The sequence below is a fragment of the Barbus barbus genome (assembly GCF_936440315.1).
Source record: "Barbus barbus genome assembly, chromosome: 11".
Lineage (NCBI taxonomy): Eukaryota > Metazoa > Chordata > Actinopteri > Cypriniformes > Cyprinidae > Barbus > Barbus barbus.
In genome coordinates, this window is record NC_136739.1 from 14,081,464 (window position 1) to 14,225,642 (window position 144,179).

At 37.1% G+C, this 144,179-nt stretch overlaps 2 protein-coding genes across 5 annotated transcripts; both read left to right on the plus strand.

The window, feature by feature from the left end:
* Nucleotides 1–728: 728 nt before the first annotated feature.
* On the plus strand, nt 729–42,906 carry LOC306877340 (band 4.1-like protein 5). 4 transcript variants are annotated; one of them, XM_079429059.1, is made up of 26 exons: nt 729–927; nt 1,579–1,783; nt 8,191–8,295; nt 9,394–9,436; nt 9,901–9,979; nt 10,065–10,109; nt 10,421–10,473; nt 15,267–15,387; nt 15,709–15,796; nt 15,904–15,992; nt 18,587–18,677; nt 21,139–21,308; nt 23,105–23,211; nt 23,634–23,652; nt 25,449–25,488; nt 26,048–26,172; nt 31,358–31,503; nt 32,840–32,931; nt 33,322–33,450; nt 33,658–33,722; nt 34,360–34,479; nt 36,957–37,038; nt 38,222–38,299; nt 38,456–38,515; nt 38,927–39,051; nt 41,317–42,906. In XM_079429059.1, the coding sequence occupies exons 2-26, from the start codon at nt 1,604–1,606 to the stop codon at nt 41,381–41,383; spliced, it is 2,319 nt and encodes a 772-aa protein (XP_079285185.1). In that variant the 5' UTR covers nt 729–927; nt 1,579–1,603; the 3' UTR covers nt 41,384–42,906. The 4 variants fall into 4 exon arrangements, with proteins under 4 accessions (XP_079285185.1, XP_079285186.1, XP_079285188.1 ...); XM_079429060.1 differs by having other exon boundaries at nt 34,363–34,479; XM_079429062.1 differs by having other exon boundaries at nt 34,363–34,479; nt 38,930–39,051; nt 41,317–42,900.
* Nucleotides 42,907–50,992: 8,086 nt separating this feature from the next.
* LOC306876593 (receptor activity-modifying protein 1-like) lies at nt 50,993–101,484 on the plus strand. The gene is made up of 3 exons (XM_079427890.1): nt 50,993–51,397; nt 65,018–65,153; nt 99,689–101,484. The coding sequence occupies exons 1-3, from the start codon at nt 51,352–51,354 to the stop codon at nt 99,942–99,944; spliced, it is 438 nt and encodes a 145-aa protein (XP_079284016.1). The 5' UTR covers nt 50,993–51,351; the 3' UTR covers nt 99,945–101,484.
* The last annotated feature ends 42,695 nt before the right edge of the window (nt 101,485–144,179 follow it).

Sequence of the window (144,179 nt, forward strand, 5' to 3'; positions counted from 1 at the left end):
GATTTACCATAGCCTTTATATTTTTAGCATATAATATTCCATATTTAAATACTTGAACTTATTTACATAATAAAATACATATTCCTTTAAAAAAAAAAAATCAACTTACAATTTTTTTTTTTAGTTTGGATAAAAGCTTCAGATTATACATTTTCAATCCATTTTATGAAATCATATTATTTTCAATCTAACCAATTCTTCCAAGACAATTACAAATCATTCTTGCAGTTCTTGCAACCCTGCATGTAATGGCTTAGCTTTGAAAGTGCTATATTAATTCAGCATAAAGAATAAAATAATATATGACAAATAATGGTGAATGGTGATTCATTTCTCATATGACTTCCTGACTAACTATATATATATATCATCAGTAATCATCCAGTACCATGGTGTTACCATCTTATTAGTGTACTATGACACCACTACAGTACCAATTTGGAAGATATGGGGATATGCAGTTCTAGTACACAAAGTTCCAAAATGTTCTTTTAAATAGTATTGTTTTGTGTATGAAAGTGGATTGTGAAGTTAAACTAGATTTTGAGCTAAAGTTTTATTCAGTAACTGATATACAGCTTTCTAACATGTCACACAATAGCTTGTAGTTTCTTAAAAGATAATAAATGTAAGTTTAATAACGTTGTAACTAAATGTTACAAAGTATTGAGGCCATTTTCTCTCCGCACCGGCCCTTTAAATGTAAATCCACTTTTAGGGATTTGCGTGACGTCATTTCCTGAGGGAAAACAGCCACCCCACAATCTTTCGGACCGGAGGAATATCAGTAACGTTTACCTCCAAACACATCATCTGGATGGGCCACACTGCGGCGTAGAAGATGGATATTTCAAAACACAAAGTTGTTTATTGATAAGGGCCGAGGCTAGAGGACATTTTCATCGGCGGAACGTCAATCGGTCTGCAGTAAGTATCGCTTTTGTCTGCGGTCTGAGGATCAACAAGTGGAGGTGGCGCGATAGATAATATCGGAACCATATTACAGCCGTATTGTAACTTCTAGCTATTTGTGTTATTAAATAAACTCTTTTTTTCTCTCCATTTTTAGGTCGGTCCGCCGTTAAATGTAAATTGTGCGCATCTTTTTTCTTGAGCAAACAGGTGTCAGTGTAGTTCAGTCAGTCTCTCGATACAGTTTTGCTCTTAACCTTAAACAGCGCACGCTTTGTCAACCGATATTTTAAACGGACCACTGTCTATTATTAATATTTACCACAGTGAAATTATAGTTAGTGAGAGTGAAGGTAGCAATTTTAGTTAACTGCAGTTGTATCTAGAGTCTCTAAATATCTTACCATGTTATTTTTCATAAATACCAGTTTGTTTAATGGAAATTATAGTTGTCTTGACGTAACCTTTGCGTTTTCCCTAACTGTGGTCTTATTACAGATGCTTCAGTTAAATAATAGTTACTATACATGCTGCACAAAATTTTCTTAAAGAAATAAGGTAGCCTACTTATAATGATCTTATTATATATTCCACAGTTAAACTGTGGTTATAAGTAAGAACTACAGTGAGTTGTAATTTGTAACTGAGATTGTTTCTTTCTTCCAGACTGGACTAAGGAATCTTCCTGAACATGCTGAGCTTCCTTCGCCGGACTCTGGGCCGGCGGTCCATCCGCAAACATGCTGAGAAAACTCGACTCCGGGAAGCCCAGCGAGCCACAACACACATCCCTGCTGCTGGAGATGCCAAGTCCATCATCACCTGCCGAGTGTCTTTGTTAGATGGCACAGATGTCAGTGTTGAATTGCCGGTGAGTTGATTTTACATTCAAGTGTACGTGTTTGATTGACTGGTTTTCATAAACCAGTCTGTTTAGTCAGTTCTTGCCATTTGTGCTTGTTGTGATACGCTCTTGCTTGGTTGTATTGTGTGACTCAAGAAGAACACTTAAACAATTTAAAAGGTGACCTTTTATTAAAGCTCAAGGTTGAATCCTAGGCATTAGTTTTCAGTCTCTGCTCTGAAAGAAACGTGCCTACTGAGTCACGTTGATACTTCAGTATGACAGAGAGCTCTCCATTGTTCACTGCTGTTTGAGGCTGTTTTCTTATTGCATAATCCTGGGAGAAAAGTACTGTGAAACTAGACATCTCTGGCGGTGACTAGAGATGTGCTTAGCACTTTTAACTTGACAAATATGAGAAGTCTTTACTTTCAACTTTGTCATTTTTAATCACCTTGACTTGAACTGATGAGATTAGGAATTATTTCAAAGAAGTTATTTTACTTAGAACTAATGAGTCAAGAACCCACATAAAATAAAATGTATTTGTGCCAAAACCTGATGCTGTTTTTACTGTTATGCCTTTGATTTTAATGTAAACACTGTCTTTGCATGTGAAATGAGAAACGGTGCTCTCAGGCTGGCCTTTTTTGCCAGTGCATGCATCTTAAATCTATAAAGCCATTGTATCATATATGATACATGAATTTGTAAGGCCTCGAAATTATCAAAATGATAAAAACGTTGCTGGAAAACCTGTTACGCACAATCTACTACATGCCTTTTGACCCCGATTCATAGTTCATTCTATTTTAGCAGGCAAAAGGCCTTTTTATTAAGTAAACATAAGAACTAAATTTATATTTCAAGATGAAAATGAACTGGACTGAAACAACTTGGGCTACTTGACTATCCGTACATCATTTTTCAAAATCATACATCAAATATGATACATACAACAGGCTTTTGAGGAAAGTTTATTTGTACACGTATTGCATTTCATTGCATTATATGTCTTGCCCCCCACAATTAAAACTACAGAGTTTTAAACTAAGCCTTTAGTTATAATCTTACCTAAAATATATTACTGGAATATTAAGTGACAACTGATATTTAACATTTTATGTAAGTAGCCTGATATGCTGTAAAAAAAACTCAACATTTAGAATTTTCTTTTACTTTTTGGCCATATAAATTAGAGTATCTGCACCAAATTGCATATTTTTCTCAGTTTGTGCCTCTGAATGAAATTGATGTTTTTCTTCTTCTTCTTCAAGTATGAACTCCATATTCTTACTATATAGGGTGACCACCTGTTCGTTGCTCTGTTGCAGGTCAGCAAGTTATAATAACCTATTATAAGACTATGTACTGATTTATGTTAAATTGAAAACCTATTTTCAGTTACACTGGATGATAATATGCTTTAAATCACCAATAAGCTTCATTAAATGTGAATTTTAATTGTGACTTTAAATGCTAATAGTGAATATACATTTCCTTAAGCGGTGACTAGGTTATGCTATTAGACTAGACAAAGATTACATGTGTTTTTTACCTAATGTAGTTCATCTACCTGGCTTAAAAGTTGTATTTTTTGCATCATTACTTGAGCTTTGACTCTGACATGTAAAACTGTACGATGACTCAGGGTGTGCCCTCAAGCCCAGGTCTCAGAGATCTGACCCAGATGCTTGTCATTCTGTTTACTGATTAGCCGTAATACCATCATCCCTCTTGTAGCATGTGGCCATTGGACTCCCTGTGTGGACAGTGAATGACTTGATCCCTCAGCTTCGTTATGTCTCTATTTACTCTGTTGTTGAGCCTTTGTCAGGAATGTCCTTGACCTCCACCTCAATGTGTTAGGTTTGATGTATGACCGAGTGTGTTGTTGAACTCATGAGTGTTTTGCATTTCTCCTCTTCATTCCTAACAAAAGTTCAGTATTTCCACTGACTGATGTATTATTATATTTTAGTGTTGTTTGTGTTAAAGTGCACATTTAGATGCTATCTGTATTATATACTGTATAACAAATTTAACCGGTTTCCTTTGAATTGTATCTGCTGTCATTTTTAATGTATTGTCAACGTTTATTGACCTATATTTTAAAATAACCATAGTGACCATTAACCTGCACAATCTACTTTTCTGCATCAGTGGTTCTCACAATTTTTATGTTTTTATTTTATTTAGTAGGATTTTAAATAAGGTTGTTAAAATAATTTAACACTTTCTGGGGACCCCCTGTAAGTTTGCGGAGGCCCCCTTGTGGGTCCTGGCCCCCATGCTGGGAACCACTGGTGTATTGTTAATGGTCAGTACTGTATCACAGTGGGAAACAAGTTAGTAAAATGGACCATAATGTTATGTCTGAATGATAATGTGTATTTCTCAGTTCCTAGAGCTAAGAGTGGATAATGAACCAGATAACTGAATGAAATGAGCCAAACCTTCTGTCATCTGTGATATTATTATTATTATTATTATTATTATTTATTTTTTTATCTTGTCTATATTTTTATCTGGACTATTATTATTATTATTATTATTATTATTATTATTATTATTAATGGCAATTAACTGCACAGAAAACTGTTTACAAATGATTATATGGTATACATTCACACTTGAGGTTAGATTTTATTAAAGGCTTAAATATATTTGTTTTGTGGCATCAATTTTAGGCATTTGTTTTGTGTTTTGCATCCATAGATTTGTTACATTTTGATTTAACTGTCACTGCAGTGTAAGTCTAATATATATATTAGTGGTTTACTGAGGGCACTGGTTTATGTTCCTCTTGTTTGATAAAGATCTGTTTGGTCTCTGTGCTGGTCACTGTAGATCACTAATGGCCTGTTTGAGGCTTGGCAAGGAAACAACCAATGCAAGGGAGATTCACATGCCATAGTAGTTTACTCTAAGATCTTAATCTGCCTTTCTTTTTCTTTTGTTCTTATTGTAGATAGCTGGCACTATTTTGATGTTTTAAAGATTCCCTCTGATGTGTTATACACAAGGGAATGATGAACATAAACTGAACAAGTGGTGATTGATAAATTAGAGGATGAGTTCCCAACTGCATAACCAAGAGTAAACAACCCCACCAAAGACATCAAATGAGCAGATGCTAGTCTACATCACAACTGAAAAGAAAAGAAACAATTCTACCTCAACCTAAAGGAGGTTTTTGGCAGGGAATTAATTCTACACTACACACTTTTAAAATAGCAGTGGAGAAACTGAACTAACTTCAATTTATGATGTTGTTTTTAAGGATTTTTTTTTTTTTCTGGTCTCCATTTATGCACCAGAGTACAGAAAATCAACCATGGTACATCTCTAGAGGCAACAATATAGTACTATGCAGTTGGAAAAGAGACATAAATATCTTTACAGTTCGCAAGCTGCACAAACATGCAATGACCATCTGGTGCATCTCCAAGGAAAAGCTTTTTAAACAGTCACCCCTGATACCCATAAATTCTGAATCGCTATTTCACTGGCCTGTGTGGAGGATTCAAGTTCACTTAATTTCCTGGCTTGACACACTTGAGGAGTGAAGCCTAGCCTAAACAGGAAAGCCCAATATCACAAATGATGAGAAGCACACATTAGGGCTGGGCCAACCGGTATGTTTAGATCGGCTAGCTTATTGACTTTTATGAAGCTGTAGTATTTTGTTAGAAGTGCTTTAAAAAAAGAATATATAGCCATGTTGACACAGCAACAGAATATGGTTGTCAGTCCTGTATCGGAGTTCTTAGTAGGTAGTCTGATGTAGAGGTCTTCTCGGGTCCTAAAATCCGTGCCCGACCCAAATCACTTCTTACCCGAACCCGACGTGCATGAATAATTTTTTTAAAAGACAAACCCGACCCGAAACAGACCCGATGAAATTAGATCCGTGTCCGACCAGACCGCATTTATTTTCGAACCCAACTGGACCCGAACGTAAACGGCATTGACATGTGCATAGCCTGCAGCCCCGCATCGGTTCGGAAAAATCCGGGGTCCTGCTGACTGATTTGGCCACTGCTCCATTACTTTCATTCAGTTTATTTACTTATTAGCCTATTGCTTTATATTTTTGCCTGCCTGCTGGATACATGTTATTTCTGAGTTTGGCTTTCAATTGTAACCAGTGGATTGAAATGTAAACGTGATCGTTTTATAAAAAATTAAATCGATGGGTTAATAAATCATGGATTTGCTAGTTTTGTCTGCAACGTTAGCTATACCTCATTTCCGGTGAAGGCCTTCTGTACACAAAAAAAGAAAAGCCTTGCATTGACACGCAGCGTAATGAAGTTAGTGGATTTCCTGGTGGATCTCTTATCTATAAGATGGATTTTTGAGGTTACAAAAGTGTTTTTTTTACGTGCTTTTCTCAAAAATGAACTTCACATGAACGCACAAGTAGGCTACGCATCCGGGAAAGTTTAAAAGAATTCGGGTCTAATCGGGTCCATTTGGGAAAAGCACATTTATTTTAATTACCCGAGACCCGAGGCTGCTAATACCGAACCCGACCTGTGTCCGAGGCACTCGTAGAAGTTTTGGACTCGAACCCTCTCGGGTCGGGTCCCGGGCTTTCTGACCCAAGTGGACCCGTGAAGACCTCTAGTTTGAGGAAGTGACAACTGCATTCTACAATCAAATTCACAGACATTAATCTTCAGGTCTCACAACCGCATTCTCGAAAAACCCGCGTTGTGTGAAAGGAACCGGACATGTCATACAGTGCAAGAGAGACGCTTTGCTGCATAAACTTGCACCTACCGTATTTTGTGGTTTTCCATGTTTGGTTTCCATAACCTCCAGAGATGCGTATACGAGCTTTATTATTGAAGGTTGTCATCCAGTCAATGTTCTCCACTGGAGATGCTCCACCAAAATATAAAAGCCGCTGTCGGTTAATGAAGATTTGATGAATGGACTCACAGCTCTATCGAACACTTATCATGTCAAAAAGTGATAAGACTTTTCAGTTTTATGGACGTCGGTATCTTGGATACTACCTTGGTCAGGGTCACTATGGTTACTGGTAAGGAATTCAGGCTTGACTTACATTGCACGATCATACAGACAGTATTTGAGAAGCTACTGTAATTTGCTGTGTGAATTGGAGACATTTCGAGACTCACACTTGTAAGTAAATGTGGTTGTCAATCCCAAAATCTGACAGTGTGAACGTAGCCTATTTGTGCAACTTCTCAGATTTTCTTCTCAGAGTTTTAGCATGCTGACAGTGTGCTTTTAGAAAAACATTGCTCTGATATTTGAAGTGCCAGTTCTTTAAAGATGATGAATTTAGAAACTTAACCGAAACATTTCAGCATGATAAACACATTTAAAAACATCAGAGAACTGCATTTGGTTAGTTTTTAAGATTATCTGTGCATACAACCCACTGACTTGTCATTTTTTTTTATTCTGAACTAAAAAAAATATAAAACCTACTGAGATAGGGTGGTGGATGTGGGTTCAGAACAAGCAATTAAACCTAGTGTTACTTTCTGTCCTGCTTGCTGGAAGCACACTGAGGAATGTAACTGCGCCTCCAAAGGCTGAATGTTGGCCTAGCAGCCTGGAAAACCTCAGCTGAACAATGTGAGTCCTGAGCATGGGGTTCACTCAAGCACACAATGGACTCATTGTCTGCATTCTTGCAGCTTGCTGGGATGCTTTGCACACTATGCCAACTCACTGGGGCCTGCGTGAGCATCCGGTGCTGTTCGCCTGGGCTACGGCTTTGAGTGCAGCAGTTGGGTGAGACGTTGTGTGTCAACGCTCTTTGCTTCATACATGGAGATGCTAGCATGGATGTACCTGTCCATAAACTACTACTTTGGGTACTAGATAAAGCATGCTAAAGATAAAGGGGTTTGTTTGTCTTGGATCTTCTGAAAACTAGAAATTGAAACTTTTTAACTCGCTTTGATTTACATCAGACAGTCCATGAAATGACCCCTTAGTTAATCGCCTCTACTATTAACATTGATCACTCGCTCGCTTAAGTCCAAACTTGTGAAATGTTTGACTATGCCACTTTTTGTTTGTCTTTGGTGGTCGTGGGTCAGGGGCTTCCTTAGTTGCAACGCTAGACTGTGACTTGCTGGCTTTAAAACACACGCGCACACACTTTGAACTGATTCTAAAGATCTGAAGGTTTCGCTTTAGATGTTTGGAACGGAGACATGGTTTTAGTCAAAACTAGATTGGCCTGCTTGGCCAAGACCTTATCCACTGACCTGCTGTGTCAGTGCTATTGCAAGCCAGTACATGCAGTTCTAATACACGTTCTTGGTTATAAACAAGAATGAAGTTTGCGTAATATTACTTGCTTAATATCAGTTTAAAAGCTGCACATGTGAAGCAGTGGACTGTTAGGATTTAAATCATGTTCTCTCTCTCTTTCTCTGCAGAAAAAAGCCAAAGGTGCAGAGCTGTTTGAACAGATCATGTATCACCTTGACGTTGTCGAGAAGGATTACTTTGGCCTGCGCTTCATGGATTCAGCCCAAGTGCCGGTAAGAGCAAAAGGATTTCTAGATAGCGTATGCAAGATGTGCTTTGATATGTCAGCTGATTTGATCTGCATGGGCCTGCTATGCTCAAATAGTCAACACTTGCTCACTTCTAGTGTGTATGGTTGCATCATGATTAAACTAGAACGCTTCTGTCGTAATCTCCAGTGAACATACGTTGTAGAAAGCTTTGTTAAAAAATAATCTCTAAAGCTACATGCAAATAAGTAGTACTACAGCATTTCACAGAGCAAATTTGCAGGGGAGTCAAAGAGAGTTGAAACATGCACTCTCGACCTGATGTTATGTCAATCCTCATGACTGGGTAGACTTCATGATGTGGTTTGAATCAAACACAACTCCCAGAATTCCTGGCTGTTTGGATGCATGCCTACCTAAATTGTTCTAGTTTTGGTGCATTCCCCCGCTTGCATTGTAGATGCATTGTTACTGCACAGTCAGTAAAAATCAGGAGCTTTTTCTCAATCACATCTCTCTTTTTTTTCATTTTCCTTTGTAGTGTCATTTGCTTTAAATTTTCTGATGATTTTCCAGTAACAATCATCATTTAATAACTTCTGTTCAACTTATTAAAAAGAACTTCAGTACGCACATTCTGATAAATTCTTTATTGACAGCTATGTACCTTTAAGAGTGATAAAATATTGAATCTGCAAAGAGCAGCAGACAGAGCTCAAGCTAGTGCAGAGTCTTACGTGAAAGAGGGAGGGATGAGCGTGTGAGGAATGTGTGGGAGAGATCGAGACACTCTATTCTTCCATCAGCATGAGTGCCTCCACCCTTCCTCCCTCCCTCCACATTGTTCATGCATCACCCCGTTAGAGCGGCCCAGCTCAATAGACGAGACAGAATTTTCTAGTGTTTTCAAACCAGAGTATGAAAACGCTTTTTGCCCACCAGCCAAAGTGAATTTTTAAAATTGTATTTATTTTTAGCCAGATATGTTGTTAAAAGTAGTAATGTCTTGAATAAAAACATCAAAAGGACTTCATGAGGTTAATATTTGTCATTTTAAATGCAGCAAACTTCAGGTTCTCCACATCCCCAAACGTGACATGTTTAATTTTCTTACATTTGCAGCACTGGCTTGATGTCACCAAAAGCATCAAAAAGCAAGTCAAAAGTAAGTAAAATGCTGTTGTTCTTATCACTGAACTCACTTCTTGGTGGATGTTGTTTTGGACTGGTTTGTTTGGTGAGTAACTTTAAGGCCTGATACAATGCACTCAAGCTCTGTTCCAAACCTCGTGGGCTGCTTTGCATTGTGTTATCTAGGTAGGCAGCTCACAAGTCTTGGGAACAGTGCTACATTTTTCCTTAGTGCTCTCAAAAATAGCTGTTTGTATAAGGTTAATGCATTACTATGACTGTGAAGGGCAGGTAATGATGGACCATGCATGGAAACTCTCTGTATTTCATTGCTTGCATGACGTTCTTTCTGAAATTCCATTTCTATTCTGCAATCGTTAGTAATAATTTTTTACTTCACAAGCTGTGCACTTGTATACTATAAATGTAATTTCTAGTAAGGAATTTTGCTTTGTTGACCATATCTTTTATGTTCTCCGCCTTTTTTCCTTGCTTTAGTTGGACCACCATATTGCCTCCATATGAGAGTAAAATTTTACTCCTCAGAGCCCAACAACTTACACGAGGAGCTAACAAGGTACATCCTGTTTATACCATTACCAATCTACTAATATTCACGCAACCGTTTAACTCACTTCTTTCATCTTCATTATCTCTTGTAGATACCTTTTTGTACTACAGTTAAAACAGGATATTCTTAGTGGCAAGTAAGTGGTTATTTTGAATTGTCTTGAATATTAAACATTAATGTTATTTGTCTGCTTATTTATTTAAGGTTGGCTTACATGAAATGTGTTTTTGAGCAATGTGTTGTCTACATTGACACAACTTAATTCATAAACATACAGTGAGCCCCAAAAAAGTTGTTTGGATGTATTGTTGCAAAAACCTGATCTGACGCAATTTGCGAGAAATGTCTCACTGTAATGAAGTGCTTTGAAATAAGTCCACTTTTTTATAATTCTTAAATTTCGGATGACTTTGTCTAAATACAATGTGATCACCTTGTTTGTTCCAGGTTAGAGTGCCCATTCGACACAGCAGTGGAGTTGGCTGCGTATGCTTTACAGGGTGAGTGACAGAACTGTATGTTCCTTGAAATCAATTAAAAAAATCTGTGATTTACACTACCTTTCAAAGGTTTGGTGTTGGTACCATTTTTTTTTTTTTACATGATTTCAAAGAGATCAATTTCTCAGCTAACCCAGTACTAAATCAAGGAATTAACTGTTAATATTTTGAAAATAGATGTGACCAGGTTGCGTATACTAGTGGTCGACGATATATCGCCAATGCCGATAAGTTTTTCTGTTTGGCCGATGTGTTCGAGGCGGGATAACGGCTCTCGTTCTCCCTCTAGTTTGCTGTTGTCATTCAGTTCTGTCTAATACGGATTGAAGTCTGTCTAATAATCAGATAGAACTGTTAAACAAAGGAATTAAAATGTATACAAAAAGTATTATAATGATTGCTTTAATATTATTAGTAATAGAAAGGCAAACATTATAATACTTTCTCGTTTGCCATCAGCATTCAGCAAATACGCATTTATATCACAAATCTTTGAATGAATAATGCACGTTTAATTTCACAAACCTTGCAGACTTAGTTGAATCCAGCTGTGAGATCTTCTGCGTTTGTATCCTGCACGATCACGTGTTCTCTGCGTGACGGTCGGTCCGTGCTATTAACAAACTTTATGCTGCTCTTTATGCATTTGCCCACTGTCATATTCAAGTCATTTTCACTGTTCTGTATGTAAAATGAGTGTTACCTTGGCTTTATTTGAAAAAATATGATTCCCAGTTGGTTACACTGTTTACTCCCTTTTTAAATATATTTTTATTAAATATTTATTTATTTGTGAAAAATACTTTGTCTTCTAAAGTAGAAGTATGTTTATTTTGCACACTTATATTTTAATCCATTTGAATATTAATTAAAATAAAATTATATCCGCTTTATATCAGCCACCCTGCTTTCCAAGGATATCGGCATCGGCTGTCAAAAAAAACCCATATCAGTCGACCACTAGTGTATACGAGATTGGGTTGGGCTGATAGACGATAGACTGTTAGACATCGAGATGTTGAGCTGACATCGTGAAACACCCCCTCACTCCCCGCAATCCGCCGCATCCCAATACCGTGTTAGGAAATAAAATTACGTGTATTACGGAATAAATACGAGATGGGAGGAAAATACATATTTCAATACTTTCTCTCGCCGTTATATCACTGGGTATATTATACTGTATATAATTGCGAGCATCAGGGAGCCGCTATTATGCCTGGCATTGAAACTGCTTTTGAATGCACGATTGCTTTTTAGTTTCACTTTCACATTCGCGATCGCACGGGTTACTCTGTTTATACTATGGAGCGGCAGTACTTGCCACACATTTTACAAGTTTGTCAGTGGTGCTGAGGATCTGCAAACTATTTGCCATCATCCTCAGTCATATCTCCTTACTCTGTTTATGTGTTTCCCGTGGCTTTCTGAATATGGATTCACGGCTCGGGCATACCCCCTAACTGCCCCCCCCCACCAAGTGTCATCGTCCACATCGCGATGTTTCACTGTAGACATCGTCCGATGCCACTTTTGTAGACATCGCCCAACCCTAATACAAGATGTCAAATAGGTCACACAAGACTTATTCAGTCATATTTATTGAAAGGGAAAGAAAACAAGTTTGTGATTTATGTAAGAATTTGAGTATGAAACATTTTAATAGAATGTCCATATTTAAATGATACTAGACAGTAGGGGTGGGAGAAAAAAATCGATTCACCTAACTATCACGATTCTTTTTAAAACGAGTTAAAAATTGATTGGTTTACCTCCAGAATCGGAAACTATTTTATTTTTCCTAAGAGGTGGTGGGGAGAAGTTTGCACTTTATAATTCCAACAGAGGGCGAAATGTATACGTGTGTTCGACTTGGAGCAGTTCAAGGTACTTTAAATATACAATGTGTATGCTCCTGAAATAAAAGTTTAGTAAGATGTGATGCATTGTTTTTGTTAATATGACTCATTATATACAGTCTCTTTTAAAGGGGTGGTTTACTGCCTTTTTTCTTAGCTTGATTGTGTTTATGGGGTGCAATATAACATGTCTTTGTGTTTTGTTTGTTAAAAAACGCCTTATTTTTCATAAATTTCACCTTTATTGTAAGCCGCTTTCTCCTCTGTCATTTGAACGACCGGTTGACTTCCTGATTCTATGAAACCACTCCCTCAGAAACAGGCAATGGGCTCAGATTGGTTAGTTGGGCCGGTGTGTTGTGATTGGCTAAACTGCGTACTGCACATTGTCCGGAAACTTCACGCCCATTACCTTTACGGGCGACTGTAAATAATGGTGTCAATATTGCCGTATCAGTTTGAGCCAGAATCAGACCCAGAAAGCGGTAATGAAGAGAGTCAAGCAGAACCTCCGCAAACATGGCTCTTACAAAACGTTTCTGAATGGTAAATCTTTTTTTTTATTATTATTCTCTCAAAGAATTTCGATACGCTGTTACTTGAAAATGCTACTGCTGTTTGTTAGCTTTTGAGATACGGTTTTCTCCTGATTAAACATTTAATATAACTGAATACATGACTGAGTAATTACATGAAAAATTACTTCATAAAGTATACATGGAAAATACATTTACAAAATTAGTACATAATTACAAATTAGGATCCAAAATGTTTGTACGCGTTTGTCATAGACACGAAATAGCATAACTAACTGGCTACTAAAGCCAGCGTTGGCATTTGTTTACGTCCTTGATAAAACTAAAACATTACGTCTGAAATTATACATGCAAATACATTTAAAATTATTAAATCTTACAGGTTGTGGCCCAACAACTGCTGCCTCTGGTTTTAAAGTTGGAACTGCTCCATGTTTTAGTAATAGTTTCTGGTTGAATCCGGCATTGAACTCGTGTAGATAGTCTTCCGTAAAATGCGCAGCACAGAGAGCTAAGTTACGATTGTAATTGTCAGGAACATAATCAAACATAAATTTTAACCATTGTTGACGAACTACAGCATCCGTAGGAAGCCCGAACACAGAAGACCTGACAGCTGGGTGAAAATAACACACTCTCAACGGCTACAGCTCTCCACTATATCTCTTCCTCTTCGACAAAGCTGCAGAACATGGCCTTGCCCCCTTTTTTGCATGTTCCGGAGGGAGGGTTGATGTAAATTTATGGGTTTGTTACGTATAAAACCCGGGAAGTATCTCGTTGTAGTCCCATTTGAGTCGTTTTTGTAGGCATTAAACTTCCTGATTTTAAAAGACGATAACTCTGCTTACGTTGAACTTTCAGCGCAGCAACTTTACAGATACTGTTCATGCACCAAAAGCAACATTACACACTATTTAAAATAAAAAAAGTAAAATTGCAATCAACCACCCCTTTAAGGATGTAATCAACTATTTTCCATTGTCTAGTCTTTTAATAAGCAAACAAAAATCACAATAAATTGTAATATCGAATCGCAGTAGTAACTAAGATGTGTGTTTTGTTTTTTTTAATTGTGACCGTCTGCATATTAAAGGATTAGTTCACTTTTAAAAAAAACTTTTGCTGATAATTTACTCACCCCCATGTCATCCAAGATGTCCATGTTATATATTTTTGAAATGACCGATCGTTTCGCTAGATAAGACCCTTATTCATCGTCTGGTATCGTTTAAAGCCCTTTGAAGCGGCACTGAAACTGTCATTTGGACCTTGAACTGTTTGGGTCCCATTGAAGTCCATTTTATGGAGAAATGTTTTCATCAAAAACCTTAATTTCTTTTCGACTGAAGAAAGAAAGACATGGACATCTTGGATGACATGGGGGTGAGTAAATTATCAGCAAAAGTTTTTTTGAAAGTGAACTAATCCTTTAAGTGTATCATTCAACGTTTTCCCATGATCTAGAGTTAAAAACAAAAATCGCAACGCAATACTTGTAAAATAGACATTCTTAAAAAAATCGCAGTACATATCGTATCGGTATCGAATCGGTAGGTAGGTGTATCGTCCCATCCCTACTAGACAGTGTTTTTATTAAAAAATATTTTAAAGGTTTCTCCTAAAATAATTTTAGAATTTGTCATATAGTAAGTTAAAAGACTCTATATAATTGTTATTGTTATTTTTGTTGCTTTGTTATTATTTTAATTTATATTTTTATCTGTTTTTCTTGTATGTTGACTTTTGAGGCAAAATTGTTAAATTATTGTAAGAATATTTATGGAATTGTTTGAATGTAGTTGCATTGTTTTTACCATGAATATAGCCATTGCTGCTGACATGGCATTAAATCATAAATTTAAAAAAATAATAATAAATTCTCAGCTTGTTCCAAACATCTGCAGCATTTTGGGTCACAGAGAAAGAGGGTGGACAATGGTTTGAAACATTTCTCTCTCATTCTCAAAAATAAATGACATCTCATTAGTGTGGGTCTGAAAGAAAGGCTCCTAATCCCCCTCTTCCTACTGTGCTCTGATCTTCTACATAAAAGCACAACACTTTACTTTCATTTAAGAACACTTTTTAATGCCGTTTTGGAAGTGGTCATGTCATCTCAAGTTTTGAGGGTCATTTCCTGACATGTTTTATCTGTTGGAAAGAATGATTTGTATTTTCTTTCTAATCATCTCTGCTTTGGAACAACTTGAACTGAGTTGTAACATTGACAAAAGGCGCAACCACAATATTTTTCTAAAAAGAAAACCTGGTACAGTTCAGGCCAAGATGGAGCATTCCGTCCTGATAACTGTAATTTTTATACCAAAAAATTCAGCTGAATTCTGCTTTTTTTTTTTTTTTTTTTTTTTGACCTGTGGAACCTTTTATCTTTCAGCTGAATTGGGTGATTGTGACCCAGCCGAGCACCGACTTGACCTGGTGTCAGAATTCCGCTTCATCCAAAACCAGACGGAAGAAATGGAAGCAGCCATCTACAACATGTGGAAGGAGTGCAGGTATAAATACGGGAGCTCTTTCTATAAAAACGCACCTCCTATCCGCACATGGCGACTCCTTTTAAGTAAGTGCTTAGAGGGGAAATATAAATGTAAAGCAGGTGAATGAATGTCAATGTGTGGGTCATCACCTCTGACTCTTCCTGGATCTCTCCTGTCTACTCAACCAAAGCTCTACTGTTGACCCTGAACAATTTGTATGTGATTTATGACCCATCACTGTAACCTCGACAAGTTGTAATCTACAACAGATGTGCAGCAGCTTGGGTTGTTTCATTTTCCTCAAATTTTGCTCCATCCTGTTCTTTGCTGATGTCGCAGGGGCCAGATGCCAGCACAAGCTGAGATAAACTACCTAAATAAGGCCAAATGGCTGGAGATGTATGGAGTGGACATGCATATGGTCAAGGTATGCATTTGAAGCATGCAAGAGTTTGCTAAAATCAGGATCTTGAATCTCTTCAATCCGGATATATCCAGAAACTTATCTGTTCTTTATGTTGCCGTTTCCTCCAGGCACGAGACGGAAATGAATACAGCCTAGGTCTGACCCCCACCGGAGTGCTCGTGTTTGAGGGGGAAACTAAGATTGGCCTGTTCTTCTGGTAAGTGCTCCCTCACCAGCTCTTTATAGCTGAAGTGTGTCATTTCTGCATCACAGCTACAAAAATGGAATTGTGGAAAAAAAACAGCATTTTTACATTTTCAGAAACAGATGGAAAAAAAAATTTGATAAAGAAAAAATAATTATTTTAACAATAAAAAAAGTTCCCGTAGGTCCTTGAGTCTTAAATTCAATTTCATAAAATTTTAGGTAGCAAAAGTCTTAGATATATTACACGGTATAAGAAAGTATTATATTTGGAGACAGAAACAGTTACTGTGATATGGCTTAATGTGTTCTCCCTCATCTCCCTCATCTGCATAGACATTTAAAAATAAGGGTACTATTGTGTTTTAGGCTTGTTTATAATAAAATTTAGACATTAAATCTATTTTTCTTGTCATTATCATTTTGGCTATACAATACACTATATCTGGTATTTAATTTAACAAACTCTTGTGGCTTTTATTTAACACATTCAGTATTTAGAATTTACTAGTATTCCCACAATAATCTGCAGTCTATCTTTCTGTAAATGCATTAGTATTTAGGGCTGTGCAATTAATCAAAATTCAGTTTCGATTTCGGCCTCCAACGATTATGAAAATACTATAATTGAGAGAAAACGATTATTGCTCCCCATTCCGCCCCCTTTCCAGCAGTGCACTTTCACTCCTCCATAAAAGCCCATTTTCACATTCATGTAAAATCATGTAAGGACTTTTGCAAAATGGTATGTGCTTGAGTTATTACAGTTGTTTAGATTTATTAATGTTTTTATAAGGGCGAAAGAGAACTTGCTCTGTTCCTCAGGAGGATATCTGATGTGCTCAGAGCACGGACATGTAAAGTCATCTTTTAGCTGAACGTATTCGCCTAAACGGTCAAATACATGCAAAATATGCCAAAATGCAATGCTTAGTGATTCTTTGCGTAAACCCTCATTGATTATGTAATAAATGAATGTAAACAGATGAGAATGAAAATACATGTGTAACCGAGTAAATTGGATCCGTGCGGCTCTTAAAGGATTAGTTCACTTTTAAAAAAACTTTTGCTGATAATTTACTCACCCCCATGTCATCCAAGATGTCCATGTCTTTCTTTCTTCAGTCGAAAAGAAATTAAGGTTTTTGATGAAAACATTTCTCCATATAATGAACTTCAATGGGACCCAAACGGTTCAAGGTCCAAATGACAGTTTCTGTGCAGCTTCAAAGGGCTTTAAACGATACCAGACGATGAATAAGGGTCTTATCTAGTGAAACGATCGGTCATTTCAAAAATAATTTTTTTTAAGTTTTATAAGCACAAATGCTCACCTTGCTCTGTTCTGTGATGCGCGTTCGTGACGTCACGTAATACGCAATTACGTGGAAAAGGTCACGGTTGACTTAGGCGGAAGTACCAAGTCAGTAGGCTTTTTAATATTAAAACACCCAGGATACGCACACGAAATGGGCATTTTAAACGATAAACTGACACAAAGACATTTGAATATGTGTATGGTCCTCCTTCCGCACATTTGTAAACTCTGACTCGGTACTTCCGCCTAAGTCAACCGTGACCTTTTCAACGTCATTGCGTATTACGTGACGTCATGAACGTGCATCACAGAACAGAGCAAGGCGAGCATTTGTGCTTATAAAACTTCAACTTTTTTATTTATTTTTGAAATGACCGATCGTTTCGCTCCAGGTATCCATTTGAGTTTAAGTAGTTGTTCAGCTGATTAAAAACTACCTTTTCAATAATCTTACCTATGAAAGGAAGATTTGATATGGGTCTATAGTTGCTCAATATGGTGTTATCAAGATTGCGCTTTTTCAGAAAAGGCTTAACAACTGCAGTTTTAAGGGAGTTTGGAAAAGTCCCAGAAAGAAGTGAGGCGTTCACCACTTCTAAGAGATCAGCTTCTAAACAGCTAAGCACATTTTTGAAAAAGGATGTGGGAAGTGTGTCAAGATAGCAGGTTGAAGATTTAAGGTGCTGTACTATTTCTTCCAAAATTTTGTTGTCAATTTTTTTTTTTAAACGCACATAGTCACTTCTTTTTGAAATTGCGGTCGAATCTGTGTGACCTCTGCATAACTTGAAGATGTGACAATCTCCTTTCTGATATTATTGATCTTCTCAGAAAAGAAGGAAGCAAACTCATTGCATTTGCTGTCGGAGAGTATTTCACTGGGAATCTGACTTGGGGGGTTTGTCAGTCTCTCAACAGTCGCAAAAAGAGTGCGGGTGTTGTTTAAGTTACTGTTTATAAGGTTTGAAAAGAAAGTCTGTCTGGCTGTGACTAGTTCCACATTGAAAGCATGAAGGCTGTCTTTATAGATGCTATAGTGAATTTCGAGTTTCGAATGCGGCTCAACCAATCAGAATCAAGGACCGGAACTATCCGTTTTATAAAGTGCAAATTTTATTTGTGCAGGTCTTAAAGGCTCTTAAAATCCTTAAATTAGATTAAAAAAGCTACTCTTTATCATTAACCACAAGTTTACTAACATTTTCAATATTTCTCCTCCAGCTGTGTTCATACTTCAGTAAATGTAATGACAATGGCTATTATCTAAAGCAAACTTGTTTTCTGCACAGGCCCAAGATCACGCGTCTGGACTTTAAGAAAAGCAAACTCACCCTGGTGGTAGTGGAGGATGATGAACAGGTAATGCAGGAGACAGAAGAGGTAAAGACACATCTCACCCACACACATACAGGTTCACACATGATCAAATAAAAAAAGCTCATATTAACATGCACCTTAAATCCATCTCCTGTGACCACTTCTGACTGTGATCAAATGGTTGTTTTGTTTATGTATAGGCAGTTGGTGGGTGTGTAATTAGTCCTTCGAAGTTGTCTAGGGGATATTAAGTTTATGCTACAAATGCAATGTAGCATGCAATTTTGCAGTTTACATTAGATGTGAAGCATGTGCATTTGTGCATCCTGGAAAGACTACTTTACTTAGACACTTGGCATCTCTCCAGCTTGAGTTAATAAACGACAGTCTCCCTTCAGGCATGCCTGGCCTCTGAAACACTTCACACTTTATAAAGCGCTGGAGCTGTGAATGTGTGGACAGAACTGCCCATCACTCGAAGTTTGAAACTACAATAACAATGTCAGTCATGGCACATGATGTGTCAGACAGCCAGAAAACATGTATTTTGATGGGGCTTGTGTTTGGCGCACAGCAGTATGGGTTTCTGTTGAGTCTGGAAGTCTGTTGTAATTAATTGCGTTAATTCGTTGACCAGTAATATGTTGTTTGTCGCAGAAAAGTGTCCCCATCATATGATGTTATTAGTAGTCTCTGTCCTGTATAAGATTGTACAATCTCCTTCAGTTGTATGTCGTTTGATTTCTGAACAGTGAGTCTCCCTGGTCACTGATGAGGTTTTGCCTCTGCAGTACAACTGATAAAAGCTTCAGACAGAATTTGATTTGCTCAAACAGGGCATATAGAAATTAGGTTGAGCAACTGGAGGTATCTGTTTTTTAGGGGTGTAAGAAAATATCGATACACATGAGTATCGCGATATTTTGTTTGGCGATACTGTATCGATTCTCCAAAACATAATATCGATATTTAACAAAAAAAAAAAAAAATCATACAAGATTCATGGCAGTTGTTTCGTTTTGAGTTCATATCCCGACCGCTAGTCTTCATCTCTGAATTTAAACAGTGACAGGAAATACTAGCATCAGGGCACTCCACTAATGTTAGTGTTAATATTGTTCGCTGCCAGTAATGGAGGATGAAAGAATTGTTCCAGTTCTCGTTTCGGTGTGCAAAGCTGAAGTGTGACACCATTTGGGGTTTAGTGGTAATGTCCGGCCTGGGACTGCGGCGCGAGCGCAACCTCTGTTCTGCCGCTTGCCGCGTCCCGTGTTGAAGAGTCTTTGCGCGGGGCGCGGCGGGCGGTATAGTCGCTGTGCAGCTGCAGCTTTTTCTCGTAATTCGGGGGCGTTTTGTGCAGCTGGGGCGGTGCTCGCGTCGCGGTCTCTGCGATTCCACGCGGAACATAAATACAAACTGAAAAACCTGTGAAATCCAAGTTAAAAAGTTCTGAGAATGTTTAACATCTGTATTTATTTGATTGTTTTACAATGGTTTTGTTTTCTTTAGGAATCCTGCAAGCACTTCATTTTTCACTGATATTAAGCAGATGTCATTTTTTGTTCAGATCAAATGTTATGACACCATGTCACAATTGTAAACTTAAACTGTGAACCTTTAAATTAGAGTCTATAAATATATATTTTTATAAAATACATTTTATACATTTAACTAAGTAATCATGCAAGCACTTGAATATTTCCCCCTTTACTCGTGCTGCACAAAAAGTGGTTCAATGTTGAATGTTATAGGGACTGATTATTGCAAACGCAGATCGCAGTGTGTTCTGGTTAAACTATTTTTATTCATTTATTTTTTGCTAAGGTTTGCATATGGTGGTGTGTTCTTAATGACAGCTTTCCTAAAAAATATATATCCTATTCCTAAAATAAGAAATATCCCAATATATCGCCTTGCTTACAGTATCGCAATATATCGTATCGCAACCCCTGTATCGTGATATGTATCGTATCGCCAGATTCTTGCCAAAACACAGCCCTACTGTTTTTTGTCTTTGCTACCAGTCAAAGGCTGTGGAATGAAAGCTGAGAAAAATAACACTCCTGCTTTATACAAAAATACAAATACATCATCCTAACCTCAACCTTGATGAAAATCACCAACGACTGCTTTGAAATGCTCTACATGACCAGTAACTGAAAATTGTGCAGCCCTGTAAACATGCACAACAAGTCTTTTGTTCTGAAATTGTAGTTAGACCCCCCCCCCCTCAAAAAAAAAAATTCAAACAAAATTCATACAGCCTTAATTGCAAATGGTTTAGTTTTGGAAATTTGGAAAAATGTGTGTACCCTTAAAGATAACTTTGTCTAGAAAAGTCAAATAAGTTTCTGTTAATAATCTAACAAAGGTGTCACTTATCCCAGTGGTTAACCCAATATGTTCTCAACTATTTTTGTCATCATGTTCTTGATTCTAAATATGTATGCTGTCTTCATTCCTTTTGTAATACCAGAGGACAAATTAGTAGTACATTGCTCTTACATTTTGACGTCTGCTGTAGGGGAAAGAACAGGAGCACACGTTTGTTTTCCGCATGGACCATCCGAAAGCTTGCAAGCATCTGTGGAAGTGTGCCATAGAGCACCATGCCTTCTTCCGCCTACGTGGCCCGGTGCAGAAGGGTTCAACCCGCTCTGGGTTCATCCGCATGGGCTCACGTTTCAGATACAGGTAAGTTTTTCTAGAGTTCATTAGTCATTCGTCCATCATGAGTGGCATATAATAAAACAGAGAAAAAAACCCTACAGACTTGGGGAAATAAATTTAGCACACACTAAAACCACTGTCAGCTTAGCATACTTTTAAACTAGCAATTGCGTGGCAATGCCCAACAAGCATTGTGGAGGCAAGTTTTGCATGGCCAAGCACAACTAAAATCTATTTGAGGTTACTTGGTTTTGTTGGAAGCAGCCACATAATGATGTTTCCTATTGTATGGCATGTCAGATTTAATAATTGTCAAATAATATTTTTTATTTGAAGCTCTTAAAAGCGTTACATCTCTACATTTGCATCTGCAGTGGCTTCAGTAGAGGCTGGTGTTCTCTTTTAATTTTGGTATAAATTCTTTCTAATCATTCCCAGTGGTCAGCTGAATGTCATTTTCTTTTTCTCTGGTTTGAGACAAGACTTCCTGTTTTTCATAGGTCCTCCTAACAATATCTTCTACTAAGTTGTAAATCGTAGCATGGTCTGCTCCAGGCATGTATATTTGTGTGTGTTGGTTGTCCTTACTATGGAATTGTATCTTATCTCCAGCTGACAGCCTGGAGCTTTGACGCTGTCCAGCTCAGCTCCCTATTGGTTCGGCTTTTTATTTGCCTGCACTCATTTTAGCACTTATCCTCGATCCAGATATTCACTTATCTTTGATTTCACCTGTACGTGTCTCTTTTTGTTTGTTTGTTTAATTGTTTGCTAATGCTGGTTGGTCTGCTTATCCTCCAAAGAACAGTGGCTTTTCTCTTTCAGACAACATTAGACTTTCATTGCACTAAGCCTGTAAAAGTAAATGCCTGCAGTCTTATCAAGTCAGCAGGGATTTATCCAGAAGGTTTTAAAGATATACACTGCCGCTCAAAAGTTTGGGATCAGTAGAAGTTTTAAAGAAGTTTCTTCTGCTCATCAACGCTGTATCTATTTGATCAAAAATACATAAAATTATTTTGTGAAATATTATTGAAATTTAAAATAACAATTTCCTATTTTTATATATTTTAAAATATAATTTATTTCTGTGATCAAAGCTGAATTTTCAGCATCATTACTCCAGTCTTCAATGTCACATGATCCTTCAGAAATGCTGTTTCATTTTATTTTTTATTTTTTGGGACCGGTGAATTTTTTTTTTTAGGATTCTCTGATTAATAAAAAGTTAAAAACAACAACATTTATTTAAAAAAGAATTTTTGTTGCAATATACAATGCTATTCAAAAGTGTGTGGTCAGTACATTTTTTTTTTTTCTTTTTTTCTTTTGTTTTAAGAAATTAATGCTTTTATTCAGGATGGATGTGTTAAATGAATAAAAAGTCATAGTAAAGACTTACATTGTTAGAAAAGATTTCTATTTTGAACAAATGCTGTTCTTTTTAACTTTGTATTTATCAAAGAATCAAAGAAAAAACATCACGTCCCAAACATCACAACAGTTTCAACACTCATAATAAATCTGCATATTCAAATGATTTCTGAAGGATCATGTGACACTGAAGACTGGAGTAATGATGCAGAAAATTCAGCGCTGCGTCGCAGAAATAAATTCTATTTTAAAGTATATTAAAATAGTAAACCATTAGAAATTGTAATAAGATTTCACAATATTACTGTTTTTTTCTGTATTTTTGATCGAATAAATACAGCCTTGGTGAGCAGAAGAGACTCCCTTAAATAATATAAAAAATCTTACTGATCCCACATCTGTTGAGTGGCAGTGTATGTGTAACTGATGTTCATTTCTTTTATAAGTGGGAAGACAGAATATCAGACAACTAAGACCAACAAAGCTAGACGATCTGCCTCGTTTGAAAGAAGACCAAGTCGACGTTACTCTAGAAGGACCATGCAGAACAGAGGTGAGAGAATGTCCTGTTGTCTTGGGGGAATAATATATTTCAAAATATAATAAATATTTAGGACCTGTTTTTTTCCCGCATTTATTTACTTATTTTTATGCATTTATTCTTTTGGTCCCAAAAAGTAATAGTCCAATTAGTTACAGTGAACCAGTCATCGCTTAGTTGTTTTTTTTGGAGGGGGGGTTTCCCCAGATGTCTTTGTGCAGAGTGACTTTTATGTCCATTTTTGCTTCCTATAAATAGTTTTAATCTAATCAGCTTTTTCAACTCCTTTTTCAAATAGTTTACTTGCTTTACTGCTTTGAGACATATATTATTTTGAAGCCCCAACACTGATTCACTTCCTTGCTCATAATTCTGTTGTGACATCAGCTTTGTGATCTTATATAATACCATGCTTATTTTTTGTTTCCCTGCAGGTCCTAACAAATCCTCAGAGTAAGTATTTACATTCCTGCATTGTGCAATGTAATTCTTATGGCTCTCGTATAGTCATGAGGTGACTTCCTGTTTCAACATCAGTCATAAAGTATGTGTCATTTGAAAGCACACAAACACACTGTTCAGAGCTTTTATGGACACGGTTGTGTTACCATACCAGTGTATACTAGTTACTGTAGTAGTATTACTAGCCTATATAGTGTAGTGTGTATAGTGACCATTTATAAATGAGGAATGATTTAATGTAGAGGTCTGCACGTGTATATTTTTTTTTAGTCCCGCTCCTGTGAGGTTATATTCCGCACCCACCTGCTGCTCCAGCTATATATTCACTCTGTTCACCCGCTGTCCGCTTAGAATAATTTTCTTCCTGACCTGACCGTTCCCGCTAAATTTAGATCTCGTTTCTCACGTTTAAATTACCGCTACTGAAAGAAAGAGAGATGGGCTAACAAATAAAATGTCAAGAGTCTTGAATTTATTGACAGCAAAATGTTAAACGAATTTTGTGTCTTAAGACACAAAACAACACCGCTTCCAACACAGTAGGAAAACAAAGTCACAGAGAAAATAAAATTTTTATTTCTTATTTGTATTCGTCTTGTCAGGACACAATACGTTTAACATTTAGCCTACAACACAATAGGAAAAAGTGTCACCGAGAAAAATAAAATAAAAATGTACAAAAATAGCTAACATTTGCAGAGAAAAATAAATGGGCTACGACATCTGTCATTTAAAATGATAGGCTAAGCAAAATATAAACAAAACCGAATTACAGTCTTCAAGGACAGCGCAGCCACACTTTGCTCAATCCTTATTCTGCTCTGTCACTCATCGACAACCTGCCTGTTCTAGCACAGACCTCGCAAATAAAACGCATGACGCAGAAAGCAGCAGTCCATGCGTGCATAACAGTCCTGAGTGCAGGCTGTACTGGTGGTCAATAAGAATAAAGCGCAGATATGCTGTTTTGAAAGGACGTCGGGAGCGGGATATTGTTAGACCGCCTGCTCCTGTTCAAATTACAAATTCAACCGCTACCGCGTTTTATTCGGGAATTTAATCCTGCGTCCCAAGAAATCTGGTCTGGTCTCACGGGAGAGCCACGGGAATGCAGACCTCTAATTTAATGCCCTGAGCCTTTTTGGATCGTTTTTATTTTATACCAAAATGGCCAATAAGGCATTGTATTGAATCGTCAGTATTGTATTGAGAGGTGCTTTTCTGAATTGTTGTACAATCATTGGAAAATTGTTTTATTTTACAGAGATGCTTTCATTTATTTCAAGCAAGATTTGACTGTAATATAAGACATTAAGTATTACTACTACTGTTTTTTCATTCTTATTCCAGGGGCGAAATGCATCACTAGTCTGTCAGCTTAAGCACATGCTGTCAGACTGAGTGTTCCACTTTAGTCTCATAAGCACCCCTACTTAGACTGTGATGCAGCTGGTGTTAAAGTTTTAAACGTGAACAGCATCATGTGCAGGCACTTTTGTGGTGCTGATCTATGGGGAATTTTCAAGACTCATGCTGTGACTAATACAATAATGCTTCACAAGTGTTTGTTTTACTCGTTGCATTTTTAAAGATCTGGTCACATGCTGAAAACAACATCAGGAATGTCTTGGCTCACCATGATCCAGTGTTGGTTTGACTTGACCACGTTTTCTGGTCACCTCTATAAGGACCGTCTTTGTGCTGCCTACTGTAGTCAGTCAACAGTAGCTCATAAACCCTGATATTAGTTTTAATATCACTTGCATTTTATTCTTCTCTTTCCACAGTAACCGCAATAACGGAGTGAGCCCAAGCTTAGCAACAAAGGTATAACCTTCTTTCTATTATGCAAAAATACAGATAATACTGATAATACCGATAATAAGATATGTTTTTGAGCAACAAATCAGCATATTAGAATGATTTCTGAAGGATCATGTGACACTGAAAACTGGAGTAATGGCTGCTGAAACTTCATCTGTGCAATCACAGCAATATATATTTTAAAATGTATTATAATAGAAAACACTTGTTTTTAAATTTCACAAATATTAAAATTTTATTGGTTTTAATCAAATTAAATGCAGCCGTGTTGTGCATAAGAGACTACAGGCTACAAAAAAAAGAGAGAAATATCTTACCGACCCCAAACTTTTGAAACAATCTCGCATCACTATTTTAATAACATAAATGTTAATTATGAATTTGACTTGATTAAAAAGAAACCTATGCATTTGATCACATACATTTGTTTATTACTATGAATGAGTCGGCAAGTTTATTTCTTAGGGTATATACTGCATATTTAGCTCATTTGGCTTGGAAAGGCTGTTTTGCTTTGAGTTTTTGCAGTACCTTAATGCATCCCGCATGCTTTTTTCCTCAGCCCTCCCATACACGGCGTCCCTGGTCCGATATGCCTGTGGTCAGCAGCCCACCCTTTGCACCAGGCCCTATGGAAATCGAAACCCTCCCCAGGAGCCCCGGAGGCAGCCAATCGGACAAGAGGAGGTGAGCTTCTCACAATTTTAATGCAATAAGACCTCAAAGCAGGTTAATCTGATTCCCTGCCGTTACTTCAGGCCCCCGCACAGCCAGTTAACATCACTGTGGCAGAGTGCAGCACTTGTATAAATGATATATTTGGGCTTTTGGATGCTGCTGCTGGTGTGTTGGCGAGCTGGTGTGAGGTTGTGGTGCTGGCTGGTGACTGGTGCTGAAGGTGCTTCATGCTGTTTAGCTTTGACGTTGAGCAGATGGCTGCTTCAGCACAGGAGAAAACGCCTGCTGGGCTGACAACAACAAACTCTCTCTTGACGTGAAAGACCTGTCTTTCTCTCGTACTGTCTTTTTTCCCATCTTGCTTTGTCTCCCGAGGCTGTTTTTGGGGTATTATTGTGCTGTGCAGAGCTTTGCCTTAAACTTGAAATATTGAAAAGAAATTAAATCAGATGGTGGTGTGGGATTATCGTGTGAGTGTTGGATATGTTGGTCTGTCTTATGAAAATTTGATCCTCGTTCCTTAATGTTATAGCTATTTTTTTGTCTAAACTTTGTTCTAGTCTGATGTTCTGAAACCCCAGTGGCCTTTTCATAAGGCAAGGTATGTACACTCCTGTTTTCAACCCTTCATAGACTCGCTTCAACCAATCAGTGCATTTCTGAGGGAGTCTTCGTGATTGGCTTTGGATCAGTTATTTTTTTTCCTTTGGCTGGGCAAATTAGTATCTGCATCAGTTCTTGATTCTAATCCAAACCATCCAACCCAATCAGTGGGGTAGAGCTGTGATCTCAGCTGGTTAAATTGAATAGTGGGGTATAACAGCAAGTTGAAATGGTTGACTTTCTGGTTTTGGCTTTGTGACTGTCCTGTCCTGTCTTCTCCTTCGTCAAAATTGAAACTAATACAGAGTCTCAGTACTAGAACCTGTCCTTGGCGAGTTAAAGATGGAATCAATAGACAGGTGAACATCCCTTTCTGATGACAATTTCCAACTTAAATTGATTCTTAATTTGTATTAATTCTTCTCACTAACCAAACACAACCCCCTGTCTAACCTAGTAAATAGACTTCAAATTTCTACACTGTTTTTCTTCAATTTCTACAATTTTTCTACTCGAGTATATTTTGTTCTTTGAAATCATTCAGCCCTCTTTTCTTGTCACCTTACATCTGTCTTACTATCTGCTTTCCCGTGACCTTACTATTTTTATAATAATAGTAACAATTATTTTATTTTAATTTATTACTTGTCATTTTTATTAGTATTAATAATTACTGTCTGTATCAGTAAAACATCATTAATGGTAATAATATTAATAGTACAAATATTAATTTTATTAATATAGTAAGCTATAAAAATAGTTTGTACAATGGCTGTACAACTGTTTCAAACTAATTAATTCATTAAAAAAAAAAATTATGAATGAAAGAATGTTACAGAATCTTTTAGATTGTTCCCATCCTGACAAAATAATAATTAATGATAGAAGTTCTAAAATTTACCTTATTAAATATTTAATAAAATATTGATGCTACGTGAAAATAAATGGTACAATAATAATTAGCACTACAGAATTACAGAAGAACTCTAAAAGATTTATTGTGAAACACATTTCTGTTGGATTGTGTTATTTGCTCAGTAGTTTGAATGTTAAATTGAACATTTCAGATGTTTATTGTTGAATGCAATGAGGAAAGAAGAAAGATGTTGATAGTGGTTCAGGAAACATTTACATGCAATAAATGAATGTCTCCTTTCTAGATAAAATAATTTGTACATTTTACTTTTTTTTTTTTTTATTTAATTTTTTTTTTTTTTTCAGTCTGGACTGTATCTAGCCTCTCAGGCAGGTAGCTAGTGAGAAGATTACTACAAACTCATGTTATATTCAGTGCAGTTTTGCAAGTGAAATGTCATAACCAGGACATGCCTTTTCTATAGTGCATTCAAACTTAGCTCCCCTAGCTCCTTTACCTCTTGTTTTGTCCTGTGATCTGCTGCTCTCTACCCTTTTTCGACGTCTGCACATCAGACTCTACAGTATTCATGTCCCTCATGCTAACACTCCACCATCCTCCACTGACCCATCCAGGCTTCACTCCCCCCCTCAATCCCATCACTGACACCAGCATGACCGACAGGCACCTCCCTGCACCTCCTCTCATACACGGATGCTGCCACAGCCCCTCCACCCCCGCATTCCTCGGATACAAACTGAGCTCCAGGGAACGCCAGGATAAAAGGCATATTCTCGGACTGAGATCAAGCGAGACTGGCTAAAGTCTTCCCCTCGTTTTGTCCTTCCCCTCTGAGACTGAAACCAGCCAGAGAGATGAGATAACCTTCATGGGAGAAGCTTGAAATCCTCACTGTGGTTGTATTTTCAATTAGAATGATTTGGTCATTGTTCAACCAGCTTAATCACCCAGGAAATATCCTGTTGCTATTTATATGACATTTAAGTTATGCCTTGATCATCATAACCACACTTTGACTTGATTTTATGCATTTTTTTTAGGCTTAAGGTCCTTGCACACTGAGTCCGAAATTTTCGTATGCGTTTTTCGTATTTTTCCATATTCGTCATCCTTTCCTATCAAAATGCTTGCTAGAGATGCGAAAAAGCAGAAAATCGAACCTGGTCCGAATTTTTTTTTTTATTTGTTCATTTTTTTTATGACGGACGAAAGTTTCGGAGGCAGTGTGTAGACGTGATTGACACGATGTGAAGTTGTGTTTATTTTTCAGCGTGCAAAAATTTCAGACTCTGTGTGCAATAGCCTTTACTATACATTTAAAACAAAGATATTAGACTCTTTCAACAAATGGGGTACAAAGAAGGGCATTAAACTCTTAAAAATGAAGTATTTTTATTGAAAGGATGTACATGAATTTTAAAATGTTTGTCTTTCAAGAGGTCAAACTAAATATTAATATGAGATTTGATGATTTGATTTTAACAATGAGCATTAAATATATATAAAACAACCAAAGTGGGCAACAGTCCTACCTAAGCTGGGTCTTTTTTTTTTTTTTTTTTTTTTTTTTGTATGGACTATTTCATATAAATTAAAAATAAATGTTCTTATTTGTGGAAAGTGCCATTATAAATTATATATCTTTGTGTGATCATCATGATCAGATTATTGAATTGTCATGAGTTGTTATCTGGGCAATTGAACATTTTTATCCAGTTGACAATGTGTAGTGCAGTATACACTGTTTTTAGATTTGTCTGCAGTAATATAACCAAAGGACATATGGCTTTAAGACGTTTGATTAAAATGAACAAACAGAAGCAACTCCTCATTGCATGTTTCAGTTTCTCTTGAGGTTTTCACTAGTGCTGTGTGTGTTCGATACGACGATGTATATGACGACGATAGGAGTATCGATACAGCTGGCCCTGTCTCAATATTGTGGCACATGTGCAGCAGTGGACCGTGCTTAATACAAGAACACCGTTTTAAACTGAGTAGAAAAGTGCGATGCTTCTAAAAAATAATGAATAGAGCTTCAACAAGGTTTAATCTGGCCGCAGAGGAATACAACTGCATTGCCTGATATAAAGAGACCTCATCTCCAAAACATTGCTTCCCACTTGCGCAGTATGGAATTACCTGCTAAATGTGTTACTCATCTTTGTCAACCTGGTAACCATGTGTACGTGCGCTCTCTCCACTGTGATAAATAAAAGCTTGCTTTCTGAAAACGCCGGTTAGCTTGCAGTTTAGCGAGCTCCACTTCAATATTCTATTCTCTGAAAAGTGTAATTCATCAAATGTCCATTTACGAGAGAGAGAGGCTGTGAACGTATGAATCAGTTTTGCCGCGTTTGTCTATTAACAGTGAAGCTGTGGCTTAATTCCTTTAGAAACTGATGTTACCAGCTCCTTGTTGAGAGAGGTAATGTAGCTCTTGAGCGATTAAGCTATTTTATTGATAAAATTGCAGGGCAGCGCTAAAGTTTGTGTTGCTGAATGTCTGTGTGCGGCCGCAACGTGATCCGTTTGAGTGAACGTGTGTGCTTAAGACAGTGCATTAGTTTACTCTTCTAATTCTTATTTTTATTTTTTTAAATGTAGAGAGTGCGTTAATTTGTGCAATGATAACCTACCAGCAATGTTAAGATGAATTTTTAAATATATTAATATGAGTACATTACAATATAAATTTATTGGAACGAGTTCATTATTATTTATGGGCTTAAAAACAAGATGCAAGCAATCATAATATTTTACCTGGTGGGGAGTGCCCAATGTAAACATGAAACAAATGCCATTACCTATATTGTACTGTAGTACATTTATGGAGGCCCTTCATAATCCAGAGCTCAACTCTGCTAATAGTTCAATAGTGTTCAACCAGCTGTTTTACTAAATTATTCTGAGGTGAAATTCAGTGCAGTCCTGTATTGAGATGCGTATCCTATCATGGCTTTGCTGGTGATACACAGCCCTAGTTTTTACTTTACATTTCTGTAAATGACAAACTTCCACAAGTTTGGAGTTTTTTTTTATTTTACTTGGTTTATACAGACACTGAATACTGGAAAGTGCTAAGTGGTTTAGTCAGCATTGCAAGGAGTGATGTGTCCATTATTAAGCCTCCTTTGAAAGTCAATCTCATTCTAGTCATTTATGGAATGTGACTCATTTTACTCAGGAAGGGAAGGAATACATTGCTTTTTGTGATTCTAGTACAGGCATTACGAGTGTGTTTGTGTGTGGTCTTTTAATCTAGATCTAGTGGAATGTGTGTGGTCAGTTAGCTTATGACTGTTAGATAATGGCTCTGTTCCTTTTGTGTTCTTCAGTAATGACCGTCTCTGCTCATTTTTGGTTGTAAAGGCTTGATTGTCGTTAGGGTTGTACAATACATCAGATATAGAAATACATATTCATTGCCCAACCATCGCCCAACACCCTTCTGCTTTTGAGTACACTATCTTTTAGTTGTTGTTTTTTTTTTTGTTTTTTTGTTTTTTTATGTTTGACTTATCGCATATTTGAAATGTGATACTGTGCTTTTGCATAGCTGTAACTTGAGTCTTGGCCTGGCCTCAAGCTTTTTTGTCCAGGTGAGTCACATTTGTCATATATAATCTACCAATGTGGACCCTGTTTGAGCAGCATATACAGGGTTACATCCTGTTGTTGACAGATGGTAATTAACCCTTTCATCCTTCACAGCATGCCCTTGGTGACTGACCTCTTGGAGACGTGCATAGATGAGGTTCTTCGAGCCGCTGTTCCCATGGCGACAGCAGAAGAAGTGGAACCAGGTGCTGCTTATGCCACCGGCAGCACAGCCACAGAGGAGACCCTCTCTCTGACCGGTGAGTTAATACATCTCAGACACAGTGGAATGCACTGGCAGAAATTTTGGACCGTGTTTGTCTTGCATAATTTTTTAATGTCATAATTAAATTAATTTGTTCACAACAATAAAAAAAAAATTGACATCCAAACTATTTTATAATATATGTTATAAATGTGCTTTTGTTAAAAAAAATAACTAAATAAATAAAACTAATAAAAAATTCAAACACTAATATTGTCTGCTTCAAGAATAATCCACTTCAGAATAAAACAATTGGCTAGTACCAGTCCGTTCAAAAGTTTGGGGGCAGTCCGCCATAAGATTTTTTTTTTTTTTTTTTTAAAGAAATTAATACTTTTATTTAGCAAGGAGGCTTTAAATGAATCAAAGATGACAATAAGCACTTTTTATGATTTCCACAATATTATTAGGCATCACAGCTGTTTTCAACATTGACAAGTTATGTTTCTAGAGCACTAAATCAGCTTATTTTAATGATTTTGAATGAACTTCAATATTTTCTTCTGCTGGGTTCCAGGTCATATGGGTTTTTCTGGTATCACTGCAAAAGAAGCACTCAAACTGAATGTTTCCGAGTGTCAAATTCCTTTTTGTGATGTCAAACCTGTGATAAACTCTTATGTTAATGACATGTGGCAGATAGAATGGGATAAATGTCATGAAAATAAGTTATATGAAACAAATCCTAGTGTAAGAGTTTTTTTTTTTTTTTTTTTTTACTAATTTTAAATCTAGGCATGACCAAGTTGTTTTTACAAGGTGTCTATTTGGTCATACAAGATTTACACATGGATATTTATTAAATGGTGAAGAACCACCATCATGCCTTATTTGCCAAACTAAAATGACTATGAAACACGTTTTATGTTTTTAATGTAAATAGACATCAGTTTTATTTAGAGGTGTGTCTAACCGATTTAAAATTAAATAAAGCAGTACGGAATTAAATATATAAATGATTAATAACATTTAAAACGTTTTTAAAAAATTATTTTAAAAACATTTGTATTAATGTTACTGATCATTTCTTTTGAATGGTAGAGTATATTGAGTATATATTTAAATTAATTATCTCTTTCATTTAAAATAATACATTTTAAAGTCTACATGCTTTTATGAAACAAAGTACAACTTGCATTATTTTACTTGATCTATTATTTGATTATTGTCTGTTTAGTTATGGTATTTTCATGCTCTGCCTATCTGTTGTGTGATGTGATCATCCCCAAAGTGAACATGCTTTAATCCCCGCACATGCAGATGTGTTTCCATCTGTCTTGTCTGACCTCTCATTGTTTAATGATGCTCGCTGAATCTGTTCTCATCCGCAGAGGCTGCAGCTCGGCTCAAGCAACTAGAGCTTGAAAACACTCCAGTGTCTGCTCCAGCCAGAACAAACGTCAACCTCAACATGAACAACCAGGTCAGTTCAGCCAACCAGAAGCCCCACACATGCACACGGAGAAAACAGCTTCTTACAAATGGTGTTTTTTGCAATATGTCCCACCTCCACACACCGCATCTTATTAAAGCATGACATAAACTTTAAATACAAGGAGCAGATATTGTGTCGGCTGCTGTGCCACTCTAACCTCAGGATGTAATTTAAATTGAATGTGAATAGGGAAGGTGATTACTCATGCTATTACAGCAGTCATTGATCTCGATATCTTTTCCAGCGCAGTGCCATTTGAGGTATTATGCTATAAAGAGCTGATGATTATTTCAGCCTGGACTGTTTATTTAAGCAAAGAGACTGAAACACAGTGCAAACAAATTCATAATCAGAACACATGCTTTGGTTTGTGTGCAGGAGGAAGTGGCGAAACTGACAGAGAAAAGTTTGAATAGCGTGGGCAGCAGTCCTGTCCAGAACCTGCTCAAATGTCCTGAGGAACTCAAGAGCAACATCCTGAAAGCTCAGGCAGAGGCAGCGGTCAAGGTATTCGACCACCATCATAGGCCCCATTTACACGTGATATTAATATTCATCTCCACTCGGACAGTTGTTTGCTTGTCTTCGTCAAAGGAAGAGTGTCTGATTTAATGTCTACATACATGGTTTACAACGTATTAATGTCAGGTACTCTGAAAATGATGCATAAAGTTCATGTATATGTTTTGTAAATGTTAAGCTCTCTTTTTTTAGGATTCTAGAGATGAGCTTGGACTGACTCCAGACAAGAATTGTAACCTGCAGGAGGCAGCAGTCAGGTATGATGTACACTAGCAAGCACCAATTACTTGTAAATACACTATAAGGACAAAAGTGTTGGGACACCCCCTTTTTTAGAACAGAAAAGGGGACTTACAAAACTGTGGCAACATATGTAAACACAATTCATGTATTTAAAAATTTCATTTTTATTTTATTTCCAATAGTTATGTACAAGTCTTTGGTGTTTGGTGATGAGTTTTTGGCTCAAGGTCTACATATAAAGTCACACCAGAGGTGTTCAGCTGGGATCAGGACTTGGCTTTCTGCAGACCAGTCAAGTTCTTCCACACTGACTGAATCAATCATGTCTTTTTGAACCTTGCCTTATACACAGAGGCACTGTCATGTTAGACTAGAAAAGGGTCCTGTCCAAACTGTTGCTATAAAATTAGAAGCACACAATTCCCTAGAATATCATTATATGCTTAAACAGTCATTTCCATGAGTACAAATCTTAAAGTAGTCGGTCATGTTCATTAGAAGGGGGTGACCCAATACTTTTGGCAGTATAGTGTATTTGTCTTGTTGTAACAGTTGGGCACAAACATTTACATTGTCACATAGTTATTTAAAATGATTTTTTAATAATGAAAAGATGTGAATGGTGGGTGGTAATGCCTGTCTGTCTCTTAGCAGACTGATGGGTCATGGGCGTATGGGCAGCACATCCTCTCTGCCAATGAGTGGGAGAGCGGAGCGCCAGGAGTCCTGGGACCTGCTCAAGCAGGGCCTGCTGCCCTGCTCTAGCAGCAGGTGAGACCACAGCACGCAAAACCTACTCCAAGTACAGTGAGAAGATTGTACTACAAAGAAGAATTGCTTTGTTATTTGAGTGTGTGGATTAAGACATAGTAGGGCCATGTGAGTGAGCCTGTGGGCCTGTAATCCTCCTGGGACAGAGTCTGAGGCAGTGGAGCACAAGCAGGCAGGCAGAAACTGGGGCACACCCAGATTAAAGGGCCCACCTGGTCCTCCCATCAACAATTTCTTTATTTCTTTTGTACAGTATATGATCTTACACTACCATTCAAAAGTTTGGGGTCATGGTTTTTATTTAGTTTTTCCTTTTATTCAGCAAGGACTCATAAATTGATGAGAGGGACAGTAAAAACATTTTAACTGTTACAAAATATTTATATTTCAAATAAATGCTATTCTTTTAAATAATAAATGGACAAAAATATTAAGCAGCAAAAATGTTTAAGATGTTTGTTACAGTTAGAATTAAATCTTTTATGCTGTTTTTTTTTGTAAGTTTAAACCAAATAATATATCTTGCCATATCTGTCCTGTCCTGTTCACTCCAAACTTGTGGAAAATTATTGCAATAAGTAGCTTAAACAAAACAAGCCTTTATTTTGACCTTTTTGTTTCATTGCGGCATTGAATTTACATTACTGTGTGAGAATTTGTGCGAAAAACAATACAATGTTACAAAATATAATGTTACAAAAGTTTCAACATTGATAATTAGAAGTAATAAGATGTTTCTTGAGTCAGCATATTAGAATGATTTCTGAAGGATCATCTAACACTGAAGCCTTGAGTAATGAATCCCTTCACAGGAATAATGGCTGCTGAATATACATTTTTCACTTTTAAACAGTTTGTAATATTTTTCATTATTATTGTTTTTACTGTATTTTTAATCAAATAAATGCAGCCTTGGTAAGCATGACAGAATTTCTGACCCTTTTCAACAGAAGTGTATTTTATCTACTAAGAATGTTTCCAAAGAGGTAGAACAAATTTGTGCACTTGTGTGTCCTAAAAGCTAAACTGAGATGCTTCAGTATCTACTTTTTCTTTTTCTAATTGACAGCATTTCACAGATCATGTCCATAGACTATTCCTTGTTTTGAGGCCAGAACATTCCTTAAAGTCATCTTATTCTGTTACGGCTGTACGTCACAAAGTAACACATTTGCATAATGTCCGCCCATTCACGCTGTACGCGGTAGACCAATCACAAAGGACTGCGCCATCTGACCAATCACAGCAGCGAGGGCTCACGGAAAGGAGGGGTTTGGAGAGACTGATTCTTTGAACTGCTTCGCACGAGTCGTTTAGGAATCATTTAGAAATTAGATCAAATTAAAGCTATTTTTTGAGAAAACTAAAGTGTTTTTTGACCTTGGATGCATGTAAACCTGTTTTAGGAGACTCCTAAAACAATATTAGCAACCTTAAAAATGGCATAATAGGGGCACTTTAATGTAGCCTGTGATTAAAAGTTCACAGCTTCCATCTAGTGGCAACTGTTGATATGTAGTTACAGATGGGTCATATGGGTGGTCTGCCTAGAAACATGTTCTTGTGTAACCACATGTACTCATGCCACAGATTGACTGCACGATTAGCTGTGTGCACTCACCTGCAAACGTTCAGCTCTGATAGTCACATGATGATAGAAACATGTCAAATGAGTACCTTAATGTGTACGATTTTGTTTCTTCTGTTTTACATCACATTTACAGTTAGTTGTCTGTAGAATCAAATAAGCATTATGTGACTGATGGTTACAATTATATACAGTATGAAGATGATGTATTATGGAAGAGAACCAAAGATTAAATTATAATTCACTACTATTGCCTTCATCGGATGCTCAATTTGTAGACCCCAAAATTATGGGTTTGATTCACAGGGAACACACACTGGAAAAATCAGCTGCCAAATGTGTAAATAATTTGTACCTTTACAGTGGTACACATTTTGTCAGGACTCTCTGGAAGGCTGCTCTGTTCTGATGGGAAGCCGTCCAAATGCGCGTGCGCACACACACACACACACACACACACCCGTAATCACAAAGTGACCCTAAGTCATTTCCTCAAACACTTCATAAGAGGTGTTCATAAGGTTTCATTCAAGAGTGAACATTGTGATTTCCTGTGTCATTTCCTTTCAATAAACACTAATGAATAGCTTGAGAGGTGCTTTGAAATGCTCAAAGGTTTTCAATGTCTTTGTGCTCATTTCCAGTGCTCAAAATCAAAAGGTCTGTGTCCAGAGCTCTTCTCAGACATGCTTCATCACTATTGAAAAGATCTGAATACTTTTTTTTTTTTTTTTTTTTTGGGTCAGGAGAGACCACATTTTCATCCACAGCTACAGCCACCATTGTTTTATCATATAATCATATAGCAGCTTCAAGATTCAGTCAGGAAAAAAGACTTGAAGTGCATTTGTTCATGAAAGTGCTCATTCAATTCATTGTCTGTCCTCAGCCTGGAAGAGAATGCAGATGACTTCATCTCTTCTGTGCCGCTTCTGTCATCAGATCCAGTGAATGAAGCCCAGTCATCCAAGGTAATAGAAGTGGCTTAATGTCATTCCAGCTGCTGGCACACTATAACAAGAGTCTACAGCAGCTGTCAATATATACACTATCATTTACTCACTCACCACTGAAACATGCTCTCCTTTACAGGGAAAATAAATCCAGCACATCACATTTATTTTCTTTGGCTGTCAAACATTCATAACAGCGTGTTGAGGTTTTGCTGTTTACTCAGTGGGTCATAAGGATTGTCAATAGAGTGCTGCAGGCATGACAACCCCTAGTTAACATCCCCCTAGTTCCCTCGACAAAAAAGCCAAGAGGAATTTTTCCTTAACTTTTGGATTATTGCAGAAACATATGTGACCAATACATTTTTATGGTATTTAAATGTTTATCATGGTAATCTTCACAAATGACCACAAATTTAGTCAATTTTGAAGCCTAAATACAATTACCAAAAGTAAAAAGCTAAAGTTAGGCTATGAACAAACTACAACACTACACAACAGTTCAAAATTTACACGTGGGAAAGTTTGCAAGATTTGGTCTGTATAAACACAAGAAGGCTGTAAAAGCAGACTCATGAGTAGATGAGCTTTCCTGCTTTGCATGAGGATGTTTAATGTCCTTGACAACCTTTGTAGTCCCATTTAGCTACTTGTTAGCATCTGCCTTTTTCAAGATGCATAAAAGCTTTAAAAAAATAATCACAAGTGGTTTATTACTGAATTTGTTATAGAATAAAACTTGGTTGACCTTTGTTAACCATAGAACTCACTTTGGGCATATAACCAAAACCCCATTGACTTAGGGATGATTGAACTCAAAGTGCACTTATTTCCGTGTTTCCGTATTTATTCCTACAACACAAGGCTATTATGACTATAATATTGAGTTAATGAAACCATAAAAAAAAAAAAGTCATAGAATATCATTGAAACTTGAGGGTGAGTTCTTTGGGCTTGGCCCATTTTGCATTCACCTCACAATGCCACATTTACTATTTACTTATTTTTATCCATTTATGTTAAGCATTCTCCCTCTATTCTCTGTCTCTGTTAAAGGTTTTTGTTTTCAAATAATTACAAAAGCATCACTTTTTGTGATGTCTTGCCGGCATCGACACATCCTGCAGGAAATGCAGATCTAGTCATTGAATATGCTTTTGGTTGGCATACGCTTTAGAGCATGTGGCTTTTTACAATGCAGGTCAACGTTCAGGATCCTGAGCCGCTGACAGCCCCTCAGACTGATAACCTGATAGACTTCACAGACCCCATCCCTGTAGTAAGTTCAGCACTGCAGCTCACAATATCCTTGTAATGCTTGTAGTAAGCAAAAGTTTGGCTCTATAATTGACTGGCACAATAATGCCTGTTCTCTCTAGGTGTTTTCACATCGTTGAAGTATTAAGATTATATTCAAATATTTGATTTAACACAGGTTCCAGCTCCCAAACCCACAATCACTCCTCGATGGATCATTCCAGCATCAGCACCTACAGTGAGTTGACCTCTTTAATCATTTTGATAACGATATTACATGAAAATGAAATCTGAAAATGGATTGATTGAATACTCTGAATATGATACATTTAGTATGGTTTAACAGTACCTCCAACTGACTAGAGTTTTAGCTGTTTTCCTGGTGAGGACTCCAGACACAGATCCATGCATCACTGTAGAACAGCAACTTTATCTAAGCGTTTGCACATATTGCCTCTTCATATTTCTCTGTAGATGCACTCTGTAGATTTATAGATTTAGAAGAAGCTTTCATATTGCAGTAGATGATGTTGACTCACTATCTAGCCACATGTTCAGTGGAGTGTACATTTTCGTTACCCTCACTTCTCACGTTTCTAGTAGTTGATTTAGTGACTGACTGTCCCCCTGCTTCCTCTCTCGCCTCTAGCAGTCTGGCACCTTTACTAATGGCCTCCTTGACTGTACAGCAAAGATGTCATCTCACCATCCTGAAGGGGCTACTATTTCCTCACTCCCCCATCTCTCTCACACTCACAATGTGATTGCCACAAGGTTTGTTTCATCCCTGCTCCATTACCTTTCTCTGCTCTTTTGAGGACAGTTTTCCTGCTACTTTCAGATGATGATAGATGATAAAAAACCATGAGGAGTCATGCTATAATTTCACCATTTTGTCGGTGTGTTTCTCCACTGAGAGCCACTCGAAAGTAGTAGTGTATTCAATTAAATCTACTAGTACTCAAAAGTTTGGGGTCAGTAAGAATGTTTTAATGTTTTTGAAAAGATTCTTATGCTCACTAAGTTTTATTTGATCAAAAATACAGTAAAAACAGAAATGCGGTGAAATATTGTTACTAGGCCTGTTGCAATAATCAATATATCGACTTATCGCACAACATATGTACATGACCTCAATAATTTTTGGTGACTCAATATATCGCCCATTATATTTACTTAAAAATTAATGTCACCATGTTTTGTACATTCCACTTGCGCCTGTGTCTTTTGCAGCTTCTCGTACATAACGTAGTGTAGTCATGAGTTGCTAAAAAATGCTTCTGCAAAAATAATTGAATCTGCAGGTATGGTCTTGTTTAGGAATCTGTGCCTTTGTGCATACAGACATCTCTGCGAAGTAGTGATTGTGTTTTTCAGCAATAGTGTGCACCCTTAATTTACAGAGACAAGAAGGTCAGGGGAAAATCTCCATTCAAGTTCTTTGTGCATTTTTCTTTTTTCTACTTGTTACTTGGCACTTTTTGCTAGAAAATTATGTATGTAATATTTTGATACTTAAATTCCATGATCTAAATGTTCTTAAAAATTTAAAGTTTGTTGTCATTTGAAAGTGTATAGGCCTTCTTGCATTAGTATGCTGTTACATTATGATTATATATACATTGGCATAAAATGGTCTTTAAAATGACAATAAAATCGCTTATCGCAATTATTTCTGGGGCAATATATCGCACAACAAAAAGTTATGTTTTGATACACTACCAGTCAAAAGTTTTTGAACAGTAAGGTTTTTTTTTAAGAATTCTCTTCTGCTCACAAACCTGCATTTATTTGATCATTTATTTGTAACATCACAAAATATTTATATTTAAGATGAATGCTGTTCTTCTGAACTTTGTATTCATCAAAAAAACCTGAAAACATTCTACTCTGCTGTTTTCAACAATAATAATAAAAATAATGTTTTTGAGCAGCAGATCAGAATATTTGAATTATTTCTGAAGGATCATGTGACTGGAGTAATGATGCTAAATATTCAGCTTTGAAATAACAGGAACAAATTTAATTTTAAAATATATTCAAATAGTAAAAATATTTCAAAATTGTGCTGTTTTTGCTGTACTTTGGATCAAATAAATGCAACTTCTTTAAAAAAAAAAACATTAAAAATCTTACTGTTCAAAAACTTTTGACTGGTAGTGTACATTTTAAACTGTAATGTATTCATGTGACTGCAGAACTGAATTTTCAGCAGCCATTACTCCAGTCTTCTTTTTTTTCAGGATTCTCTGATGAATAGGAAGTTTTTTAATTAATTAACTGTTGGGGAATAACAGTTAAAACCCATGGACCAGGTGTAATGAACAAAGACCAGGAGTCAGATTGCGATTAATTAAAGAAATTTACTGAAAAAATAGTTTGCAGTTTCATCCGCAGAAGTCAGTTTTAACACTCGCGATGGAGTTCGTAGGCCGACCTGCTTTACAATTCAAAAACACCAGCTATTATACCCTAACAGAGGTTGCTAATTACGTCAATGCATAAGTCATCAAAATTCTGATTGGTTCTAAAACTTAGACAATTTCCACATATGGATGCAAGTTTGAACCATATTATCTGATGACTATTTTAGTGACAAGTGATCAGAGGTCCGACGCAATACGTCTCTTCAAAGACGTATATCTGATACGCTGGACATCGGCAGTCCTGGGACTGTCTGAGATTCTCCCTGTACAGACAAGATACTAACACGCATACACAAAGAAACACTTATCTTTCTTCAAGGTTGCCTCAGCCCTAAACCTTATCGGGCATGGTCACACACACACAATGAGAGCAGCAGCTTAGAGAGTAGAAAGGCAGACTAAAGCCATAATCAACTTATTCTCTAACATGCATAAATGTAACTTTGATTAATAATTATTCAAGAAATATTATAATTAATATTAATATGAAGGCCATTGTAGATCTGCCCATCCACTCCTTCAAAATGTCTTTAATGTAATTTAAGTTTTAGTTATGTTTGTTCTTAATTCAGCTTCTGATTGTAACTGCCAATTGTTGAATTGATTTTGACAGTATTGTAGCTCACCCAATCAAGGACGACAACCACAGGCCCAGAGGTCTGCTGACCACTGAACTCTGAGAGCGAAGCCTTGAGCACGTGCCCAGCACCTGTCACTGGACCATCAAAAGTTTTCCTTCATTCCAGTCAAACACATTCCAGTGCCCCGACAATGGAAGCAAAGAGGCAACTGGACTCTGGGCATGCATGGGGTTGCAATTTCATCTTCAAGAATGCTGGCTTTTGACAGATGGCATCTGCAAACCCAGATCATAGCGCTGATGACCAAGAATAAAAGTTTTGAACTCTGTTTCAGTGCACAAAGGGCTAACAACAGGGTCCAGTGTTTGGGGACCACCATTCCTTTTATACCTCTTTTGAGTAACTCTACAGCCCTTGGGTGTAGCAGAAGCACATGAATGACCCAGTCCTGTGTTGTGATGGGATGTTTGATCTAAAATGTTTGATCCACCTGCTGTCCACTTCATGTTCAGATCTTCTCTGATTGGATGACTGTGAAAGAGCTTGTGAACCTCCTTGGATCACAATGCATCACTGACTGTTTTTAGAACTGGAGTAGTTTTTCCTACAGAAAATCTATTTTTTAATCTTTTTTGCCTTTCTCTTGCTCTGCTTTCTATGTTTTTATGAAGTAGCTGCATTCATTATGACACTTTTAAGTACTGTACTCTAAACCGCACAGTTGTTAGAGAACTATTGTGTAGCTTTTGGCAATTACAGTCATGAAATCACTGAGACAAGATTTGCAGTTTGAACGTTTTATCAATGCTGTTTTTATCCAAACATAGTAGTCATGACCTGCCTTATTTTAATAGCTCATGTAAGGTTTTAAATATGCATGGACATATTACAACATAACATGTTACTACAGTGTAATTTGTCATCTACTGTGTTTAGTTGAAATATTTCACTGGGTGTTCTGTGTAGTGTGTAAGTGCAGTTCTTAAGTGTGCTTCACTGTGTTGTATTAGATGTTATATGAGATACAGGAGCAGCTGAGACCTCTGTCACTGTCTGACCCACTGGCTCATATCAAAACTGCGAAAGACTTGGACCATGTAAACAAACTAAAATGTTATTCACTGTGATACAATGAAAGAAAACAAATCACTTGCAGTCTTTGCCAGTGGTTACTGCCTTTTATGGACCCTTCTTTCTCCACTACAAGTTCCACAAGCATTTGCTGCTATTTTTCAGTATACTGCAAAGTGCATAATTGGTATAATCACTGGATATGAAATCACTGGGATGAAATGTTTGGAGGTCAAATTTGAACTTATGTAGTCAAATCTTGTAAATAATTATTCGTCAGATTTCTTAAAGTTGTTTATATGGTCTACCTGTTCTGATTTGCTCTGTCTTTAGTGGAAGTGCTCAATCACAGAAGGCAGTTGTAGCTGGAATCCGTTGATATGCTAATTGTTTTGTTCTCCAAGTCTCACACTGTAGGCTTATTTACATGCATATTAATGATCTATAGATGTCACAGCAATGATCTGTTTATATCAGTACACTGACTGTAAGCCTTGTCATTTTGTATAATGTGATATTCCACAAGTAAAAGATTTTAACTTTGTTATTGGACCTATGCTTTTATGAGCATGCTGTGTGTATGTCTCCGTGTGTATAGATACTATTGAATTTAATCTTAATGTGACTGAAATGGAGATTTTTATTATTCCTTTGGCAATTTGTTTAGATGTTACAGCTTTCTATTTACCCTCTAAATTTGTTAAAATAGAAAAAGAATGAATGGCTTACTTATAGTTTGTTGGCATAATGTTTGCCTCTCAATATTTTGCTTTAAAGCAATAGATGATTTGCTGATATTAATCCAATATGCGTGGGTAAATCTATATGGCTTGTGCATATGATTTAAGCATAAAAGAGAAAATTTAGTAAATTCAATAAACCGTATAGGGACTTGACAGTGATTGTACTTTAGGTTTAGAAATAAACTGTAATGGATTTGATCAGGGAGAAGAAACCTTATGTGAAGTTGTGCAAAAGGAAAGAATTTCATTCAGGATAAGTGTACTAAAATATTCCAAAATGAAGAATGTGTAGTTGTGCTAAATTTAAATAAATACATTTAAAAAAAATTGTAGCTGCAATGACAAAGTTGTGGTCATAACACAGGGGTGGGAATCTTTAGTCGCCTTACGATCCGATTCCAGAACGATTCTTGATGACTTTTTTCCTCATTAATTAATTGAAAATTTTTAAATCCTTACATTTACATATCCTTACATAAGTAATTATTTAAAATAATTACAAATTTTTAAAAAATAATTAAAACAGTTGTAGCCTATGTTAAGAATTTTAAACCAATATAACTTAAAAAGCGAGTAGCTTTATTTAATAATAAAGAGAAGCATAGAAACATATAACAAACAAAGAGTGCTTTCAGTATTTAAGATTATCTGAACGTTTTCCATTCAAGAACTCTTGAGTGATTTTTCGTCATCTTTACTGTTGTTTTTTTACTATGACATCATAGACAGCGGGAGATCTATTAAGCTGCATTCACGCACGGATCTGAAATATAAGAAGTAATGTGGTTTGTCCTGTCCGTTTAATCACTTGAGACATAACTGGTTGTGTTTACATTGATTTTGCTTCATAAAACCATTTTGAGACCAAGTACATTAAACCACTTACACGGAGACGCGCACAGCCGCATGCGCGAGCAGTCTACACAAACAAAGCGCGCCTCAGCATTTGAAATTGAAAGCAGCCTTCTGTTGGTGAGGTTCATATTTTAAATATATAAGTCCACTGCATTACAAACCACATAAATGATGACTTCGTAGAGCATTTGTAAGGAAAATACCGACGGGCGAGACCTCACACTTCAAGTGTAACATCAAACAAAGCGCGCGTCTCTCACAGCATCTTCAGAATCAGAATAAACTTTATTGCCAGGTATGTTTGCACATACGAGGAATTTGTTTTAGTGACAGTAGCTCCACAGTGCGACAGGATGACAGCGACAGATAATAATAATAATTTAAATAATATTGTAATATATATTGATGTAATATAATATTGTAATAATAATAATGTACAAATATGCAAAATAGACAATTCAGTATGTACAGGTATGTTAGGTGCAAATTTGAAATGTAATAAATGTTAAATAAAAAATTAAAAGTATGATAGTGTTGTGTGTTTCATGTTTATTGTTAAGAGTTCAAATGTTCATGAGATGGATTGCCTGAGGGAAGAAACTGTGTCTGTGTCTGGTTGTTCTGGTGCACAGAGCTCTGTATAGCGTCAACCAGACAGTAACCGTTCAAAGAGGGAGTGTGCTGGAAGTGAGGGGTCCAGAGTGATTTTACCAGCCCTTTTGCTCACTCTGGATAAGTACAGTTCTTGGAGACTGGGAAGGGTTACCAATGATTCGCTCAGCAGTCCGGACTACCCTCTGTAGTCTTCTGAGGTCAGATTTGGCAGCTGAGCTGAACCTGACAGTTATTGAAGTGCAGAGGATGGATTCAATGATGGCAGAGTAGAACTGTTTCAGCAAGTCCTGTGGCAGATTGAACTTCCTCAGCTGGCGAAGAAAGTACAACCTCTGCTGGGCCTTTTGTCAGTGTGAGTCAGTGTGAATGTCCCACTTCAGGTCCTGAGAAATTGTGGTGGCCAGGAATCTGAACGACTCCACTGTTGTTACAGTGCTGTTCATGATGGTGAGTGGGGGGAGAGCAGGGGGGTTTTCTCCTGAAGTCCACAATCATCTCCACAGTTTTGAGCGTGTTGAGCTCCAAGTTGTTAAGACTGTACCAGACAGCCAGCTCCTTAACCTGCTGTCTGTAAGCAGACTCGTCACCATCCTGAATGAGGCCAATCAGTGCGGTGTCGTCTACAAACTTCAGGAGCTTGACAGAGGGGTCTTTAGATGTGCAGTCATTAGTGTACAGAGAGAAGAGCAGTGGGGAGAGAACGCAGCCCTGAGGAGCTCCAGTGCTGATCGTACGGGTGCTGGATGTGTATTTTCCCAGCCTCACTAGCTGCTACCTGTCTGTCAGGAAGCTGTTGATCCACTGACAGACAGATGTGGGGGCGGAGAGCTGAGTTAGTTTGGGCAGGAGGAGGTCTGGAATGATAGTGTTAAAGGCCGAGCTGAAGTCCACAAACAGGATCCTCACATAAGTCCCTGGTCTATCCAGGTGTTGCAGTGTTTAATACAATCCCATGTTGACTGCATCATCCACAGACCTGTTTGCTCTGCAGGGGGTCCAGTAAGGGTCCAGTGATGTCCTTCAGATAATCCAAAACCAGTTTTTCGAATGACTTCATGACCACAGATGTTAGAGCCACATGACTGTAGTCGTTAAGTCCTGTTATCTTGGGTTTCTTTGGGACGGGGATGATGGTGGAGCGTTTGAAGCATGAGGGGACTTCACACAGATCTTCAACAGATCACTGGAGCTGTGTGAAGTCCCCTCAGGCCAGCTGGTCAGCACGGGATTTCAGACAGGCTGGTGTCACACCGTCTGGGCCTGGTGCCTTCCTTCTCAAATCAAATCAAATCAAATCACTTTTATTGTCACATCACCACAGCACGTGTGCCTTCGTGAGTGAAATTCTTGAGAGCGTGCTCCAGACACTGCAGAAACAATTTACATATAGACAATTTACATATAAACAATTTACATATAGACATTACCATACATACGTACAGACTTATACAGATGACAATGTGTAATATACACATACATATACTCAGTACACATAGTGTACTATTAGACAGACATACAGTTACCGATACACATTATACACAGTATGTAGTACACATTCTACGTTATATACACACAGTAATATGCGAAGATGCAGCAGATTATATATAAACCGGATGTGCAAAAGTCATGGATGTGCATTGGATGGTATCCAGTGCTGGCAAAAATATTGTTGTATTTGTGCAGTAGTGTACTGGTAGTCCAGTTTGAACTGTATTGGAATTAAAGTGCAGTGCGTGGTATATTGTAAAGTGGGAGTGTGCTGTAGGGTGTATTAGTTTTTACTGTTCATTAGCCTGATAGCCTGAGGAAAAAAGCTATCCCTCAGTCGGCTAGTGCGGGATCGGATGCTGCGGAGACGTCTTCCTGAGGGCAGCAGAGAGAGCAGTCTGTGGGACGGGTGGCTGGAGTCGTTGATGATCCTCCGGGCTTTCTTTATACACCACCTGGTGTAGATGTCCTGGAGGGAGGGAAGCTCACCTCCAACAATGTGACGGGCAGTTCGCACGACCCTTTGCAGAGCTTTGCGGTTGCCAGCAGTGCTGTTTCCAAACCAGGCGGTGATGCAGCCTGTCAGGATGCTCTCCACAGTGCAGGTGTAGAATGATCTGAGGATGCTGGGGCTCATTCCAAACTTCCTCAGCCGTCTCAGGAAGAAGAGGCGTTGGTGTGTCTTCTTCAGCACTGCATCTGTATGAGCGGACCATGTGAGATCCTCAGTGATGTGAACACCGAGGAATTTGAAGCTGTTTACTCGCTCCACAGGTGTCATGTCGATGGTGATGGGTGTGTGTTCTCTGCTCTGTCTCCTGAAATCCACCACCAGCTCCTTGGTCTTGTCGATGTTGAGTGAGAGGTGGTTCTCTTGACACCATTTAGTCAGGGTTCTCACGTCCTCTCTGTAGGCCGTCTCATCGTTGTCAGTGATCAGGCCTATCACCGTTGTGTCGTCAGCAAATTTGACGATGACGTTGGAGCTGTGTGTTGCTGTACAGTCGTGTGTGTACAGGGAGTACAGGAGTGGGCTGAGGACGCAGCCCTGAGGAGCACCAGTGTTGAGGGTCAGCGGGGATGAAGTGTTGTTGCCCATTCTGACCACCTGACATCTGCCTGTCAGGAAGTCCAGGATCCAGCTGCACAGAGATCCGTTTAGTCCCAGAGTCTGGAGCTTCTCAACCAGTGTGGCAGGCACTATGGTATTGAATGCTGAGCTGTAGTCCACAAACAGCATTCTCACATAGGTGTTCTTATTTTCCAGGTGGGAGAGAGCAGTGTGCAGGGTGAAGGCAATAGCGTCGTCTGTGGAACGGTTTCTGCGATATGCAAATTGTAGGGGATCCAGTGAGTCAGGCAGCACAGAGCAGATGTGGTCTCTGATGAGTTTCTCAAAGCATTTGCTGAAGATGGGTGTCAGAGCAATGGGCCTCCAGTCATTCAAGCATGTGATTTTATTTTTCTTTGGTATGGGCACAATGGTGGATTTTTTGAAGCATGCGGGAACCACAGACAGAGAGAGGGAAAGGTTAAAAATGTCTGTGAAAACCCCGGCCAGTTGGAATGCGCATGCTCGGAGCACACGGCCTGGGATGCCATCGGGACCCACAGCCTTGCGGATGTTCACCCGTCGGAAGGATCGGGTTACATCTGCGACAGAAAAGGAAAGTGCGCTCGCCTCTTCTGCTACAGCCGCGGGAGCGCGCTCTGTGTGGGCGGTGTTGTGAGCCTCGAAACGAGCATAAAAGTGATTAAGTTCGTCCGGTACAGAGGCGGCAATGTTCACAGTAGCTGGTTTATTCCCTCTGAAATCTGTGATGTTATTGATACCCTGCCACATGCTTCTTGCGTTGTTGGTTTTGAATTGTTCTTCAACTTTGTTTTTATATTGACGTTTGGCAGCTTTGATTGATTTCCTGAGATCGTAACTGGCTTGTTTGTGATCGTCAGAGTTTCCGGATTTAAAGGCAGATGTCCGCGCTGACAAGGCTGCTCGAACATCGCTGTTAATCCACGGTTTTTGGTTGGGGTAGATGCGGATTGTTTTTGTCGGTACTACATCCTCTACACACTTCCTGATGAAACACGTTACAGTATCTGAGTACGCCTCTATGTCGTCATCAGACGCTGCCTTCTCTTGTTCTTTTTGAAGACCTGGCGCACGTATCTGCAGTTCAGGTGTGGGGGAGAGGGGGTTGCAGGAGGTGTGAATGGTATTTTTTCAAATCTGCAGTAGAACTCTGTGATAAAGACCCGAGCAGCCACAAGGAGGTTCACAAATGCCGGAGCGAAGTTGGCGTCCACAAAGATGTTTATTTAGAGCAGATGTGCAAAAATGTGCAAATAAATAGAACTGAGAGCTTACAACACAGATTGATATAAAAACAGTATAAACTGCTAAGTACTAAGAACAATACTAACTCCCCTCCAATTCACTGAGGCTAGAGTTTTACATGCTTCACAGCGCAATCCCATTCACAAGCTCATTATCCGTCCTCCTTTGCAGTAGTGACGGCCATCTTAAATACACAGTTTCCCGCTCTCCCAAATTGGGACATACCATTTCTATAATATAAAAACTCTTGACTTTGATTCATACATGAGATTTAGAAACAAGAGCCTAAATAAATACAAATAATAATGCAAATCAAAAACGAATAAATCATAACATTTGAAATGCACTCATACATAGAATTAGCACTTTTACAAGAGTACATTTACTGCCACGCCTACTCGGCTGGATCAGAAATACATTCAAATAAAACCAAGTCGAACGCAGTAAAGCAGTGATGGAAGGCAACTAAAGTCTCTCCATCACAAACTCATTTAGATCGTCTGCCAGTTGTTGATTCTCCACAGTGCTGGGGGATGGTGTCTTGTAATTGGTGATGTCTTTCAGACTGTTCCACACTGAAACCGTTTCACTGAGAGAATTGTATCCTTAGCTTATTGGAATAATTCCTCTTTGCCACTCTGATCTCCTTTTCCGAATAATTTTCAGAATTTCCTAAATTTTCGCACGTTAAAAAATAAATACGACCTCATGTTGTGTCAATCAAGTTTGTCCACTGCCTCCGAAACTTTCGTCTGTCAAAACAAAATCAGATCAGGTTTGATTTTCTGGGGAATACGAAAAAAACGGATCTCCTGATCCTGTGCAAGGAAGCCCGTTAATGTCGTTGTAATTCGCTTCAACCTTTCCGAACTTTATGAAAGATTATTTTACGGAATGTTCGAGAGGTGTTTGTGTGTGAGGAATTGGAAGCAAGCAGAATATGGGTGTTTCTAAAGCAAACTCAGCGTCATTGCACATCTAGTTAAAAACTTAAGGTCATTTGCTAACTGAGTCCGAAATTTTCGCATGTGTTTTTCCGTTTTTTCGTATTCCGCATCCTTTCCAATCAAAATGCATGCTATGGATGCGAAAACGCAGAAAATCGGGCGAAACGGACAAAAGTTTCTGAGGCCTTGTGCAAACGTGATTGACACAACGTGAGGTCATATTTATTTTTTAACGTGCAAAAAGTTTGGACGAAAATAGCATGGATTTTGATAGGAAGGGATGGGGAATACGAAAAAACGGAAAAACGCATGCGAAAATTTCAGACTTAGTGTACAATGGCCTTAAGCCCAGAATCGATTCTGAAATTCTCAGAATCGATCCAGAAACGTTGGAGAGAGAATCGCGATGCATCGATGGATCGATTTTTTCTCCCACCCCTAGTCATAACATCATGCCTTTCTTTGCTTGATTGAACCTAGAAACAATGCTGTCACTTCCTGGACTTAGAGCTGCCATGGACATTTATTCAAGTCTACATCTGTGAGAATCTAGATGTAGGAGCATACTTGCTAGGTTATTCTGTTTGTAAGTTTCCCCTGGCAGTGTGGCTGAAGTCTCCAGTGGAGCAGCAGGTGGAGCCAGAGCTCTTCATGAGTCAAACAGGATCAAACTTTAGTCCTCTAGCTCACATGTAAGCTCCAAACTTCACAAATTAGTGGAGATCACACAAGGTACTTTTCTTTTTTTGTTGTTGTTGTTCACCTCATATTTAAGGACATTTTAAGGAAATTTTGTTAACCTCATATTTAAGGAAATCGTTTGACAACAAATGTAATAAGTTATTTTAACAATATTGACAGCATCAGATGACGGCTTAAAACTCGTGCTGCTTGCATTTCTAACCAAATAATTTTTACTGCATATTTATACTTAATTACTCATATATATAATCATAATATCCTAAAAAAAAATTAATTGTTTGATTTATTCCTGGTCATAATGAAACAGAATCAGTTGCTTAGTTGCTTAAAAAGACCCAATAGAAAATATACAAAAAATAATAATTATACATTATTAATAGACAGATCATTTAGACATTTAGTTCCAAATAAATTGCTAACAGCAGACAATTAAACTTGTTACCGGAGGAATTCAGTTTAATTGCATGATTTTATTTTATTTTGCTTATTGATTCATACTCGAAGCCCCAGTTATTAACCTATTATTTATTCTAATAATAAGAACTGCTGCTAATGCTTTATTTCTCAGTCATTGTTTTGGCAATTCCCTCTGTAATTCAGATCGTGACCACAGAAGGCGCAAAGTCTCTCTTTCAATGGGGCTGCTCTTTAATAATTTAATTTCATCTGGACAGTAAAATTGGCATCAGCCCATTGGAAGTTACGAAGCAAGTTTCTCAAATTTTCGGCGTTAGATAATAGCGGTCGGTGTATTTATTATAATACATTTTAAAAGTATGTGCACTTACGCAGTAGTTTTTCCCTTTATTTTTCCCTAGTGTGAACAGCACAGCGGTAAGTTACAGTGGTTCCCTCACTTCTCTAATTAATTATGTTCATGTTTATTATTAGCCAGCATAAGTTGATGAGCCGTGAGGGAGGTGGCTTCGCGTTTACTGTTGCCACAAGCACAGCTCACATCTTTTATTTGTGCGCCTGACGCGCTGTGGAGCGCACAGCCCGCCTGTCCACGAGCGACTTCAGAGAGAACTACTGAGCGCACGCTTCAACTCAGCCGAGACCCATTCCAGTTGCGCATTTCAGCTTTATTTGGTACTAAAGCAGTACTTTATAAAACACATGGCATGGTGACTGAGAGGAACGGAGGAATTCTCTCTTCGGCGTCTTCAGAGGAGATTCGGCGTTGAATGAAACTGTTAAACTGCTAAATTACCTGTCAAACGCGCAGATGAGCGGTGTGTCGAGAAAGTAGAGCCGTTTAATCGACTATGAACAAACTTCTGTTGCTTTGACTGACATCGACAAGTCATGGCATCAGTGTCGTGGAGACACGCGCTTTTCTTCTTGCTAGTTGGTAAGTTGAACTGGTTTGTCCTGTTTATGTCTGCATTTCAACCTATTATGTTTGTTTCTGGAATTTCATACTGACTGTAAAACGCCACGACAGCTAACAAATCAGAACGGAAGCATTAAGTAGTTTGAATATGTTTGTTTGTTTGATTGATTTTGATAGTGGTTTATGGAAAGTGTCTTAGTAAGATGAGTGAGAAGTCCAGTGTTTTTTTTAGCAGTGGTTTTGTAGGTTGGATTCATATACACACCTGTTAATAATGATTGTAAATTTTATCCTGCAAACCAAAAATAACATGTTTCTGTAGCTTTCAGGTTAAAAAGTGAACACAGTATTCGGGCAACTACCGTATATAATAAATTCATTTATATATAATAAATAATAAATATAAATTATTTTAAAATAAATGGACATTAACTTTATGATTTTTAAATATTATATTTATGCAGTTGATTTTAATATTTACTAACCAAAATGGGTTCAATATTTTTGTATGTTATGGTGCATTCAGTTAAATTAGGCCATTGAGATGATTAGGGAAAAATTGCCCATTTTTTTTTAAATTAAGACCTTTTACATTTTTGTTTAATTTTTCATAATTTTATAAATGTTTTACTGTTTAAATTTAGCCACAAATTCTATAATATGCTATTTGATGGCAGGTACCATGTGATGTGGCAACTTACTCTGATATGGTGTGATAACAACATTGCAAGTATAGCTAGCATTTTAAATAATTTGATCTCAATTATATCCTGGCTGTAATGTACTGTAATTTTGAGAAAAAAACAAAAAAACATGTAATATTTGTACATAGAACACAAATGCTCTTATCGCATTTAATCTTTTTCATAACAATACACAGAGGTTGGAAATTTTGCTGAAAGTGAAAAATCGATAAGTGACAAGCCCACCCACGTATAGGTCAATTATCTAATTTTCTAATTAATAATGCATGGCAACCTCCTTCTGTTGGAAAGAATTAATTTCACACTTACCTTAACAAGCTCACTGAGCTGTGCTGAGCATGACTAACAAGCTGCACTCCGTTTGCCTTGATTTCCTGTCACCATTCAAATGTGATTGCTATATTTACTCTATGAAGATTCATGGTATACTTTCTTAGGAAGAATGTCTATAAAGAATTGTAATGCAAATATGAACAATTAATTGTTGTGAACTGACCTGACTCTCAGACTCTAAGCTCATGAAACTGCAGAGAAATATTGAATCAGTCTGTAGAATATGTAACTCTTGAATAAACACTTCTGCTCCAGTTAAGCCTGCTGTGAGTGTCCTATAAAATATGTAGATTTAGCAGGGGAATCTTCTGCTTTTAAACAACAGAAGGAAGTGAACTCAGGAGGAGTGTAGTGTGTTAACTGATCTCTGAAATAAAGTCTGCTACTCTTTAAGAGTATGCAAATAAAAGGGCCCTATAATGGATAATGCAGCATAAAACTAGCTTCATGACTAATAACACTCCTTTCCTTTCCCTTCCTTCCCTTCCCGTCCCGTAGCGTCCCGTCCATTTTTCTTCTTTCTTTACTTTATTTTTACAATATCCTTTGCTTTTCAAATTTCCTTAACCTCTCCTTTTTAATTTTTCCTTTTATTTTCACTTCCTACGCCCTTTACGTTTCTTCTTCCTTTGCATTTTCCCTTTCCTTTCCTTTCCTTTCCTTTCCTTATTTCTGTTCCATATTTTCCAATTTTCTTTGTAGTTTCTTTTCTTTTGCTTTAAGTTCTTTAAATTTTAAATTCTTAAAATAAATTCTTTATCCTTTTTATTTCCCTTTGGTTTTTCCTTTTTTATTACAGTTCCATATATTAATTTCCTCTTCTTTTTCGTTTCCTTTCCCCATTATCTTTCTTCCTTTTTAGATGACTCCTAACCCACTTTCTTTATGGATGGCTATATCCATCTTGTCCTTCAGATATGCACCAGGGGAGTCTGACAAGTCCCAGGATATTGATGGCATCATGACTGTTAACTGCTGGCACAGAGAAAATGGTGGCTTCATGCTTTTGTTGCGAGCCGAGATAAATGTCAAGCACACTTTTCAAAACCGAGCAAAGCTTTCATTGTGTTCCAGACCAGAATTGTGCTCTATCCTACCAAGAGTCATTGCTCTGACAATCTGATGACAATTGAAAGTCTACCACATAAAACACTAAATGCAGTAAAGGACACTTTAGCAGGATGAAGGGGAGCACAAGGATGTGTCCTATACAGTTCTCTAAATACAGATTAGCACGGTGCATTTCTATGATTGAAGTCTTATTTCAGTTTACTAGGTCTTGAATCCAAGTTCATTAGTGAGCATTGTGTGCAAAGAATTTAGCTGTAAATGATTATAGAGTTTGTTTTACTAACAGAGCATTTGGAATTACATCCAGAGAGCTGCTGGACCAAACTAAGCATGCTTGATCGTGCAGAATGGCTGCTGGAGCTGAACACAACAAATTAGAGCTGACAGTCTAGACATGTAGCATAATCTAAAGATATCTCAATAACTTTAGCATGAAGTAACTTTGCAAAGGTGGAATGACTTTGACCAGCAATGCTTTTTGTATTCAAGCTGAAAGAAAAGTTGCTTTTTATGCTCTTCATATACTTCGATGACCTTTTTGCATCATGTTTGACCATGTTGGATCACGTCCATCAGCAATCATATTTTGTGGAAAAGTGCGATGCGTGACCTATATGGTCAGCATTCAGAACACAGTATTGGACATTTGAATACAAAAGCATAGTTAAACATGCAATGTAATAGCAAAACGTAATGGGGTTACCTCAATAGTTTTTTTTTTTTTTAGTAAATTTTTATAAAATAACAAATAATGTCTAAAAATAGAATTAAAGATATAGCGCTGACATTCCGCAATTAGAGCTGTAATTTATTTGGATAGCAGCATAGCTCAATGTTTGGTTTTAGGATGATTTGATAAGATAAGTTCACATAAAAATCTCTGACGTTTGATTGCAGACTTTGGTATCTTGACAAAGAAACTTCATAGGACACACGTTCAAGTTTACTGGAGTCTTTTGTCTGGAAAATCTCTGAAAAGCAGGAGGCTCAAGTAAAAATCTCATTCTAAGCTCCGGCTTGGAGAAGCTTTTTTTATATATATACAGGGTGGCATGGGCATTGAATCCTAGCTCTTGGCCGCTGATTGTTTAAATAAAAACAGGCAATTTGTGTGCCAGACCTGGCCCTTGAGATGCATTTAACATTTGTCTCACTCTAAAATAAAAGTGGTGCTTTGTTTAATGCTTTAAGAAACAGGTGTAGCAGTGAAAAATACAGTTAATATTTGATGTCGAACGTGTTGTGTGATGTCAGCAGGGAATCATCATGCTGGAATGTGAGAGCGCTCTCTGCAGCGGTGCTGGATGGGATGGAACTCCCCCCTGCATTAGCTGATTATTCATTATGCAGATCAAGTTACCCTATAAACTGTGTTGCATCGCTGTGGTATAAATTAGTTTTAAAGGAAAATAAGAGCTGGATTGATTCAGGCTTGAGTTTAAGGCTCAGCAGGCCCCTCTTATCATGCGGGGTGGCACTGAATGTGACATTATATGCTGTGAAGTATCATTCTGGGGTCCTTGGTGTGATTGTCTAAAGAGACTGTTAAAGCGGCGTCGGACCCCATGCAGTGTTTTTAAGACCTCTCTGACCGCAGGAGCTCAGGAAACAAGATCTCAAGACCCCGAGTGGCATTGGCATCTCAACCACAACTACTTGCTGTCGAGTTGCAAACCAACACTTGAGCGAGTCAACAGAAGCGTTCATTTCCCTTTAGATTCACACGATCTCCAAAAGTATTTTTCATGATCATGGTCTCTTCATAATACAGTAGACCTCAAAGATCAAGGACAACTTTTCATTGGGTGATCCTGCTAAAGAATTTACAATTTATTTTTTGGTGTCTAACAAATTGAAACATATAATAGATTTAAAAAAAGTATTAAGAGCATTAAAAGAACATTTTTTGTTACAAAAAAAAAAGGTTTTGACATCACAGTTATGGGATGGCTTGATTCTGTTTATATAGGCTTAGCTGCAATCTAAGTAATTCAAACCCCAAAGGTTACATTTTGTAGAGAATCTTTGCTTCTTAACGGAAATCTTGGCCCATTCTTTGCTCAAAAAGCTTGCAGATCACTGATAATCTTTGGTTTTCATGTTGCCACTGCTTTAAATAGTAAATTAAGGGTTTTTCTCAGTTGCTTTGATCAAACATTTTATTCCCCTTGATGATATTGTTTTGTTTTTTTCTTCAAGGTTTTCTGGTACAACACATTTTAAACTCCTAAGGCTTCCAGCTGTATATCTAGGAACTTTTAGGAGTTTGGAAATCGTCTTGTAGCCATAGACTTTCAAATATAATAAAACAATGTATCCACTATAGATTTGTGAGAGCTCTTTTGACTTGGCCATGTTTGCTACTCAAATTTAGCACATGCATCAGTTAAAATTTATGGATGTGTAACAGCCCAAGCTAATTAAGTTTCCCAAGGCTTAGTTGTGTTTTAACACAATTTTTTATTTATATTCTGATGCAAACACAAATGATCTTATTTTCTTTCACAGCTGGATGCTGGCGCTTGATATAAAGTGCATTTCAATAGCTGCCTACAACAGATTACAGTGCAAGGTGTCGATTAACTCTTACAGCAGTGAGTCACGTTGACCCGCAGAAAATGACCCTCTTTAATGGGATCCAGCCGTTGGTGTAATGGCCATGAGTGATCCATCACCTGTACAGCCAGATATGCTGACATTCATGGCCCCAGTAATTGCTTCATCACAAAGGGTCTTTACCATGTAGATTATTTTGGAATGCCGTGATGGATGTTGGGCATGTGTGTGCGTGTGTGATAAGAGTAAATGGTGGCATTTGCTTTATCAATAGTTAGAAACTATGTTACACAATGAGAGGATGAGCAAAGCAAGTGGCAATTTGTACTGGCACATTTCTTGCTTCCATAAATGGCAGACAGTACTTGATCAGGCGGCCAGTGTAGTTCACTTACAACACTACAGAATGTTTTGTATGGGTTGCTTCTTGACTGGGAGTGCTTTATATGACTGTCACCATGTTTTCCCTGCAGCATATTGCAGGCTAATGCTTCTCTTCTGGCACTAATGCAAATGTTATCATGCTTTTCTAAAGTAGTCGCCGGCTGTTTTTGTCCATGCTGGGATAGCAGCATCTCTGTGCACTTCAATTTTGCATACACTGGGACATAAGATCATACGAGCAGGTGTGGAGAGTCACAGAATACATGTCACGCAGAATGCCAAAAAAAAGTAATATCATTTATTAAAGGTGTAATCAATGTTCTTAAAGGGAGAGTTCATGTAAAAATGAAAATGATGTCATTGATAACTCACCCTCATGTCGTTCCAAACCCGCAAGTCCTTCATTCATCTTCGTAACACAAATTAAGATATTTTTGATAATCTTTCTGACCTTTCTGAAAATGAAATTTTCATTTAAGTGAACTATCCCTTTAAAATACAAATCCATTTTCCACCCTGTACATTAAAATGTTGTGATCACTAAATTCATTTAGTAGTACCGTATTTAAAATTATAATTTTTTATTTTTTTTCAAGTAGTATCAGCTAGTCCACATTATTAAAATGATTGTGACCGTAATGGTAAATGTCTAAAAATCCTGTTAAATAGTTAACAGTAAGTACAATGAAAACTAACAGGACATTTCATGCAATTTTACAGTACTGCTAAATGTACAGTTTTTGTAAGCTACTTGTGAGCTTCAACATCTGTGATTCAACATGACTTTCATAAGTTTAGTACTATAGTAGGTTGGTGTATTAACATTATATCAGTTAATGAACTGAACAGTTCAGATGCAAAAGCCTCTGGGGAAAAAAAATGCCATCTGAAATTGTCATCTAAAATGATCTAATTTTTTCAGGCTCCTATGTTTAGCATCAGTAATTGTACTCTAATGACAATGTATAGGTTCTTTTCTATGCAATTAAAGTGAAATAACTGAACATAAATATAGGAGCCTAATAAAAAGGTTCATTTTAGAAGAATATTTCAGACGGCACTTAGAGGCTTTTGCATCTGAACTCTTCAAAAATACTTTTAAACTGTAATTTTAAATTAAATCTGTAAAAAAACATGTTACTACCATAGTCATTTTGTATTCCCATTCAGTCTGAAACAAAATGATGTAATTTAATTAATACTAAATGTTTACTTTGCATACAAACCAACACAAATTATCTTGCTATTCTAAATTTATTTTTAAACACAGCAGGATTTTATTTTTGTAATAGATTTTACTGTTGCTGAAATGTAGCTCTGAGCTTACGGCTGACTGGTCTGTGCTAGTAAACAGTCTGAGGTGACCTGCAGCTTGGAGGCTTCCTGTGGTCCCAGAGATGGTGTCACATCTACAAATGACACCTCTCTCACAACAGCACTCTGGACTCCAGTCAGACATGCCCAACCTATTGATACAGCTGCCAGCCTAAATCACTACTGAAAAACAAAATGCACAGATGACATTTAGCTGAGCCATATCACATTCATTTTGTGCTTATTTGGATGTCAAAACCCTTTTTTTCTTTTCTTTTTGCATAGAATTAGTCATTTTTCTTGCCACAAATGCCATAGTCTTGCTCTTTTTTTGATTACCCCTCAGCTGATACTAACCTGTCCAACTGTTGTTTGCTGTGTATATTTGTCTGGCTCTAGAGTTACTGTACGTCCTTGCATTATCTGTCAATCTCAGCGCCTGTCTGCATCTATTTACTAACATGAGACGCTCGCTGTGGCAGGCATTAATTTGACCAATTATGTGGCCCTTACACCTTAAGAGAACATGACAGCTTGACGGTCTCACAAAAAGCACACTGAAGGAAAGAATTCCAGGAAATGAGTGATTCAGTATAATGCATCTGTCAGCAGTATTTGTCCAACGCCGTCTCAAGTGCTTGAAGCTGTGATCAGTTTAACACAATATGTTTCAAGTAATCTTACGGCTTCAGTAAAAGTTCAACTTTATTTTATGGGGTGGTGTTGGTGCAGTGGATAAGACACATGCCTTTGGTGTGAGAGACCTGGGTTTGAATCCACTGTGAGACACCAATGTGTCCCTGAGCAAGACACTTAACCCCTAGATGCTCCAGAGGCGTGCGACCTCTGACATATATAGCAATTGTAAGTCGCTTTGGATAAAAGCGTCAGCTAAATGAATAAATGTAAATGTTTATTGACAACAATTGTGGCATGATGTCAATTACCATAAAACAAATTTGACTCATCCATCAGTTTTTATAAATGGGCATTTACAGTACTGCACTTGCCCTGTCTGAGAGACTTAAATGAGAAATTTATGTATAATGTATCTTCAAGGAAATTCTGTTGTTTTTTTTTATGCAAAACTTGGAGCATGTTACTGTTACCTAACATAAAACATTTTGTTAATTAAAATACAATTGAAAAAGTATAAATATTAGATGAAAACTTCAGTTAGTTGTCAAGACAATATTAAAATGAAAACTGAAAATAAAAGCTAATTCAAAATAATACAAGTATTAATAATATAAATAATACTAAAATAACACTGCACATGAGTCATATGCACTTGACCTTTTGTATTGTGTGAAATAAATCGTTAAAATGGTTTCAAACAACATTATAGGGAGAGTGAGTGACAGAATTTTCATTTTTAGCTGAACTATGGCTTTTAACAATCAACAGCAGCACATCATAAAGCTGCATAAATACTCTTCACTAAAAAGATGATTATGAATGTGCCAGTCAAACCAGTCAAAGTTACAGAAATGATCAAGGAGGAAACTCAAAAAAGCTCTCGTTTAGTTCTCCCTTTCAAAAGTCATCTTAGAATGAACATTCTGTGCATTATGCAAGAGTTTGAGATTAAACGAATCTCAGTGTTTGAAGAGAGAAAAATAAGGCCACGTATCAGCATAAAGTCAACTTTCTGTAATATATTAGCTAGAGGTTACTGTATTTTACATTGTTTTATTGTAATAGTTTATTATAAACTTTAGAAGACCTGCATTATGTCATTCTGCAACCATACACGGCATTGAGAGCATCAGGACACAAAAAGCAACATTATGCTGCCTTCTAAGATATCATGCTTTGGGCAAATTCTAAGGCAGCATCACATATATGCTTTAAGGATAAGGTAATCCCAGAATGCACTGCAACAAGTTCATTTGAAAAAAAAAAAAAAAAGTGAAAAAGATGGCAGATGGAGTCGAGTCTAACAATAACTATAAGTTTATTTCCTTAAATACTGAAAAGTATTGATAAAAAAAGATAATCCATTTACTCAAACTACCTAATTAAATATTCAAGGTCAATAATAAGGTCATATTCAGAGCAATTACACATTGAATTGCTATTCTGTGTACAAATACTGTAAGTGGTTTGTGACCAATTGAAGTGGTTCTGAAAACATTTGTTTGGGAGTTTACCACTGTTTAACAGCGGCCAGAACAGATGGATGCCATGATCTGTGTGGCCCAGTGTCCTCCTACACACTAAAAGTAATTGCAAAAAATGTCTGGGAAAAGTTTGTTTTGTGCTTTAGCTTTTTGTTATCTGATGCTATGACTTTAATGCATTTTTAAGTGTGACTGAAGTGTCCAAATAGTACAGTATTTGGCGTTACTACAGTGTGTGCAGAATTTTTAGGTTAAGTTATGTTTATATTCTGGTCATAATTTTTTTTTTTTTCCAAGAACATTTTACTAATTCCAAACCCCATCAATCTTAATAACTACTATTGATTTTGTATTTAATCATTTATAAGTGATCTATAATTGTCCATGAAGGCTGAAAGTCAAAATCGCTTTATTTCAGTTGTGCAGAATTATTAGGCAGGTTTTCTTTTACTGATGAAATGAGCCATAAAATGAGAAGGATGCAATACTAATGTGATAATAGAATTGGCAAAGTTAAGGCATGACCATTGGGTAGCGAAATGCTCATTGGGTAGAGAAGAAAAGGCACGTCAACTGCAAAAGAATTAAGAATTAATGTGAAGAATTAGGTGAGAAACCATCAGGAACCATTTAGTCTCCAGCACCATCATTTTCCAGAACTGCAACCTTCCTGGAGGTCTCCACAAGGGCAATGTATCAGGTTCTCAGAGACTTTGCTTGGGCAAGAAATTCTTTAAAATGGCCCTCACTTAATAAGAATAATAAGCGTTGTGAATTACATGAAGACTGATTTTGCATAGGCTTTATGGATAGATAAGTTGTGAGTCACTCTTGAAGAACCATGCAGCATCACATCCTCTTGAACCACTGTTTGAAGAATGCATCTTTCAGAATCTGGCAGTAAGTTTTGGGAGCTCATTTTAGTTCATCTCCTATCCTGAAATGTCTGTTTTGCAGGATTGATTTAAAATACTAATGATTTACTAATATGTGTTTATAATGGGTTCAGCTCCTCAGAAAGCAAGCATGCAAAAATGAACACCGTACTGCGCCCTGTCCCCTTTACTGCAAGTGCAGTCTTGGTTAAAAATTCACTTTGCATAAGCAAACATGCAATTTTTGCCTGTATTGGGAGGCAAAACTAGAACAGTTTTTCACTGTATTATTCATTTTTTTTCTTTCATCCATCTTCAGGGCAATATAAAAGCTTGTGCCTGCTAGAATTGCTTATGAAATAGAATTGCTTTGGGTGTAAAGTTGTTTAGGCCGTGTTGTCAGAGGGTGCCATGGTGCTTGTATTGTTAATTTTTTTTAATTCTTTCTTTGCACTTTTTTTTAAATTTGCATTTGCACACAGTTAATGGAGTGACACATTAGTGACTAACTGACTCTAAAGGATCCTGGATATCATCCAGATTGCCAGCATAATGCAGATGTGAAGTGGTTAGCTGCATACTTTCTCACTTGCACACGCACACACACTCGCGCACAAATGCTGTTTACACAGACTTATTAAGTGTTCTATTGGAAAGGTTCCTGTCATATTGAGAATACTGCATCAAAGGTCATATATATCACATGCTTGATGTTGTCTTCTCTAGACTCTCATATACTTGGTTGATTTGCTGCTTTGCACATTCAGTTTTCTTTGCCTGACTACATAACCATTCACTCTTTTCATTCACTTGTTTTTATATAGTCATTTTACCTTTTTTTTTTTTTTTTTTTTTTTTTTTTTTTTTTTTGCATTTACATTGTGGGAATGAAAAGTTATTTAATTCAAGATAAGGAATTGGAAAAGGGAATGGATTTGTTTCTTCTTGTCTACCCAAGAGAGAACCATTTTATATTACTGAAGTTATGATTGTGTTTTAGCCCAGGGAAAATGTGAGGAACACTAAAATCTTATCACAAAAATGAACTTTCTCTCTTCTGAATGTTACTGACTGCAGCACTAGTGGGCAAAACATCAATATCTTGGTATACGGACGGGTAAACACTGGCACACAAACAAAAACTGAGAGAGGAATATAGTATGATTGTAATTTTACTCAATAGCTTGTTTTAGAAATGTCAGCATTCAGAATTAACACCTGAAAAGTGAAAACTGGCTATGACATTATAACAATTCAGATTACATAATGTATTTATGTAATCATAGTGTGATCCTTTCTGAAACAAGTGATGTATGTGATTTCAAAATCAAGATTAATATTGGGAGATCTAGCTAGTTATTTAAGATGCTCTGAAGTTAGTGTAGCTGTCATCAGACTGGTAAATACCCACAAGTCAACATTCTTAACCGTTTACAACACGATTCTCATTTAACATTTCTGGATAAGAGGTTCCTGTGCCTGCAGCAGTTGAAGTCAGGTTTTGAAGCAATATGATGCATATAAATGTTGATTTTCAGGAATATCTGATTGTTGTGTTGCAGAAACCTTTATAATCTGCTATATTCCATTTAATTCTCTCAAAGCTCCAATCACTGGAGGATTTACTTAGGGTTGATATCCAGAGTTATTTATGTATATAAAATAAAGCAGGAACATATTCCCATATCTATCTCAAACTTTGCAATATCTAGTGTTTTTGATGAATTTATGCTCTCTTATGCATTTTGTAGTTTCATCATCCTTTCATCTCCCTGCTGCCAAGTTTATTTTTATTTGCAAATATGGTTTGATGTTGTAATGTTGCATTTCAACTCGTTTCCTGTTTGGATTAAACCCTGAGTGTTTTTATAAAGTCCTGAGCTTTTGCCCATAAAGATTTCATGCCTGCTAATTTTTTTTTGTCGCTAATACAGTTATTTCAGTTGCAACCTGGGTGATCTCAGACAAAAAACAAAAATCCTAAAGGAATGTATAAGGATTCTCTTTGAAATCAATCCTTATGGGAAATGTGTTCTAAAAGAGCAAGTTTTTATTTTACACAAAACCCAAATCTATCCTTTACACTATTCTATAAAAAGCCAAAAATCCCTGTAGGGATTCATTTTATCCAGTGAATTCCCATTGAGATCCTTCAAGATCATCATAGAAAGTCGGATTGAAATTCCTTATTTTTTGGACCTCGCACAAACATGTTTCTTTCTCTCTTTATTTTTCTTGAGGGAGTCTCACCGGTCACATAATTGATGTGATAGAGCTGTTGTTGACTAACAATGAGCCGAGAGGAGTATCGTCACTGCGGCTCTGACTGTGAGCCCATCTCTCATACCGATCAGCCGCTTTCTTTACGGCACTGGGGGCAAGAGCTACACTGCCACTGTAGATCGCTGTAGGAGAATAAAACAATAGGAGGGAGAGCAAGCAGCAGATATTAAAGAAAATGACAGTCAGACAATGGCTGCTCTGTTTAAAAGGCAATTGTTTTTCAGAGAGCTGCACATTAATACCATTATATCAGAGTTAATGAAATGACTCCTCATTGTTTCTCCTCTCAATTTTTTTTTACATTCTATTCAGACCTTTCCAAGCATCTGGAATGTTTAATCTGTTACCGACTTTGTAGGAGAGTTTAAATTAATTGACTCATTACAACAGGATTGCCGGTTATCTGGAGGTGGTTCAATTTTAAAGAAATGTCCAGGGTTCAATCAAGTTAAGCTTGATTTGTCTCTCACAAACTGCAGGGTGAATCTAAATTAATTTGTGATATCAGCAACAGGCCACAGTGTCTATATTGAACCAGGAACATTCCATTATGAACTACAGTATGATTAATGAGAAGGTTTCGAGGAAGGTGTTTGTGAACCGCATTATTGAGACGCATGTTTCGTTTGTAGCAGTTAATGTAATCCGCAATAGTATGTACTGTACCGTAGGTTATGCATCTTATTTCGAGGAACTACTTCTGATCTCTACCGATCCTTTTGGTTATTTAGATCTTGTAACATAAAATGACAGATACAGTCAAAACCTCATCATATTCTAGGGATGTGGTTAAAAACAAATCCCAGGTAACCAGTTGCCTTATTATTCCTATGGGGATGTTACGTTCCCAGTTAGTCTAGGGTTAGAGGAACAAGTAACAGAATAAAAAGGTGATGTGTGGAGGCAGCAAGGTTCAATTCCCAACCCCGGTGCTTTAACAAATGCAAACAATCAACTCAATATCAAGAAACAAGTTCTTTTATTTTAAAGTTATGGGAGGATGTTGAAGCTTCAAGAGGGGGCAAGGCCAAAATAAACTAAACCTCTAACTATTAGGGAGAAACTAACTAAGCTAAAACAAATAGGAAACAAAAATACACCAACTCCCTAACTAGCATAAACAGGAGAAACTCAAGATACAAAGAAAATGGCACCCACCTCTCTACTAACATATTCCCCATAAATTAACAAACTTCATAAATAAAAGAAAATACAAACCGATAATAACTTCCAAACCAAACTTTTTGTCGTAGGCCTCAGTCACCACAAGAGTGTTAACACAATAACCCTACAAAGAAACCAATCAACAAAACAATAAAGCTTGTTGGGTTGAGAATAGAAACCTCATGACGCAGCCTCCACACACACCCTGCACAGTGCAATGGTGCAGCTTAAATCCTCACAGTTTCCCCTCCTCCTGCAATCACATCAGATCACCAATCATTGGAATCAGGTGGCAGCCATTACCTCCTGCTTATGGGAAGGGGAGAGAGAGAGAGAGAGAGAAACGGGGAGAAAAACAAAACCAAATACGTTCTTGGACGTAACAGGGGAAAATAAGAAATAGATGTTGTTACTTTCAGAAAGTAAACATTTTTTCCACTTCAAATAAAGCAAATGCAAAAAACCCCCCAAAACATATAATACATAATTTATAGGAAAACTCCTAGAAAAAGACATGAGAAAATTGTTAACATAGTAAGAGAGAAAGAGCTCTACAATTACATAGTGCAGATTATTTGATCTGGAGAGAATTTCGGTGTCCAGGGAAAACTGTTCCCTTTCAGTCAGTCCCTCCGAGTCACGTCGGGTGACCGACGAATTGGGATCTCGCTTAGAGAGACCAATCCACTTCAAGTGTAACTAAATGAGCCAATGCACATTGGCATGTGATTATTGCATCCAGCTGCCGCTGATCACACCGTGATCTACAGGGCATAAAAGTATCATTTCAATGTTTTTCCTTTCTCATTCTCAGTTCTTTGTCTCTTGCAGTGAATCTGTCTGTGCTGGCGACAGCGTGCAGCAGTCACTATGGAAATGCCATTGAGGAGTTCTGCCTGGCCAAGTTCAAGATGGATATGGAGGTTCTCGATCAGCGCCAGTGGTGTAGCTGGGAGGACACAGTTGAGTGAGTGATAAACATGCCACCTCTAGGCTTTTAGTATATCATGGTCATTTTTGATTCTGATTAGCTGACACATGCTCCAAGGACATTAATTGATGTCAAAGTACTATTGTCATTTTCTCTCCTGTGTGGTTGGAGATGAAACTGAATAAAGTGGTAGCGATCCTAGAGCCACAGTGCAGAACAGGTCTAAATTTTTATAACTTTTTTTTATTTATCAAAGAATCCTTAATAATGTGTCACAGTGTCCACAAAAATATTAAACAGCACAACTGTTTTCAATTGTGATACGTTTTGTGAGTGCTAATTAGCATATCAGAATAATATGCAAAGGATTGTGTTACTGAAGACTGGAGTAAGGGCTACTGAAAATTCAGCTTTATCACAGGATTTAATTGCATTTTAAAATGTATTAAAAGTTTAAAATCTTTTGAGCATAAAAGACCTCTTACAAACACAAAAAAGGACTGACCTCTAACTTCCCCTACACACTTCACATCACACACACATTGGTTCAGCACTCATTCAACAACTTTTGTTCAGTGCAATCCTACCTTGCAGCTGACACGACCGTGTGTTTATTTGAACACTTCATGACAAGGTCAGTGAAGAGCCGAGTTTTCTCAGTAAGAGAGATGACAGGGGTTCCCATATTATCACATACTTCAGAGGGATTTAGTGTGCCATGTGGCACAGCTCCAGGTATACACCGTTCCTGGGAATGCCTCAATATGCCCAGCTGTCTCTGTGACATAATGGAGGAGGTTATTCGTGGTGCCCCAGAAAACACGCGATATGGAAGAACTTTCACATTTCCAGGTTAACAAGAAGAACTGTCTTGTCTTTACTTTTGTGCCCTTGACAACTGACCGTAAAAACTCTGCCACTCTGACATTAGACTGAAGCCGTTGCGCTCCAGAGCAACATTCGAGAAAGATACAGTCGAGAAAAGTGACACTGGATGTCTAAGCTGTCGGAACAGGGCCAGCAAGGTCTGCCAGTCCCTATCATCAACACTCCAGGCACTTTTTGTCCCATGTGGCCCAACTCGTTTCTAAAGTTCGTGCAAAATGCTGACTGTGTTTTAAAGTAATAGTTCAGCCAACATTTAAAACATTTCTATCCTTTACCAACCCTCATGTTGTTCCAATTTCTTCTATAGAACATAAAAGAGATTTTGAATGTATTTTTTTTGTTTTGTTTTGTGTGTCTATATACAATGGAGGTCAATGGTAATCTCAACTTTTTGGTTACCAATGTTCTTCCAAATATCTCCTGTGCTTCTCAGAAGAAAGTCATACAGGTTTGGAACGACATGAAAGTGATTAAATGATGTGATTTACATAACTTTTCTTTTTTCTTTATATTAATGTGAGGCACTCATAATGGAAGTGAATGGGGGCCAATTACTGAAGAATTTTGCAGCTAAATAATTGTATAAAAGCATTTACATTAATTACTTTTAAAATGTGTGTATTTTAGTGTTTAAAGCATTCATTGTCATGGCAACGTAGTTGTAAAATTAGATGCAGCTTCACAGAGAAAAGATTATAAACCATTTTTCACACAAATCAGGTTAACACATTGTTTATCTATTGAATATTTTAACTTTACATTAATTTCCATTGTAAGTGCTTCACTGTAACCCAGATTTTTGCTTTACTCCGCTGGAATGATTATCTGAGCAAAATGGTCTCTGTGTTTATTACCAAAATTGCTGGTGCGTTTGTTGTTAGTCAGATCAAAATCTCAGAATGTTGCCCTAAGGTTGCAAACAAAAATAATTGTGTTAGGGAGGACGATTGATTCCTGCGGGTGTTGTTAAACTGAGCCGTCATTTATGACGCAAAATGATTATTCATATCGCCTGCTTAACTGAATGTCAACTATATTAAAAGCCGATTCCCTTTAGACAGTGAGTCATAGATTGTGTTAACTGTTTAATGGTTGGTAGTAATAAACAGTGATTACCTTGATCTCTGATATTTTATTTCATGCTTTTTTACATCAGTAGTGCTTCAGCCCACCAAACAAAATCAAAGCCTTAACATCCTGGCTAACAATGTTTTTCTGTCTTCATTTCTAAAGGATCAGGATGCGATTAAACCTCAACAACAAGCACAGATGTGTTAGCTGGCTTTATTTAATATATATATATAGAGTACATCAATAATGATTGATGCCACACTACTTTAAATCAATAGAAAAATGCATGCCATAAATCTGTTATGACATAGAGTGAACAATATTACTTGCATTACTCAATACAATATTTTTTTCAAGAATCAAGTTAGACTCCAGGCTCAATTTGTCAGCCTTCGAGGAGAGCGGTTTTGCTCAAAGGTTGAGCTTTCATAGGTCAAGGGATCTCATGGTGTTCTCAGATCTGGAAGCAGGTTCAAGTGCTCTGCGCACCTGTGAAACAGCACTCATTAAAGTATGTATGGCCCCTCTGCTCCCGCCGTGAGGTCATCCAGCTCCATTGCTCAATTATGCACTAAGCACTGTCTAGAGACAGCCACAAGTCTGAGATGAGGTCTGAGCAACACAGTAGAACAGCATGTGGCCTCCGAAGTGGTGAGGTAAGACTTATCGAGCACTGAGGGCAGTCGACTGCAGGTAATTAAGGTTGTATACAAACGATCTGAGGAGGCCAGCACAATTGCACTTCAGCAAATTGTCTCACCTGGGCAATGGAGCAATAATCTGATGGAAAGAACTGGCAATCTACAGACTCACCCTTTTGCCCTTCCAGGGGTCATTCCTGTGAGTGCTGGTGTGCTCATTAAGCTCTTAAAGCGCAGCCTGGAGGTGAAAATACTTTGTAAAATGTGACCCTGGACCACAAAACCATCATAAGGGTCAATTTTTCGATTTGAATAAATAAGCTTTCCATTGATGCATGGTTTGTTAGCATTGGACAATATTTGGCCGAGATACAACTATCTGGAATCTGAGGGTGCGAAAAATACTGAAAAAAATCGCCTTTAAAGTTGTCCAAATTAAGTTCTTAGCAATGCATATTACTAATCAAAAATTAAGTTTTTAGATATTTACAGTAGGAAATTTACAAAATATCTTCATGGAACATTATCTTTACTTAATGTCCTCTTAGTACTTAATAATTTTGACCCGTACAATGTATTTATCTGTATCTGAACGTGTTTAATGTTAACTGTATGCACCAAGGGTCTGAGAGTAACGCAATTTCAATTCTCTGTATGTATGTGCTGTACATGTGGAAGAATTGACAATAAAGCTGACTTGACTTGTATTTTTGGCTATTGCTACAAACATACCCCAGCGGCTTAAGACTGGTTTTGTGGTCCAGGGTCACATATATAAATTAACATGGCAGAGCTGCGATTATAGGCAAGTTTTTGTTTAAAACATAATTTCCACTCCTCTGAACAAATCTGATTAAAGAAAAGATGTTAAAACTAGGGATGCACTGATTGCAATTTTCTTGGCCGATTCCAATTTCTGATTTTTATAAAATTTTTTTTTTTTGTAAGGGTGACCTGCCGATTTTCTTTCTAAAAACTATTGACAGCATATACAAACAAAAATCTATACATTTTTTTTTTTTTTATGCAAAAAAATTGTTTACATAAAATATTAAAAATTGCAATTTAAAGTTACAGATGCTCTCTCACTTAAACAACTCTCAAAATAAAGTGCTCTGTGACTAGAAAAAAGGTAGAAATAACAATTAACTGAAAAGGGGTTGCGGCACTATTTAACACAAATGTCAAAAAAGACTGTTTCTTAAATTGTCATTTTTCACTAACCATATTAAATGTCATCTTTCATATCAAATTCTTAGTTTAATTAATTCTGTTAGAATAATAAGAAACTGTAGAGCTGTTACCGTTCAATTGAAATCCGCATCAACAAACTCCATCTTTCCACTGAAACACACAAGCTACATCTGAAGTGGCATTAGATGGATTTACACAGACTGTTTGATGAAGCTGAGCTGCCATAAATGCATTTACACTTTCGAATGCATAAAGAAATTTACAAGATTAATGCTGTAAATATTTTTAAACATACAAATAGGAAATGTTGGGAAAAAATGCAATTATAGTTTTAAATATGAAACCAAACCAGTAGGTGGCATCAAATGACCGTTTGAATGAGTGAGTCATTAAGTCCTTCATTCAACAGATAAGTTCAAACGGATGATTCATTCAGAAACGAGGCAATGATTACTGTTTTTATGAATGGGTTACTGAATCATTGACTCACTTGATTCGTTCAAAAACGTGGATTCATTCAGTAACAAAACACTAATGTGTTGCTCGGATAAACAAAACCGTTCTTCTGTGGCTTTGATTGGAACTATTTTCATCAGCAAAAGTGAGCAAAAATAGTCAAAATGGTCTGTACTGACCACCGGTCCGGGCTGATCATGTGGAAAAGCAGCTAATTCTGGTCCCTGGCCGGCCGATCGGTGCATCTCTAGTTAAAACCTTGCCATGAAGTGTTTTGCTACTGATTTAACAAGCACAAAACAGATCCCAGCAGGTTTAAAGTCTGAACATTAAATCAGTGTTCAAAAAAGAAAAAGTGGAGACATTAACTGGAGATCTAGTTGTGGTTTTAGTAGAATAGTTAACCAAAAAAAAATTTTTTTTGTTCCAAACCTCCTGCAAATGTTTTTGTCCCCATACAATCTAAAAAGACATTAAAAGTACATTAAAGACTTGCCTTGACACTTGACACGTTAAATATATGCATGTACAAATGAGATTTGGGAATTTTGACAGCAATATATTTATATCTTCATTTCTAACAACAGAGAACTATTAGCTAAATGAAAACCTGAGTGATCTTTGTTGCTGTCGGTATCTAGTTAGCAAAGCAAGGAATGACTGTGCTTCAGGGCTGGGATAATCTGCCAATGGTTACATGACAGTTCATGTTCTCCTAAACAGCTGAAATGTATTTAGAAAGAATTACTTTATTAATTTAAACTAATTTTGACCAGCACATGTCTGGTCTGAATCTTTCAAATTTGCCTGCTGTATGTAATCAGATTTAATGTAGGCTTCATACTTCATTGCAATTTTATGAGGTTTTGATGCGTGTTATCTTGATTTGTGAAACTCAGGGGTTACACTCGAAATGAGACACCACGTCAAACCATGTTAATGTGTTCAAAAGTGTAATTATAGTCTGCTAATAAATGTTCTTTGATATTTGAACTTAATTGTTATAGCTGCTAATTTAAACTTCTGTATCATTTTACAATATACTGAGTTTAATTGAACAAATAAAAAGCCTGATTAACAACTAAGAGGCATGCTTTCAGAAACTTAGTGGATAAAGCTGTGACACAGAAGGGTCATGTTTTCAGGCCAGAAAATATTAGGGCAGGTGGTCCTCAAGGATCAATTTTGGGGCCAATTTTATTCTCTATCTATATAAATGAACTTGGTAACGGAGTCGAGCCAGCAAATGTACACTTTTATGCAGATGATGCTTATCTCTACACTATGGATCCATCTTTAAAAGTGGCAATGGATTCTTTTAATTCATTTCAGACTTCTCTTGGTAACTTAAAATTAGTGTTAAATGCTAAAAAAAACTAAATACATGATTTTTGCACGGTCCAGATGACCATTAAATGATTTTATGATTCATACTTTAAATGGTACACAGATTGAAAGGGTTGAATCTTACAAATATCTTGGTATCTGGCTCGATGATAAGCTGGCTTACGGTTCTCATATCGATAGTCTTTTAAAGAAATTGAGACCAATGTTAGGTTTTTATTTTCGTTTAAAAATGTTTCTCCTTTGTTGCTCAAATGTTTAGTAGAAAGTACTCTTCTATCAGTATTGGATTATGGTGATATCATTTATATGCATGCACCTCAGAATGTTTTGAAAAAATCGGATGTAGTTTATCATGCTGCTTTACGATTTGTTACTGGTACAAGTGTCCGTACACATCACTCTAATTTATATGAAATGACAAACTGGACTTCCTTGTGCTTAAGGAGAAAAAAAAAACATGTTGATGTTTATTTTAAAAGCTTTAGTGGGTAAATTACCACAGTACATATCTACTTTGTTGACATACTACACATATTTATAAAACCAGATCAACAGAAACGTTTACTTAAGATACCAATTTTTCATACAGATATGGGTCGTTCTGCTTTTTCTAATTATGCTCCGTATGTGTGGAATATATTACATATGGAATCTGTACCATCTCTTTCTATGTTTAAAAATATTTTAAAGTATGTTTATATAGAACAGTGTACATGTTTTAATAACTGATTAGGATTTGCATTTTTTTCTTTTTTTTTTTTTTTTTTTTTTTCTTTTTTAGGAAATTGTGTTTTACGTTTGTTCATTGTGTGGTGATGTCTATTTCTTTGTAAATTTTGTCTTTTGCTGCCTATCTTGACCAGGACTCCCTGGTAGAAGAGATATTGTATCTCAATGGGACCTTCCTCGTTAAGAAAATAAAATGAGTAAAAAAAAATACATCTGAGGTCCAGTAACTCCAGCTCAGGCGTCCTCACTCATTGTACCATCATTTCCATGTACACCATCTGGTATGTGAGCAGTTCTGACTCTTTTGGCCCTCTGTGACCTGTTGCCCTGTCCCTGATGAGCAGAGTGACCGTTATGGCAACGGCAAATGAAATGTAGAATTGCTGGTTCACAAACTGTCCTGCAGTTAAAAAGTTGGAACTGAATGCAGTGGTGCGGAGAAACATAAAACTTCCTACAATGTCTGCATTTGGAAGTGTTAGGATTTATATATGGAAGTATCGCTATATAGCTTCATTCTACCACTGAGATTTAACACAATGTGTTACCCAACTATAAAACATGTTTTGGTACCTTTGTGGGAACCGAAAATTTAGGTCTCACTATTCAACTGTGAAATTCCAGCAAACCCTCATTTAAACCCTACGGAATTCTCCATACTGTCGATAAAGCTTAACTTGTTTTGAAGCCAGATTCCTGCTGCTGGTCCTCATGCAGTCGCAGGCTTTAGGTTCTGATCCAGATGTCCATCTGTTCCCTGAGCATGCACAATTCACAATAGTCCAGGTGGGTCAATATATAATTGAGGGAGTTTTCATGTCCATGAGATTTATCTCGCAAACATGCTTATTAAAATAAAATTTTAAAAGTCTTCAGTGTTCTTCATGATCTTGTCTTTACAAATTCCATAGTTAATTATTATGGAAATAATCATTTATTTATAAAAATTGACTAGATATCCCTAAAATGTCAACTAAATAACCGTCCGAAATTAATTACAACCACAATCTCATTACCTAAAAAGACATTTTAAAAACGTATTCAAAAACAGTTTTAATTATATTATTTACATTAAGTTGAGGTAATTGTGAACAATGTGTCTTTTTGGGCAATATGTCACATTTTCAATAGAAATTGACAAATTGAATATGTGTCCGAGAAGTCGCTGTCATCTAAGTTACCCATAGCAAATACACCCCTCAAGGAAGAGTGTGTTTTCCAAATCACATGACCTGCTCCACATGATGTCATTTCCTCCTGAAGAGAAAACTAGCAAGACTCCAAGGTATGTTCTCCCTCCACATTTTCAGTTATTTCACCTAAAGTAGTGCTTGGGGCAAATGTGTACTTATCATATGTCAACAATGTTACTACAATGAATTCATAAATAACTTTGAATTTCAATTTTACTCAGTTGTACATATAATATTTAGAAGAACCTCTCCGTAAAATGCCATGTGGTGTCTGGTGCTAGGCAACCATTTTGATTTTATCCCTAAAAACAGCAAAAATGTCAACTAGGTTACCAGTCACCTATGTTACTCTGCAAAGGTAACTTAGTTGACCAAGAGTAACATAGTTGACATTCATGACATGTTCTTATAGTTTTCAGGAGTTCATTTAATATTCTAATTGTACAGTAACTATAAAATACTTTGCAATAAATATTATAAAAGTAAACTTGTTTTCAGGCAAATGCCACGATTATCTGCTGCAGAAAAGCAGCGCCGTTACCGTGCACGGCGAGATGCTGATCCTGCAAAAAGGAGGCATACTTGGCAAAAGGCCGGCAGAAATGGAGAGAAAAGAGGGAGCAAGGTGCATACTATAAGCCCATATCTGAACAGAGTGAGAGGGAAAAACGTGCAAAGAGAAAGGCCTGGAGAAGAGCCCAGGAACAGAGCAGACGCAGAAAGAAACAGAATTCTGCTATTGTTACCCCACCACTGAGTCCTGACAGCGAGGAACAACCAGTTCCAAAACCAGGAAGGTTAGAAGGTTATGTAGAAAGAACCTCAAACAGAACAGAACAGGTTGATTCCTGCCCCACAGCACGTGACAGCACGTCATGTTGAAATAAAAAGAGATGTGTGGGAAGATATTGCCAAATCATATCTTCATGGCTAAGGACATGCGCGCACACACACACACGCTAACAAACACGTGGCACAAGCACACGGTCAAGCACACACACATATAGACACCAGACGTGTATAGTCCAGGTGCCAGAAAGTAAAAATCCTGCCATGTTTTTGGATCTGCCTCTACATCTAGAACAGGTGTTTTCACTAACGAGCTCATCTACCTGGTAGAGGAGCTGGTTAGTGATGGTTGGAACAGCTGCTGGACAGGATTTCTACTTTCTGGCACCTGGGGCCTGTTCCATAAAACAAGTTTACCAAATAAGCCAGGCTTATTTCAGTAATTCTGACTTATTTTCACTTGATTTGGTTTCTGAAAGCAAAATTACCATAGCTCAAGCTCAGTCACTGTGGTAACTTATGCTGGCAAACTAACCTGGTCCGGAGCAGGCTAACTGTCAGGCTAAGCTGAGCTCCTCTAACTCTGACCAATAGGAACGCATCGATATTACCACTGACTCTCTCACATACAGGCCCGGTTTCACAGACAGGGTTTAGACTAAGCCAGGATTAGGCTATAGTTCAATTAGGACATTTAAGTCATTTTTATAAACATTCTTAGAAAAAAAAACATTACTGGGGTGCATCTTGAGACAAAACAAAGGCACTGATATATTTTATGATCAGTCAATGCAAGTTTATTTCAGTTGAAACAGCTCAGACTTACAATTTAGTCTAGGACTAGGCTTAAGCCTTGTCTGTGAAACCGGGGGACAGTCAGTTTAATTTATTATCGGTCCAAAAATAAAAGTATACAGAAAATACACCTTAAATAATCAAATAAATAAAAAATAGGCTACAACCAACTGTATTTAATGTATTGTGCCCAAAATGTAGGCGAATGACATTTTAACATAGTTGCTACTCGTGCATGCAGTTGATCAGAAGTTTCTAGCCATGCAGCCTTTCTCTCTGAATTTATGACAGCTGTACCTTTTATGGTTATTAGAACATTAAAACATTACAATCTAAAATGGCTCTTTAAAGCATTAAAGTATAAAAACACAATCAAAAGTTAAAATCACTGAATTAAAAATGTAAATTTATAATAGAAATCAGAGTACATTTTAACTGATAAGAGGAACACACATTTAACTCATTTGAGCTAGTGATTAACAGTTGCTGCTATCATAAAAATACACTTATATGTAGGAAATTAAAATTCAATGTGTCACATTTAATGTCCAACAACAAATATTTTAGCAGAATGTATATTTTATTCAGAATTCTGCACTATTATTCTATCCTGCTCCGTCTGTGTAGCGCGCATGCCTCGCATAAGCCTCGCCCACTCCTGACAGCTAAATGGATATATTTGCATATATGGCTTTCTGACATTTACAGATGTAAAAAATATACCTGTGACGTATCAGTTATGCACTGAGGAAAACACAATGTTTCAAATGCGTTAAACAGCACAAATATTCGCTGTTTGCTATGGTGGATCGATCTGATCCATGATCGACATTAAGGGCTGCTTCAGAATAAGCGTGTACGTCACATTATCCTGACTCACTGAACCTGGATGGCATTAGTCAGATTGCGTGAACTTGAATTGTCGTTTATGGAACCGCTTTAGTCCCGATTGATTTGTTAGGTTATTTCAAGTCAGGTTTTGGACTTTAATCCCCGCTTTTCTCCTTTATGTCATGAAATATTCAACAGGTCTTGATTAAATGCAATAAAAGATTAGCTAACATATAATAATTGATATAGTTTAGGATTGTTTTTGTTAAATACATCATCCTACTTTGTCATGTCCAGTCAACTATGTTACTTTTGTCAACTATGATACTGGGCTGTCAATTAAGTTACCATTATGTTTTTTAAAAAATTTATGTATTTCAATGGTTCCCTAATCTCCAAGTAAATATTTAGAAACTGAGTAGCTGTCAAATATATACCTCAGCATAATTTCATCACGAAAATTATCATGAATCAAGCAGTTTGGAAACAAAATATACAGACCGGTTACTTCAGTACTTGAAATTTGGGGTTTCAATTGAACAAAATGTGTATTTTCTTAATTAATTGGGCATTTTAATTGAAAAGGTAGGTAAATAGACACATATTCTTCCAAGAGTAATGATTTTTTTAAATGTCTGACATTTACTTAAAGTTAAAACTTATAGGTTTTGTCCGTAACATAGTTGACCAAATAATGAGTAAACTTCTTGTTTTTAAAACTAAATATCTGAAATCAATTATGCCTGAGCTTGGCAATGACTAAAAACTAAATATTTCAGGGATGATTTATCAGGGAAGATAATAATATTTTGTAAATAAATATATTTTTTCCCAGAATTATTCAAACTCAAAATCTCCCACAATTATATATTGACCCAGGTGCTTGTTTTCGATCCGCTAGAATGGAGCTATTTGGGAGAGGTTCTACAGCATCTGGGTCTGGGATTGAGTTTCATAAATATGATAAAAGTTCTGTATGCCAATCCAGCAGCCACTGTTCTCACAGGTGCTGTTCACTCTAACCCATTCTTTATACATCGAGGTACTCGACAGGGTCGCCCGCTGTCTCCTCTGTTATTTGCCCTATCCTTGGAACCCTTAGCTCGAGCGGTCCGACAATCTGAAACTATTTCTCCCATAAATATACAGAATACTCATCATATTTCTTTGTTTGCTGATGATATCTTATTGTTTTTGGAGAAGCCGTCACATTCTATTCGTCATGTGCTGAATTTATTTGACCATTTTGGATCTCTCTCAGGGTTTAAAATGAATTGGAGTAAGTCATGTTTACTTCCCCTCAATTCTAAACTGTCCCTTTCTATATCTATTCCATTGGTTGAAAACTTTAAGTACTTGGGGATAGATGTTTTCCCTTCCCTGCAGGAAATCGTCTCAAAAAACTATAATGGTATTCTAGCCAAAGTATCCTCAGATTTGGAAAATTGGTCTCGTCTTCCTACTTCTTTTCAGGCCTGTATATCGGTGAATAAAATGAATGTTCTCCCACACTGTAAAAAGATTGCTGTAAATTTTACAGTAACTTACTGGCAGCTGGATGCCAGTAAAAAACTGTAAAAAGGTTTACAGTATTATTACTGTAATTGCGTTTACAGTATAATAATGGCTTTACTGTATTTTCATTTACAGTATTATTACTGTATTTTCATTTACAGTATTATTACCGTATTCACATTTACAGTATTATCACTGTATTTTCATTTACAGTATTACCGTATTTTCATTTACAGTATTATTACCATATTTTCATTTACAGTATCAGTGCTGTAGTGTTTATTTTCATGTAGTTTAAACGTTTTTTTACCAGTAAAAAACTATCAAATTGTGGTACAGCACTGTAATACATGATTTTTACCACTCCATAAAAATCACAATAACTCATGAGCATTAGTTCTGATAATATTCTTTTTAATTGTTGAACATTTTCTTTTTAAAAGTACAAATTACAAGTCATGGTCTCTAGGATGAACTAGCTAAAAAAAGGGCATCACCACAGCCCCCTGGGCACTTTGTATCATGGCAAAACATACACATATTGAAAATCAAAAACAATCAAGTACACTAACAGTCAAAAGTTTTTGAACAGTAAGATTTGTGATGTTTTTAAAGAATTCTCTTCTGCTCACCAAGCCTGCATTTCTTTGATCCAAAATACAGCAAAAGCAGTAATACTATGAAATATTTACTATTTAAAATAACAGCTTTCTATTTGAATATATTTCAAATATAACTTATTTCTGTGATCAAAGCTAAATTTTCAGCATCATTAGTCCAGTCTTCAGTGTCACATGATCCTTCAGAAATCATTCTAATATATTTACATTTACATTTAGTTATTTAGCAGATGCTTTTATCCAAAGCGACTTACAAAAGAGGACAATTGAAGCAATCAAAACCAACAAAAGAGCAACAACATGCAAGCCATATGACAAGTCTCAGTTAGCCTAACGCAGTACACATAGCAAGGTTTTTTTTTTTTTTTTTAAGAAAACAAGTAGATAGAATACAGAATTTTTTTAAGTAGATAGAATATAAAAAGCTAGTGTTCATTTTTAAAGAAAAAGTTTAAATAAAAAAGATGACAGATAGCTAAAATAGAATTAGAATAGAGAGTGATAGAGTTAGAGGGTCAAATAAAGATGGAAGAGATGTGTTTTTAGCCGTTTTTTGAAGATGGCTAAGGACTCAGCTTCTTGGATCGAGTTGGGCAGGTCATTCCACCAGGAGGGAACAGTTAATGAAAAAGTCTGTGAAAGTGATTTTGTGCCTTTTTGGGATGGCACAATAATGTGTCGTTCACTTGCAGAATGCAAGCTTCTAGAAGGTACATAGATCTGAAGTACTGAATTTAGGTAAAGGAATGCAGAGCCAGAGGTGGTTTTGTAGGCAAACATCAACGCCTTGAATTTTATGCGAACAGCTATTGGTAGCCAGCGCAAATTGATGAACAGAGGTCTGACGTACAATCTTTTCGGTTCATTAAAGATGAATCTTGCAGCGGCATTTTGGATTAGGTATGCTGATAAACATTTATTTGCTTTCCTGTAGCTCAAATAGTAGAGAATGGTGCTAGCAACGCCAAGGTCATGGGTTCGATTCCCAGGGAAAGCAAGAGCTGATAAAATGTAAAAACTGTAACTTGAATGCAATGTAAGTCGCTTTGGATAAAAGCGTCTGTTAAATGCATAAATGTAAATGTATTATTATTTATTATCATCATCATAAATATTTAAAACTGTTGAGTACATTTTTCAGGATTCTTTGAATAGAAAGATCCAAATTTTATCTGAAATAAAAAGATTTTGTAACATTATACGCTATACCATTCAAAAGCTTGGATTAAATTTTTTTTTGGGGGTGGGGTATAGAAGTTACTACTTTTAGTTAACAAGGATACTTTAAATTGAAGATAAAGACATTAATTACAAAAGATTTCTATTTCAGATAAATGCTGTTCTTCTGAACTTTCTATTCATCAAGTAAACCTGAAAAAATTAGACTCGGCTGTTTTCAACATAATAATAATAATAATAATAATAAAAATAATAGTTTTTTTGAGCAGCAAATCATAATATTAGAATGATTTCTAAAAGATCATGTGACACTGAAGACTGGAATAATGATGTTAAAAATTCAGCTTTTATGACTGGAATAAATTACATTTTAAAATATATTCAAATAGAAAACATTTATTTTAAATAGTAAAAATATTTCAAAATTTTACTGTTTTGCTGTACTTTGGATCAAATAAATGCAGGCGTGGTGAGCAGAAGAGACTTCTTTAAAAACATTAAAAACCTTATTGTTCAAAACCTTTTGACTGGTAGTGTTAATAAAATTAAATAATACAGTAAAAATGAGTTTGTGTTGTTGTGTTAAATTTCAGTCATTTTGACCGTCAAAGTTGACAAGCTCTCCGATGAGAAACAGCAGGATGGGATTCAGGCAGATCCTTTTTCTTTGCACCCTCTTTCCAGAATTCCAGCTGATCTGTGACTTTCAAAGAATTTGGTGCCACAAAGATTTACTATCTGAATGAACCTGCAAGCACAAGAAAAAAAAAAAAGACCCCTACTCGTAACCTACGAGTAGGGGTCGACCGATTATCGACCTGGCCGATTATTGGCACCGATATTAAGCATTTTTATGATAATCGGTATCGGTCATTTTCAAAACCGATGTGCCGATAAAATTATTTAATTTTGAAACGCGCTATTTGGCTCTGATGCAGCCTGTCGGAATTCACCACTCTGTGGCCTAGAGCAATCTCCGCCCACCGCGCATCTGATTTGTTGAGAGTCAGGAGTCCGACCAATCAACGTGGAAGACTAAAGGCACTCTCACACCGAAAGCGCTTGCGAACTGCTGCTTCATCACGCATCAGTTCTCTCTCAAAGGCAGCAGAAGACGTTGCTCAAGTTGCAATAAATTACAATCCACTACACTGAAGTTGTAAAAACCTCAATATTATCTATTTATGGTTTCCGAGATGGGGGAAACGCAGGAGGAATCACGGAATCCAGTCATATGGAATTTACTGTATAACGCGGAGTCACGGAATTAGTCAAAGTTTGGATGAATTAATCAAAAGTAGGTCAGTACACTTAAATCGACTCATGATATGGACTATCTGTAAACATTAAGCTGCAAAAAGACTATTTAAATATGAATTCTGCATGTTCGGCGTGTCTCTGTATGTGAATGGCACAGACACACACACACACACACACTGAAGTGCGCGACGCTCGCTGTGTTTTCCGCATCTGCCATGTCACTAAATGAGGACATAAATACATGAACATCATCCCCAGAACTGCTCTGAGAGTTACTTCATGAGCATTTGACTGTTTCGTTTGAGTAAAACGATCGGCATATCATAAATAGGCTACAGAAACTTAAGAGGTCCTCATGGCAACCCGTCAAAATAAAAGTTCGGTTTATTTACTAATACTACTACAATTATTACAACTTTTGTTTAAAAGAACAATCACACAATACGCTATTTCTTCCATGATTTAATTTTAATAGTAAACCCATTTGTTTGCCAAATTTGAGTTTAATTTAATTTATCTTTTAATCAAAAGAGAGTTAATGTTTTATGCCTTAATTTGCACTGCACTGTAAATGAAAACTAATGGAAATTACGGTCACATAGGCCAAGATTAAGATTAACAAGATTATGATGATGGAAATTGGGACATTTCAATAGGCTATTGAACCAAGTGAGCCTATAACAGGCTATTAGTGTTATAGTTTCATTAAAATAGTTGTGGTCTTCTTCGCAACTTCTACAATGGAGCTAGGAAGACAATTAAATTATTTACACTTATTACATACATTGCGCTTTTTAAATTAATCAATTGATGTGCATTAGATGATGAATTGAATAGTCCCCTCTTGTAGGTTATGATTTAGTCAACCGAAAATAATTAATGAAGAATTATGAGAGGTTATGCTATTACACATACATTTCTAACATGTGAATTATTGAAGCCAAATACTTACATTTCCCCAAGCTGTTTAGCTTTAGTATTTAGTATTCATAGACTTAATCATGAAGCATACAGTGGCCCCACTTTTAACTCTGTCTTTATATATTACCCTTATTGTAGATGGATGCATGGGGGAAGACAAGAGTAAGAAGTGCAACCAACACTAGGGAAGGCCGTTTTTGTCAGAGCCCTTGTTATTCTTAATTTTGACATTCATTTTCATTTTTACACCAGACATATATCGGCTCAATATATTGGTTATCGGTCTACTTTGTCTGTAATAATCGGTATCGGCATCGGCCCTGAAAAACACATATCGGTCGACCCCTACCTACAAGGGAAAGTACATAATTAGTTGATAATCCATCACATTCAAATTATTAAAGCTCCATTTTTTTAAAAATGGATTAAAAAAAAAAAAATTCTCAATCAGTAGAGCAAAGTACTAGAATGCTGAATTAATGGGTTTGATTCCAGGGGCGGTTCTAGGGTTCCGGGGGTTAGCCCAGAGACTTTCATTTATGTATCAGAATACACGGGATACAAGTCAAATAAAAGTACAAGTCAGTGGCAGCAAGCCACTGTCTTAATGACTGAGCCATTTATTCAATCAGTTCATTAAAAACTACTGATTAATTCAGCAACGAAGAAACTGTTTTTTATGAATGGATCAATGAATCACTGATTCAAGACATTCAAAAAAAGGTCAATTCTTTCAGTAATGAAACACTGTTGTGTGAAGAGACGCACAACATGGCTTTGTTTAGAACCATTTTTGCGAAATAGAGCAAAAAGACAATATTTTCTTCACGATTTAAATTACTTAATATTAACTTCTTGTTTATTGTATTTTGTTGCCCTGACACTTAGTAAAGTCTGCCACAGACCATGCTAAATGCTAACCAATCTGTTCATATTTTCTAGTCATTCTAAATGTGTGTGTGTCCTAGAAAATCAGTGCTTATAATACCATGATTAAAACATATTTGTTGCTATACGGTAACACTAATCTAATTTTGTCAGATGGGGATATCGGTATTATGAATTTATAGGCTACAGTAAGTTAAAGATACCTAAAGCAGCTGCATTTTGCTGTTCAAGTGCTGGTTTAATAGAAATAATTTTAATGCGCATGAAAACTCAATCTTTATGCGCACAAGGCATGGTAATAAAAACATTCAGGGCTTCAGCCCCCTTAGCCCACCCCTAGCGCCGCCCCTGTTTGATTCCCAGGGAATGATTAACTTCATAAAATGTGTAGGGGAGCGCAGGGCACAAACTTACATTGGTTAGTTGTAACACACATGGTTTAAATATTTCCACACATGCCATATTTCCACGTATTTACTAGCTGCCATATCAACACTATAAAGAGAATAATGTGCACCAAAATTAAAAAAATCTTTTGAAGATGTCGCTGAATATTTATTCTACCAAAGTAAAAGTAAATTTCTGGCTAAAGTAAATTGTCATCTCAGTTTTTAGTATTCATTTAAAATTAGACAAATCTGCTATTATTTTAATCTCCAATCTGTTATTTATCAGTTTAGATAGTTTTGTAATGCTTCGCTAACTAGCAGTTGCACAGATGGGGAACGTTATAACACTGCGTTACTATGTGCCCCGCTATTATTAAACTATGCTATTCTATGATTTTAGCCATGCAATTTACACCATTTACTTTTATGAGTTTTAATGAGAAGCCACAAGAAGCAGGTGAATAAAGACTGACAATCGATGTTTAATGTTCAGAAATTATTATTTCAAGAAATGTAAAGCAATTTGGCTTGTTTATGTGTCTCATGTCCTATGACAGCTGTGTGTGGAGGGATCATTTATGAATGTGTTTATTCATCTGCACACACTGTTTTGAACTACACTGTATATGTAGCTGTGTGTTGCGATCAGGGCCGTCCCAAGCATGGTTGCATTGTGTTCAGTGTCAAACTCCAAAATTAGATTATTTTTCATTTTTAAAAAACATCTATTTTATTTGAAAAAGTTCATGATTTTATTTTATTGACAAAATATTTTAGTTTGTCTTGTATATTTTTTCATTAGACCCGATAATATTTTAAGCTGTCATATGGTTATGTTACAACATGCCCCTCACATGTTACAATGTACCCCACCTATGGGGCATGTTGTCACATTTCACTTCCATTCTTTTTAGGTAAATAACGAAAAACATATACACTGTAATTATGAAACAACGCAACATATTTGTACTAGACAAGTGTGAAATTAAAGTGTATTAAAAAATTGAACCCCATGGTTGTGGATTTACACAAACTAAGACAGTCAAACACTGTTAGGTTGTGCCCCGTGCTCCCCTACTTTAAATACAACAGGGCTCCAGACAAAAAAATCGAGTAAGGAGCCATTGGCTCCTATAAAAGAAAAACTTAGGCGCCAAATTATTTTTTCAGGTGCCACAGAATAAAAGTGGTTTATTTTATTATTATCATTTTATTTTTCCCCCCTATTTTAACATTTCAATCATTTTGTCATGTGTTTATGTCTTATCTTTTCTAGGCTTTATCAGCATTTTAATCCATCTTGTAGATGATCAGGTCGACCGGGGGACTAAGGTTCACTTAAAGTGTGAATTAAATGTCTTTTACAACTTGAAATATACAGTCACAAAGAATTGTTCGTTACACAGAATCTGTACCAATATCATGGACCATAAGCATCACTTGGCCACTGAGTGCAGTGCATCCTATAAATGTTGTCACGTCTTTCACACATTCAGTCTGTTTTTCTTCATTAGTAAAATGCAATTTTATAGGAGGAGTTGAATCATGTACAACAGAATAAGTAAAAATATTAATATGCAACAGAGCATAAATATAGCAAAACGCTCCTCTTTAGTTATTTTTCTAGCTGACTGATGAGTTTATGGACACTGAGTGGTTATTCTGAGGTAAATGTATTACAATGCAATGTTTAAAAGCTTTATACATTTCCTCAGTTTGAAACACTGAATGAGCTTTTACATAAAACATTTCAGTAAGTTGTACTATAGGCTTTCTTATTGCCTACCTTTTGATCATGTTCATTTCATACTATAGTAGTAAATCGAAATATATAATGGGTTCACTTGCTGCTTTAACTGAGGTGCTAAAGAGGTCGCGCCTGAGCATTAAGTGCGATACTCTCCGCTCGCGCGATCCGGACGCATACACGGACCGTGTGGACGCGGGGTACTGGTGTTTATATTACCCAAAGTGTGCGCTTGTGGTCCGCATTAAAGAGCACCCAAACCGCATAATTTGAATTTCATAGCATTTTAAAGCTGATACTTTGTTTATTAAAAAGTAAGACAGCACAAAGCTTTTTGCGATTACTGGATGGCAAGTGCGTTTCAAATAACAGGAAGTCCATGCATTAACAGAACACAGCATATAACACAGCATACTAAATAGACACGGCTCTTGCACTTTGGGGCTGTTTACACCTGGTCACTTCATGCATTTTTTCCTGATCGGGTAGCTATCTGATCCTGAAAAGACCAGGTGTAAATGCCGTCCGAAACGCATTCGAGACGGATATAAATCCAATCGCTCGAACCACTTCAGGAGGTGGTCTGGGCGAAACCGGACAAGTGTAAATGCATCTGGTTGTTGAAACCACATATGGTAATTTTACTCCTCCCATAATATTAAAATAATAGACGTGTGAGAGCGTTTTATAGGCTATATGGCATGTTATAGTCAGATATGACAGCGCAATGCAACAAGCATCACCGCGGATGAGTAGCGGAGTATTTCTTCAGCAAGCGACGCGCAAACTGAATGAACCTGAAAGTAAGTCGCAGACGCTCAACACACAATCTTCTTCATTAAAAGTAGCGAGACTAGCCTATCTTTCCAGTGCTGATGCCACGCGCTCTCTTGTTGCGGTCTCTGGTATTGAAATTAGCTGATAATTAATAAAATTATCCATTGCTTTCATTGACGTGAACTCCGTTATATTTGCATATGAAGCGGGAATTGAAGAACGGATTTATAGCCGTTTTGCGAAGACACATTTATGTGGCCAAGTGTAAATGGGGAAACGTTTTAACAAATCATATAGATATCCGATCAGAGAAAATGCATGAAGTGAGCAGGTGTAAACAGGCCCTTTCAGGTCTCTCTCACTGCGTTCAGCAGACTGTGTGCGGCAGAGACGAGGACTGTTTGAAACTCTTTTCCAGTAAAACTTTGATGCGCATCGTCTTATGTTTAATACGTGAACATAACAAAAGATGTGAGCGCAAAACAATCGGGAAAAAAGTCCTTTCATGCAAATTACATATAGTCGCCAGTGGCGACCTCAGCAAAAACTTCACTCGCAAATTAATATTTTTGGTCGCAAATGCGACCATTTTAGTCGCAGTTTGGAGCCCTGTACAATATAACTTGCTTTGGATAAAAGCATCTGGCAAATGCATGAATGTAATGCAATGTAAAACAAAATGTATTTTGGGCTACCTAATTCTGCATATCTGTAAAATGGACAGCTGGCTGTATGATGATTCTGCCCTCATATTCAGGATCCTGTTTTTGCTTGGAGAAATCTCCTGTAACAGACAGAGTCACAACACTCTTTTAGTGTTAGTTCACAGTGCATTAACTAATGTTAACAAACACAACTTGTGATTTTAATAATGCATTAGTAAATGCTGAAATTAACATTAACTAAGATATAAATGCTGTAGAAGTATTGTTCACTCTTAGTTCATGTTTACTAATGTTTTTAACTAACGTTAATGTTAACTAATGAACCTTATTGTAAAGTGTTACCACATTTGTAATATTTATAAGCAAAACTTACTATATTAATATATTGCTAGCCCGTTCCTCTGTTTAAAAAGTAAACTGGTTATGGAGTTAGTGGAGAACAGCAGCCCGTGGCTAATTTGGCTACTTAACATTAGTTAAGTTGATGAAAGCTCACCTGTTGTTACGACGGCAATCACAGGAAAAGACTCCAGTACTCCTCCGATGCTGATGACAAGACCACAAACTTGAAAATAAAATACAAAAGATGTACTTTACAGTGGTAGTTCTTAACTCAGTTTTCCTCAGTATTTCATGTTAGCTCGCGGTTTTATTTGACGTCTCTCACTGAATTTAGGGACCGTCTCTAAAGTTACATACAACACTGGTACACACGTTTCTAACTTAAATAGCATTTGAACAGAATTGCACTTGCGATAAAGAGGCAGTGTACAAAAGATATTATGCTTCTCTGTGTTCGTTAACTTCGGCTAAATGACATTATTAACTTACCAGTTGATGTTATCATCGATGGCATTCACAAGAAGAGGCTCCAAAATACACCTCCGACGTTGCAGACGAAATCTAGACTAGAAACTTGAAAAGAACAAACAAAAGAAGTACTTGAAAATACTGTTTAAAATCTCGACTGAAACAGTGTTGTTGCCTAAGCACTTTACCTCAGTAACGTTATTTCACGTTAGTACGTGTTAAGGTTAAGTAAGGATTTGCCAGATTAACTAACTTGCATTAAAGGGGTAGCATAACCTACAAACGTGTTTCTCGGTTTAACTAAGGTTTATTTCGACTAATATAGGTGACCTTAGTTTACTCACCAGTCTATGTTATCACCGTTATGGCGGCGTTAATCCGGTGAAGTATGCTACGACAGAACACCGGCCGTCAGTCAGAAAAAAATACCCCAACTCCCGATATGAAAAAAGGACACAATGAATAATGTGAGTTTGTTGTTAACAAGTTAAAACATCTTAAAATATCTCTGTTTTGTATAAAACCGAAATAATATACATACCTTTTTGTCTGGTTAACAGTGTAACCTTTCTCTTTTGTCCTTTTACCGCTGCTTCCACCAAATAAAATAAATCTCCCTTGCCATTGGTCAGTTTTTCGCGGGCAAGTTCACTACTGTAAATTTACAGTAGTTTACTGTAAAATACATATCTTTTCCCACAATCCTTTGCAGTTTACAGTAAAATACTGTATATATATTTTGCAGTATCTTACTGTACATATTACAGTAAAATACTGTTCAAATTACAGAAATCGGTTACAGTGCACGTATCAATTTGTTTTCTTCCATGATTCCTCTCGCTCCACTGGTTGGCTACTGGAACAAACTAGATGCATGTGTTTCACGGTATATGTGGGATGGGAAACTGACTCTTATTAAACTGACTACCTTACAACGATGTACGTAGATTACATGGAGTTCTTTCTTTCCCTAATTTTAGACCGTATGCTCGAGCCTTTTCCCTCCACCCTTTAGCAGTTTGGTTTGATCCTGACGCTTCTGTGTCTTGGTGAGCAATAGAGGAATCTATTGTTTATCCGTATAAATTGATGCATGTTGTTTTTTTCAGGAGTTCCGTTTAGGCAGTGTAAATCTCGGTTTGGTCCCATTGTAACCCACCTCCTCTCCACATGGAGGGATGTTGAAAGACGTTCACAACTAGCTACAAAATGGCATAGGCATTCACCTATTTTCCACAATAATAACCTTTTGTCAGGCAGTACTCCATTTCATTGTCTGCAATGGACTCATAGTAAAGTAAACACTCTGGGAGATATCTATGATGATAGTGGTTTAAAATCCTTCCAGAATCTTAAAACTCAATATAATCTGCCAGGCACCTCCTTTTTTATGCATTTGCGTAGTAGATCGGCCCTACGGGCATGGGGTGCCTTGGAACTCTCAACTGCCTGTTCACCCTTTGCACAAACTAATCCTTCCTTCTGAGGAATCTCCCTCCTCTGCTTCAGTCATCTTTCTTCTAGAGCATGTATACAAACCTTTATCCATTACAACTGTTTGGGCTAAGGATCTTAATGAGGATGTGCATGTTTTATTTTCCGATCAGGTATGGGGTATGTTTAAATTGTCTTTTAAAAACCCTAATCACCAAATTATTAATTGGAAATTGCTGCATAGGGTTTACCTGACTCCAATGAAACGTTTTTATATGAATCTATCGTCTTCTCCTAAATGTAATCTCTGTTCCCAAGGAGTTTTAGGCATTTTTTTGGGGAGTGCCCTTCTCTCTCACCTTTTTAGACTCAGCTCTCACTGGACCTATCATATTTATTGGGTACTGAGATATGTTTGACTCTCCGCACCTTTTTTTTCATGAATGACTTTTGGGACTTCACCTTGTCCGTCCAACAGAGATCTTTACTGTTAGCTGCTCTCACAGCAGCAAAAAAATTGCTGGTCAACCGTTGGAATCCTCCTCACACCTGGACTGTGTATTTGTTGGACATTATCTCGATGGAACTCTCTACTTCTCCTATACATGGATCTAACGTGAAAACTGTAAATTCATGGCATTCAGCTTTTAATGTTGTCGTATTTTCTAAAATCTTTGTAAAAATGTTTATTATTTGTTTATCTTTTAATATTAATGAATGTTTATTATTATTGTTTTATTTATTTTATTTTTTAAGTCTACCAAGGGGTGGGATGGGTTTTAAATTTGTACAGCTGATTTTTGTACTACTGTTCCACAAAATAAAACGGTTGTTAACAAAACAAAAATAGTCCAGGTGTTTGTGGGATAGTTTCCAGTAGCTCTGTGGAATGTGACCACACTTGAAAGCATTTAAACCCCTCTGTCAGCCTTGATAACACTTAATGACTTTGTGTGTGAGAGAGAGAGAGCCAACAAGAGGGTGATGCCTTAATTCACATCCCCTTTAGGATCCAGGGGACTGAGATCAACAGCTTTCGTAACTGCAGTAGATACACATGCTCGACATGTTTTAAAGGACATTCTGCAAGGATCTGCTGTTTCTGTGGGGGTGGGGGGATTTTATGTGCGTGTGTGTGTGTGTGTATATGTATAATAATTTTATTCTTGTACAAATATTTAAAGATCCTTAAAATAAGATTGATTAACTTTAAACAAAATGAATTGAATAGTTTACACAAAATGAAAATTGTCATTATTTACTCACTCTCATGTTCAACCCTGTATATATCCTTTCTTCTATGGAATAAAAAATATATTTTTGGAAAATGTTGGTAACCAAACTGTTCTGTTTCCCATTTACTTCCACTGTGTTGACAAATAATTCAATGGAAGTCAATGGGAACGGAAAATGTTTGGTTTGCAACATTCTTCAAAAATATGTTCCAGACTTGTGTGTTTGGAATGACATGAGTGTGAATAATGAAAAATTTTTCATTTTGGGGTGGACTATCCATTTAAGTCTACTAAAATGTGTTTAGTGTAAATAAATACAAATAAAATTTTAAAATTAGTAATGGAGTATGAAAACTACTCGTTCTCCCTCCAAGTTTATTTTTCTGCCCCACTGGCATTTTTAAATTTACCTAATTTATTTCATTAGTTTAGTTTTTTTTTTTATTTGTCACATACACAATTATACAGAGTATAACCAGCAGTGAAATGTGTGCTCTGCATTTAACCCATCCAAGTGTACACTCCGTAGTGAACATACACCCGGAGCAGTGGGGGTTCGGTGCCTTGCTCAAGGGTCTCACCTCAGTCGTGGTATTGAGGGTGGAGAGAGTGTGTGTGTGTGTGTGTATATATATATATATATATATATATATATATATATATATATATATATATATATATATATATATATATATATATATATATATATATATATATATATATATATATATATATATAAATATTTACTAGAAACTACCAAGACAATTATTTGTGCAGTGTTTTATTTGAGCATGATGTAGCAATGTACTGCAGACTTTGCAAAGAGGCTGTTACTGAAAGCAATGACTGACCATGAAACGCCAACATGAAACCACTGCTGTGATCTCTGTTCTGTGATTGGTTATAGTTGCAGGAAACCCTCACATCTCACAGCCTGAGCAGTGACAGTGTGCTGTAGTCATGGTCTCTGGGTGTTGATGTTTGTCCCTGACTAGTTATATTTAGTGGCGTTAAACCATTTTGAAATTCAATCTACTGTATTTCAAGACTGAAAGCTCCGGAGAGACTTTCCCACCACATGGTCAATGGAGAAAAGCACCAGCAGTCACCCTTTATAGACTCAAAGACTTCCTGAGTTTTATATTAAACTCAGTATGGTTACACTCATTTTAAGGTATCCTAGTTACAGAGTAATTATATATTTAGGAATGGAGTAATATTAACACTATGTACCTACTATAAGGTTAGTTGCATATAATTATGCATAATTTACTGTTATTACTGTGTAACTATTATGTAACATGCATAACAAGGACACTGTACAATAGTGTTACCAATTTTTTTTTATCAGATTAGTTTCTCCATGTGCAAAACAAGACATTTTCTCAAGAACAGTCATTTAAGCATTTTATTTCCCATTTGATCATCACAGTGCTGCCAAAGATTTCCCGCTCAAATAATAAAAAATCATAATTTAAATAATTCAACTGAATGTGAGAAATTATTTGAAAGAAAAGCTTTCTTGCCAAAAGATAAACTTTTTACTAATTTAATTGTTCTTGTATTCAGATCCTTAAGCTACATAAATCCATTAAAAATAATCATTTAAATATTTATTGTGTGAAAATGCTTTATATTCATGACTTGGGACACTATTCCCCCACAACCAACAATTTTGCCCCTAATAGTTGTATTAAAGTCATTCAAGTTGTAATTTTGCCTAATTATACAAAAAGTGTTGCACCATAATAGTAGATCTTGTGATCTTTTGAAGATAGATTGTGTGAGGAACCAGAACTAAATTTACAATGCTATTCTGCCTCAACATTTTTTGTATTGAAAGTCACACAGGTTTGGAGCGACATAAGAGTAATTGATGGCCTCAGTACAGTGAGTGCATTTTAACCAGAACTGCTTCATCTTATCTGTATTCACTTGCTAATTGCATGATAATAGGTCTTGACAGGGCAAAAACGAAGCTCCTTATGATTAAACATCCAAATTGAACTCATTCACTAAATTACTTCCTCTCAAACAGATGCTACAGGCTGAATATTGCCACAGCTGTTTCTGTTCAAGCTGGTGATGATGCGTTTGACATCTCTTCTTCATCACTCTGTGCATTTGGATATATAAACAGAAACTTGATGAAATGCTCGTTTGTCTCCCCAGCAGAGCAGAAACCAAAAGCTCATTTTCCACGAGTTGAGCACATCTCATCCTGGTTTGATGTGCTCTTAATGAATTTGGCAGCTGCACCGAAATGGCTTTGAAGTTACATGAATTTATTATAGGGTTACAATATTATTTAAAGCAATTACAGAGTAAAGAAAACGTGATGACTGATGTAGAGAGGGATGCCACAACCTTATGTGCATATCTTTATAACATGCACTGCAATCCGCCTGGAGAGGATATGATATTAGACTTCTGATTTGCTCATGTTCATGGTGGTGACCTCTTTAGTGGCCACCCTTATGAAAGTACACCTTTAGTACCCTTATGAAATGTCACTATGGGACTTTGCCATTTATGCCGTTTGTATTGATCCATCTTTTGCCCTTTACAAATGTGCTCCTGTGTGGCTTCAAATGAGGCCACGTACATTATACATGCCTGTGCATTCTTATATTTCTGTATGTGTTGTGCTTTAACTGTCTCCATACAAATAACGGATATATTTAACATGCCAAAGTTGAATACATTTAGAGGTTTGTCTAATCTAAAGAATGAACAGTAATAATAAAGCTTCGCAATCACCAATACAAATAAATACAGTGCTATTTTCCATTATTAGCATGCTATTTAACTGTCCATTGCAGAGATAGTTGGCTGGCTCTTTGTCTATTTTAGTCTTTATTGTGAATGCTATAAATACACAGGCAGACAGAGCTGGTCAGGGGTGTGAGCTGAGGGTCAGTCCATTAACAGACTTGGTTTAACACAACCTGGATCTTCTCCTGAACTTTAATTCCAGTAAAACGGACTCACTCCCACCACCATTACTGAATCTGTACCACAGCTGTCTCTATGACTGGTACCCAGGCACAGCAATACAAACATTATAATATTAATATACAGTGGTGTGAAAAAGTGTTGGCCCCCTTCTTGATTTTTTTTATTTTTTTGCGTGTTTGTCACATTTTAATGTTTCAGATCATCAAACAAATTTAAATATTAATCAAAGATAACACAAGTAAACACAACATGCAGTTTTTATGCATGCCTTTTTGGAAGGTGTGTGTCCCATTACATCTGCCGTAAAAGTAACACAGCATTTCAGAAAAAGAACATCATACCAACAGTAAAATATGGTGGTGGTAGTGTGATGGTCTGGGGCTGTTTTGCTGCTTCAGGACCTGGAAGACTTGCTGTGATAAATGGAAACATGAATTCAGCTGTCTACCAAAAAATCCTGAAGGACAATGTCCGGCCATCTGTTCGTGACCTCAAGCTGAAGCGAACTTGGGTTCTGCAGCAGGACAATGATCCAAAACACACCAGCAAATCCACCTCTGAATGGCTGAAGAAAAACAAAATGAAGACTTTGGAGTGGCCTAGTCAAAGTCCTGACCTGAATCCTATTGAGATGCTGTGGCATGACCTTAAAAAGGCGGTTCATGCTCAAACCCTCCAATGTGGCTGAATTACAACAATTCTGCCAAGATGAGTAGGCCAAAATTCCTCCACAGCGCTGTAACAGACTCATTGCAAGCTATCACAAACGCTTGATTGCAGTTGTTGCTGCTAAGGGTGGCCCAACCAGTTATTAGGTTTAGGGGGCAAGCACTTTTTCATACAGGGCCACGTGGATTTGGATTTTGTTTTCCCTTCATAATAAAAAACTTCATTCAAAAACTGCATGTTGTTTACTTGTGTTATCTTTGATTAATATTTAAATTTGTTTGATCTGAAACATTAAAGTGTGACAAACATGCAAAAAAATCAGGAAGGGGGCCAACACTTTTTCACAGGTACACCTGTTCAATTGCTTGGTAACACAAATTGCTTATCAGCCAATCACATGGCAACAGCTCAATGCATTTAGGCATCTAGATGTGGTGAAGACGACATTCTGAAGTTCAAACCGAGCATCAGAATGGGGAAGAAAGGGGATTTAAGTGACTTTGAACGTGTAATGGTTGTTGGTGCCAGACGGGTTGGTCTGAGTATTTCAAAAACTGCTGATCTACTGGGATTTTCACGTACAACCATCGCTAGGGTTTACAGAGAATGGTCCGTAAAAGAGAAAATATCCAGTGAGCGGCAGTTGTGTGGACGAAAATGCCTTGTTGATGTCAGAGGAGAATGGGCAGACTGGTTAGAGATGATATAAAGGCAACAGTAACTCAAATAACCACTTGTTACAACCAAGGTATGCAGAATACCATCTCTGAATGCACAACACGTCGAACCCTGAAGCAGATGGGCTACAGCAGTAGAAGACCACAACGGGTGCCGCTCCTGTAGGCTAAGAACAGGAAACGGAGGCTACAATTCACACAGCCTCATCAAAATTGGACAATAGAAGACTGGAAAAACGTTGCCTGGTCTGATGAATCTCGATTTCTGCTGCAACATTCAGATGGTAGGGTCAGAATTTGGCGTAAAGAACATGAAAGCATGGATCCATCCTGCCTTGTCTCAATGGTTCAGGCTGTTGGTGGTGGTGTAATGGTGTTTCTTGGCACACTTTGGGCCCCTTAGTACCAATTGAGCCTTGTTTAAACGCCACAGCCTACCTGAGTATTGTTGCTGACCACGTCCATCCCTTTATGACTACAGTGTACCCATCTTCTGATGGTTACTTCCAGCAGGATAATGCACCATGTCACAAAGCTCAAATCATCTCAGACTGGTTTCTTGAACATGATAATGAGTTCACTTTACTCAAATGGCCTCCACAGTCACCAGATCTCAACCCAATAGAGCACTTTTGGGATGTGGTGGAACGGGAGATTCGCATCATGGATGCGCAGCTGACAAATCTGCAGCAACTGCGTGATGCTATCATGTCAGTATGGACCAAAATCATATTCATATACATATAAATATTCATCTAATTTTATATACATACATACATACACACACACACACACACACACACACAGTTATATGTGATCATTATGATCAGAATGAAAGTGCTGTATATAGGCATGAAAATAAGAAATATAAAAATAGAAATATACATAGTATAGCGCAGTGCTTAAATTTCAGTTTTCAAGTCAATCTTTTAATAAACCCCTCTTTTGAATTTTCAGTAGTTCCAGTCATTCTCCACTGGCTTCTTTAAATCATTCCCATTTCCTTTACCAAGCACCCTTAGCCTCTACAGCCTGGCTGTGCACACAGGGGTGACCTAGACACACACATGTGAGGGAAGGGGGCGTGCGGTCTGCTCCAGCCCCCAAAACAGGCCCGGAAGAAAACTCTTGATTAAAAGTCTGCGCTGGTTATGCCAGGCATCCCACGCTAGGCTGGCTGGGCTTATAAATAGACGACCCAGGGGAGGGAGATCAGGGTCTAACACTCACACAGGGGCCTATTAAGAGCTCATCTGCACAACAGTCTCTACTTGAGCTCTTTCACTGGAGAGGACATAGTCTTCATCACCTTCATCATCATCATTATTGGGGCGATCTCATTCCAGCAGGGCTCCTTAAGGGTCACTGAGAGAATTATTTCAGCTTAATAAAGGCAGTTATCAAGCATGCTCTTACACAAATATGCAGACGTGCATTTTATGCATGATTAGGAAAAGCACAAGAGAGATTCAAGTGAACCTAAGCAAATAGTTAGCACATGTGAACTCCACAATATGATGCTTTTAGTTTTTTTCATGGTTTCCAAATTATAGTCTTGAAATCTTAGTTATTGACATGCTTAATTCATTGCGCTTTTATATTTCAGCGCATAAAATTGATATGAATTATAAATTGTGTAAATTCTGGATAACTGGTGTGGCACCAAATGGCATTGCAAAAACGAGGCTTTCAGACCGGTTTTGTCTGAATGAGACAGATGAGAGGGTTTCTTCGAAAATTAATTACAGTACAAAACCAGTCCAAATATCGGTGCCACATGTGCAAATAAAGACAAGCATAAAACAATATCAACCAGATTACTTTTATTTGAATGTCTTTTGTACTGCAATAAAACATTGCTACCAATAAATGGTGCCCTTTCAGTGATAATGGCAAACTGAAAATATAATAAGAAAATATAACGGAAAATCAGTAATGGCCATTAGTGATTAGGGTTTCAAAACATTGCTTTATGAAGCTTTGATGCCTTTGAATTATTTTGATTTAAACCAGTGTTGCCAAAAGTTCAATGGTTTGCCACTAGGGAGCAATCTTAGTGAACCCATCAACTAGTGCCTATATGTTTTTTATTAGGGCCCAAGCCAGTAAGGCGCAGGGCCCTATTGTTCTTCTAAGGATTATTATTTATTTTTTTTTTATTTTTTTTATTTCAATCATCCGGGCACTTTTGGGGGCCTTAACGTGCCCGAAAACTCTCGAAAATTGGCACGCACATTGGAACCTGCGGCCATTAGGACGCCGCTGAGGCTGGGACCCGGGCGTGGCACAGGGGCTCTACGGCGCCCCCTGGAAAATTGTCAGAAAACACGATGTATAGCTCACACATACTTGCACGTATTCATATGAAACTCGGTACACATATAGAACTCATTGAGCTGAACAACTTCCGCACAGCATGTCTTAGGCTCCGCCCAACAGGAAGTCGGCTATTCAGGGCTGTTTAAAAAGCGCATGCTCTGGAATTTGATATACTCCTCTGAGGATTTCCATACGATTGCCACCAAACTAGGTGAACATGATCTCAAGACATTGGGGACGCTAAATTGCGAAGATATTTTTGATATGTCGAACGGTTTGCCCGTGGCGAGGCGATGAAGTTATGGCGAAAAATGAGACCCAGGAAATGCCTAATAACGTCCACATACATTGTATGATGTAGATCAAACTTCAGTGATTTGTTCGTTGTATGATGCCGATCGGATAGATGTGACTATTATGACTGAAAGTTATAGCGCCACCAACTGGCTGCAGGAAGTGTGTAGTTTTCAAAATGCTTTGAATTCAGCATCTTCTTTTACCTCGATTTGCTTCAAACTTCACCAGAATAATGTCAAAACACGGCCGATGTAAAACTGTGAAGGGAATATTGATATCTAAAATTATGTTGCCATGGCAACGTGTCAAAGTTGAAAATTCGTTTCTGGTGATTTTGAGGCAGATAACATGTTTAGAATGTCATGAAACTCAACACACATATCAGTATTAATGATAGTTAGACACTGGAAAAAGCTCATAAACGGGCGTGGAAGAGACACTCTATAGCGCCACCTTTTGTCAAAAATGAGGGGGTTAGTTTTAGCTACAGACACCAAACTCGGTACATAAATTGTTCTAATTAATCCGGACAACTTTCTAATTTACAGTCATTAGCTACGACCAACAGGAAGTCGGCTATATTTATTTTAATGTGGGTTTTTTTTAAAAACGGGCTGTAAACAAATTAATACTCCTCCAAGCAGAAACACTGATATCACACCAAACATTTTTTATCATGATGCCAAAATACTGAAGATGCTAAATTGCGGACGGATTTAGGATATCTTGAACGATGATTTAATGGCAATTTATTAAAGTTACAGTAAAAAAGATAATTTTTTTTTTTTTTTTATCTTTTAAGAGCAGCTTCCAAACACTTCATAAAAAATTACATACACAGAACAATACAGTCTGAGGATATGTGATTAATTTCATGAATTTACAATATACTATGCAGAGGAGAAAATTTAAAAACTATCAGAAAGCTGTTAGACTGCTGAGTGAGAGCTCCCTGCCAGCCTGCATCTGAGTGAGAGCTCCCTGTCAGCCTGCAGCTGAGTGAGGGGTGGGGGTGGGGTGGGGTGTGAGTGACTGTGTGAGTGACTGTGTGGATTGAGGAGCTGGGTGAGAGAGAGAAAGAGAGAGAGGGTCTGTTTTTTAAAATCTTTAAAAAATGCTTATAAATCATTAAATAAGGTCTCAATTCTTAACAGTAGGAAATGCATTAATTAACGTGAACTAACAATGAAAAATATATTTTTACAGCATGTTAATTCTTCCATGATAGTATGAACTAACAAAGAACAATTTTTTTAAAGCATTTATTAATCTTTTTAATGTTAGAAAAATAGTCATGTTCAAAAGATAAACTTTAAAATGTAATAATATATTAACACATCTTGGAATTAATATTGATCAACATTAAATGGTATATAATTATTAATGTTTATATATATATATAATGATAGCTACAGACACCAAACTCGGTACATAAATTGTTCTTATTAATCCGGACAACTTTCTAATTTACAGTCATTAGCTACGACCAACAGGAAGTCGGCTATATTTATTTTAATGTGGGTTTTGTTTTTAAACAGGCTGTAAACAAATTCATACTCCTCCAAACAGAAACACGTAAATCACACCAAACATTTTTTCTTATGATGCCAAAATACTGAAGATGCTAAATTGCGGACGGATTTAGGATATCTTGAACGATGATTTAATGGCAATTTATTAAAGTTACAGTAAAAAAGAGAAAACTTTTCTTTTCTTTTTTTCTTTTAAGAGCAGCTTCCAAACACTTCATAAAAAATTACATACACAGAACAATACAGTCTGAGGATGTGATTAATTTCATGAATTTACAATACACTATGCGGAGGAGAAAATTTAAAAACTATCAGAGTTCTCCTGTCTCTGTGCTTCTAATGTTTGCGGTGGGTGACTGGGTGGGTGACTGACTGTGTGAGTTCAGTGAGTGTGGAGGGAGAGAGAGAGAGGGTCTGTTTAAACATCTCAATAAAATCCTTAAAAAATGCTTATAAAGCATTAAAGGTTTTGATAACACTTTATAATTAAGTCTCATTTGTTAACAGTAGGGAATGCATTAATTAACATGAACTAACAATGAAATATATATTTTACAGCATGTTAATTCTTCATTGATAGTATGAACTTACAATGAACTAACAATGAACAAAATATTTTTTATATTAGAAAAATAGTCATGTTCAAAAGATAAAACTTTAAAATTTAATAATATATTAACACATTTTGGAATTGATTTTGATCAACATTAAATGGTATATATTTATTAATGATGTAAATTAACAACAGTTAAATAATGTTGTTTTTTAACATTGGTTAATTCACAAATAACATTAAATATTAACAATATATTTTTTACTTTATTAATTTGTGTTAGAAAAAATTATTCATGTTAGTTAATGGAAAAATAAATCATTAAAAAATGCTTATAAATCATTAAAAGCTTTGGTAACTATAATAATTTCTCATTTGTTAGCATTAGTAAATGCATTAACTAACATCAACTACCAATGAAAAATAAATTTTCACAGAATTTAAAGTTTTATATGTTCTGTGTGTGTGTGTGTTTCACAGAGTTGATGGTTTGGATTAACCCTTTAATTGCCGTATCCCTTAAAACCAAACTGCCAGAGGGTTACTGTGATGCTTGTGCTCGCTGGGCACCGTTTTATCGATGCCACCGGGGTGGCGTATGCTGACGGCTTGGGCCCGTCATCGCTGCTCGCAGCTATATTTTTATTTATTTTTTACCTGATATTGGATCAGTTTTATAATGTAGACATCTGTAATGTATTGTAGACAATTGCACAACTGTACAATAAAAGGAGGTATAGCAGTCTCTTATTGGCTAGATTAGCCAAACACACAAAACAAAATCTATAAGTTAGCAAAATAACATATTACACACATACACTATATTGCCAAAAGTATTGGGTCACCCCCTTCTAATGAACAGGTTTGACTACTTTAGTAATTTCCATGAGTACAATTCTTAATGTTCAAGCATATAATGATATTCTAGGGAATTGTGTGCTTCTAATTTTATAGCAACAATTTGGACAGGACCCTTTTCTTGTCTAACATGACAGTGCCTCTGTGTATAAGGCAAGGTTCAAAAAGACATGATTGATTCAGTCAGTGTGGAAGAACTTGACTGGTCAGCATTAAGCAAAGTCCTGATCCCAGCTGATATTTTATAAAGTATATTATGATACTTTATATGTAGACCTTGAGCCAAAAACACCAATGACTTGTATATGGGTACAGTCATTTTAGACACTTTCAAAACTGTTGCAACAGAGATGGAAATACAGTTTTTAAATACATGAATTATGCTTCCATCTTTGTTGCCACAGTTTTGGAAGTGCCTTCTTCTGTTCTAAAGAAGGGGGTGTCCCAACACTTTTGTCCATATAGTGTATGTACAAATCATTGCTGTTTGGTGATGAATTTTCGGCTCAAGGTCTGCATTTAAAGTCACACCAGAGGTGTTCAGCTGGGATCAGGACTTTGCTTTCTGCAGACCAGTCAAGTTCTTCCACACTGACTGAATCAATCATGTCTTTTTGAACCTTGCCTTATACACAGAGGCACTGTCATGTTAGACTAGAAAAGGGTCCTGTCCAAACTGTTGCTATAAAATTAGAAGCACACAGTTCCCTAGAATATCATTATATGCTTTAACATTAAGAATTGTACTCATGGGAATTACTAAAGTAGCAAACCTGTTCATTAGAAGGGGGTGACCCAATACTTTTGGCAATATAGTGTACCTAATGTTTAATGGTCTTGTATAATATTAGAACATTAATATTTAATGGTAGATATAATTTAGTAGATTACATTCTCAAGAAAACATTGGCAATTGGTTTGTAAAGGAGTTTTTGTAGCATTTCCACTGTTTTGACCAGCGATTCAGAAACCGTGAATCATTTAATTGTTTCGCAGTTGCAAAAAGCTCAGTTTGTCCCATCTAGTGGCCGTTGCAGTAAGTTAAAAATTGGCATGTTGAACCACTCTAAAAGACCAATGTTTTGAAAGTGCCACACTGTGTGCACTCTTTGAGAAATAAACACAAGCAGCTTTCCTATACTTGGCTCTGAACATCTACCTCCTACAGGCCAGGAGAAAGTATTTAAATATCAAAAAGAAAAAAACACACACTTCACATTTAAAGCACCTTCTCGTTATCCTGACTCCTTTGAAATCAGGAGTTCAACTTTAAAAATGTATAATGCCATCTTATGCAAACTGCTGACATTACTCTTCTGTTTGCTCTCCTAAAGGTCCTATGGAGAACTGACCAACTGCACATTCCTGGTGGCTCTGAAGATGAACTGTTTCTGGCCCAATCGAATGGTGGATGAATTCTTCATCCGGGTGCACAGGCACTACTTCCATGACTGCTCAATGTCTGGACGGCTGCTTCATGATCCACCCAATCGGATCTTGGGTCCTTTTATCGTGGTGCCCATTCTGGTGACGCTACTCATGACTGCTCTAGTGGTGTGGAGGAGTAAACGCAGCGAGGGAATTGTATAAGTGTGTACGATAAACTAACCAAGTACCACCACACTGAACAATAGAGGAGACATTTCACAGACTGCAAACACTAAGAAAGACTTGTTTCTCATCAAGTGGTTGTATTTCCAAACACTTATAGTGAACGCTGTCACTGTTATCTGCACACAGATAACATACCAGTCATTTATACAGACAAAAACGTTCAACACTATTTCTTTGAGGTAGTTTTCAACTTAATGTTTTGTCATGCCAGCATTCTGTCAGTAACACAGATCTCCAGTCTTGATGCAAGTCATTATCATGATGACGGATAAGTTTCACCTTGGATGGACACACACCAAACTAAATGGAGGACACTGTTATTCCCACAAGTTTGACAAACCTTTACCATCATGTGAACTTTGGACATTGAACAATTATTTTGTGTCACCCATCAACCTCAGTGCATTTCACTCATAAATGTGCTTTGTGCCAAATGATGATACTCATTCAGTCAGTCATGATTAGTATTCTTTTGTTGATTTTTAAGAAAGAAGAATAAGAAAAGTGGGCTACAACCACGAATATGCCAATAATATTTACAATATCAGAGATCCCCTAAATTAACATCACCACTGGATATTGTAAGACATTCAAGAAGCTGTAAAAGATTCAAATGCGTTGTCCAATATATAAAGTGAATGTATCTTTCATAGACGAGTCAATCCCACAATGCATTGCTACAAAAAAAATTACGATTTTGGAGAGAATGTGATAAATTGCTCATTTTCGGTATTGAATAAAATCAATAAAAATCGTAAATTCAAATGAAAAATTGATTATTGGACACAAAGTGTGGTGTACATAGTGCAGACCAACAGCAACAGATGCCAACAGAGGTAACACCCTGATCTGACAAAACCAGCTCGGCGTCAGTCAGTGCAGTGTGAATTGGGCTAAAGACTGCAAAGTACTATTTAACATCCTCTGTGTTTTTTTTTTTTTTTTTTTAGAAATCAGACAGAATAGAATGTCATTAAGGATAATGTGCTACCTGCATTACATTTAACCTTTTATTTGCTTAAAAGTCAGAAGTGTTCGGTTCAGTGTTATCACAAAAACCCCCAATTGGGTAACTCTGCCTAAGAGATCAAACATCTACAGTATATACTGCAGGCAATAGACAGTCAGGCAGCTCATCAGGTTCTGGATCAGAACTGCAGTCTTTTGTACTAACAGTGGCTATCAGATACTATTAGAAGCATTGAACCAGAAAGAATCACTGCATTTATTTGGTGTCTCTCATCTCATGGGCTCTCGTCATAAGGTCATGTCAAGGGAAAATATTTTCTTTTTGTAGTGGAGAATGTATGTATTAGCACAAAAAGGATGTTTTCATTCACATGATTCTGCTAATTGCTTTTTTAAAGCTATTTATGTGTATTCCTGTAGCTCTGTACCCACAGTGAGTGGTTTAAAAGCCTGTGGCGAACTGGACAGTGGCACAGAATTTCTAATGTCAGCTGAATTTCAAAGCATCTGATTTCTGTTGCAGTTATAATAAAGCCATTTGCCCTAGACTCTTTTATTCCGTACATTTCCCCTCATTAGGGGTTTGCTTTGTAGCACATCATATGCTGTCAGGTGAATAAACCGTAACAAAGGTAGGCATTTGGTCATGAGTCACCAGAAGTTTAGCTGTTAAATTACAGCATGATCAATCAGTCTATTTACTAAACTAGTTCATGGCGCATGATTCTGATGTCTCTGCATTTTGTTGCAAGAAGGATGTTCATGGATTCATGTTTAATGCTTGCTTAATCTTGTAATGTCAAAGATGAATAAGAAATTCTTGTAAATAACTGCCTGCATCACCAATGCACTTATGTGCCACTATTTTATAATGCATATTTTAAAGCATTATGCTAGTAAACCTAAATTAGTAACCCACCATCTCCATTAAAAAAGAAAAGACACAAAGGAAACAACAGAAATGCACAGCGTCACTGTCATTGGTTTTGTAATAAAGGTCTCAACAATACAGGGCAAACTTATTCATGAAACTCAGGTTAACCACAACAGTAAAACTTTTTAAAAATCACTAAACTCAGCTTTCATATCAGCTTAGACTCAACTCGGACATGACAGTAGTTTCAATAATCATAATTTCTTTCCTCTCCACCTACTACTCTATGTTTAAAAATCACAGCCTTCAGGATTCTTTACAGAGCTTAACTGTGAAGGAACACATTAGTGACTGGCAAATGTCTATGAGGAAGAACTATGAGGAATTTACGTTATTTAAGTGATTTCATATTCTTATTCTTTTATTTAAATGTTCAGATATTAAATTATGCATTCGATTTTTCATATATTAATTCTAAAAAACTGATGACCCTATAAGCAATCCATATGCTTTTCCTCAGATAATGGATGTCGATGTGCATTGAATACAAATAGTTTGGACACCACAGGCAAAGTTTTTATGAAAATGTGTAAATCCTTAAATCCGACTATAATTCATAAATATGAAAGTTCTACTGGGAGATTTAAGGTTGTGTCACAGACTTCCATATGCCTCAATATTTACATTTATCTGGCTGGTGAGAATCATAAATTATTGGCAAGACTTTACAAAAACAGGCTAATTAACATTAACATTATTAATGGTCATAACATTTACACAACTATCATTTTTTTTCATCAGGCAAATTCATCTCTCTTGGGCAACATTCAACGCTTATATAATATGTATGTGGAATCAATAAAGGATTTCAGATGTGCTGTTCCTGGCCTCATATGCTTTATTGATTGCGTATGAAGTGCAGAGTATTGAATAAATCTTATTCTATATCACAAGATGCCATTCAATGCATGCCGATAGCAGGATTCCCTTTAGCTGCCCCGTGAATTACCATTTAATACTGACGGCGTATTTCCCAGAGATTAATGGATCACTAGTTGATGCGTCAGCTGTTTATCACTTTAATAACAGGCAATTAAAAATGTTGTCTAATCATCTTGATGGAGAGGGAGGGGAATAATCACCTCAAATGCATGCATTTGGAGCCATATTTGAAAGGACATTCCTCTCTGTTAGATGAAAGGGTAAACGGAATGACATAAGGAATATTCACAGACTCCTCGCTAATGAGATAAACCCGTCATCCATCTCTGGAGACGCACTGGAGCTAATAGTCATCACAAGGGAGTTATTTTCAGTTACACTCAAAGTGTTACTGTAAGTAATGCACCAATTAGAGAAGCTGTTATCGCAAAGGAATGAGAGGGCAATACAACACTTTTCACTAAACCGTAATTAGACACTCACACACATTACAAACCACTTTAACATTCTAATTCACTCTTTTATTATTCAAAAATGATTAAGAGGATAGGGTCAGATGAATAAATAATTTATTTAAAAGGTTAAGAGGTTGATTTTCAAATGATTTTGCAGAGCACTCCCCCATCTGACATTGTTTAAACAAACGAATAACCCAGCCCCAGACTTTACCGGTTGAACCATTGTTTTGGCCTTTTTGATACTTCTAGATAACCTCGGGCTGATTGTGCACCTTATCCACTGCAGAAATGACTTAAAAGTACAAAATAACAATACGGGTTTCATTTGCGGCTCTGTAATTGCAATGTGTATCCTAAACCCATGGGTGAAAGAGGGGTACAAGTCTGGTGCAAGCAGACGCAGTGATTCCAGCTCCAATAACTTTTATAAAGGCTGTTGCTTAAAAATGTTTGCTGGATCTTGAAACTGGGCCAATAGGCCCAAAACCCTGCTTTCGGGTGCCACCCAGATGCCTTTAGTTGGGTGTCTGGCCCAGAGCTTTAACTATGAAACAATTACAGTGTTCAAAGGAGGTTGAGTATTGCTTCTGAGAATGATGGAAAACGGCTCTGGTTTTATTTTGTGGGTTTATAAAAGGATTAAGAGGATTTATACTGAACCACAAGAGAAGAAACTCTTCAGGCAATGAGGCTCAAGAGGCTGTGTGAATATAGCAACCTAGGCTTGTTGGAAAAACACGCCTTTATATGCATTTTTGCAGAATGATTAATAAAGAATTTTTGGCACAGTTTCTTGAACAATACTGTAATGACCTGCATCGCATAACCAGCTCTACATGTTTTTTTCTGACAGTAAATTTGCTCGGTGGCTCACCTGATACAGCATTACATTTGTGAGGCTGAGTGCTTGGGTACAACTCACAATTAAATTTATCAATTAAAAACTTGCAAAAGCAAGCTGAAATGGCATGGTTGCAAATGTTTTTTTTCTCACATTAGCCTTTGTTATCACTATCAGTTAGGTTTAGAGTTGGGTTTAATTTAGGTGGTACATTATTTCCAAAAAATAACATTTAAGTACCAATCACTGGATATTTTATTTTCAAACTGCTGCATTACATGCAACATAAAACACATTCATCTGTTTAGGATCAAACAGAACTCGCTTTTAGTGGTACTTATTTCACATTTCACTTCAAAAGTGATAAGAAATGTGTATCATATTGCAGAAATGTTGACACATCCACTTTTTTTTCCATTGACCTTGGGTTAGAATATAGTCATGGCTAAAAAGTACAGTGCCCTCCAAAAGTATTAGAACAGTAAAGACAAAATTGCTCTGTTGGCTGTGGAGTCAAGACATTTACAAATATGATTAAAAGATGAATATGAGACAAAACTACAGAATGTCACATTTTATTATTGGGTGATTCAACACATAGATCCCAGACAGCAAGCAGTGTCGGCCCAGATCCGGCCGACATCTGGCCCGCATGGATTTCACACGGGCCAGATGTGGGCTGGATCGGAGCCAAAACTATGTTGCTGTCTGGGATGTTTTACCAGCTAAGAAGTTCAGCACTTTTATAGTTTCATCCCCCTGTTGGGCAGTCGTGGCTTAATGGATAGAGAGTTGGACTTGTAACCCGAAGGTTGTGGGTTCGAGTCTCAGGTCCGGCAGGGATTGTAGGTGGGGGAGTGAATAACCAACACTCTCTCCACCCTCAATACCACAACTGAGGTGAGACCCTTGAGCAAGGTACCGAACCTCCAACTGCTTCCCGGGCGCCCACTTGCTGCCCACTGCTCCGGGTGTATGTTCACTACTGTGTGTACACTTGGATGGGTTAAATTCAGAGCACAAATTCCGAGTATGGGTCACCATACTTGGCCACACACCACTTCCCTTTCCTATCTGATGTGAGCTTAAGTATTGGAACAGTTGCCTAACAGGTCTTTCTAAGTGATCAGCTGTGTCCTGTTGCATTAATTCTTCAGATATTAAAAGCAGGGAATGTGTCGTAACAGTTATATCCATTACTTCTGTATTCTGAATCTTGCATTTGATGATGGCACACACAAACCAGGATGAAGATGAGGAAGCTGACTTTGAGAGAAAAGCAAGCAATTTGGATGCTAAAAGAAAAGAGGAAGTCAATTAGAGCTCTAGCAAAAAACAAAGGGCATGGAGAAATCAAGAGTTTGGAAACCAGCAGCAACCAACAACTACCTGATCGGCTGAGAAAACAACAGCAGTTGATGACAGACAAATCATAAAAGCTGTGAAAAAGAACCATAAAAGACATGTCTGTAAAATTACCAACAACTTCCAGAAAGCTGGGGTGATGCTCTGACAATCTACTGTCCTCAGGAGATTTTGACACAGAAGTACAGATGCTACACAGCAAGAAACAAACCTTTGACCAGCACCAAAAATAGAAAGGCAAGATTAGAGTTTGCAAAAAATCACAAAGGTGAGCCAGAAGAGTTTTGGAACTGTGTTTATGGACCGATGAGACAAAGATGAACCTTTATCTAAGTGATGGGAAAGCAAACATGTGGAGAAAAAAAGGGAACTGCAATGATCCCAAGCATACAGCCTCATCTGTAAAGCATGGTGGAGGTGGTGTCATGGCATGGGCATGCATGGCTGCCTCTGGAACAGGCCCTCTCAACTTTACTGATGACTTAATGGATGATGACAGTAGCAGAATGAATTTGGAAGGGTACAAAACCATCCTGCCTACCAATATTCAAGAAAATGCCACAAGATTAATTTGCAAGTGCTTCATATTGCATCAGGACAATGACCCAAAACACCCTCAAGGAATTTATAAGGGCAAAGAAATGGAAAGTCTTAGATTCAAGTCAATTTCTAGATTTAAATCCGATTGAACATGAATTTCATCAGCTGGAGAGGAGAGTAAAGGCAGAAACTCCCCAAAACAAGCAACAATTGGAATTGGCTGCATTAAAGGCTGGGAAAAGTATTTCAAAGGATGAGACCAAGAGTCTGGTAATGTCTATGGGTCCCAGACTCACTGCTGTGATTGTGTGCAAGAGATCTGCAACTAAATAATAGCTTTTAATCTTTTATATCTGCCTTATGTTCAACTGTTCCTATACTTATGCTCACATCAATGAGTGGGACGAACTCTAAAAGTGCTGTTCTTTTTATAAAACATATATGTGTTGAAACGGCTAATAATAAAATGTGACATTCTGTAGTTTTGTCTCATATTCATCTTTTAATCATATTTGCAAATGTCTTGGCTCCACAGCCAACAGAGCAATTTTGTCTTTACTGTTCCAATACTTATGGAGGGCACTGTACATACTATACATATAAATTTACACACAAAAAATTACACATATAGAAACAACAGAAATTTAGTAAACATATCTTATGGAGCTAGAAGATATAGTCGCTGTCATGTAAAATAAGTTTAATAGCTGGTTAATATATGCGTGCAGTGCAGTGACCTAGCAGCTGATCTATTTTAGCACAGGTGGAAAGCAGTTGACCAATCCGAAGCCAGGACTGTTCTATATGCTTTTTAAACTCTATCAAGAACTGCACAGACAATTTTAGAAAAGAAAATATAAGACAAAGCCAGTAGTAATATTCTCTAGGCCATTTTCACACAAAAGGCATCAAATATGCCATCACATTTCCATTTTTTTTAATGATTCCGATCACATTCAAACTGCAGTCACAAATCTTCTAAGACTTCTTCTAGCGCTCATTAGCTGCTTTCATCAACACAATCTTTTATGAGGAATTTCCATTTATTCTAAACTGTTTTGATCTAAAATCATGTCTGACAATGGGATATTCACTCATTTCTAAGTAGTAGCAAAATCATATCCCAGCATGCCAGTGTCACCCTGTGAAGCTCTTTCAATAATGAGATCGGGAAGCTGAAATGATGAGCAGTGAGCTTTTCCATTTTCAAGGTGGAAGTAAATTATTTTTAGAGACGGACTACTGTCCTAGATTGTCTTCACCAGACCACTAATAAGAGGGTATAGGTGTCTGGCCTTTCACTAGGGGTCTTAATATGTGATGATATCAAAGCATGATATTAATGACTAGACTCTCGGCCGGTGCACATGAAAGAGTTACTCCGGATCCATTTATTGCATCAGTATTGTCTAGAGTGAAAGCACTGCTATGTTATTCAGTGTTTTATTCAGGTTGCTTTTTAAAAGACTAAAGGAAACTAAAGAGAAAGGTATCGTTTGCCTATCGAAGTGAAACATTTGAGTAGGATGCTGTGCTTTGATAACAAGAGACCTCATTGCATAACACATACTGTATATGCTACATACTCTGTAGGAAAAGGGTTCAGTTCAGAAGGATATTAAAGATCAAGTTGGTTCAACTATAATTACTAAACCAGACTCTAATTATGACTAGACATCCAGCCATTATGATTAAAGAGAAAGACAGATCAATTCATGATGTAATGGTAAGACCAATGTCAATCATTCACTTTTATATATTTAAAGACTGCCTGCCTATCCTGAATCTGAAATCAAATTTCATTGTTCAGGTTGTAAACACCAAATGTAAAACATCACTGTATGGATACAGCATTGAATACCTGGCTGGAAAATCCAGATAAACCCAGATTAAGGTTGTGTTTTGGGCATGATAGCTGGTAGAAATGGATTTACTAGTAAAGTAAAGCCCAGGACCAGTGGCGGCTCATCACACCTACGGCACATAATCTCTATATTCCCTACCGCATCGCATATGCATGACAAATTAAATATTGCCTGCTGTATGAACTACTTCTTTCAAATTGAGTTTATCTATTTTTTTAAAATCTGAAATAGCCATTTCCTACGGTGGCCGAGAGAGCTCAACGCACTGCAACTTCAGAAAACACATGCAAATAGACAAAACACAGGCAAATCAAGAAAACATCTTCATCATTTTGACAACACATGCGCTGCAAATGCTCACAACACATGCAAATTGAGAAACGCTGCAAATGCTCACAACACATGCAAATTGAGAAACGCTGCAAATCCTCACAACACATGCAAATTAAGAAACACTGCAAATCCTCACAACACATGCAAATGTCCTTTCTTTCATTAGCCTACTAAAAGGGCCTGAATAAATTTTAAAATATTATTATTACTGACATTTTTATTTTGACCTGGTTTTAACAATTAATGAAGCATTGCGAATTTATTTTCATTAACCTTCAAATTATATTTAGTTCAGGATAAGTTAGCCATCTTACATAATAATGTTAATCGTGTAATTTGTCATCATTAATCTAATAATATCCAAAAGACAAAGAAATCATGCAATCAGGGTGTTAAAATAAACAACAACAACAAAAAAAAAAACACTCACCTTTCAGTTCACCAACAACTCAACCAATAGCCACTGCACAATAAGCAAATCCCAGCTGGTCCGTCACTTTTTTTTTGGGTCCCCTTGAAACATTTCCATTGTGGTCCATGCAGCGCGTTTTTGTGAGGATTTGCAGTGTTTCTTAATTTGCATGTGTTTGAGGATTTGCAGTGTTTCTCAATTTGCATGTGTTTCTTAATTTGCATGTGTTGTGAGCATTTGCAGCGTTTCTCAATTTGCATGTGTTGTGAGCATTTGCAGCGTTTCTCAATTTGCATGTGTTGTGAGGATTTGCAGCGTTTCTTAATTTGCATGTGTTGTGAGGATTTGCAGCGTTTCTCAATTTGCATGTGTTGTGAGCATTTGCAGCGTTTCTCAATTTGCATGTGTTGTGAGCATTTGCAGCGCATGTGTTGTCAAAATAATGAAGATGTTTTCTTGATTTGCTGGTGTTTTGTCTATTTGCATGTGTTTTCTGAAGTTGCAGCGCGTTGAGCTCTCTCGGCCACCGTACATTTCTGTTTAGAAAATAAAGTACAATTAAAGTCCACCAACCCTCCAGGACTGTCCAGGCACTCTGTATGTCCAGTTCATGCCTGGTATATACTGTATCATCTTGGGTTTTCAGAAGGGCAGAAGAATCTACATATGTACAAATATACATGCTAGCTGATTAATAAGTTGTGGCCTAATGGATAGCGATAGTCTCAGGTCCAGCAGGAATTGTCAGTGGGGGAGTGAATAACCATAGCGCTCTCTCCACCTTCAATACCACAACTGAGGTGAGACCCTTGAGCAAGGCACCGAACCCCCAACTGCTCCCTGGGCACTGAAGCATTGGCTACCCACTGCTCCGTGTGTGTGTGCACTTGGATGGGTTAAATGCAGAGCACATATTCCAAGTATGGGGCACCTGTCTTGAAGTCTTTTCATATGTCATTTTGCAATAAGTCCTCCTGAAGATTTTTCAGGTTCTCTGTTCTTGGATTGTTCAACTCCTGCATTAATTCTGAAGAGCTCGGCTGAGTCGCCAATCAATTTTCGGCCCCATTTTCTGTGTTTAACTTGGCTACACAAAAAAGTGTTTGTTTGCATTGAAGTCAAATTGCTTCACAATGCCTCCCACGTGTAAAGTAAGCCTGTGGGTTTGTTCACCGATGTAGAACGAGCTCATGCTACCAAGTGCTCTGAATGTGGGTGGCTTTCATGATTCAAAGCAAAGTACACAGACTCAAAGGCTCTTCATCGAGTCAATGCATGTGGAGGAAAACAAGGACACCTGAGTAATTCCCTTGAAAAAGACAAATATTCTCTAAACCAGGAACCAAACAAAACAATTGCTGCTGTTTCTGTTCAACTCCAATGGTGCAAAAATAGACATTCGTGTTGAGTGACCAGTGTTTGGAATGCTCAAACTCCATTTTTATCCCATTCAGATAAAGTGTTACATTATTCCTATTGTCACTGTGTCTTTACTCTTATAGATCAACAGTGTTTTATGTTGTTAACGCACATATACTGTATATACTTAATGTATATTACTGTTCATACTTAATGTAAATGTAAATGTATACCTGGTTGCTTATGTAGAAATGTACCACAATGTATAAATAATATACTAATGTACCACATACATGGTACCTGAGGTTGTGCAACAGAAGAGCTCTCTGAAATCCAGTTATTATGTGGCCAAGAAAATATAGATAAATTGGCCATGTACACTCTTCTAATGGCATAGTAGACTAAGACTAAGACTGCCTGCGTGGCTGATAAAGCAACACTCCGACAACTTGATTCTTTTTGAAGTAACAAATGGAAATATGCTCTGACTATATTAAATCTCTACAGGTCACACCAAAGTTTAAAAATATTCTCAATAAAATCCCTCTAGGTGTTAGTGACAGGTCTGGGACAGGGTAGTGAAATACCAATCCTGTCTTAAACAGCATCAAGTTTTATTGTTACATGTCTTCACTGTCTGGTCAAACAGTGATCCTAACCTCACACTCCAAGAAATATAACTCCCAGTTTAATGACAGGACCGTGAGAACAGTTACTCAGAGGAAGATTTCATTGCTTGGAGGTTGCTCTTTCAGAACTCAGGTGTCAAAGGAGTTCTTGGTTATGTTCAACCATCAACTGTCTCAGATTCTCTGTCAATCCAATAAAAGTCAATGCTGTTTTGAACCTCACTGACTTCAAATTAATGGACAAGCACTGAAACATTCTTCATAAAATCTTCCTTTTTATCTACAGAAGAATGTAAGTCATACAGATTTGAAAAAAAAGCAAAACAAAAAACACGAGGATAAAACTAATCTTTTTAAAAAAGTGTCCTTTTCCTCTCCATTGAATGTCCTGTCTATCTAGAAAACAATATCTCATTTGTGATTTATTTTTTTCTAATGCTGTTGACTTACAAATCTCAGCAACACTAACATTAAAACCACAAAATGATGCAAAAGAATAAATATGAATAATGCTTAGCTTGAGGGACATCCAGCAGGCCTGTGCACTCTTGGCCTCATTGAAAAGCAAAAAGGAGAGATGGGTAATTTGACAAAGACAGTCTTCGCTTTACTTGCTCTGCCAGGTCATCACATTGCACATTTAAGCTGCCGGGCTCAGAAACAGGTCTGTCTCTGTCTCGTCTCATCTCTATCTCTCAGCAGAGAATCATTTGCATCTTGTGAACGCTTTCAAACAGGTTTGGCATAAAAGCACTGACAAAAATACCCTGTGCCCTCTCCACCCGAGCTTGGCAAGAATCATAAACGTTTCAGGTCCAAAGAACAGAGCAGATGTTAATTTAAAATGATCCAAATATCAATCAACCAACCAAACAAATGTCCTAATGGAATGAGAAGTCATGAATGGGGGAAAAGGACTTGAAATGCTGATGATGTGGACATCAGAATGCCAGCTATTCTCTGTCAAAGCAAAAGTAAAAGAATAAAAGACTAGAACTGCTCTTTCATAACAACAGCATATGTGATAATGTCGAGAGAGTTGTTGGCTCTGAACTCACTGTGATCATATCTATTCTTAGCTTTGAGTGCAGTAGGGATGAGCAATATGCAGTTTTATTTAGACATTTGAGTGCAACTGAATGAGGTTCTCAAAGTTTTGAAGGTTGATGCAGGTGAATATGAGTCACTCATTGGTTTTGTTAATGTAATGCAACAACTGTGGTTTTCACTGCCCCTATGCTCCCCTCTACAGTCATTTTACACAACTAAAGAATGACATAACGTAATATGAATATTTGCCAGCGATTTTTAATATTCCAAACATGTCATCCACATATGAGAATATCCAGATTGGTACATTTACATGAGTAGGTTTGGATGTGGCACAGGTGATTGATTTAATTACTGATTTTAATTGCTCTGAACTAAACATATGGAAACCTGTTTCCATCTCGGAGTTAAAAAAAAAAAAAGTAATTGTGAGATTTTCAAATAATTAAGTCACATTTTTTGAGACAGTAGTGCAACTACTATTACAATTCTGACTGATAATTATTTATACATAATTATTTTCATTTTATAGACAATGTATAGTATGAAAAATAGATAACAGTTTTAAGATGTGCTAAAAACCATTTATCAGTGTCATTGATTTATTCATGTTTTTAAAGATTAACTTAAAGTTAGAGAAATAGATATCAGCAAAAGTAACATAACATAATAAAATAATAATAAACATATTTGAAGAAAAAAATCATATTGAAGAAAAACATATTGAAGAAAAAACTCAATACCAATATATTGTGCATTGTGCATATATTGTGCTAACATTTACATTACATTAGATGATACACAACATGAGAGAAAGAACTAAATGTGACGACATTTACCTTTAATTTAAGATGGAAAGCTATTACTGATAAGAAAAGCACTCTTGAGTGAGTCCAGGGGGAGATATCTGTCGATGGAGGAAGCTGTGCATGCATTTATATGGTATCCCTGGAGATCAGTAAAGCGTGAAGGGGGTGTCACTAAGTAGTCAGTGAAGTGCTCAAAGCATTAAGAAAGATGATGTGTCAGTTACACATCAGACACAGATGATCATTTGGCTTCTCTTCACTGAATAGAGTTCACCTTTAAAGATGCTTTGAGGCTACATACAGAGGGCTGAATGCTCAAGATGATGACATGGTGATGTCCTAATTGTGTCAAGGTGCACTGGTGCTCACTGAGACTTGTTCTGGATTATTAAGGATCCAGTTTTCCAGTTATATACTACATTCAATATGTGTTCAAAATGCGGTTTTCTTGAAACACAAATGCAGAATGCCCATGCTGCTTTCTGGCCTATGAAAGTAGATATATCCAAAGGGAGAGGATGAAAGGATCATTACTGCAACTGTCAAGCTAAAAAGAATAGCATAGCATTAAAATAACAGTATTAAAAATAGCATAAAAGTTGTCCATACCATTTACTGCAAAAAGTGACAGTTTCAGAAGTATCACAAAAAGGAGAAACAGGAGCTTAAATATGTTTGAGCTGAGACTTGCTAAATTCATTAAAACAAATAAAAATATAAAATATTGACAATAAAATTAAAAAGTGAACCTATATCTGTGAAGGATTTTTAGTACTTGAGATGTGGATGTTTGCTGTCTATTTTATTCACACAGTCTCTTTTGACCCTTGATTCTACATTCTCATTTCATTCTTCTGAATTTTAAAAGACGAAGCCCACGGCAAAACAAACAAACACACACACACACACACACACACACAGTTTTCTCAGTCACACAATTCAGCGAGATTTCATAAATAATTGCACCCGTGTCAAAGCAGTGGACACAGGGTCTTCAGAGGAACAGAAGACCAAGTACATGTTAGTCACATTTCATTCACAGGACAGGCAGAGGAAAGGCCAGCAATGCAGCTTTAACAGTCAAAGACTGAAGTCAGTATCTCTCTATGATGAGAATAACAAGATGTGATAGGGTGAGAAACTGCCATATAGTAAGACATGTTAAGGTGTTTTTTCCTGTCTATATAAAGCATCGATACATGAGGTCAAAAGACCCAGTCTTTGCATTAGTTCCCTCTGCTGCACACTAGAACAGATGAATCCCTGTGCTGCACCTCCAGCTCTGGCTGCAAATCCAGGTTTCTATTTTTTAAAGCCCCTCTTTTGAAGCTAAACATCTTTTGCACTACTGTGTTATATAAAAACATGCATCTTCCACTGAGTAAAACACATAAAAAATATTTTTATTATAGAAAATAGCTTGGAAAATATAATAAATCAATAAATAAATTAATTGTAATACATAATCTAAGATCATTTTCTGAAGTGCACTTTAAAGATCCAGTGAAATCAAAATTCAATACAAATAAATTGTCTTTGTCTTTTTATAACATAAATATCTATACATCCTTAAAACAAGACACTTTCTTGAGGAACAAAACAACATTATGAAGAGATTATGCCAGACAAAATAATAACATTTAGTAAGGTTAAATCTTTAAACAAAGGGGGACGATAAAGGTATGAAAAATTAAAATAATTCTAAGGAAAAAAAAGTTGGTCACACTTTCTTTTAAGGTCTAATTCTCGCTATTAACTTGTTGCTTATTAGCATGCCTATTATTAACATATTGTCTGTTTATTAGTACTTAAAAAGCACATATTCTGCATAACCATATTCTACATCCCTAATCCCACTTAACAACTACCTTACTAACTATTAATAAGCAGCAAATTATGAGTATATTGAGGCAAAAGTCATAGTTAATGGTTTGTTATAGTGAGAATTGGTTCCTATAGTAAAGAGTTATTAAAAAGGGTTTTTTTTGTTAGATTTCTCTGAAACTAAATATTTAATAAACAAAACATATTTAGAAAGAAATTACAAACAAATGAAGAAAGAAAGAAAGAAAGAGAAAGAAAGAAAGAAAGAAAGAAAGAGAAAGAAAGAAAGAAAGAAAGAAAGAAAGAAAGAAAGAAAGAAAGAAAGAAAAAGAAAAAGAAAGAACAAAAGAAAGAAAGTACTAGTGTATGGACTGTGAAGCGATTACACTATACTAATTCTAATTTACTAATTTCTTCTTACTTGCATGACACTTAGATCAACATTTCTCAACTTGAAACATGAAAAATGAACAGTAGACAATAGAAACTATACTAGAGGGATGAGGGATTGAGCTCACCCCAGTTATATAAGAGAGATAGAGTAACTAACATGATGGAGAAATGCAGCTTTCCTTGGACCATCATTTAGGAGTCTATAAGAGCCATAAAGAAGCAGGGCCTCTGGAGAGTGACCTTTATGTACAAGCTGTACTGGATGCATTTCTCAGTATTAATGACAATCATTGTTTTTATATAGCGATGTCTTAAAAGGTAAAAGTTGTCCCAGGATTCCAGGGAGAATCCAGCATGAGCACACAGCTGGCTTTATGGAAGACTGTCTGGGGAATTTGGCAGCATCTCAGAATGACAGGGCTTAATTATGTTTCCAGACTTGTGTGTAGCGTCCTCAGAACAGCCTCATCAAATCTGCATTTTCTTCATCAGCATGGCAGGTGGTTGTTCTCTGGTGTCTGTGATTGAGGTTCAGTTACAGCAGCTCTGGGCATTAGATGAGGAGTGAGGGTGGCTGATGCATCAAGTGTGAGATGGACTGACTCAAACCAGTTAAGTGTGTCTGCTGCTCTGGGCTTAAAACTCCCATGCACTTCCCATTTTCCCACAGATCTTCCCCGGATATTAAATGTCACAGCAGATCATTAGGGCACGCTGATATCAGGCTTGGAAGGGCTGCTGCCAAAAAACATCAACAATTACTTGACTCAGCTATGTGCATGTCATTGGTGAAGAAAGCTGAATGTCATCATGAAGGTCCTGGGCGCTTTTTTTTTTTTTTTTTATAAAAGTGAAAGTTTGAAAGCTCCAATAAAGCTCTAAAACTCATTTGCCTTCTGAATGCACAAAATAGATTGATGCAAATGGTTAAGACATGCAACAGCCAATTCTCTGATTTCCAACCTCTAAATATGATATATTTATTTAATTTATCTGTATTGGTCATTATTGCATATTTAATTGTGAAAAAGCATTATTTGTGGATAATTTTAGCAATATTCAATCAAAAACTTGCTTAGATCAGTGAGGCCAAGATGAAGAATTTCCAAAATGAAATACAAATCCTTTGCTAGTTGAAAGAAAACAAGCTGATAAAAAGATTGAATTCAATATTTAGTAACATTATAGCATAAAAAACTTTATAAGTAAGGTGGGTTATTTCTGAGCAGGAATATATATATATATATATATATATATATATATATATATATATATATATATATATATATATATATATATATACTGTATATGATGCATTGCCTAGCATTTCTGTGAACACTAAAATCCTCTTTTAATCAAAATGACTGGAACATAACATGTTATTAACAGTTAAATGATTCTTTAGTAAATCTTAAAATAAATATTGTACAATTTACAATGTAACAATAATAATATGTAATGTAATAATAATGTACAATTTTTTTTTACATTATACATAATGTTGTGATTAAATGATCAAGTAGCATTTTTTTTAGACAGAATTGTGAAAATTTGGACAGATTGGACATCGGCTGGAATTTTTATATAGGCACATCCCTACATTATGGTATGATATTTTTAGTCTTTTTGGAACTTTTCCTGCATCTGAATTCACTTTATTGAACATCCTCTTTCTTTTCATGTTTTCAAGACCAAACAAAGTACACCAAACTCACATTTGTCATCTCTTACCCTAAAATGTGCTCATGAAAAAGCAACAGCGATGACAAATTATAATCCAGTAATCCTTTTGGGAGCCTGGACCTGTACAGTACATACAATAGAAGAAGAGAGCGGCAAAGAAGAAAATGATGTTGAGGGCAATCGATGATGCTGGTGGTTCATATCAGGGGACAGTCTGTAAGATGTGGACTGCTAACATCAGACAGACGTCTGATTACCCTGGACGAGCATTTCCCTCATTAGAGAAAACCACCAGCACTGATGAACTGTGTTGTCTACAGAGGCCGGGTGAACGAGAGCCTCTTTCTGCTGCAGCATAATTAGGGCACTTGACTCTTGGATGCCTTACAGATAGAGCAAGAGACAAGAACGGCAGTTAATTTGGCGGAGGGGGTCAAACTGCCTGGATAAGGATGACAGAACTACAGTCTTTACAATCCGCCTCATGAGACACAGACTATTTCTCCTCCCACAGTCAGCTCCTTACATAACATAAACTATTTAAAGCCTCCACATGCCCAGCAATATTTGAGTACAAATGGGTTTTACAGTTTTTCTCGATTGCTAAAACACTATAACCAGGCTTTTGAACTAAAATTTCAAAACCATAACGCCATTTTTCAAAAAGCACACCCATTTTGCTGAACTATAAACACTATTCCCTGCTTTAACACATGAGTCAGATTTGGTGAACTGTTACTGCAAAACTATACACACAAATCCCTACATTTCTCAGTGCTTACACCATGTGATCATTTAGAAAGCACTAGCATTCAATATTGTTCACTCAAATCTGCACAGTTTGAGCTCAATTAGCACACAATTACCCAAGTGGAAACACTAGGAGTCAAAATGTATCACACACCAATCAGAACCTTCGATGGATAGATAAAAGGGCCAAAGTCAGCTGACAGTGTTTCTCAGTGGCTTTGGTGCATTTCTCAGATCAGAAATGAAATTCTCAAAACTACTTGTTCAACCTCCACATCATCTAGTCACTTGTGCACACCATAAAAAGCTTCTCATTCTTTTGAACAAGTTGGGATTGCTTTGGTACGTTCATGCAACTGATTATGTACATTTCTCTGTGGTTTCCTACATTATCAGTTGCTAATATCTTGTTGCTCAAAATGTATAGTTCTCTGTGCTATGGACTTACCCCTCAAAACCATATCATATAAATCATTACTGTAAATGCAAAATGGTTGATCTAGTTGTCAAACTGTCAAGCATATTTTCTAGACATCTAGACTTTTTATAAATTTGCCATAAATTGTTCAAGTGAATCTCAACTTTCACGAATGAAGAGAATATAGATCAACCAATGACAAACCAGTTCTCTGAAATAGCTCAAAGGTACATCTCATGAACCGTCAGTTGGAAAGCATATATAGAAAGATGACAACACAAGACTTACAAATTCTGATAGTGGACTTTCTCATTTTTATTTTCGCCTTTGTGCACATATTTCTTTTTCTATTCTATTCACAATGACGTTGTAATGTGTTTTTTTTTTTTTTTTTGGTCAGACCACTAGTAAAAGTGTAACTGTGAATCATATCCAGTCTTTTTCAATCAATATCCCACATACAGTAATGTGTACATTTGTACTTTTGAAATGGATATATGGCATACATAAGAAGTGCAGCCTTCTGCATCTCAGTACAGTGACTGTCATCCAAACTGTTCCCATAGTTTACATCAGGTAATACTAACAGAGTGCACTGTTATATTGACAACATGACTAAGCATTTTGCCTATCTTGTTTGTGAACAATGACACAAGGACATCAGGCATGCGAGAGGATTTTACCCCCGCTGCCAGGCCAGGGCCAGTATAGCCTGTGATGTTGAAGAGGTTCTTTGGCCTGTCCCAGACCAAAGACGGGATACTGGGACAGAATAATTATTTTTGTTGTTTACTGTATTGTACTGTACTCTACAGTACATTAAATTGAGGAATAAAACATTTGGGGAGTACCACAAGCAACACTTATTACCGTTTTTTGCAGTATTGTTTTGAATTTATCTCATGAGTGTGTAAAACTGTGTTGTTGTGTGTGTTTTTGACTGTTTGTGTGTCATGTCTGAGAGCAAAGTTTGGTTTTTCAGCAAGATTGAGTTATTTTGAGTGGAGAGCTTCATTTTGACCTGAATATAGGAAGTTTGGGGAATTGAGTTAGAAGTTATGGATTCGTCTTTACTGTTTTGAGAATCTCTCTCTGTATATACAGTATATCATACATGGAGGTTACCTAAAAGTGCTTTTAATGTACAAACACTGTCTAAACTGCTTTCATGATGACATGTTTATTCTAGATTGTCAAAGTCACAGGCTTTAGGGATAAAGATATATCCATCCCCAGTTGTCCCCAGTTGGTATAATGTTGGGGGCTGTGGGACATCAAACAGTCTTTCGCTCCCCTGAAGCTCTTCACACCAGACTGAGTGAGTCAAAACATCAATGGACATATTAACAAGTGCAGGGCCAATTAATTAGAATGCAACTCTTGCCTTCACTAAAATACTATAGACACTTATTGTTTTAAGCAGACAATATGAGTCTGTGGGAATAGGTTCTGAGCTTTAATCAAAAGGAGATCTCAGGCACTGCACCATCCTCAGGGCAATCATACATAATACCCATGCAAAAACAAAGCCAGAAAACTGACAGGTTTGGAAGACTAAATAAATAGGATGCTGTCACAAGAGTATTAAAAATCTAATGTAATGTACAGTATATGACTTGTGTTAGTCAAATAAATACTAGTGGGATTTTTAACCATTTGGAACAACTATTAAGGTACTAACTATTTTCCCACCTTGCTCCTCACTTATTACTGTATTGTGAATATTATTCTCTGTATTATTGTCTCTGAAGATCATTTATCAGTGGTTTTCAATAGGGCAACTGGGGACATTTAAAATGGATTTTGTGGTGTTTAATTACTGTATATTCTGATTTTGCAAAAGAATATGCGTCATTGCTCATTTTTTGTTCTTTAATTAATGGGAAAAAGAAACCCATGTGACTCATTTGTATTAGTAAAAGTAAACATTCAAATGACACACCACAGAGAAGCCATTTCCTGCCTAGATTTGATTTGCTCACAAGAAAGCATTTTCATGTCTTAATTAATATACAGTAGTGTGAAAAAGTGTTGGCCCCCTTCCTGGTTTTTTTTGAATGAAGGGGTTTTTTTTTTATGAAGGAAAACAAAATCCAAACCCATGTGGCCCTGTGTGAAAAAGTGGAACCATGAATTCAGCTGTCTACCAAAAAATCCTGAAGGACAATGTCCGGCCATCTGTTCATGACCTCAAGCTGAAGCGAACTTGGGTTCTGCAGCAGGACAATGATCCAAAACACACCAGCAAATCCACCTCTGAATGGCTGAAGAAAAACAAAATGAAGACTTTGGAGTGGCCTAGTCAAAGTCCTGACCTGAATCCTATTGAGATGCTGTGGCATGACCTTAAAAAGGCGGTTCATGCTCGAAAACCCTCCAATGTGGCTGAATTACAACAATTCTGCCAAGATGAGTAGGCCAAAATTCCTCCACAGCGCTGTAACAGACTCATTGCAAGTTATCGCAAACGCTTGATTGCAGTTGTTGCTGCTAAGGGTGGCCCAACCAGTTATTAGGTTTAGGGGGAAAGCACTTTTTCACACAGGGCCATGTGGGTTTGGATTTTGTTTTCCCTTCATAATAAAAAACTTAATTCAAAAACTGCATGTTATGTTTACTTGTGTTATCTTTGATTAATATTTAAATTTGTTTGATGATCTGAAACATTAAAGTGTGACAAACATGCAAAAAAATTACAAATCAGGAAGGGGACCAACACTTTATATAAGTGTCCCACCACTGTATATAAGTGAATCTTAAATGATTTCTCAAACACGATGTAGCCCAGCTACCATAAAAGTGCAGAGACAAGAGGACGTGCGCTCAGACACATATTCATGGCAAACGCACACATCTGCTTCACCCCTAGAGAGGAAAGGAAATTGCCCCATAACACTCATTAGACATTAGACACTGGGTTCGCAGTATAAGGGCTACTGTGCACAGGCACAGCTGCGATTACATGAATGTTACATATGATGATATGAACTAGCGTATTACGTAAGTGTACGCTTAATGAGAAACATGAAGTCTGCAAGAGATCAGACCAAATAAAAGCTTTATTATAATCCTCTTTAGAGACTTATCTGCAAATCTGTATTTATTAGTTTAGTGATGCAATGTTTCTAGCTGATGTCTGAAGCTTTGTGCATCCTGTACTGTCTGTCCAGATCAGAGAACTTTATAGCCAATGGATGGATAAGAAACCATCAGCTGAGAACAAAAGTGAACAAAAATGCATTAATAATGAATTAATGATTAAGTGCTTAAAAAAAAAGACAAAATCATAATCTTACAAAAGGATTTTCTCCCACATAATCCGTAGGAAAGGATTAACAATGCTAAAGGGAAAGGCCATTTCCAGAGAATGAAGTTGAAAAATATGATTGAAAAAAGTATGATTTACCTGAAAAAAAAAAAGCTCATTGTGCAAGAATATCTGAAGAGAGAACAACAAAACCTTCACTGATTCGATTATTTTGAATTCGCTTTCATCATTCAGCTAAACACCAGTCAAATAAAAACCCCAACTTAATAAAAACGGAACTGTTCAGATTCAACCTAGATTTTTCTTGCTGCAAGTGATGTACAAATTACAGCTAAATAGAGCAGAAATTATCCTGTCCAGCGAGGGCACTGCAGTCAGAACTGGGAACTGGGCGAGGTTGAAGAAAGAGAGCCTTTCACATAACTAGTAAATAAATTATTTATAGCATGCTCACCTGCTCTTGACTTCATGTTTTCTCAAAATCTCTTAAATGATCAACAGCAGGGAGTCTCACAAGGCTTTTCCTCATTACAGTTTTTCTCGATTGCTTAAACACATTTCTTGAAACTATGCCTCGTATTCTCAAAACAGTAAACACGAATCCATAACTTCTAACTCAATTCCCCAAACTTCCTATATTCAGGTCAAAATGAAGCTCTCCACTCAAAACAACTCAAACTTGCTGAAAAAACAAACTTTGCTCTCAGACATGACACACAAACAGTCAAGCAGTTTTACACACTGATGAGATCAATTCAAAACAATACTACAAAAACCAGTTGTAAGTGTAGTACTTCCCAAATGTTTTATTTCTCAATTCACAGTTTTTATCAATTGCTTTGGCGCATTTTCCGAAACAGTCTTAACATTCTCTAAACTGTGAGTGCAAATGTCACAACTGTTTGCTGAAACTTCAGAACTTTATTGCATGTCTGCAAAATGTAGTTACTCACCCAAAACATTTCATTCATGCTTCAAAACCTAGTTAATAATTTGGCCAAGGCCACCAAAATGTAAAGTATTTTTGTCATCGTGTGAGCCACACTGGTCAAAATGTTTAGTTGTTTTTTCACCATGACTGTAGAAAACTGTGTAGTATTACCAAACTATGGCAATAGTTTAGATGACAGATACTGTAGGCCTACTGAAACGCAGAAGGCTGCACATATATCCATTTCAAAAGTACAAATTTACACTTTACTGTATGTGGGATATTGATTGAAAGAGACTGTTTCGAAATGTTTGAATTATTGAGGATATGGTTGATATCCCAATATTTAGCTCCACACTTCAGCTATTGTAAGGCCATGATTGATATGCACCTCTGTCCTTGGCCTCTTCTGCCTCTTCCTCTGTTTTGCCTGTGTACCATGCATTCCTCTCGGCTGTTGACCCTGATCGTTTTCTGGATGTTCATCCACTGTCAGAATTTGTAACTCTTGTGTTGTTCTTTGTCTATATATGTTTTCCAATTGAAGGTTCATGAGATGTACCTTTGACCCATACTCGGAATTCGTGCTCTGCATTTATCCCATCCAAAGTGCACACACACAGCAGTGAACACACACACCGTGAACACACACCCGGAGCAGTGGGCAGCCATTTATGCTGCGGCGCTCGGGGAGCAGTTGGGGGTTCGGTGCCTTGATCAAGGGCACCTCAGTCGTGGTATTGAGGGTGGAGAGAGCGCTGGACATTCACTCCCCCCACCTACAATTCCTGCCGGCCTGAGACTCGAACCCGCAACCTTTGGATTACGAGTCCGACTCTCTAACCATTAGGCCATGACTTCCCTTGGTTGATCTATATTGGTTGATCTATATTCTCCTCATTAGTGAAAGTCAAGATTCACTTGAACAATTCATGGCAAATTTATAAAAAGTCAAATAGAAATGTGTAGAAAATATGCTTGACAGTTACAGTGACAACTAGATCAACCATTTTGCATTTACCGTAATGACTGTACGATGAACTAATGACTAGATGTTTTGAGGGGTAAGACTATAGCACAGAGAACTATATAATACATTTTGAGCTACATGATATTAGCAACTGAAAACGTAGGAAACCGCAGACAAATGTACATAATCAGTCGCATGAATGTACTAAAGCAATCGTAACTTGTTCAAAATAATGAGAAACTGCTTTTATGATGTGCACAAGTGACTAGATTATGTGGAGGTTGAACAAGTAGTTTTGAAAATTTCATTTCTGATCTGAGAAATGCACCAAAGCCACTGAGAAACACTGTAAGCTGACTTTGGCCCTTTTATCTCCATTGAAGATTCTGATTGGTGTGTGATACATTTTGACTCCTAGTGTTTCCACTTGGGTAATTGTGTGCTAATTTAACTCAAACTGTGCAGACTTGAGTGAACAATATTGAATGCTAGTGCTTTCTAAATGATAACATGGTGTAAGCACTGAGAAATGTAGGGATTTGTGTGTAGAGTTTTCCAGTAACAGTTCACCAAATCTGACTCATGTGTTAAAGCAGGGAATAGTGTTTATAGTTCAGCAAAATGGGTGTGCTTTTTGAAAAATGGTGTTATGGTTTTGAAATTTTAGTTCAAAAGCCTGGTTATAGTGTTTTAGCAATTGAGAAAAACTGTAATACCAGACTAAAATATCAAAGCAGCACCAAAATAACATTGTATGAAGGCCATGAAAATTCCAGTGCTTGATTAGAGGCTATTTTTATGACTGTTTATATAAAACATAAGATGATTAAAGCAAATAATTACAAAGAAAAACAAGACTTTGGAAGAATTTTTTGAATCATGCTGAACAATGATTTTAATGATGCTATTCTTTGTTGTGGTTTTTGGCTAAAACACTCTCATTAGAAAAGAGAACAGATGAAAAAAAATCACTGAAAAAAATAAGTTGTTAAATTTACTTAATTTTTATTTAGCAAGTTAAAGTAAAATTTAAATACGGAATTAAGTAAAAACTACTTAACTAAGTAATGTAAAATTAGCAAAGGAAATAAGTAAATTTAACGTGGCCAGGTAGAGTTTGATGAGTAATATCTACTTAATTATTTTAAGTTTACCCTGCAATACTCAAGTACATTTCACTCACGGTTCATGGTTAGTAAACTTTACTGAAACAACATACTTTACTGAAACAACAACTGAGAGTAAGTGAATCATATCTTCATTTACTCTGCACTTATATGTATATAAAACACTATATTCTTGCACTTCTGGTTAGATGCTAACTGCATTTCATTAGCTCTGTACTTGTACTCTGCATAAATAAAGTTAAATCTAATCAGACAATAAAGTTGAATCTAATCTAATCTAATAACACTGAAAAAAAAAAGCCTATAAAGCATGTGGTTAAGTTACAATCGCGTATGTAAGTATATAAGTAAAATATACTTAGAAGTTCAAACTTTAAATTCTACAAGCTTAAATTGAGTACTGATATTGAATTCACTTTTCTTTTTTAAATTATTGCCTGAACTAAATTATTTAATGTAGAAATTACATTTGTTTTTCTGTAGTGTTTACTTCACCACAAAATCATTTTTATCAGTGTGAGGATGACATCAATGCTTATGGTAATCTTTTTCTAACTGCAAGCACAGTATTTAATGATTGTTTCATAGAAAAGGTTTCCAAAAGTGTTGGTGGCACCACAAGAATGCATACAGTCCTAAGCTTTTCACCTGTAACATCAAAAGCAGCAGACAGGGGAAAATGCACATTCTTCTCAGTACATTTTTTTTTGCACCACCAGAGAAATTAGTCATACAGCATATTTGTCATATATTAAAAACAATTAGTCCAGAACTAATTGCATTTTGTATACTACTGCACTATAGCCCAAGTAACTGCCTTGATGTGAATGTGAATGCTAGCGCTTAACGCTCTCCAGGTATTCAAGACCGCCTAGGCTCAAACAAACAGATTGCAAATCCGTTTGGGAAATTGCACCTTTAATTATGCAGAACCAAATTCCAAAACTGAAGCTAATCAAATGCTTTATAGCTTTGCTACCTCACAAGCACCACCATCTTCTTCTGGAAATGCAAATCAAATAAGTCTAATACCTATTAAAGGAAAATCAACACGCAAATTTTCATTTTCTGTGGCTTGTTATTGTCAATAAACAGATAATCATTGTACAGTCGCTTGAAATCTGTCTCATCAAAAGCTTTTTCAGGCATCTCTAACAGAGATCTTCTAAGCATTCATCGACCAAGCTGAACACTGTGGTCAATAGAAAGCAATCCCATAAGGAAGCCACATGAATACATGCTCCACAGTTCTGATGGCACTAAGGGGGGATAAACCCTGACCCTAACGCCAAATACTGTCAACTTGGAGAATCAATGCTCTCTGAAGACTTCCCGCTGTTTTTCAACAAGATGAAAGTTCACTGGTTGGTTCAATAGTAGCAGTTTAAATGGATATTACCGGATAAGAATACTGTGACTGCCCTATACATGACTTAAATTTACATTAAGTCATATACCCAACTACTCATTGAGTAAAACATCAGCACAAGATGAAAGCAAATCAGAGAGATGATTACAGTCTTTTCTTTGGCTCCTTGAGACTCATTCAGAACATGTTGCGAGGCGGTACAAGACTGATTAGATATTTCAGGCAGATTTAAATTCAGATGTAGGAGTTCTTGGAAATATGACACAGGGAAGTTGTTGCCCTAATCCATTATACCTCATTACAGACACATAATGAATACAAATTATACGCTCACTTTACCTTAAAAAAAAGGCAAATGATATAGCAACACAATGTCAAAATACAAAACACTTGTTTAATATTAGCTCTCTGACAACACCATTTCTTAGCAAAACAGCTGCAGTTGGACCAAAATTGCTCACACAATTAGATGGCAATACTCAATAATAAGACACAGATCCATGTGGCCTCCTCATGTGTGAAGTAATAAACAATAACATGCTTTCAAACAAGGGGGAAAGGCTCAGATGGACCACCTACTGACTGTTCCATTCACTGACTGCCTAAAATCAACCCAAAACATGTAACATAGGCTAAATAACTGTGTTGTAATCCTTTTGTGGACGTAATATTCAAAATAAACAATCAATTAATTTATTGATACATGTTTAACAAATGTATTAAAAATGCACATATACACATACATAAATTAGCAAGTGTTGGTCTAGTGGTGAGAATTTTACACTAATAAACTTTCACTTAGTTGAATTTAACCCCCTTTTTTTAAAATAAACCAGGAAAATATGAAACTGGATGTGAGTAGATCTATATTGTGAACAGTGGAACATGTGGTTCCAATTTTATTTTGCTGGAGTGAGCCACGGATGAATGACAGTAGTGTGTGCATCTGAGAGCTGTCAGTTGTTTGAGAGATATGTGCGATTCTAAATGAATGCTGTGCAGCAGAGCCTGCCACTGAGGAGAAGGATGGAAAGTACTTAATGTAACAAACATTAAAGTGTTCTGCTGAACGAGTACACTCGTTATATAGAGCTGGAATTTGTGAACTGGAACAAATGAAACAAAACTTGGACTAAAACCAACAAATCAAATGGAATGGATTGAAAATTAACTGTCAATCATAATTTGTGGTTTAACACCCATTTGTGGTTTAACACCACTGTAAGTAGTTTGTTCAAATAAAAGTGTATTTTTGACTGATATTGGAGGTGAAAGGTAGTTTGGTGCATATCAGAAACCTGAAAACAACAAAAATACAGGAAATCTTAAAATGCAATTAATGTCACCTTAGTCTCTAATACAGTTTATGTATCTACTTAAATGTAATTAAAGTCAATGAGTTTTTAACCTTGTTAAATTCTATTTATTAAAACTTTTATCAAACAATCATCTATTTAAAACTCAACTTTCATTTATTCATCACAAGGTCATTGCTGCTTTAAATATTTATGTTGTGTTAACAACAGATGAGATTTCTGTTTGTCCTGGTTAAAAGAACTGGAGCTGCTCTTGCAAACCAAGATAAATATGCAGGCTGATAGCAGTGTTGTTCTCCTCCTGATTAAAGTCGGAGCTGGGGGGCATGACAAAACATTTATGCCCATGCAATCAGAATGGGCCACCTGAGTGAGAAATCATTAACATCCCACAGCCGAGCTCTCTGCCTCATTCCCTCAAAACACTGCCATCCACTGTTAAAAACCAAGCTTTCTTCCAGTTATCCCATGCCCAAAAATAAAGAATCTTTGTATATTCTTCTAGGTAAGCATCTTTCATGTTATAAATGAATAGGAAGTTTCTATAAACTTAATGGACTTTTATTGGGCTATTGAAAGACAATTTATTTATTTATTTTGTATTTTTATTTGTTTATTTATTTGACTCAGTTTTTTTTCAACGTCTTAAACCAAAATTATACAACTGCAATGCTGGAACTTATTGTGAATAGAGAAAAATAGCCAAACTTACTGCAAATGATAATTTAATAGTTCAGCCTTCAGTTTTGCCTGAAAAATACCCTGAATGTCATTAAATGCATAGCTGGGAGTCTAATAAATTAAACTCCCATCCAGAAACAATGAGAACAACACTTTTGACGGTTCTAATGGATCTGCCTCATGGCGCAGCAATGTAACATTTACTTGATTCTCAAAGCTGAAAAGAAAGTATTATAACTGCTTTTAATTAGCATGTTTATTCTGAAGCTACAGATGCTTTAAAAAAAACTTGACTGTTAGGAGATAATGGAAGAGAATTTGAGAATAAAGAAGAGAAAGGTGATGCAGGAAAGGAAGAATTGTTTCCACTGGCACACATAACCATCCATGGCAGGTCCATGTACCTCACTACTATAAAAGGAATACAGGCAATACATAAAATAACTATTTTTGAAGTGTCTGTCTACATACTAAACTTTCATAAATCCACATCTAAAGTCAACATTAAATCAATAATGAGTGTTTATAACATTATAGGCAGAAAATGCAATAGTATGACCACTTTAATGCAGAACCGAAAGAGATAAAAAAATGTGGTAAATGTTTAATTTGAACTCCTGACATACTGAACAACTACTGAGATCACAGCTAGAGTGCCACATGCACTGCATCTTTAAGCAATGTTTTCAAACTTTTAGACTTCTCTGAGGTGACTGGCCATGTGGTTATAGAACACAACACAACTGGCAGATATTGATTTGAAAGGCAATGACAAAAGCTTATCTCACCATTGTGTTTTATGAAGTATCAATCATGTAGCAAGCTATGATGATGCTTCACAGAGACACACCATTCTAATATGTAAAAACTGCCAATGCATTAGCCTGTTTGCCACTTCATAAACAGGTGCTCAAAATGTATTATGGTGCAACAGTGTGCAACTGTTGCTAAAACCATATTTTTGTTAAGAAAGTTAAGTCATTAAAAAAAAATAGCAACTGATTTACAACAAAACAAAACAAAGCGCATATAAAGTACTATACAGAGCAGCTGGTTTTGTTAATTGGGTCTAGTAGGAGATGAGCATGACAGGGTAAGTTTGCGCATGTTGATAGTTTGAGTTTAGAGACAGGAGCTCGTGGGGAGACGGATGATCGTTGATGTCAAATAACGGATGTGTGGGCCGAAGCTATGGGGAGCACTGAGATTTTGAAGGAAACTGTCACTTGGTTACGCATGCGTACACACGCAATCACAACAAACATGATATCCACAGACTGAACAAAACTTTGATGCACTTTCACAATTAATCCAAAGTGCATAGATTACAATATATACAAAAGTTTTTGCATTATTGATGAAATTTTCAACATTGACACTGAACTGACCTGAATCACTGAATTTGAATTAAGCTGAACAATGGCACTATTGTCTTCTGTTTTATACTAGAGCTGAAAATGAAGTCATTCATAATTAATAAACTTCGCAACACTGACATTGTCATTTTCCTTTTTTATAACTGTGAAGCTGCTTTGAAACAAAAAATCTGTACTGTATAAAGTGCTATATAAATGCTATGTAAATGACTTGAAAGTGACAAAAAAGCCACAGAAATTGAAATGTGGGGTAACTGGCAAAAATGGATGACCTAAATTAAATTCAAAGGAACAAACATTTCTGTTAATAAAAAAAAGTTCATTTCTGACAACTCACACTTTACTGCCTAGAGCACTGAACCATTTTACTGTAAAAAAAGCATGTATTTAATCCACTGCTTTCAGCCATAATCAGCAGCGTACTGCATGTGACTGCAGATGCCATGACCTCCATTTCCTTCCCAGTAATCCATATCAGCAGTTCAGCGCTGAGAGGTTAATCACACTGAGGGTAAAGAACCCCCCCCAGCTCTCATCTCCCATCTCCACAACAGGCAGCGATGTCAAAACAGAGCAGACTAATTATTAAATATTTAATCATCACTATAATTGCTGATCAATTGTAAGACATTAATTTTAACACTTATATACCACCATTTAAGCTAGTAGGAAAATATAAGACTAAAATATTACATCAGATTGTATATGTATTTGATTATTAGATAAACGGCCGGAAAGAGACACCAGCAGCTGAATAATAAATCATTTAATAAAGGTCAGTGCCGATGAGCCACTGCAGCAAAAATGTTTCAATGAGGGAATGCATCGTAAAGTCATAAAAGCTTAAGGAAAAAACATATTTATATTTCATCTAAATGCCAAACTCAACCGAAAAACTCGAATCTTCATTAAAACTGAAGAACAGAGGATCTTGAAAACAGAAACGCCTCATCAGTAGTGATAGATCGCTTTATGCAGCATTCATCTCCACAGTGATTCATTCTGCTCTTCCAGCTTTCTCTGTATAGATCATTGATCCAAAACACACAAGTCAACAGAGTGATTTATTAAAAATGTAGAGGTTAAGCCAGGTTGCCCTCAGGCACACACAGAGGGGTGCCAATCACAGGGACAGGGACACAGTCACATCATCTGTCAGCATATTGCTCAGAAAGATGAGGTACTTGGCAGATGTTCTACTAATAAGCTAAAATACAGAGCCAAGGACCCGAAGCAACATCCGCAATGATGTGAGAAAATGAGTTAATTTCACCACACAGATATGTATTTACATCTAGAGGGCCTTGGGAACAGAACCATGCAAACAAGGAACCGAAAGAGACTGTCTGGAAAGCATAGATGATTCATAAAAGCTAATCGTGTTATACAGTCTGAAAGTGAAGGGGAAACAAACCCTCAGCATGTATTTCCCAAGAATATATTCATTATGTTCACAAGTATGATGTTATTACTCGAATTAGAGGTGAAAATTCTGCGCCTATATGTGAAAATGTTGACAGGGATACGACTCTGATATATTAACTACATCAATTCCAGTTCCATTGTGAGCAATCTAAATACCGCTGTGAGACGCAGATCCGAAGCGCTGCTAATGCTGACAACAACGGTAGCTCTCCAGCCTCCAAAAATAGTCCTTACCTCCATTATCTGAGCTCGCCCGCAGAGAGGCTGCAAAAGTGAGCTGGCAAACGGGGGGAACTGAAATCAAGACAGCTTTATCAGCAGCGACTGCCACGGCAGACAACTATGAAAGAGTTTGCGGTGAGACGAGCAGTTCACAAGTGCACTTATCTCCACTACTGCAGATTTAATGAGGCGATACAGCCTAGATTTGGCTAATACACGCACACACACACAAAAACAGTTTTTGGTATGAGGCTGCCAGAGATGGATTGACTAAGGGGACTTTTGAAATGAAAAATTACGGACATGAATATGGAATTATGGATTTTGTACTGTAATAGATGGATGTGACCAACAAACTGGAGACTGGCTTTCACCCTTCCTACCTGTTTAACATCTAAATATTACCTTGAACCGACAGTGTTCATAAAAGAGGAGCACAGCCTTGAGATCAAAGAGATGAAAGGACATTTAAAATAAGTCTCTCTCTAACACAAGCTAACAGGAACAAAAAGTCAGACATGGTTTAGTTTAATCAACTTATGAAACATGCCAATGCATATGCTGAAGGCAATCAATCCACAAAACAAGTTAAAATACACTGTAAAGGTGCATTCAGTGTTTACTCCAAATATAAAAGGTTTTGCACATTAAGAAATAAATACTTTTTGTGAAGACTCAGATGAGATGACAACTGTACTCTTAACAGTTTTCTATTAAAAGTATTTAACATTTTCATTACATTTATATTAATTTATTTAGCAGAAGCTTTTATACAAAGCGACTCACAAAAGAGACGGGAACTGGGACAAGCTAGGTCCAAAATTCACAAGATGGAGAAATTGCAGTGAAAATCCTGAGTAGTGAAGCCTTGTTCTCTAAAACTCATTAGTGTTAGTGTGATTTACATAAAACTCGGAGACAATCATGCTGATTTGCATCAATAGAAGGTACTGCAGTGCATTATTGGTTTTGGTACTTAAATAATACAATGAATAGCAATGTTAAAGCAAGCTGAAGAACTATAAATACCTTACAAATCCAGCAGCTTTATTTTTATATATAAATCTCTACCAAATGTGTGCGATGTCCAATAAAAATAAAAGCGCAATAACTATAGTTCTAGTTTAATAAAATCAAGTTGACATGATTATTTTGGGTCTTAATGAAAAGTCTATAACACTTTTTTTACCCAGTCAAAATCAGCTCTGTTTTCAGCAAGCTGTTTTTAGTCCATGTTGCTTTAAATGCTAATGAGTTCGAGATGGTCCTCACTGCAGAACACACAATCCAGGGGGCATGGTTGGATCTAGATCCAACTCCGCCCACTTTACATAGACCTAAACCTACCCGTCTCCACCCCCTGATCCGTAAACCCACCCATCTCCACCCCTAAACCTACCAATATCCACCTCTAAACCTACCATCTCCACCCCCTAGATGTGGATCCAACCCTGCCCCCTGGATCTTTGTTCTGCAGTGAGGGGCTACTGATGAGATCTGCTGACCCCGCCCCTCTCTTCCGCGAAGTGACGAGCAGACTGTAAACTAGGCTAACGCGTAACTGGCTAACTAGCACATTATTAGGAAATGCGATTTGCAAAGATCCATAAAACCCAATGTCCTGTTACACATTTGTACTTACACATACCATTTTGAAGGTTGTTACATGTGTGTAGTTACAGAAATATTAGAGCTGTAGATACTATGTACCAATGTGTACTTACACTGTTGTTACATACTACGTACACATTTAGTTACTATGTAAGTACACAGGTATTAGGGACACAATATAAAGTAGGACAGCAGCTAAAATGTATGATTAACATCTGTACTTCCTTTCGAATAGCCAGCATGGAAAGCAGCTTTTCAGTCAGTCTGTCTGAGGGCCAGACTGTAAACTAGGCTAACGCGTAACTGGCTAACTAGCACATTATTAGGAAATGCGATTTGCAAAGATCCATAAAACCCTTATACTCACTTCTTCTTTAGATGAAGCTGGATCACGAATGATTCACGCAAACATAGGCGCATTTATGTAGATCAGGATTGACGCATTCCCTTCAAAATGAAAGTAGCGTTAATCCTCTGCGTCTTCAGCAGCTCAGATATCGGGAGTATATGACGACTGTTATATTCTTTATTACAAACACTTCAATAGCTTAATCGGAGACATTCTTGTCTTCCCCTGAACCGGAGTCGACACAATGGCGGACAGCTCTCAGTTCACTCAGGGCAGGTCTAAGGTAAGACGGCCTTGTCAATCAACTATCGTGGGAGCGGCCTGTGCAGAACTATGTAATTCTGACAGGAATTATAGAACAGCCTGATTTGAGAAAGGGGATTTTAAAACAGGGATTTAAAAAAAAACACTGGGTGGATTTTTATCATTATAGGATGGATGTGTACACGCACTTCCAACACACATTTATGTTCAAACAACTTGTAAAGTTAATTTAGCATCCGATGATCCCTTTAAAAAACAGGTTCTCGTGTCTCAACCAATGGCAATACATATTCACACTTCACATTAAATCAAAGAAACATTCACACACAAACGTAAACAACTTTAATAAACTGAGCTATATTTTTACAATTTCTGTAGACTGGCCGTGCTGTGGTTTCTAGGAAATCATAAGTTTGATTGCTTAGAAAAGTAATAACATACTTCTCCTCACCTCTCATAGCATTGGAAAAAATGGCTTATTTTATCCTTGGCTGACTGTTTCTTCCCACCTCTATCACACACAAGCACCAAGCTTTCTGTGCATTTCTACATGGTGTAAGTCTCTATATCAAGCTCTGCCCAGGGAATTGATACAAGCAGATCAGAGACTTAAGATGAGAATTTGAAGAAATAAGATTTAAAAAATAAGAATTCAGAGGAGAAAACAATAATTGTACTCCTGCTTTAGCTAACAATATAAAGACATTTAAGTCAACAAGGCCTTAAAAATCAATTTTATAATTCAGCATAATTTATAATTCAGACATTTAAGCATCTTTAAGAGTATAATGGGATACTGCAAATTAGCTGCAAACCATTTGATCAGTCCCTGTAGGCTAACTGAATATGTAAAACAATGCAGTACAACAGACTAACATATCTGCAACTCTAACTCATGCAGAAATTACATTAAAAATAAACATCCAGCAATATTTTAAAGTTTCTATTGTGTTTACTATCAAATTGACCTGGAATTGATCCCTTATTATTTTTGCCTTAGTTTATTAATTAGTTTATTAGCTGATGATCGACAGGCATAGGAAAGGCTCAGGAATAAACTGGACCTTAAATAGACGCCCATTTACCCTCAAGAGCTGGATGGTCTAATGAGCTGCAGTTATTTTAACGGGTCTTTTTTATTACCCATTCCCTATCTGCCTTTGACATTGCAGAGGGATAATTAACCTTGATGTACAGTCAAAGCCTTCAGATGCAACTAAGTCACTGAAACTCTCACATTAATCACGGCTGATTCAGAAGACGGGGGACTTTCAGTATTGATAAGAAGACACTTGTGAAAAGTAAATGTGCGATTAGTGAAGTGCAGCCCTTGTGTCAGAATACGGGTCACCGCAGCAGTCAATATGAAAGCTGTATTACTGTAAATTATGTTCCAATGTTTAAATATAGCGAGTCAATCTTTTTGGTAACGACATCACTACTGTTCTTTTTGCTCTAGAACATACATGACCAATCAGAAAAATAAAGTGTTGTTATCTGTTTGTTATTTGAAACATTATTGAAACATCTATTAAACATGGTGCACCACACCATTTTGTGCACTATTCCATGTCATTTCGTAGTATAAACAGTGAGTTTGTGTTCACACTGCAAATACTGCACTTCAAATGAATGATGTACTTTATTAATTGAAAAACAAAGTGGAATGTAGGACATTTTATGCACTCAACTGTCACAGCTTTAATTAGGTACCGGAGGGGAAGCGACTATCAGACTCCAATGCTGAATGACATAACATGCTCAAGTTCATACATTAGACAGTTGAGTACACAGTGTGTATATGCATAGTATGCAGTATGTCATCTGGGACACAACATTAAGCATGGCAAGTTTTGGAGACTTGTTGACTGCTTTTTCCCCATCCAAGTAGTAGATGCTATAGGTCATGTAACTAAATATCTACATGGGAGTGTAACAAAATGGCTACTTCATGGTCCCACTTTAAATTGTGTCCCTAATACCTGTTTACTTACATAGTAACTAGATGCGTACGTAGTATGTAACCACAGTGTAAGTACACATTGGTACATAGTATCTACAGCTCTAATGTTTGTGTAACTACACATATGTAACAACCCACTGAATGGTATGTGTAAGTATAAATGTGTAACAGGACATTGGTAACAACACTTTTTGGTAATGAAAGTACAAATGTGTAACAGGACTAACAGCACTTATTGGTAAAGAAAGTGTTACACTTTATATTAAGTAGACAATTCCTATGGATTTACCATGTAATTACTTTGATGTTACACAGCAGTGGCCAGTAAGTTAGGCTTTTACATATAAATTGTGGTTGGTGTCCAGAGTGTTAGACTTTATATTAAGTGGACAGTTCCTGAAGAGTTACCATGTAAGTACACTGGTATTACAGCGGTGCACCAACTCCACTAACTCGAGATCCAAATCCTCCCACTTTACATATCCCTAAACCTACTCGTTTCCACCCCTGGATCAAATTGTTCCAATTACTCTTATACATACTGTTGTTACAAAATGTAGTTATATAATTCCTGTTACACAAATACTTAGTGAAGTGAAAAAAGTGTTGTTACCAATGTCCTGTTACACATTTGTACTTACACATACCATTTTGAAGGTTGTTACATGTGTGTAGTTACAGAAATATTAGAGCTGTAGATACTATGTACCAATGTGTACTTACACTGTTGTTACATACTACGTACACATTTAGTTACTATGTAAGTACACAGGTATTAGGGACACAATATAAAGTAGGACAGCAGCTAAAATGTATGATTAACATCTGTACTTCCTTTCGAATAGCCAGCATGGAAAGCAGCTTTTCAGTCAGTCTGTCTTCCCCTTTGGCTTCTATGTACTTAGATCCATGACACAGTTCAGCTTAGCTTTTAATAGCATTAGCATACACACGATTGAAATTGCACTACTTTAATAGCATCAGCCCTTCAGTTCAAATGTGCAGGCAGCAGATGCGCTGTGCTAAAAAGCACAAAAGGGCAACACATTTTTTATGAAACTACTCACAAAGACCTTTCACTGTGAGACTGAGAGATCATGAATATCTTTCTGAATGACATTTTCTGCACAATACTTCACCGGAACTTCACTGCATAAATTTACACACTGATGTGCACCTCTGTGTGTGACTGCAGATCCCACAAGAAGTTCCCTGGAACCACTGTATCCATTGCCACTGCCATTACCTTCATTTGTGGCATGACGAGCAAAACGAGCAAGTTTCAAACTCAACTTTAGAGTTCTAGTTGGTGACTACCAGTGTCATTAATCAGAGGCTCTTATCAACTTGGTAATTACAAGGAAGTTAATATGCCACATTATTAAAGGAATAGTTCACCCAAAAATGTAAATTTAATCACCCTCAGGACTCAGGCCATCCAAGAGTGTTGCTTTGTTGAGTTTGTTTCTTCATCGGAACAGGTTTGAATCAATTAACAATACATCACTTGGTCACCAATGGGTCCTTTGTAGTGAATGGGTGCTGTCAGAATCAAAGTTCAAACTGATAAAAATATCACAATCCACAGGTAATCCACACTCTAGTCCATACTCCAGTCCACCTAATGATTTCTGAAGTAAAAAGCTGCATGTATATAAGTGTGAGATTTTGTCTTTATGTAAAGTGAGTTAATTTTGTTATTGTTATTAGGATTTGACGTGCTGCATGCGCAGTGGTGTGTGTGTGATAAGCTGCAATGCATGGTGTTCATAACCGCATGAGCACTAACCAATAAAAGTCAGAAAAGCTTCATATCTTTGTGTATTGCCTGCATTATTCTCGTGGACACATTTAAAAGAGACTGGAGAATCCTTTGATGGTTTACAGCCACTCTTACATTTCTGGTGGCAGTGGGTTTGGACGACGCACATGGTGTGTGAGTGAACTTTCTCTTTGGCATGTATTAAATGTGATGGATTTAAAGCCAAAGCAGCCATCAAAAGCGGCGGACACCGATATTGAGCTCAAGATTTCAGCCTTGTGTTATCCACCACGCATATTTTGCTTTGTGTTTCAACTGTGGACAATTTTTTTTGTGAGTATTGGACAGCAGCGTCAGATTACAGATGTATGGAATGCGAATTTAAAACGGACCAGTAGAACGGTAATCTTAGTTTCCTGGAGTTTTCGGGATATTTTGTTAGTGAGCATAGTTTGTTTGGTATTTGGTTCGAAGCCTGCTCGGATCGGGGCGAATAGTGAAGTGAAGTGAAGTGAAGTGACATTCAGCCAAGTATGGTGACCCATACTCGGAATTCGTGCTCTGCATTTAACCCATCCAACGTGCACACACACAGCAGTGAACACACACACACACCGTGAACATACACCCGGAGCAGTGGGCAGCCATTTATGCTGCGGCGCCCGGGGAGCAGTTGGGGGTTCGGTGCCTTGCTCAAGGGCACCTCAGTCGTGGTATTGAGGGTGGAGAGAGCGCTGGACATTCACTCCCCCCACCTACAATTCCTGCCGGCCGGAGACTCGAACCCGCAACCTTCAGATTACAAGTCCGACTCTCTAACCATTAGGCCACGACTTCCCCAATAGGACCGGTTACACGATACAGCGAGAGAACTGAACTGTTTTGTAACATGAGTGAAGTGGATTCAGCACACGATTTGCCTGGCATGAGAAGTTAACATGTTGTGCAGCGCTATGGACATTTTCTGCCCATTTGTTGGGGGGATGGGAAAGAAGATTTTCTCCACTGGTGCAGGTGATTTTTAAGTGTTCTTCCACAGCATGTACCTATCTCTCCCTGTTCCACGATATCTCCAGTTCTTCCTGCAGTTCATTCAGCAACATCAGGCGACATCGCAATACTTCAGCGGACCCTGGAAAGTTTGACAGAGAGAGTGGATCAACTTCAGCTCGAGGTCAACAGACAGAGGTATACCAACAGACACACTTCAGAGGATCATCAACGGCGGAGCCTTACCCCGGAGTATTCACAAGGACATACATCTGAACGTTGCAGGTATGACAGACTACAAACAAAGTAGACCTTGATACAGAGACACAAGTGGTGAGAGGGACTACTATGAAGCACGCAGACATGAGAGCAATCATTATCAAAGTCCTGGGAGGTTACAGGATCGCAGACAACACATCACAGCGTGAGACTCTCTGGATTGTTCTTCTTGTTCTGACAGTGCTCAGGGCAACAGGTCATCAGACAGCTACTTACCAAAGCGACAGCGTCATCGGTCTCAAAGCCCTGGCCACGTACGTTTCCAGTCGCCTTCACATGTTCCTCAGTGCCAGGGAAACTACCGGTAGTTGACAACGAGGGCCAATTGCCAACTGCTGCTGACATCAGGCCCATTGGTAACATGGTTGAACATCATGTGACTTTAGACACTGCTCAGATCATGACACAAAATGCATCACTTGTAATTCGTGACACAGTACACAGTAGTTTGTGCACTTGTTGATACTGGTGCTGATGTTTCTCTTATAAGTGAAGATTTCAGAATGTCTACTCCTGCTTTACGTCAAAGACCTTTGGTGAAACAGTTCATACCTCTGACATCTATTTCTGGTGACACTTTAGATTCAGTGGGTACTTTGTCAGCTAATGTTACTCTGGGAAAATGTAAAGTGTCACATTCATTTCAAGCGATCAGAAATTGCTCAAAAGCAGTTGTACTTGGTTGGGACTTTTTATCTATGTCTCTTTAAGACAAGTCATGTCACTCAGCGGCCATCTTTGAAACGTCTCGGGCATGCAAGTGCAGCTCCCATCTCTTTGAATGGGGAAACATCAAATACTCCAAAACTGTTCACTAAGCTTGCGATTAATTTTCATATTTGAAATCACCAAAGAAATCTTACAACAACCTTATCATAAATGTTGTTTCTTTTGCTGAAATAGCATTATAAAAAGCTTATTTTGCAGGCTAGATCAGCCAGTGCGCATGCACAGTCCTCAGAGCACGTCTCAGAACGCTGACTGTTTCTATAGCAACCGGTACTTCTAACGGCTGCTGCAGTGACGTGCTGACTTTACCGATTAGCGATTGACTCTTTCATTCAGAAGGTGGGGCTTCCTGCAATTGAGCGGCCATATTGAGCATTGCATGGTGGATGTCACAGTGTCAACCTCTACAATTGTTCCCGCTCTGTCAGAGGCTGTAATCTCTGCAAAACTTGTGTCACACCATGTAGGTTTACAGCCAAATGGCTACACTGGTGTGTTTGAGCCTCACTATCATGAAGACTCAAAGGTAGGATTTGCATGGACTGTGACGAAAGCAGATAAGGGTTCAATTTATCTGAAAGTGGTCAATCCTTCAGTAGATGACATTTCCCTGCACCGTGGCACTCTAATAGGTACCTTTCATTCAATTTCTGAGAGTGATCAGGATGGTTTTGTGATAAATGACAAAAGTGTGAACAATGTAAACGTTCAGAATCTTACTGGTTCCAGTCAAGTGTCAATGTCCAAGTCACCTGTATTACCAGACCTATCTACACTATCTAGTCTGACAGATTTACTAACCTCTTTCTCTGATGTTTTCAGTCAGCATGCTCAGGACTATGGTAGAACCAGACTGGTTACCCACAAAATCAGGACCATAGATGACACTCCCATTTTCCAGTGAGCATACAGGACTTCTCCTGATCTCAAGGTAGAAATTCACCATCAGGTAGAAATGCACAAGATATAGCACAAGATATAGTAGAGGATAGTGATAATGTCCTTGGTCAAGTCCAGTAGTGATGGTGAGGAAGAAAGACAATAAGTATGGATTTTGTGTTGACTATCAAAAATTAAAAAATTGAATTCCATAACCATTACTGATGCACACCCATTACTTCGGGTGGACAATAATCTTGAGGCTTTATCAGGGTCTCAGTATTTTTCTACCATGGACACGTCTTTGGGTTATTGGCAAGTAGAAATAGATCCGGATAACAGGAAAAAGATGGCCTTTACCACTGGTGATGGGCTGTATCACTTTAAGCTGATGCCTATGGGCCTTAAGAATAGTCCGCCCACATTCCAAAGACTTATTGAATTAGTCCTTAGAGGTTTGCAATGGACGAAGTGTGTCATTTATTTAGACGGCTTCATTTGTATGGGGAAAGATTTTGAGGATCACATGAAAAATCTCAGACAGTTTTACCAGGTTTAGGGAAGCAGGCCTCAAGCTTAACCCTACAAAATATCAGTTCTGCAAGGCATCGGTAAAGTACAAGCATGGATTGGCTCTTGACCCGGCTCATAGTCATAAAGTACAAGAGTGGCCAACTCCTAAATTTGCTATTGAAGTGAACATATTTTTAGTCTTGTGTAGTTACTATAGGGGATTTGTTCGAGACTATGCCTTTAAAGCTCAACCTACCCAGATTCACAAAGATGTTTGGTTTGAATGGACCGATCAGTGTTCAGCAGCCTTTCAGCAACTGAAACAAGCTTTGACGTCTCCGCCTGTCATGGCATTTCCTACCTTTTATCAGCCATTCACATTGAGTACAGATGCATCTAATACAGCTATTGGTGCTGTTCTGTCTCAAATTAAATATGACAAAGAGAAGGTTGTTGCATATGCTAGTCACGTTCTTACTTCTACTGAACAAAAATGGTCCACCTATGATAAAGAGCTGTGGGCAATAGTTTGGTCAGTCAGGCATTTTCATCACTACTTGAGCAACTGCCCTTTTACAATTTTCACAGATCATAAACCTCTGGTTGCTCTGAGGAAGTCGAACTTTGATGTTGATCCCACAGGACGTAGAGGTCGGTGGTTTATGGAACTCGATCCGTGTGAGTGGGTGATCATTCACAAAGATGGCCGGAGACATTCTAATGCGGATGCCATGCCTCGAATTCCGGTAGTTTCTTCTATGACACCGAAACACGCAGACAGTATCCGTTCAAACGGATGACTTGCCTGTCATCTTCCAGATGTCTGGTTCTGTTAGCGCCAACAGTACAGATAGTCATTCTAAGGTGCAGTAACAAATTAGTCTAACCCAGGGTGAACCTAATGCCGTTACTTCTGAGTCTACTTTGAATGTACTGTGTACCTCTTTTGGCGATGAGGGAAAATACATTTCTTGTTATCAGAAAACAGATCCCCTGCTCTCTCAGGTTTATAGTTGGGTTGAAAAACAAAAGAGACCTAATTTTAAGGGGGGGGGGGCACTCCAGGATCATCACCGCACAGAGAGTTTTACGTAATGTAATTATGTTTCAGCGACAGTGGCAATCTAGCTCATTTAGCCTTTTTTTTTTTTTAGCTTTTGAAGTTTTGTTCATATGAGCACAATAGTTTGTAGATTGCATGTGTTATGTTTGATTTCATGATTACAGCAATTCATTTATGCCTTTAACGTGTTATAAACCCTTTTAAAGTTTTGTTTGATAACTTGTATACAAATATCTAAGGTAGCATAAAGATCTGATACAATATTTAGTTTTGCTTGTTCAGCTGGTAAATAACAGATTGTAGTATCATTTCACATGATTTAAGTAGCTAAAGTAACATGCCACATATTAATTTGCACAGTTACTACTATAAAGGAATTAAGTTACAATGCTGAATACATTAAAGACATCAAATGATTTGGTGTTAAGTTTTATGTACAAATGTGTATGTGGACAAGACATATAAAGTTAAACACTTTAAATAGGGCCTTGACATCCCGGACAAATAAAATGTGCCTCCAAACTTGGCCTGTTTATGCAGTCCCAGTGGTACCAGCCGTTGCAAGAGTCACATGCAATCTAAACAATATAAGATTTACAACACATCAATGAATATGGTGCAACTTTAAAATACACTGTAGTGTTTATATATATATAAATAATAATATAACATACCCAAGTTGCTACCTTGTCTGGTGTGTGGGGATATTGTTCTCCACAAGCCAGGCACAGGTTATCCAGAGGTAATCAAGGTGACATTATATTCTTTATCACATGTAATACATCATCCCTTTTTTATATAATGATGAAAAACCTGATTCATTCAAAGGCATAGACCCAGGTCTTCACGCATCTGTGCAATGTTTGCGTCTGTGCATGAGTTTAAATAAATGATCTTTCCTTCCTGAGGATATATTACCTGGCAAAACATTGAATTTAACTTTCAGTCTTAAAGGAAAAAATCCACTCTCTTATAGTTTAATAGAACAACAGACATCATAGAGTGAAACAAAACAGCAGTGTCCAGTGTGTACCACTGGTCTCTGTCATCTAGCCATTCAGTCAATAGAATATAATATAATAGAAATAGAGGAGGTGTTAGGTTATATTGTCTTTTCTATATACACACATTTGCGATTAAAACTAGAACCAAAATAACCTGCCGTCTTTATTGTATTCATAAATGCTAAATAGCCACATAATGATTTTATCTTTAATCATCACACCATGTATCTAACCATTTGGATCACTGTTTATATTACAATTTAAATATATTACAAAAACATGAATTTATTACTAAAGTTGTGTTGATGTTATATAAGCTATTTTCAGTGGCGCTTTAACACGAAACAGGAAACTCGTGAATATTCATGTCAGCACCTCCCAGCGTCACAGAAAATCTCAGACACCGAATATTTCAGAACACTGGCCCTGCCTTAGCCCAGTCAGGTGTGCCGTGAAAAATTATCCATACTTCATATCTCTATTATAATTCGTCATTATTATTTTAAATCAGAAGGTTTTAAAATGTTTAACCAATGCCAATCATTAAAAAGAGCTTGTCAGTAAAACTTCGTAACGCCATTGGATCCTCAAGCTCTCAGCGAAAGCTCATAACTCCACCCCGCCTCCTTTCTGATTGACGCACCGTGCACAGCCTGGAGGACACAGATATCCGCTTTTTCGCAATGCAAGGGTAAATAAATAATAACTGATGTTTGAATGGTACAGCGTTTTCTTTACTCAGCAGGCTCGTCCAGGGCGGGCACTAGTGACACACAGGGCGGGCCAGGCCCCCCATCACACCGGTGTGATCAGTCTTGCCTGGTCCCTGAAGCGTACGATCACACCGGTGGGATTAGAATGTTCAGTGTATCACATCATCAACTGCTGAATTAAAATTTTCGAGCATTGGCTGGTGCGGAGCCAGATCACACACGCGAGCGGTTGTCATATTATCACAACTACTCAGTGTTTTCAACCATATAATGCTTATTTTAGGTTTCAGACATTTAAATACACAAGTACTAGAAAAACCATACATTTATAGTTTGTAAAATACACGCTGATGTCTATGGAAACAGCAATAATGATCCTTACAAATATAATCTGATGACATGTTTTACTGATATCATTTACAGATTGTGTAGGTAACTATAAAGTTTACTCTCCTCTTCTTCCAGTTTACCGGAGACTTACTTTAACGTGTTTCGGTAGTAGAGGATGAATTTGCGTGTTTTAAATTTCACATGGGATTCAGCGTGAACTAACATGGCGGCGCCCATCACCCGGTATAGATCAACTAACACGGTCATTATAAAAGTGTTTAAACTACCAAATACATTTACTTGCAGATATTTCAGAATATGAATATCAGATGTTTCATAATACATTGAGTATGTTTGTGAATATTAATAATAAAAATAGGAAAAACTAATTAAAAACGATCCACGTGTCATGCAGCGCTATTGTGGCTGTGGTGCGTCACATTACAAGCATGACACGTCGCCATGGAAGCAACAAGGCTAAACATTCTAAAGTAATGGTCGCCTAAAAATACTCACCCTGGGGGCTCAGCTAGAATATTTTAAACTCACGTGTGAAAGGGTTGGTGTGGATGAATGATCCAACCACACAAAGAAAGAAACTTAACCCTAAATGGACGGGACCATATCGAGTGGTTACCGTGAACATGAATGGTGTAGTTTATTACAGTACTGAAATGTACATGCAGAACCCAAGGTTGGTCACTATGAACGTTTGAAGCCTTACAGGTCCAGGTGGAAGGAACCAGCACTCACTTCCACATGTGCTGGTCAGGATGTAGACACAAGGATTTGGGAGTTGAGATGAGTATACACAGCTTTGTCAGGGTCTCTCCCTTTGACATCAGGAGAGCCATTTGTTGGAGAGAATAGAGCCCCTGTACTTCCCTCTGTTCCTCATGTATGTAGACCTTCAGGTCGCATATCATGGGTTTCACCTTCTGTGCAGCAGCCACTACAATTGGTTGAACAGGCCTCATCAGTATTTGGGGGAGCACTTGTCTTAGGGTGTTGTCAATTGTTCGGGATGTGTTATTAAAAAGGATAGAAAGTTTTCATATTGAGGATGTGTATTGAGTGCACTTTTGTCATTGTTTTCAAGGTTTTACAGTGTAAGAACAAAGGCATTTTTACATTTTGTATTTATTTTCTTCACAAAATCTGTGATTTGTTTTTATGTTACAAAATAATGACACCACAAATTTGAGATTTATTTTTGTATGGTTATTTTGTCATTATGTAAAGTAAGTTAATGTTGTTATTATTATTAGGATTTGATGCACTGACGTATGCATAGGTTTTGGATGCGCGGGTCAAGCACACGCAGTGGGGTGTGTGTGATAAGTTGCAACGCATGGTGTTCATAACCACATGAGTGCTGACCAATTCATGAGTTCACACTTACATATAATAAATAGAATAAAGTTTATGCGTATTTGGCGTGCTGTCTGAGGGGAGGGCTCCGAGCTCGGAACTTTGGCCTGAACTCAGAGTACCTCCCTACAGGTTAGGACAGGAATAGTTGTACAACTATTCCTGTCCTAACCTGTAGGGAGGTACTCTGTC

Bases quoted from the DNA above. Each gene is read 5' to 3' on its own strand.
- LOC306877340 (XM_079429059.1), top strand. From the start codon at position 1,604: ATGCTGAGCTTCCTTCGCCGGACTCTGGGCCGGCGGTCCATCCGCAAA. The intron at 10,474-15,266 runs GTGAGTGACAGA...TTTATCTTTCAG, and splicing joins GGCTGCGTATGCTTTACAGG to CTGAATTGGGTGATTGTGAC. The intron at 37,039-38,221 runs GTAATAGAAGTG...TTTACAATGCAG, and splicing joins ATGAAGCCCAGTCATCCAAG to GTCAACGTTCAGGATCCTGA.
- LOC306876593 (XM_079427890.1), top strand. From the start codon at position 51,352: ATGGCATCAGTGTCGTGGAGACACGCGCTTTTCTTCTTGCTAGTTG. The intron at 51,398-65,017 runs GTAAGTTGAACT...TGTCTCTTGCAG, and splicing joins GCTTTTCTTCTTGCTAGTTG to TGAATCTGTCTGTGCTGGCG. The intron at 65,154-99,688 runs GTGAGTGATAAA...GCTCTCCTAAAG, and splicing joins AGCTGGGAGGACACAGTTGA to GTCCTATGGAGAACTGACCA.